At 40.3% G+C, this 144,179-nt stretch overlaps 1 protein-coding gene, 1 long non-coding RNA gene and 2 pseudogenes across 8 annotated transcripts; 3 read left to right on the forward strand and 1 right to left on the reverse strand.

Moving 5' to 3' along the window:
• The first annotated feature begins 16,720 nt into the window (after positions 1-16,720).
• On the forward strand, positions 16,721-73,019 carry TAB3 (TGF-beta activated kinase 1 (MAP3K7) binding protein 3). 7 transcript variants are annotated; one of them, XR_015769469.1, is made up of 11 exons: positions 16,721-16,810; positions 21,828-21,904; positions 22,147-22,261; positions 42,857-43,048; positions 47,547-49,002; positions 50,097-50,257; positions 55,927-56,020; positions 58,866-58,949; positions 64,799-64,900; positions 65,682-66,376; positions 68,835-68,876. XR_015769469.1 is itself a non-coding variant. In XM_088028837.1 (10 exons), the coding sequence occupies exons 4-10, from the start codon at positions 42,947-42,949 to the stop codon at positions 68,981-68,983; spliced, it is 2,148 nt and encodes a 715-aa protein (XP_087884963.1). In that variant the 5' UTR covers positions 16,721-16,810; positions 21,828-21,904; positions 22,147-22,261; positions 42,857-42,946; the 3' UTR covers positions 68,984-73,019. The 7 variants fall into 7 exon arrangements, 6 of the variants coding, with proteins under 6 accessions (XP_087884963.1, XP_087884968.1, XP_087884967.1 ...); XM_088028837.1 differs by lacking the exon at positions 65,682-66,376 and having other exon boundaries at positions 68,835-73,019; XM_088028842.1 differs by lacking the exon at positions 68,835-68,876 and having other exon boundaries at positions 65,682-68,826.
• On the forward strand, positions 18,967-19,623 carry LOC114202142 (B-cell CLL/lymphoma 7 protein family member C pseudogene; annotated as a pseudogene).
• On the reverse strand, positions 64,564-70,163 carry LOC148163125 (uncharacterized). Its single transcript, XR_015769470.1, has 3 exons — positions 69,801-70,163; positions 67,512-67,671; positions 64,564-64,810 (listed from the first exon to the last, which is right to left on the reverse strand). It is a non-coding gene; the product is annotated as an uncharacterized LOC148163125 (long non-coding RNA).
• Positions 73,020-82,325: 9,306 nt separating the features above from the next.
• Positions 82,326-98,630, forward strand: LOC114203124 (small ribosomal subunit protein eS6 pseudogene; annotated as a pseudogene).
• The last annotated feature ends 45,549 nt before the right edge of the window (positions 98,631-144,179 follow it).

Raw genomic sequence — 144,179 nt, forward strand, 5'->3', positions numbered from 1 at the left:
CTTAACTAACTGAGCCACCACCCAGTCATCCCACTAGTAATTGTTCTGTTCACTTATTCTATTCTGCCATAATTCAGTCTTGGAAGGTTGTATGTTTTCTTCCAGGTTTTTCACTTTGTTTGCATATAATTGTTTATTGTGGTTTCTTATGATCCTTTGTGTGGTATCTGTTGTATCCTCTTTGATTTCTCTTTTTATGTATTTGAGCCCTCTTTTTTTCTTGTTGAGTCTAGCTAAAGGTTTTCAATTTTGTTATTTTTTCAAAGAACTAGCTCTTAGTTTTACTGATCTTTTCTGTTGTCTTTTTAATCTTTATTTCACTTATTTCTGCTCTGTTCTTTATTTCCTTCATTCTAACTCTGGGCTCCCCCCGCCCCCGTTCTTTGAGGTGTAATGTTAAGTTGTTTGAGATCTTTCTTGTCTTTTGATATAGGTATTTGTTGCTTTGAACTTTTCTGTTAGAACTGCTTTTGCTGCATTGCATAAATCTTGGCATATTGTATTTACATTTTCATTTGACTCAAGGTATTTCTTTAAAGTTTTTATTTAAATTCCAGTTAGTTAATCTACAGTGTAATATTAGTTTCAGGTGTACAGTATAGTGATTGAGCACTTTGATACATCACTTGATGCTCATCATAAATGTACTTCTCAATCACCTTCACCTGTTTCACCCCTCCCCCCGTAACCATCAGTTTGTTCCCTATAGTTAAGAGTCTGTTTCTTGGTTTGCCTCTCTCTCTCTCTCTCTCTCTCTCTCTCTCTCTCTCTCTCTCTCTCTCTCTCTCTCTTTTTTCCTTTGCTCATTTGTTTTGTTTCTTAAATTCCACATGAGTGAAATCATTATCGTATTTGTCTTTCTCTGACTTGTTTCACTTAGCATAATATTCTCTAGCTTCATCTACGTCATTGCATATGGCAATATTTCATTCTTTTTAATGGCTGAGTAATATTTCGTTATATATTCCAGGAACCTCCATACCGTTTTCCACAGTGGCTGCACCAGTTTGCATTCCCACCAACAGTGCAAGACCATTGCCCTTTCTTTACAGCCTCACCAACACCTGTTGTTTCCTGTGTTGTTGAGCCTAGCCATTTTGACAGGTGTGAGGTGATAGCTCATTGTAGTTTTGATTTGCATTTCCCTGGTGGTAAGTGATGTTGAGCATCTTTTCATGCGTCTGTTGGCCACCTGGATGTCTTCTTTGGAGAACTTTATTCATGTCTTCTGCCCATATCTTAACAGGATTATTAATCTTTTGGGGGTTGAGTTTGATAAGTTCTTTATATATTTTGGATACTAACCCTTTATCAGAGGTCATTTGCAAGTATCTTCTCCCATTCCATAGGTCGCCTTTTTGTCTTGTTGATTGTTTCCTTTCTGTGCACAAGCTTTTTATTTTCATGTAGTCCCAGTAGTTTGTTTTTGCTTTTGTTTCCCTTTTCTCCGGCAACATACCTATAAAGAAGTTGCTATGGCCTATGTAAGAGAAGTTACTGCCTGTGTTCTCTTCTAGGATTTTTATGGTTTCAGGTCTTATATTTAGGTCTTTCATCCATTTTGAATTTATTTGTGTATGGTGTAAGAAAGTGGTCCGGTTTCCTTCTTTTGCATGTTGCTGTCCAATTTTCCCGACACCATTTGTTGAAAAGATGGTCCTTTTTCCATGGAATATTCTTTCTTGCTTTGTCAAAGTTTAATTGACCATATAATTGGGAGTTCATTTCTGGGTTTTCTTTGCTGTCCCATGGATCTATGTGTCTATTTTTGTGCCAGTACTATACTGTTTTGATTCTCTAGCTTTGTAATATAACTTGAAGTCCGGAATTACGGTGTCTTCAGCTTTGCTTTTCTTTTTGAAGATTGTTTTGGCTATTTGAGGTCCTTCATGGTTCTATACAAATTTTACGATTGTTCTAGTCTGTGTAAAAACCTGTTGGTATTTTTTTGGTAGGGATTGCATTAAATGTGTAGATTGCTGTCTCAATGTATTTTTTGATTTCTCTTTTTGATTTTTTTGTTAACCCGTTAGTTATTTAGTAGCATGTTGTTTAATCTCCATGAATTTGTGAATTTTCTATTTTTCTTGTAGTTGATTTTAGTTTCATACTATTGTAGTTAGGAAAAGATGCTAAATATGGCTTTATTTTTTCTTATAACCATTTGGTAAATTCTATATTTATAAAAATTTGTTTCATATGAAGTTTCAAGTGTATTGGCATTACAGTTTCACTTTTTTGTCATTTAATGTGTGCAGATTGCTTAGGTCCTTTTTATTCCTTTTTTAAATAGCTTTGAGTGTACAATTTAGTGGTTTTTAATACGTTCAGAGTTGTCCACCATCATCATAATCAGTTTTAGAACATTTTCATCACCCCAAAAAGAAATCCTGCTCCTATTAGCAGTCACTCCCCATTATCTCCCAACCCCTTCCCCTCTTCATCAGCCCTAAGTAATCACAAGTCTTTTTTTCCCCTTACAGATTTATTCTGAAATTTTCATGTAAATAGAGTCATATGATATTTGGTCTTTTGTGAATGGCTTCTTTCACTTAGCATAATGTTAAGGCTTACCTATATTTGAACAGTTATCAGTTTTATATTATATTTTTATTGCCAGAAAATACTACATTTTATGGATACATCACTTTATTTTTTTATTCATCAGTTGATGGACGTTTGGGGTGATTTATTCTTTCTGGCTATCATGAATAATGCTGCCATAAACATTCATATACAGGTTTTCATGCAAATGTATATTTTCATTTCTCATGGGCCTTTTTCATTCATTACTGGGTATATGTATCTTTTCCCCCCCCTCCTTTTAAAAATAATTTCCATGGCACCTGGGTGGCTCAGTCATTTAAGCATCTGCCTTCAGCTCAGGTCATGATCTCAGGGTCCTGGGATCGAGCCCCATGCTCAGTGGGGAGTCTGCATCTCCCTCTGTCTCCCCCCCCCCCCCCCCCGCCCCAGCCGCTCATGCTTGTGTGGTCTCAAATAAATAAAATCTTTAGAAAAAAAATTTCTGTGGTGGTTTAGCAATTGGAGTAATTTTTCCAAAAAACCATTTTGGGTGTTATTCTATCTTGTTAATATCTGCTTTTATGTTCATTATTTCCTTTTACTTTATTTAGAGTTTACTTTGCTTTTCTTATACAAAACATCTTAACAGGGGTAGTTAGGTATAAATTTGCAACCTTATTTCCTTCCTAACACATGGATTTAAAACTATCATTTCAAGGGAAACAAACCATGAGAGACTCTGGACTCCGGGAAACAAACTGAGGGTTACAGAAGGGAGGGGGATGGGGGGATGGGGTAACTGGGAGATGGGTATTAAGGAGGGCACGTGACACTGGGTGTTATGTGCAACTAATGAATTGTTGAACCTTACATGAAAAACTAATGATGTACTATATGCTAACTGAACATAATAAAACTTGAAAAACAAAACAAAAAATTATTTCACTTTCAAGTATTGCTTTACCTGAATCCCGGAATTTTTGGGGGGTAATATTTTCATTATTTCACATCATTTTCTAATTTCCATTGTTATGTCTTCTTTGATCTGTTGGTTATTTAAAATTGTATTTTTTAAGTTCTAGTAGTAAGAATTTTCTAAATATGCATATTTTGTAATTGGTTTCTGTCTTAATCACATTTTCCTTAGAACTTCCTTTGAGTGACTTTAAGATTTCTTCAGATTTACTTTATGGTCAACCTGTTGTCATTTTCCTGCAATGTAAGTGCTTGACAAGTATATATTCTCTAGCTCTTGGATTCAGTGTTCTTTGTGTGCCCATTGGTGAAGTTTGTTAATTGTTTTGTATTTGTATCATTACAGATTTTTTGTCTTATTAACTACTCAGATTTTTTTTTTTAAAGATCTTATTTATTTATATGACAAAGAGTGAGAGAGACCAAACAGAGGGAGAGGGATAGGGAGAAGCAGGCTTCCTGCTGAGCAGAGAGCCCGACTGGGGCTTCATCCCAGGACCCTGGGATCATGACCTGAGCTGAAGGCAGATGCTCAACCGACTGAGCCACCCAGGCGCCCCGAGAGAGATCTTTAAATCTGCCACTGTGATACTGACCTATGTCTGTTTCTCCTAGTAATTCTATCCATTTTACCTATGTATATAATTTGAGGCCATGTTACCAGTTGCATACAAATTTAGTTAATTATGTTCTGGTGAATTAGACACTTTGTTTTTGAAGTGACTTAAGTCTAGTGATGATTTCGCATGATATAATTTTCTATCCTTTTAGTCTTTTTTTTTTTAAGAGATTTTATTTATCCATTTTACAGAGAGAGAGAGTGCACACAAGCAGGGGGAGTGGGCAGAGGGAGAAGCAGCCTTCCTGCAGAGCAGGGAGCCTGACGCGGGGTTCGATCCCAGAACCCTGGGATCATGACCTGAGCTGAAGGCAGTTGCTTAACCAACTGAGCCACCCAGGTGCCCCTGTTTTTTTTTAATCCGATTTTATAATCTTTAATTTTTTTGGAGAACATTTAATTGATTCACATTTAATATGATTACTCGTATTTTGGGATTACTTCCAGCATCACGTTTCTGTTTCACCTGTTAGATATTTTCTTTGTTTCTTCCTTTATTTTGATTATTTTTTATGTCAGTTTTTCCATTATTGGTTCACATACCACATATTCACTTTAATGCTTTTTGTGATTATCCCAGCGCTTACAGCATGTATGTTTCACTTATCAAAGTCTAGTGTTAAGTGATACTTTTACTTTTCTCTTGGTTGAAGCAGGAATATTAAAACTCCTTAGTTCCATTTAACTACCTCCTGACATACATGCTGTTGTCCTGTAACTTCATATTCTGTATATTTTTTTTAAAAGATTTTACTTATTTATTTGAAAGAAAGAGAGAATGAGAGAGAGCACATGAGAGGGGAGAGGGTCAGAGGGAGAAGCAGACTCCCTGCCGAGCAGGGAGCCCAATGCTGGACTCGATCCCGGGACTCCAGGATCATGACCTGAGCCGGAGGCAGTAGCTTAACCAGCTGAGCCACCCAGGCGCCCATCTGTATATATTTTTTTATAAAAATTATACACATTTAGTATATATAACTTAATGAGTTCAGAGGTAAGTTTCTGTATGTATCTTAAAAGTCCCCAAGACATTATTTTATACAGTGTTTTGTTAGGTTTTAAACTGCTTACTTAAACTTTCATGGTTCTTCATTCTTTTCTGCATCTCTGACCTAATTTGGATCAGTTTTCTTTGGCTTTATGATCTTTTGGGTTTGCTGGAAGTTAATTCTGTTTTTATTTGTCTGAAAATATATTTCATTTCCATTCTTTTTTTTTTTTTTAAGATTTTATTTATTTGACAGAGACACAGAGAGAGAGGGAACACAAGCAGGGGGTGGGAGAGGGAGAAGCAGGCTTCCCGCTGAGTGGGGAGCCCGATGCAGGGCTCGATCCCAGGACTCTGGGATCATGACCTGAGCCGAAGGGGGCAGACGCTTAATGACTGAGCCACCCAGGTGCCCCTCATTTCCATTCTTGATGGGTATTTTCTCTGCAGTGGAATACTAGGCAGCTGTTTTTCTTTCTGCTCCCTAGAGATTGTTTTAGCTTCCATGTTTGTTGTTGCAAATTAAGCTATCTTCGTGTTGTTAATTTGAAAGTAATTGCCTCCCCCCCCATGCATTTAAGTTTTTCTTTGTTGATTGTGAGCTTGGAATTCATTGATAATTTTTTTTAAGATTTTATTTATTTGAGAGAGAGCACAGGAGTGGGTGGAGGTACAGAGGGAGAGGAAGAAACAGACTCCCTGCCTAACAGGGAGCTTGACGCCGGGCTTGATCCCAGTACCCCGGGATCATGACCTGAGTGGAAGGCAGATGCTTAACTGACTGAACCACCCAGGGGCTCCCATTGAGAATCTTAAGTTTGTGGTTTGACTTCATATATCATTTTTGGAAAATTTCAGCTACTCAAATACTGCTTCTTCCTCACTGTTTTTTTCTCCTGGTAGTCCAATTAACTGTGTTGTAGGTAGACCTTCTACTTTTTCTTCCCGATCTGTCTTCTGATTTACTGTCTCAACCATCGGTCTGATTTACTATCTCACTGGCTTTTTAAACCTGTATATTGAATTCTTAATTTTGGTTTTTATATTTTTCAGTAACAGAATTACTTTTTATTTCTTTTTTTAAAATCTGCTACATCACTTTTTATGGTATTTTAGTTCATTGCTAAGATCGAGGTGTAATTTAAAAATCTCTGTTCGGTAATTCCAGTATTTGTAGTCCCTGTGAGTCACTTTTTGTTGTTTTGTTTGCTATTTCTATGGCTTTTGATCTTGTTCTCTTGTCTCCTCAAGTGCCCAGTTCTCTTCAATTGTATGCTGGGCATTGGATTTGAAAAATTATTTTACAAATTATTTGAGACCAAGGATACCTTCCAGAAAGGATTTATTTTTGTGGCATCTGCTTTTTTTTTTTTTTTTTTAAGAGAGAGAGAGAGGAGGGGCAGAGGGAGAGAATCTTAAGCAGGCTCCACGCCCAGTGCAGAGCCCAACAGAGGGCTCGATCTCACAACCCTGAGATCATGACCTGAGCCAAAATCAAGAGTTGGATGCTTAACCGCTTGAGCCGCCCAAGTGCCCCATATTTTTGTGGCATCTGCTTGAGAGAATCCAGGATTACTTAGTCTCATCTCAACTTTCAAGATTTTTCTGGGCCAACCAGATGAATCAAGGCCAAATTGCATTCAGTGTATGGACTGATTCATTTCTGATTCACCCTTACTAATAAGGTGCTGCTCCTCAGATTCCTAACCTGAAGGTGGGAGAAGAGGATTTTCTTTCGTTCTTCTCAGCCTGTCAGATACAGTTTAACCTCCGTTTCTTCTGGATTGTTGGGCTAACTTCTCAGAATTTTCTGGTTCTCTAATCAGTCCAAAAGCACTATCCTGTTGGTTCTTCAATCCTTTACAAAAGTCATTTCTTATATTTTGTGCAGCTCTGTTTTTACATGTCTTTAGCAGAAAGGTTGGTTCAGATCACCTGATGTGCCATAAGCAAGAGAGGAGGTCCTTTTGTTGTCTCTTTATGGCAGAATATGATTTTGTCATGTTTCTCTAAGAGTTCAGACTCAGCCCCTAGTTCACTAGTTTTCTTTTATGTAATTGTACGTGTAATTGTACTCACTTTGATACTTTTGTACATTTGTATTAAAAGGTTATATTCTGTGTGTGTGTGTGTGTAAATATAAAGTTTTACCAGAATACTCAGTGTTTTAAGTCTCTTCAGTGTTGGGCAGTTTCTAGACCTTGACAATGGACACATTTGTTATATTTAAGTTTCAGCCAAAAATAGTGTCTGCAATGAGTCTCAGAACGTGGAATCCCTCTTCATTGCTGTTGAAATTGGGGATGTGCAACATCAACTAATTTTTTTTAATGTCGTGGAAAAGAATGCTTTCCTAGCTACACTTTTATCATTACATATGTCTTAGTTTATCTGTTTGTAGGTAAGATATATATCTGTCCTTTTGAAATAGAAAGATGCCGTTGTGCAGAGATTCCTTTTTGCTGTCCTATGAGAGCTCTCAAACAGCCTCATAAATTAATATAGTCCTTTACAAGTGAGAACCATTTTCCTTCTTTGTGTAGTTTCCATAATAGCCTTGTGAGGTGGTGTGATAGTTATGTGGTATTACACAAAGGATTAGGAAACAGGACCTAAGAGAAGTTAAGTGATTTGTCTGTGGCCCTACACCTGGTTAAGGACAATGACCACTAGAGCGTTTTTTCATCTCTTGTGACCTGTTAAAGCTTGCCTATAGATACTCACTGATTGCCCAGTTTTGTCATGTTATGCTTTTTTCTTTCTGTAAACTAAATGATAGAATGACTTCATGACTCGTCTTAAGGATTGAGACAGTTGGGAGATTACTCCTTCATATCCGATCCTCACTGACTTCCCCCCGCCCCGGCCATTTCTAGAACATGGTTCCACTAAGCTCTGGAATTTGCCAACTCCTTTGCCCTCTTGGAAAGCTTGCTTTGTCACTAGTCTTTTCTCTTTCCCACATGTACAGTCAGTCCCTTTCCCTCTCTTTAGACATGTTTCAGTTTTTCCAGTTCTGAGAGATACCTTTTTTTCCCCTAACACATTTGCCATCCTTGTCATTTTTATGGTTAAAATCAAACTCTCTAACTCCTTTACTGGATATCTTCTGTAAGGCTTCTTATTCTCTAATCACTCTTGATTAAGATCCTAGTGAAAATCTTGTTTGCTCTGGGGGCTCCTGAGTGGCTCAGTCATTAAGCGTCTGCCTTCGGCTCAGGTCATGATCCCGGGGTCCTGGGATCGAGCCCTGCATCGGGCTCCCCACTCGGTGGGAAGCCTGCTTCTCCCTCTCCCACTCCCCCTGCTTATATTCCCTCTCTCGCTGTGTCTCTCTCTGTCAAATAAATAAATAAAATCTTTAAAAAAAAAATCTTGTTTGCTCTGATCATGTGAATCTTAGGGAGAACAAAAAGCTTTTCTGCCTTGGACCCTTTTTGCAGTGTTAGAGTCAGTGCTTCACCTGAAGTATGGTGGTGCCTCTGCTTCTGCATGGTGCTCACATCTCATTTTCAGTGCCCTTGTTATGGTAACCTTGAACAGTTATATTAGGTCTGTGAATGTCAGATGTCCTTGTTTACTTGGAGTATACTCAGTCACATAGTGTTCGTTTACTACATATTAAAGGGTATGAGGATGTGGCCTCAAATTCAATATTACTCCATTTTTTTTCAAGAACTATTTTTTTATTATTATTTTTTAAAGATTTTATTTACTTATTTGAGAGAGAGAATGAGAGATAGAGAGCACGAGAGGGAAGAGGGTCAGAGGGAGAAGCAGACTCCCTGCTGAGAAGGGAGTCCGATGTGGGACCCGATCCCGGGACTCCAGGATCATGACCTGAGCCGAAGGCAGTCGCTTAACCAACTGAGCCACCCAGGCGCCCCTCTCTTTTTTTTTTTTTAAGATTATTTATTTATTTATTTGAGAGAGAGGGAATGAGAGCCAGAGAGCAGGAGAGGGAAGAGGGTCAGAGGGAGAAGCAGACTCCCTGCTGAGAAGGGAGTCCGATGTGGGACCCGATCCCGGGACTCCAGGATCATGACCTGAGCCGAAGGCAGTCGCTTAACCAACTGAGCCACCCAGGCGCCCCTCTCTTTTTTTTTTTTAAGATTATTTATTTATTTATTTGAGAGAGAGGGAATGAGAGCCAGAGAGCAGGAGAGGGAAGAGGGTCAGAGGGAGAAGCAGACTCCCTGCTGAGCAGGGAGCCCGATGCGGGACTCGATCCCGGGACTCCAGGATCATGACCTGAGCCGAAGGCAGTTGCTTAACCAACTGAGCCACCCAGGCGCCCAAGAACTATTTTTTTAAATCCCTGTAAGGATTCTTTTCTTGAAAGCTCATTTATTAGTTTTGCCTCCTGTCCCACTGACAAATCTGTCATGCTCTGAAATGTTGATGGAGGGGCGCCTGGGTGGCTCAGGTGGTTAGGCATCAGACTCTTGCTTTCAGCTCAGGTCATGGTCCCAGGGTCGTGAGATTTGAGCCCCGTATGGGGCTCTGCACTCTGTGGGGAGTCTCCTCTCCCTCAGCCTCTGCCCTCTGTCCCTCTTTGGGTGCTCGCTCTCTCTCTTTCTCTCAGATCTTAAAAAAAATAAAATAAAATGTTGATAGAACTGTGACTGGTGCCATTATCTTTTGAATATCCTCATCAGAACATTTGCATTTTTTCCCTTCCTTTTTTAAACTCCTGTATCTATTTTGTTGTCTGCTTTTTCTTCAGTAAACTTGATTTACCTGAACCCATCTCTCCCTTCTCTGAACTGTGTGTTACTAGGGTATGCAGTATGTTCTTTTTCACCAGCTCAAGTGGAAGCTTTAAAACAGGGCATGGGCTTCACAGTCTTCCTTTATCACTTATTGCAGAACATTGCGTATAATAACTTTTCATTAAATACGTAGATTAATATGTGTAATATAATCAGTTATAAATGATAATGTGATAATTATAATTAATAGGATTACTAATTTTAATATTAATATTAAACTGATATTTAAATTGAACAGTGTTGGCTTTTTAAGGATTTTTCTCTCTGGACTGCCTTAAGAAGCCTTGTAGTAGTTTTATATCCCCAGCTTCTTTTTCTGCAGTCTCTGTACAAAATAATGAAAATGATCAACTTTTAAATGTTAATTTGAATTCATTGATGTTTTCTCCTTAAAGGACTCCGCAGTTACTCCTAGTTGATTGCTTTTTATTTTTGCCTTTTTATTTGTGAACATTTCGAAATGTACACAAATTACGTTTAGGGAACCTCTGTGCTGAGGTCATCAACATTTCACCATACTTGTTTCCTCTTCCCCCAGCCCACTAGTTTGCTGAGAATTTATAGCATATCTTTTTTTTTTTTTTTTTAAGATTTTATTTATTTATTTGACAGCGAGAGAGGGAACACAAGCAGGGGGAGTGGGAGAGGGAGAAGCAGGCCTCCCGCGGAGCAGGGAGCCAGATGCGGCTCGATCCCAGGACCCTGGGATCATGACCTGAGGCGAAGGCAGACGCTTAACGACTGAGCCACCCAGGTGCCCCTATAGCATATCTAAGACATTGTTTTATTCCTAAGTAATATGTCTCTAAAATAGCACCTTTTCTTGCATTACTGCAATAATGCATTATCATATACAACACACCTGATAATGATTTCTTAATAGCTGATATATTTTGTCCATGTTCAAGTTTCCCTGGTTCTCTAAAAATTTTTTTTATATAGTTTGATTTGTCAGAGGGCTCAGGTGATAACATCCTGATCCCTTCATGAAGCCCCACTTTTTACCTAATTCTTTTACTAGCCATTGATTACCAATGCGTGGATTAGTTATTTAATTAAAAATTAAAAAATTGAGGGGCGCCTGGATGGCTGAGTTGGTAGAGCATGTGACTCTTGATCTTGGGGTTATGTGTTCAAGTCCCACGTAGGGCATAGGGTTTACTTATTAATAGATAAATAAATAAATAAAAGTAGTGATTGTTCTAGTTTGGTCACTTCTGCCATTATTAGCTGTAATCTTTCTCTGTAGAAGAATTTTTCCTCATTCAGTAGGGCTACTTGGTTAACCTAAAATATCTCGACAGTTCTTGAGTTGTTAATAACTCCTTTTGGGGAACTGAAGACTGCTTTCTTCTTTTTTAAATTGATGTATAAGTAGTGTACAATGTTACATTAGTTTCAGGTGTCCAATACACTGATTCAACAATTCTGTGTATTACTCAGTGCTCACCACAAGTGTAGTTACCATCTGTCACCAAACAACATCATTACAGTATTACCATATTCCCTATGTTACTTTTCATTTCAGTGACTTATTTTATAACTAGAAGTTTGCACATCTTACTCCCCTTTGTCTGTTTCACCCATTCCCCCCACCCACCTCCCCTATGGCAACCATCAGTTTGTTCTCTGCATTTGAGTGTTTTATTGTTTGTTTTGCTTTTTAGATTCTATATGTAAGTGAAATCATACGGTATTTGTCTTTCTCTGATTTATTTCACTTAGCACAATACCTTCTAGGTCCCATCCATGTTGTCTCAAATGGCAAGATACCATTTATTTTAAAATATTTTTAAAAAAAATTTATTTATTTGACAGAGAGAGACACGGGGAGGGAACACAAGCGGGGGGAGTGGGAGAGGGAGAAGCAGGCCTCCCGCGGAGCAGGGAGCCCGATGTGGGGCTCCATCCCAGGACCCTGGGATCATGACCTGAGCCAAAGGCAGATGCTTAACAACTGAGCCACCCAGGCACCCCGGCAAGATACCATTTTTTATGATTGAATAATACTCGATCATACACACACATGCACGCATACACACACACACATACATGCTATATCTTCTTCATTTGTTCATTCATCTACAGATGGACAGTTGAGTTGCTTCCATATCTTGGCTCTTGTAAATAATGCCGCAGTAAACATAAGGGTGCATGTATTTTTTCGAATTAATGTTTTCATTTTCTTTGGGTAAGTACCCAGTAGTGGAATTTCTATTTTTAATTTTTTGGGGAACCTCCATACTGTTTTCCACCGTGCCTATACCCATTTACCTTTCCACCAACAGTGAATGAAGATTCCCTTTTCTCTACATCCTTCCCAACACTTGTTATTTCTTGTCATTTTGATAATAGCTATTCTGACAGGTTTAAGGTGGTATCTCATTGTGATTTGCATTTCCCTGATCACTGAGAATCTTTTTATGTGTCGGCCATTTGTATGTCTTCTTTGGAAAAATGTCCATTCAGGTCTTCTCATTTTTTAATCAGATTATTTCAGGGTTTTTTTGGCCTTGAGTTGTTAGAAGTTCTTTTTATATTTTGGATATTAGCCCCTTATCAGTAAATATCATTTGCAAGCATCTTTTCCCATTCAGTAGGTTGCCTTTTCATTTTGTTAATGCTTTTCTTTGTTGTGTAAAAGTTTTTTATTTTGGTGTAGTTCCAATAGTTTAATTATGCTTTTGTTTCCCTTGCCTGGGGGACATATGTAGAAAAATGTTGCTAAGGCTGATGTCAAAGAAATTACTAGCTATGTTTTCTTCGAGGAGTTTTGTATTTTCAGGTCTTACATTTAGGTCTTCAATCCATTTTGAGTTTATTTTTGTGTATGGTGTAAGAAAGTGGTCCATTTTCGTTGTTTAGCATGTAGCTGTTCAGTTTTCCCAGTACCATTTATTAGAGAGACTCCTTTCCCCATTGTATACCCATGCCTCCTTTGTCATGGCTTAATTGACTAAGTGTGGGTTTATTTCTGGGCTCTCTATTCTGTTTCTTTGATCTATGTGTCTGTTTTTGTGCCAGTACCATAGTGTTATTACAGCTTTATAGTATGTCCTGATATCTGGGATTGTAATACCTCCAGCTTTGTTCTTTCTCAAGATTGCTTTGGCTATTCAGAGTCTTTTGTGGCTCCATAGAGATTTTATTATTATTTGTTCTAGTTCTTTGAAAAGCACTCCTGGTGTTTCAGTAGGGATTACACTGAATGTATAGATTTCTTAGGGTATTATGGATATTTAAAAAATATTCTAATCCATCAGTACAAAGTATCCTTCCATTTGTGTCTCTTCAGTTTCTTTCATTGGTGTTTTATAGTTTTCAGAGTATAGGTCTTTCACCTTCTTGGTTAAGTTTATTCCTAGGTGTTTTATTCTCTTTGGTGCAATTGTAAATGGAATTATTTTTATTTCTGTTTCTACTACTTCATTATTAGTGTATAGAAATGCAACAGATTTCTGTATATTAATTTTATATCCTGCAATTTACTGATTCATTTATCAATTCTAATAATTTTTTGGTGAAGCCTTTAGGGTTTTTTCTATATAGTATCATGTCATCTGCAGATAGTGAGTTTTACTTTTTCCCTACCACTTTGGTGCCTTTTTTTTTTTTTCTTTTTCTTGTCTGATTGCTCTGACTAGGACTTCCAGGTCTATGTTGAGCAAAAGTGTTGAGCGTGGACATCCTTGTCTTGTTCCTGATCTTAGAGGAAAAGCTCTCACTTTTTTGTCATTGAGTATGCTGTTAGCTGTGGGTTTTTATATATGGCTTTTATTGTACTGAGGTATGTTCTCTCATCCTACTTTGTTGGGAGTGTTTATTGTGGGTGGATGTTGTACTCTGTCAAGTGCTTTTTCTGCATCTGTTGAGATGATCATAAGGTTTTTATCCTTTCTCTTGGTTATTTGATGTATCTCATTGATTTGTGAATATTGTAGCACCTTTGCATCCCTGGAATAAATCCTACTGATCACAGTGAATGATTCTTTTAATGTAATAATGAATTTGGTTTGCTCATATTTTGTTGAGGATTTTTGCATCTGTGTTCATCAGGGATATTGCTGTCTAATTTTCTTATTGTATTATCTTTGTCTGGTTTTGGTATCAGGGTAATGCTGGTGTCATAGAATGATTATGGAAGTTTTCCTTCACTATTTTTTGGAATACTTTGTGCAGGATAGGTATTAACTCTTTAAATGTTTGGTAGAATTCACCTGTGAAGCTGTCTGGTCCTAGACTTGTTTTTTGTAAGTTTTTTGATTACTAATTCAGTTTTATTGCTACTATAGTAATCATTCTGTTCAAATATTCTATTTCTTCCTGATTCAGTTTTGGAAGATTATATGTTTCTAGGAATTTAGCCATCTCTTCTAGGTTGTCCATTTTCATGCTGCATAGTTTTGGTGGTAGTCTCTTACAGTCCTTTGTGTTTTTGTGGTGTCAGTTGTTACTACTCTTTCATTTCTGATTTTATTGATTTGAGCTCTCTTCTTTTTCTTGATGAATCTGGCTAAAGATTTATCAATTTTATCTTTTTCAAGAACCAGCTCCTGGTTTCATTGATCTTTTTTTATTGTAATTTTAGTCTCTATGTCATTTATTTTTCCTGTAACCTTTATTTACTTCTTTCTACTAGTTTTGGGCCTTGTTTTTTTCTAGCTTTCTTAGGAGTAAGGTTAGGTTGTTTATCTGACATTTTTCTCATTTCTTCAGGAAGGCTTGTATTGCTATAAACTTCCCTCTTAGAAGTGCTTTTACTGCATCCCAGAGATTTTGGACCAGCATATTTTCATCTTCATATGTCTCCATGTATTTTTTGATTTCCCATTTGATTTCTTGGTTGACCCGTTTTTTAGTAGCATGTTGTTTAGCCTAAATGTATTTGTGTTTTTCCAGACTTTTTTCTTGTAATTCATTTGTAGTTTCATACTGTTTTTGTCAGAAAAGATGGTTGATGTGTTTTCAGTTTTCTTGAAATTATTGAGACTTGTTTTGTGGCCTTACATGATATCTTCTGGAGAATGTTCCATGTGCACTTGAAAAGAATGTTATTCTGTTGTTTTTGGATGGAATGGTCTGTGTTTATCTGTTAGGTCTATCTGGTCTAATGTGCCGTTTAAAGCCATTCTTTCCTTTTCATTTTCTATCTGAATGAACTATCTGTTGATATAAGTGGGGTGTTAAAGTCTGCTACTATTATTTTGTTACTGTCCGTTTCTCCCTTTCTGTCTGTTAATAATTGTTTTATGTATTTTGGTGCACCTATGTTGGGTGCAAAGATGCGTACAATTGTTATATCCTCTTATTGCATTGTTTCCTTTGTCATTATGTAGTGCCTTTCTTTGTCTTTTGCTACAGTCTTAAAGTCTGTTTTGTCTGCTGTAGGTATTGCTAGTCTGACTTTTGTACACAGTAAGCTTTTTTTTTTTTGTTTTTAATTGGCTCTGGAGCCCAACACAGGGCCTGAACCCACAGCCCGAGCTCAAGACCTGATCTGAGATCACGAGTCAGGTGGTTAACCGACTGAGCCACCCAGGTGCCCCTGCTACCCTGGCTTTTTTTTCCCTCACTTGATTTGTATGATAAATGCTTTTCCATCCCTTCACTTTCAGTCTGCATGTGTCTTTAGTTCTAAAGTGACTCTCTTGTAGACCGTGTATAGATGGATCCTGTTTTTTTAATTCATTGAGTGACCCTGTATCTTTTTTTTTTAAATTAAGTAGGCCTCACACCCAGTATGAGGCTTGAACTCATGACCCTGAAATCAAGAGTTACATGCTGTACTGATAGCCAGCCAGGCACCCCTTAACCTTGTATCTTTTTATTGGAGCTTTAGGCCATTTACATTTAAAGTAATTATTGATAGGTATGTACTTATTTCTGCTTTCCTCTTTATATAAGGCTATTATTTCACTGAGGCTTATGATCAAGTATTTTTCTTTTTTCATGTTTTTGAGTGATAGATGAATGACTCTGTGAGTTGGGTTATGGGGAGGGCCTCCCATTCTTTAGTGAGCAGTTGTAATTCTATTGAGAAGGTATAGCAGGTGACAAAGAACCATATACCCTGTTTGCTGTTGGGCTTTGCAGTGAGGGTGTGGTGCTCATTTGGGGTGTGGAAACCTAAAAATTTCCTTTACTTTACCAGAGAATAACTTAGACTTGGTATGGAGTCATTTAAATTTTAAGACCTATGGCTCTTAAAGAGCCTGAAACCCATTAATTTTTTTTTTTTTAAGATTTTACTTATTTATTTATTTAACAGAGATAGCACAAGTAAGCAGAGCGGCAGACAGAGGGAGAGGGAGAAGCAGGCTCTCCGCTGAGCAGGGAGCCCGATGCGGGGCTCGATCCCAGGACCCCGGGATCATGACCCGAGCCGAAGGCAGCTGCTTAACCGACTGAGCCACCCAGGTGCCCCCAAACCCATTAAATTTTAATGGCTAGTATAAATGGGGAGCTGTAGGGATCCCTGATGGTTTGCCAGGAATGCAGTTAAAGTTCCTCTTGCTAGCTCTTTGTGAAGACGAAACGTCAGAAAAGCTTTGCCCTAACCCTAACTCTCTGCTGTTGCCGGCTCTCCCTTAGGTACTGGAAATGACTTAGTGGGAAGGGGAACACGGTGACTGATACAGTCAGGTGAACTTTCTTTTAGTATTGTTGGAACGTCAACTTTATTCTCTGGAATTTCAGGTAGTAAAGCAGTACGAACAGCTGCTTTCTCTTTCATGACCTTACATTTATTTGCTGTATAACTTGCTCATGCTCTTTTCTTTAAACCTTTCATAGTTGAAATCTTACCTGTTGGGTCTTTCATTTTTTTAGGATAGTGTCTGCAGCCTTCTCTCAAGTTTTTCACCGTGAATTGTTGTGTGTCAAACTGGACAAGGTATCTTAGTTGAAGCTTCATCATTTGAAACATTGGAGGTAAGGAGTGTGTATCTATATATATGTATCTTTATTTCCGTAGTTATTAGAACAACAACCTTTTTTGAAACCTGTATTGCTGTTAACGTGTTTGTTTATCTTGCCCCCTCACTCCCATCCCTTTCGTGCATTGAATAGCAAGGATGAGAAAATAGAAGATGTCCAGGTAACCTCAGACGTCCAGGCCCTAATTCAGGACCCTAAGGAGGTCTTTGTAGATTTCATTGTTTTAATTAGAAACCTCAACAGCCAACGGAAGGGTAATTTAGCAGTTGATTTTGAATTAAAGGGGCAAATCCCACCCAGGTTCCAGACACCCAGTGGTTGTGGCTGGAGCTCAGTAGAGCTTCAAAGACCTGCCCTCAGGAGTAACTGAGTGTGATGTGTGCATATGCTGATCTTCCAACTTCCTAGTTTTTATTGTAATTTTTCTTACAGGTCTGTGTTCAACAACCGAGTTGTATAGATGATAAATCTAGTATTATAAACAAATACGGGTATAATTTTTTAAAGTATTGTAGCATCATTCTTGCTTTGAGCCATTGATCTGTTTCAAGAAAGACTGTATAATAATATCACCTTTGATTTCTATCTAGATAGTTTGTTTTTCCACCTTATACAAACGTTCCCACTCTTTTAAAACATCTGTTTCCTAGTATAATAACGTGTGGGTGTGTGTTGTGAATTAAACACTGGACAAGATGTTATGAGGCCTGTTTTATAAATTTAGCTTTTTTAGCAAATTTTAAAATCCCTGTGGCCTTCAGTTACCTTCTTGTGTAAAACAAGGGGATTGTACTGAGGTTGGATTCAGGGTTTCTCAACCTTGGCACTATTGACATTTGGGGCCAGATAATTCTTTGGTTTCAGGGGCTGTCCTGTGCCTGTAGGATGTTGAGCAGTGTCCTTGGCCTCTGCCTACCAAATGCCAGTAGCATCTCTCTCCACTATGACAACTAAAATTGTCTCCAGACATTTTCAAATGTGCCTTTTTGGGCAAAATCATCCCCACCTGGGAGCCACTTGGTTACATGATGTGTAGAGTTCCTTCCAACTTTCTATTTCTATTGTTTTTATTTCAAAAAATCCTGTTCTTTGCAACCTAGCTTAAATGTCATCTCTTCAATGAAGCTTTCCTTCATGCTCTTTTTCCTTGTCTTACTTTAATTGTTTCTGTATCTGACAACTTATAGGACTTAATCCCACTCTACTCTGTCATTGTGTTTCTTTGAGGGCATGGGTCTTCTCTACCTCTAAGCTGTGTGCTCAGATTTTGTTAAATGAATGAACAGTGGATTTGGGAGGATTATCAGGTTTGTCATTGTTAAATAAATGATTATAAATGATATTTTTGTTCATCTTTCCTACCTTTCCAGTAGGAAATTCCCATAGTTTGTGATCTTGAATTTCTGGGTTTAGGAAACTGATTACTTAAAAAAAATCTTTTTAGATGGCAGGAAGCTCCCGTAGTATGTGAGGGAGCCACACAAAACACATCGAGGCTGCATTTGAGAAAGATAAAGTCACACAAAAATTCATAACATAAAGAGATGTTTTGGCTTTTATATCCGGATGTTTCTCAGCTCCATTTGGTTAGAAAGCTGCCATCTATTCAGATAAAAGTAAAATGGAAAGGTAGTAAATATTCTTTCTTACATAACCTATAATACCTTGCTATATTGTAAGTCAGTATTTCTCATAGCAACCCACAGTAAAACAAAAAAATAAAAAACAACACATTTAAATCATGATTTAATACATATCCACACCTCAAACAAGTTTTTTGAACCACTGTTGACCATTACTGCGTATAAAGCACTCTGATACTTTCTATGACATTTCTTTTTTTTCTTAAATACTTGTCATCACCCAATAAATTAATTACACAATTCACTAATAGGCCACAACTTACCATTTGAAAAACACCGTTCTAAGTAACCTCTTTAATAAAATGTGGATATGATCTGCCTCTAGCATGTGTTACCAGTCAGTTGTCCTGTCTTTCTTTTTAAATAATGCCATTTAAGAATTGACCTAATGAAGACCTTGGAGGGAGGGACGGCAGGCCAAGAGAGCGGCACCCGGGTCCAGTGCTGAGCCTGAGCCCGCCGGACGGGAGGCAGCCCAGCCGCAGCCTCGACCTTGGCCCTGCCAGCATGGCTGGCTGGACTGTGTGGACTGAGACCTAGAGCTGGGGTAAGGATGACATCAAGAAAGGGATGGCAACCATCGAGAAGGTCTGGAGATGGGAGAGGTCCTGGGTGACTTTGGGCGACACTTCCCTTCATATCTTCAAGTGGGTGCTAGTGGTGGATCCCCAGGAGGAAGAGCGACAGAGGGCAGCTGGGCAGGTGGGGGTGCAGAGAAATCCTCAGGCCTAGAGTGGCAGGGCAGGGGCACCAGTCCCCGGGCGCAGGGTGGCCCTCCTCATCCTGCTGGATGCCCCTGAGAACCATAAGCAGTTTCCATTCGGGAGGCTCCCTGCACAAGGGCACCAAGCCCAGCCCTGGGGGCATCTGCCAGCCCAGCTGCCCTTTGTCACTTGCCAGACCACCAGAAGGGGTCCCAGAGGATGCTCGGCCCCCGTGGCTGGGCTAAAGAGAGCAATCCCAGGAGCATTACTGCAGGCAGCACTGATGAACCCCAGTGCTGACCAAGGAGGATTCTGTTCCGGAATTGCTGGAGGCTTAGGCCTTTGGAGTTTACCCTGTCTTTGAGCTAGTGCCGCCTGTCCCCAGGGCAGACCACGGTGACTCAGAGGTCACCCCCTCCCCCTACTCAAGCACATCTGCCCAAATGCCCCTGACCCCTGAGAAGCCAGCCTGTCTGTCCTGTCGCCTGAGAAGCCCCTTTGGCTTTTTACAAATAAACACCCTTTTGTTTAAAAAAAGAACAAAAACAAAAAAAACCCTTGAAACACCTTGATTCCCAATTAATGTAAAATCCTGTATTTTGTCATTTATCCTAAGTATTTAGTGTACACAAGGCACTGTTGGTTTTTTGTTCTCAAGATTTACAGTGATAATACCTAGAGGAGAAGAAAAAATTAAAAAACATTATTTTAGGTGCTCATAGTGGTAATAAAGGCATGACTTTTTGGGCATTTAGGAAGGGGAGAAAGCTGTGGTGATTTAGGTCACTGGGAGAGAGTTAGCATGAATGTGGGGTAGATTTTGCATTGTCATATCAGAGATCTGAAAAAGCTATTACATGTGGTAGAAAACAGCATTCATGTAGGTGCCCAGGACTTTTGCTCATTTTTTGGGTAATGTTTAAGATAAAGTAATTGAGAAATTAAAAAATAAAAAAAAATATGGTAAAGTGCTGAAAATATACAGATAAACAGGGTATGTTAACTCTCCTGTGGTTATCAAATCCAAAGTTGACATTGGATTATTAGGTTTACTGGGATGAAGGTATGGTAGTTCCCCCCCTTTATCCATAGGGAATACGTTCGAAGATACCCAGTGGATCCCCCAAACTGCAGATAGTACCAAACCCCATAATACTATGTTTTGTTTTGTTTTTAAGATTTTATTTATTTATTTGACAGAGACAGCGAGAGAGGGAACACAATCGGGGGAGCCGGAGAGGGAGAAGCAGACTGCCCGCTGAGCAGGGAGTCCAACGCGAGGCTTGATCCCAGGACACCGGGATCATGACCTGAGCCGAAGGCACACATTTAATGCCTGAGCCACCCAGGCGTCCCTACTCTGTTTTTTTCTGTATATAACCTGTGATAAAGTTTGTAAAGTAGGGACAGGAAGAGATTAATAGTCATAAAATAGAATATTTATGACTGTATACTGTAATGAAAGTTATGTGAATGTGGCGTCTCTCTTAAAATAGCTTATTTTGGGGTGCCTGGGTGGCTCAGTTGGTTAAGCGACTGCCTTCAGCTCAAGTCGTGATCCTGGAGTCCCGGGATCGAGTCCCGCATCAGGCTTCCTGCTTAGCGGTGAGTCTGCTTCTCCCTCTGACCTCTCCCCTCTCGTGCTCTCTCTCATTTTCTCTCTCTCTCTCAAATAAATAAATAAAATCTTAAAAAGAAATAGCTTATTTTAGGGGTGCCTGTGTGGCTCAGTCAGTGAAGCGTCTGCCTTCGGCTCAGGTCATGGTCCTGGGGTCCTGGGATCGAGCCCTGCGTTGGGCTCCCTGCCCAACCAGGAGCCTGCTTCTCTTTCTTCCCCTCTCTCCTGCTCTTGCTCTCTCTCTCTCTCTGAAATAAATAAATAAAATATTTTTAAAAAGCTTATTGTACTGTACTCACCCTTCTTATGATGATGTGAGATGATAAAATGCCTATTGATCTACAGTGGGATGAGTGGCATAGGCACTGTGACATAGCGTTAGGTCACTGTTGATCTTCTGATGCTATGTTGAAAGGTGAATCCTCTGCTTCTGACTCCAGTTGACCACGGGTAACTGAAACTGCAGGAGGCGAAACCACGTGTAAGAGGGGACTATTGTAGTTTCTGAATGATGGGGAGAGAGAGTGCTCATCTGTCAAAATAAGCCAGTCAGGTTACTGTTCTTTATATAAATTGCTCTTCATGGAACAGAAATGGGTTATATTACAGTTAGCATTTTTTAAAAAAAGATACTTATTATTTTGGCCGTACAATTTAAAGTTTCCTACATGCTTGCAGGGCCTGGGCTTCATCCTTTTTTCTATAAATAGATGGGGGCTCAGGATGCTACGTCACAACCAGGTGTGCTACAAAAGCCTTAAGAAAACAAATCGTGGGTTATTTTTTTATTTTTCTGGACTGCTGCTGTCTTCTTGGGATAATGTAGAATTTTGTTACTGTAGAAAATACTTGTGATCTAAAAGAAAAGAAGATGATTTAGCTTGTGATGATACTTGGGAAGGAACCACCTGCCCTAAAAGTGTGGTATAGCATCCTGTGTGCTGTTACCTAAAAGCACCAGAAGTCTTGAGTTTTTGTCATGTTTCCATACTGAGTTAGGAAGTTAGCAAAAGGATAACTAACTCCTCATTTTGTCACCTTTCTAGACTACTGAAAAGAAGGTGCTTTTAGAGCTGGAGATGTGAATAAGACTCCTGTGCCAGAGATCATAAATCATCTTGAGGTAAATTTTTAAAAATTAAGTAGATTGTTTTATACAGTTTTATTTTTACAGAAAAACTGAGAGGATAATACAGAGAGTTCCCATATGCCCAGCACCCAGTTTCTTTTTATTATTAATAGATGACCTTGGCATGGTACGTTTGTTACAGTTAATTAACCAATATTGAAACACTGTTATTAGCTAAAGTCCATAGTTCACTCCCTTTTCCTTACTTTTTAACTAATGTATTTTTTCTGTTTTAGGATCCCGCCAGGATGACGTTTAGTTGTCATGTCTCCTTAGGCTCTTCTTCCTGTGACAATTTCTCAGACTTTCATTGGTTTGATGACCTTGTCAGTTGTGAGGAGAACTGATCAGGTATTTTGTAGAATGTCCCTCAATCGGGATTTGTCTGATGTTTTTCTCATTGTTAGACTGGTGTTCTGGGTTTTGTAGGGGAAGACCACAGAGGTAAAGTGCCATTCTTATATTCTTGTCACATCACGTCAAGAGTACGTACTGTCAACATGATTTGTCACTGTTAACATTGGCTTTGGTCACCCGGCTGAGAAGGTTTATGTCCGCTTTCTCCATTCTCCACTCTAATGTTACTTTTTTTTTTTTTTTTTTAATTCTCTTTTGTACTGTGTTGTTTGGAATGAAGGCACTGTGTAGTCGCCACTTAAGGAGTCGGAAGTTATACGGCATCTCCTTTCAGGTGTTCTACATAAATTATTGGGAATTCTTCTGAATGGGAGATTGTCTCTTCTCCCCTGTTTGCTCATTTATTTAGTCATTTCTTTGTATCATTAGAGGTTTATGGATAATTATTTTATACTTTGGGTCATATTGCATTACTACTTTATTTGTTTTGTTGCTTAAATTTTTCTAGCCTTGGCCATTGATGAGCTCTTTTGGTTGGCGCATGTGTTACCCTAACATGCCCCCATTATCATGGGGTGGGGTTCCTTTTGAGCACCTCCTTACTGTTTTAGTTCTAGAATCAGCCATTTCTCCTCAAAGCCCTGGTTTCTTTTATTAGAGAATGCTAATGTTATTAGAAATCAAGATCTGAGTACGAGGTAGGCTCATTGCTACTTTGGGGGGGATGGTGTTTCTAGGTTCTGTTAGCTGAAATCCCACGTATACACTATCTGTATGTTTATGCATGTCTATACATGTTTCTCTGTATCTGTTTTTATATATCTATATCAATATTAAGCTAAACATGAGTTTTTACTGATGTCTTCAACCTAATCCATTACCACATGGATCATTCTAGCCTTCTCTCCTTGCTTGTCTGTAACCTTTCCCAGACAGTGAGAAACCTGGCTCTCACCATTCACCATCAATGTACTTAATTGTTCACTCCTGGTACATATGTAATAATATACAGATATATATCAGTTTTGTTAACTTCTACCTCAATGGGAAACAGCTTTATTAACTAGAGTACATTGCTTATGTACATTTCCTTTTGCCTTTACTTTAGTCTTACAAATGCCACTCATTTCCAAAGTTATGTAGGTCAGCACCTTTCCCCCCCACCCTCTGGAATGACATTGTTTCATGCATTTGTAATACAGTTAGATTACATCAGATGGTGTCTATTCCTTCCTGGGATCCCCTGACCTACTAAATGATCTTAAATTTGCATGCTTTAAGGTTCACTCTTGGGGCGCCTGGGTGGCTCAGTTGGTTAGGCGTCTGACTCTTGATTTTGGCTCAGGTCATGATCTCAGGGTCATGAGACTGAGCCCTGCATCAGGCTCCGGGCTGGGCGTGGAGCCTTCTTAAGATTCTTTCTCTCCCTTTCCCTTGCTCCTTGCCTCCTCAGAAAGAAAAAGGGTTCACTCTTTGTGTTATAAAGTTCTGTGGGTTTTGACAAGTACATGATGTTATGTATCTATTATTAGAGTATTATACAAAATAATTTCACCCCCTTAAAATTGCTTATGCTTCATCTATGAACCCTCCCCACAAACCCCTGGCAACCACTGATCTTTTTACTGTCTCTATAGTTTTGCCTTTTCCAGAATGTTCTTGAGATATTTTTAAAGTCACTTTATAAAGGAAACCTTTGATTTTTCTAACCTAGATACCATTTTTTTCCTACCACCAATTCAGTATTCCTAAATGAACAAAATATTTCTAGTAAGAATCAAGGCTTTCCCATTTCTTTTTTCATATACCACTCTATAAGGGCATTTTGCTTTATTTTTTAATATCCTACTTCTTTGGGGCACGTGGGTGGTTCAGTCGATGGAAGATGCGGCTCCTGATTTCGGGGTCATGAGTTTGAACCCCATTTTGTGCATAGAGCTGACTTAAAAACTAATAATTGGGGCACCTGGGTGGCTCAGTCAGTTGGGCATCTGGCTCTTAGTTTCGGCTCGGGTTATGATCTCCTAGGTTGTGGGATCAAGCCCCGTGTCAGGCTCCCCACTGGGCTGGGAGTCTGCTTCAGGATTCTCTCCATCTGCCCCTCCCCACTGCTGGCTCGAGCTCCCTCCCTCCCCCCTCTCTCTCCAAAAAATAATTTTTTTAAAAAAATAAAGAGTAAAAAACAAATACTCATATCCTGCTTTTTTGTTTCCATACTCAGAATTGGGAGAAGATCCCAAGTACCTTTATTTTTATTTTTGTTGGGGAGGTTGTGGGGTGCGGCAGGAGTGGCACATATCATGGGTTCTGTAGAGGTGGCAGCTAGCAAGCAGATACTCACTTGGGAGGACAGGTGCTCATTTTAAATTTAAACAATATGGGGGCGCTTGGGTGGCTCAGTCAGTTAAGTGTCTGCCTTCGGCTCAGGTCATGATCCCAGGTGGGCTCCCTGCTCAGCCCGGAGCCTGCTTCTGTCTCTGCCCCTTCCCCTGCTCATGTGCTCACTCGTGCTGTCTCTCTCTCTGTCTGAAATAAATGAGTAAAATCTTTTAAAAAAAACAAAAAAAACTGAATATGCTTCTATTTGTTTCTGGGGGACTATATTTAACATGAAAATGCTTTTGATTATTTTAATATAAATACTGATCCGTAGTATATCTCCTTTGAGAATATGTAAGATAGATGCAGTGAATATGTGACTGTTTCAGAATGGTTTCCATTGTAATCAAAATCCTGTGGGTTGATTGTCTTTGAAATTATTTGGAAGGCTCATTTAGGGGAAATAACAAGTATCATATTCCTATCCCTTCCTTGTCATTTAGTTGCACCTTTACATATATGCATGAAAAATCTTGAAATTGGAACCCTTACCTCTACCAGTAAAAGATCATTAGTTACGCTCCACTACTGGCCACTTCTTGTTGCTGCTTACCTAGAAGAATTTACTATTTAATACAAAAACCCCTTCTGTTTTATAATCAGGTTTTGATTTAAACTGTCTTTAAGGGCGCCTGGGTGGCTCAGTTGGTTAAGCGACTGCCTTTGGCTCAGGTCATGATCCTGGAGTCCCAGGATCGAGTCCCACATCGGGCTCCCTGCTCAGCGGGGAGTCTGCTTCTCCCTCTGACCCTCTCCCCTCTCATGCTCTATCTCATTCTCTCTCTCAAATAAATAAATAAAATCTTTAAAAAAAAAATAAACTGTCTTTAAGAGTTTTGACATCATCAGAGTCCTACCATGTAGCCAGAAGTATAGGAGAATAATGTTCGTTTACTAGCTTTGCTGCTTTTTGACTCTGTGACTACAGGCAAATTATTTACTCTCTCTGAGCCTCACATTTCCTCATTTGTAAAATGTGGATGATATTATTTGCCTCTCCTGTGGGATAAGGGGGATTAAATGAGACAAAGCACTTAGCCTGGTGCCTGGTACATACATATGGCTCAATAAATACCATCTAAAACCAAAACTTCCAAAGCAACAAGAATATGGGTAAAAATTCCAAAGGTTTATATGAGTATACATGTTTTTGTTCACTGGTTATTGGCTGGGCCAGACTAATCAGAAAAATGAATGATTCCTTTCCTTAAAAGTTCTCTCAAGGCCAGGCTAACTTTTCCTCAAACCTCAGCAGTGTTCACCTCGCCAAACTTAAGATGCTAGCAGCGGCTGTCAGCCTGAGATACTGTTGTCTCTCTAGGGACCACCTGGGGGCGCTCCTGGCATTTTACAGGCCAGGATGCTAACCACCTTGTGACACATGGGGCAAGCTTGCATGATGAAGCATTATTGTACCCCAAATTACCATATCAGTAGCCGACTGTCGAGACACACTAGACTAGACTGATACAGTACTGGCTTTAAACCTTTTATGGAACATATTGCAGGTGGCACAGACCCTGCTGGTATGCCAGTGGGTGAGGCGACCTCAGGCCTCTGTGTCTGGGACGGCCTAGGGAGTGTGGACAGTAGGCAGGCTGGAAAGTACGTGTCCCTTCTACAGGGTGCAGCCATGCCTTAGCTGTAGCCAGTTGCCCGCTATTGCTGTAGCTTCTGATTTTTTCGGAGAAAGGTTGGGTATCCAGGTTGTTAGGTAAAATTTCTCTATTTTAAAGTGTGGCTCCGGGCACCTGGCTGGCTCAGTCAGTGGAGCACGTGACTCTTGATCTCCGGGTTGTGTGAGTTCGAACCCCACTTTGGGTGTAGAGATGACTTAAAGAAATAAAGAATCTTCAAAAAAATAAAAAAAAATGTGGCTCAGCTTTTTTCTTTAACACTACTGAGGTCGTCAAACCAAGCAGATCAGTGGGCTGGATTTGGCCTACAGACCATTGGTTTGTAACCTCTGCTATAATTATTTTAGGAAGTGAGCTAAAATGTGGCAGAAGTAAACACTCAGGCCTATAACCGCACAACCCTGCATATTTGCTGATCTCAGAAAATATTTGCTGTGGAAACAAAGCACTAGGTGTGAGGTCATTTTCTAGAGTGTGGAGAATGGCAGCATTAGAACAGAGCTTTGGGGGAGCTTTCTCTCTGTTTGGGAGGAGGAATTCTGTTGGAGAAATCCCAGTAGCTGCTTTCTGAGGATCAGAACCCACTGCACCTTGTGGTGCTGGCACTCCTGAATGGGGGTGGGGCTAGCTGCACCCCTGGAAGAAGGCTCAGAGTGATTCCACCACTGAGCCTAGCGTCTGGGCCCCCTACTCTCCATCCTGCCCTCAGAAATTGGGAGTTGCCCGCAAAGCTGACAGACCACAAAGGCTCCACCCTGTAGAACTTCTTGGTTTATGTGGCTTTAGAACCCTATGATGATCGTGGGGTTTATGCCTTTAGTATTTCTTCTTATTTTTGATCTAGGGTTACCGCCTACACAGCTCCACAAGCCACAGCTGTGGCCATCTGTGCTTTGGTGGGGGTGTTTCAAGGGTGTCCCAGGAGTTAGGTCACAGCCAGCCTAGCCAGCACAGTTCAGATACTGCTTGAGTCCTCTGGTTGGTTTCAGATCATCACTCATCACTTTAGAATTGTATAAAAAGAAGCAGCCTGTTAAAAGGTTGAGAAACAAACTCCGTATCTATTAAGCATAGTTGTTGCATACACTGATAATATCTGGACAAGAATAGATGGTGTGTTTTGATGTGCATCACATCGAAATCTATAATATAAGATACTATAGGCCAGTGTTTCATCTTAGTTGTATGCTGTGGGATTACATGCAAAAACGTAGTGTAGTACTTTATTTTAAAACTTTGTTTTTTAGGGAGACAGGCTCATCTTACTTGCTACAATACTTTCTATTTGTAAACTATCTGTTTTAACCTCTCAGCAGAAAGGAAATTGCTTTTTTTAAAGAAGAATTTTAACATTTTTTTAATCATCAGGAAATTATTCAGAGAGTTATATATTGTGAAATACTTAATGATTATCCATGTCAGTTAGTGCTTATGAGCATGACTGTTTGTATAGGGCAGAGTGCTAACCACTGTTCAGATTACGTACATAATCCTTTAAAGAGAAGACATTTTCATATTTGCTGTGAAAAGTAGGTCTGCTGTTAATCATCTTTTCAGGGGACGCCTGGGTGGCTCAGTTGGTTAAGCGTCTGCCTTTGGCTCAGGTCATAATCCCAGGGTCCTGGGACTGAGCCCCACGTCGGGCTCCCTGCTCAGCAGGGAGCCTGCTTCTCCCTCTCTCTCTGCTGCTCCCCTTGCTTGTGCTCTCTCTCTCTCTTTGTCAAATAAATAAGTAAAATTTAAATCATCTTTTCAGATGGTAGCCATCTTTGTGGGTAAGTTGTTGGCTCTGATTTTAAAGATGATTTTTAATATGTTATTTTCAAAGGCAAGTATTTGTAACTCTTAAGGGCAAATTTTGTCCTTTTAGCTCTGCCTCTTACATGTCCTGCAACAGCTTATTTATACAACGGTTCTTTGCACCCCTCTCAGCCCTTCACCTCCCACCCCTGTAACCCCCTTTTTGGATGATAAGTTGATGGGGGTTTCTTGTCTTTTTTCCCCCAAAGAAAGGCGCTCATCCTCACCCTACTGGCAGTGTCCTTGATACCTACCAGTGACATGGTGGAAAGAACACAGCCTTTGGAGAAGGCAGGCTTGGATTTGAGTCATGATTCTGCCATATGCCCATTCTGTGAGGTTGTTTCCTTATTTTTTAAAATTTTTTATTTTTTTAAAGATTTTTATTTATTTATTTGACAGAGACATAACAAGAGAGGGAATACAAGCAGGGGGAGTGGGAGAGGGAGAAGCAGGCTTCCTGCCAAGCAGGAAGCCCGATGCGGGGCTCAATCCCAGGAGCCCGGGATCATGACCTGAGCTGAAGGCAGACGCTTAACCGACTGAGCCACCCAGGCGCCCTGAGGTTGTTTTCTTATTTGTAAGCTAGAGGTAATCACAGCTACCTTGGAGGGCACAGTTGTTCAGTAAATGGTATCTGATAGCAGTAGTAGTGAAATTAATGGTAACTTTGGCGTTGGTGGCTCCTGAGGTTTTAAAGGTGGACAGAGCTGGCGGAGAGCTAGCAGCTCCCAAGAGCTCAGAACTGGACAGAACCCAAACTCTTGCTTGACGCCTGAAGCGTCTTTGTTTTTGTTTACCCTTGTCGCCTTTTCTTCTTCGTAAGAAGGCAGTTGTATTATCCTTATATTTTAAAGACTTGAAATTAGGGTTGAGAAATGAATAAAACTGTTCTTTGGAACCACTAGAGAAGCTTGAGTTAAGCTTTTGGGTGCTTCAGAAACTCTTTTTTGATGACAGTTAAATAGCTATCAAGTGTTCTGAATATGGTTAGCCCCTCAAGTATTGAAGTATCATTTCCTGGTGGGAAACGTGTCATCATTTCTGTAAATACAAGCAGATTTGATGACTTAAGGTCATTCTTACCATTAAATTCAGTGAATTTCATTTTTCTTTTCTATTTCACCTAACAAATGTTCATTGAATACCTAGTCTGTGCCAGACCCTGTGCCTAATCAGTTGTATACCCTCAAAGGAGATACTGAATTATAGAATCTAAGAGTTGTAGGTCTTAGCCTTTTAATTGAATGAAAATCCTAAAGCCTTAGAGCTGTGCTGTCCAGTAAGGTAGCCACTGCTACCTGCAGGTAACTGCTGACTACTTGAAATGTGGCCAGTCTGAATTGTGATGTGCTGTTCGTATAAAATGCACACTGGATCTCAAGGACCTCGTTGGAGAGAAATATGTAAAATAGCTCATCAGTGATTTTTATATTCATCATATATTAAAACAATACTATTTTTGATATATCAGATTAAATAAAATATATTGAAATTTCACCTTTGCTTTTTCCTTCATATGGCTACTAGAACATTTAAAGGGACTTGCATTATATTTTTATTAGTGCTGTCTTAGACCTTCAGTGACTTGGCAGGGTTATTCATCTAGGACTCCTTTGGCTAGTGCAAATTATAGATCACCTTACTGTGAAAATGGCAGATAATGGTTGTTTTGATGAAAATGGTGGGTAATTCAAACAGGTTTAAAGATTTTATTTATTTGAGAGAGCACGCAAGCTAGAGGGAGAGGGAGAGAGAATCTGAAGCAGACTACTCGCTGAGCACAGAGTCCAACGCGGGTCCCGATCTCATGACCATGAGATCATGACCTGAGTTGAAACCCAGAGTTGGCCACTTAACCGACAGAACCACTCAGGCGCCCCCGAACAGGTTTGAATTGACCCTAAGGACTAAAGTTAACCCTAAAGACTTTGAAATGATGTACATTTTAAATTAAGCCTGGATTGTTAATCTGGTAGAATATTTTAGCTTTTCAGATTTGGGATATTTTAAGAGTAGAAAACTGGAAAAACATACTCAAAGAATTAGTAGCTTAAATCTATTTTCCCTTTTTCCTAAGCATTCATAAATTATTCTACAGAGGTGATCCCTGTATCTCCCAATATTTTTTGGGGGGTGTGCATAGGAGGTACAGGACAAGGTTGGTCTATATATTTTTTATTTTATTAGGTAGATTGGTTTGGTATAGTAAAAGTGACTCTTCGTTATTTAACAGACATATGAGCAAGTATGAGCTCAGGCTCTGGAAATGCAGGGGTGAACAAAGCATAGCCCTTGACTAGAACTACAGCCTTTTTGTTTTTGTTTTGTTTTGTTTTGACTTTTTATTTGGAAATAATTCCAGAGGTACAGAGTTGCAAGAGTAAAAATTTTTACAAAGAGCACCTTATATCCTTGATGCATATTGGCCTATTAATATTTCCCCTGTTGGCTTTATTTGTGCCCTCGTTCTGTGCATGTATGTGTGTGTGTTTGTGTACAGGCACACATGTACACATACATGGTATATTTTTTTTCCTGAATCATTTTGAGAGTAAGTTGTCATACTGTTTACCCCTAAATATTTCACTGCCTAATTTCCAAAACTAAGTGTAGTCTCACATAGAACCATAGCACAGTTAGCAATTCAGTAAACTTAGTAAGTTCAATAAATTAAACATAATGGAATACTTTTCATAATCTACCATCTTTCAATTTTGTCAATTGATCCATTCTTTTTAAAAATTTTTTATTGTTAATCACCATACGTTACATCATTAGTTTTTGAATTGATCCATTCTTTTATAACATTTTCCCCACTTAGTGTAGGACCCAGTCTAGGAATTTTATTAGATTAAGTTGTCATGTACTCTGTCTCCTTTAATCTGTGGTATTTTTCTTGCCTTTTTCTTTTATGACATTGGCTTTTTTAAGATGACATTCTCACCCTGTTTCCACCCCTCTTTTTTTTTTTTTTTAAATAGAACATTTATCATTTTGGCTTGTCTTTTTCCTCATAAGTTTCAGGTTCCGCATTCCTTTTTTTTTAAGATTTTATTTATTTGAGAGAGAGAGAGTACAAGCAGGGGGAATAGAAGGCAGAGGGAGAGGGAGAAGCAGGTTCCCCCACTGAGCAGGGAGCGTGACGCAGGACTCGATCCCAGGACCCTGGGATCATGACCTGAGCCGAAGATGGAAGGCGGGTGCTTAACTGCCTGAGCCACGCAGGCACCCCTCAGGTTCTGCATTCCTGACTGGAATATTGGAAAGTAATATGTTTTCTCAGGGTATCCCATCTAGAGGTGTACGTTGTCCATCTTTCCCTCATTGATGTTAATTTTGATTACTAATCATGATACTGTTTGATTTATCTACTATGTAATCTCCCCTTCTCCCCCCACAACTAATAAGCAGTTCTTTGGGGAGATACTTGAAGACCATTCATACATACTACTCTTCATCCAAATCTACTCCTAGATTTAGCATCCATTGATGATTTTTTTCTTGAAGCAGTCTGTACTGTGATATTGGCAAAATGATGATTTTTTTTGGGCTTCAGCACTCCTTGCATGTTTACCAGTTGGATTCTACTATAAATAAAAGTCCTCCCTTCTCCATTTATGTACGTGTGTATTTAATACTGATAGCGACTCATGGGTTCCTGTTTTCTACAGGCCTGTAATTCATTACTGTCCTTAATTATTTTGGTACTCAAATTGTCACAGGTTTGGCCAGTGGGAGCCTTTTCAAACTGGCTCTCAGGTCCTTAGGACAAGCTCCCATCATTTTTGAGTACTTCCCCCACTCTGTGGTGTAACAGCATGTTCTAGATAGAGCTACAGTTTATATGAGAGACCTTTAGATACACTGGTGGCTTCAGTGTCGTGTGTTCAGTGCGCCTGTGAGGATAAGCACAACCTGCAGTGAAAGCACAGTGGAGGGTCCTCTAGCGCGCTGTGGGTAGAGGAGAGGCATGGCGGTAGGACTCGGGGAAGGGGGTTGTCAGTGGAAGCCCTCTTAGAGGAAGTGCCATCAGTACCAACGTGTACAGGATCGATGTGGCTTCAAGAAGCAGTGGGGAGGGAGGAAGAAAAGCATCTCAGGCAGATGGATGATCATGGTCTCATGCCCTAGGAGGAGGTAGCACAGGACAGCCATGCACAGAATCACACCTGGCTCTGTTCTGTTGGGATGCAGAGTGGAGGGGGCATGATCAGATCTGCATCTTAGAACACAAATACTCTGGCTGTGATGTGGGAGGAAGGCAAGACCAGAGGTGAGAGAGCAGCATGACATTGGAGCCGTAATGTTGATGACAATATTCAGAAATGCCCCGAATAATGGTAACTAGTGCTTTCTGACTTACTAATGTTTGACATTTAAGTTTTACTACAGCCCTACTATTATTTCCATTTTATAGGTGAAATTTCAAAGGTGTGAGGATTGAGTATTTTCTTAGACACTAACAGATGGCAGAACTGTGGTGGAAACCATAACCGCTCTGTTTCACCCTGTAGTTGGTTGTGCAAGAATGGGAAGTCAGGGATCACACCCTGGTTTCTCGTATTGTTACTGAGTGAATAGTGGTAACATTCGTGGAGAGAACAGAGAGCATTTGGGGAAAGGGTTGTGGTGAGGATTTCCTTTTTGAACATATTGACAATTATCTTTGGGCATATCCAGATGGTGCTCTGTAGTAGGCAAGTGGCTCTATGTGTCTGGAGTCTTGGAGAGAGCATGATGTTCAAGATACCAATTTGGGAATCCTCAGCCTTTAAATGTTACTGAATGCCTACTAGTGGATATGATCACTGGTTAAAAGGATGTAGAATGGAAAGAAGAAGCAACTTAGGGCAAAAACCAGACAGACGTTAATGGGACAAAAGAGGTGGGAAGAAACCAGGCTAGTATGTTGTCAAAGAGGCTAAAAAAAGGAGCAATCAGTATTGTCAGATGCTGCAGAGATCAAGGGGGCATAGGGACCAGAAAATATATCCTCTGGATTTAGCAGCAGAGAGATTGTGGTATTTCAGTGGAACAGTGATAAGAGCCAGGTTAAAGCAGACTAAGGTATGGATTGTAGGGAGAAGAGTACAGGGTGGACAGAAAGCCCATATATGTGCCGGTCATATTCCCCCACATTTTAATTTTTCTTCATGTTCATTGGATAGCTTTCGTGTTGTGACTGGAAGTCATTAAAACAGTCACTGATGGCTTTTTTTTTTTTTAACCTGTGGTTAGGCAGAGTCTCACAGGTATGGGCTTTGTGGCCACTTGGTAGACAAAAAGAGTGTACATAACTCCTGACAGTCTTAGCTTGGAAGGAAGAGGAGAGCAAGCCAGACACCCAGTGAAAGCTAGCAGTTTGTATGCAAAACGAAATGCCCTGCCTATAACCAATATCAGGTTTGAGATTACATGATGTTTTTTTAAGTATCTATCTAATTATAAACGAGCAAAAGTAATTCAGTATTTTCCTTAAATATCTTTATTTCTTTGTTTTTCAAAGATTTATTCAGTTTAAAAAAATTTTTTTTATTCAAGGATAGTGGACTTACAATGTCATATTAGAGACTCATTCAACAATTCTATACATTAGGAATGCTCAGTACAATAAGTGTAGCTACCATTTTTCACGATACATCTTTATTACAATATTATTGACTGTATTTCCTACTGTCTTTTTATCCCTGTGACCTATTTATTTTATAACTAGATGTTGGTACCTCTTAATCCCCTTCATGTATTTTGCCCATCCCTCCTCTCCTCTGGCAACCACCAGTTTCTTCTCTCTTTATGAGTCTGTTTCTTTTTTCTTGCTTGTTCTTTTTTTTTTTTTTTTAGATTCTGCATGTAAGTGAAATCATATAGTATAGGTCCTTCTGTGATTGGTTTATTTCACTTAGCATAATACCCTGTAGGTTAATGTTGTTGTGAGTGACAAGATGTTATTTTTTTGTGGCTGAGTAATACTCCATTGTGTATATATTCCACATGTTCCTTACCATTCAGCTATCAGTGGACACTTGGGATGTTTCTATAACTTGGCTATTATAAATAATGCTGCAGTAAAAATGGGGGTGCATGTATCCTTTCAAATTAGGGTTTTCATTTTCTTCAGGTAAATACCCAGCAGTGGAATCACTGTATTGTATGGTAGTTCTATTTTTAATTTTTTGGGAAACCTTCATACTGTTTTCCATAGTGGCTGCACCAGTTTACATTCTCATCATTAGTGCATGAGGATTTTTCTCCTCCACATCCTCGCCAACACTTACTTTTGTCTTTTTGATATTAGACATTTTGACAAGAGTGAAGTGCTAATTCATTGTGATTTTGATTTGCATTTTCCTGATGATGCGTGGTGTTGAGTGACTTCTCACGTGTCTCTTGGTCATCTGGATGTCTTTGGAAAAAATGCCTATTCAGGTTCTTCTGCCCATTTTTAATTGGAATGTTTGGTGTTTTGGTTTGGTTTGGTTTTGGTGTTGTATGCATTCTTTATATGTTTTCTCCCCTTCAATAGGAAATATCTTCTCCCCTTCAATAGGTTGTCTTCTTTGTTTGTTGATGGTTTCTTTTGCCATGTAAAAGCTTTTTAGTTTGATGTAGTCCCCATAGTTTTTCTTGTTTCCCTAAGGAGACATGAAGAAAAATGTTGCTGGGGTGCCTGGGTGGCTCAGTCATTAAGTGTCTGCCTTTCGCTCAGGTCAGGATCCCAGTGTCCTGGGATTGAGTCCCGCATCGGGCTCCTTGCTCCGCGGGAAGCCTGCTTCTCCCTCTCCCACTCCCCCTACTTGTGTTCCTGCTCTCGTTCTCTCTCTCTCTCTCTGTCAAATAAATAAAATCTTAAAAAAAAAAAATGTTGCTAAGGCTGATGTCTAAGACATGACTGACTATGTTTTCTTTTAGGATTTTTATGCTTTCAGGTCTCACATTTAGGTCTTTAATCCATTTTGAGTTTATTTTTGTGTATGGTGTAAGAAAGTGGCACAGTTTCATTCTTTGGCATTAGCTCTCCAGTTTTTTTTTTAGCACCATTTATTGAAGAGACTGTTTTTACCCCATTGTATATGCTTGCTTCCTTTATTGTAGATTAACTGACTCTGTATGCCGGGGTTTCTTTCTGGGCTCTATGTTCTGTTTCATTGATCTTATGTGTCTATTTTTGTACATTACCATACCATTTTGATTATTATACCTTTGTAGTATAGCTTGAAATCTGGGATTGTGATATCTCCAGCTTTGTTCTTCTTTCTCAAGAGTGCTTTGGCTCTTTGGGGTCTTTTGTGGTTCCATACAAATTTTGGGATTATTTGTTGTGGTTCTCTGAAAAATACTGTGGGTATTTTGATAGGGATTGCATTGAATCTGTAGATTACTTTGGATAGTATGGACATTTTAACAATAATAATTATACCACTCCATGAGCCTGATGGATCTTTCCAATTGTTTGTGTCATCTTCAGTTTCTTTCATCAGTGTCTTACAGTTTTCAGAGTACAGGTCTTTCATTTCCTTAGTTAAGTTTATTTCTACATTTTATTCTGTTTTGATGCACTTGTAAATGGAATTTTCTCATTTTGTCGTTAAGTGTATAGAAATGCAACAGACTTCTGTGTATTTTGTATCCTGTAACTTTACTGAAATCATTTATTCTAATAGTTTTTTGGTGGTATCTTTGGCGTTTTTTCTGTATAATGTCTTGTCATCTGTGAATAGTGAGTTTTATTTCTTCCTCACCACTTTGGATGCCTTTTATTTCTAGCGTCTGATTGCTGTGACTAGGACTTCCAGTACCGTCTTGAATAAAACTGGTGAGAGTGGACATCCTTGTCTTGTTCCTGACCTTAGGGGGAAAACTCTCACTTATTCTCCATTCAGCGTACTGTTTTTCATCTATGGTCTGTATTATGTTCAGTTATCTTCTTCTGAACCCACTTTGTTGAGTGTTTTTATCGTGGATGCATGTTGAATTTCGTCAAAATTTTTTTCTCCAGCTATTCAGATGATCATATACTTTTTATCCTTTTGTTAATGTGGTGTATCAGGTTCATTGATTCTTAGATATTGAACCATCCTCACATCCCTGGAATAAACCCCATTTGATTGTGGTGAATGACTTTGTCAGTGTGTAGAATTTGGTTTGCTCATATTTTGTTGATGATTTCTGCATCTTTGTTTATCAGAGATAGTACTCTGTCATTTTTTAATTAATTTTTTTTAAGAGAGTGTGTGAGCAGGGGTGGGAGGGTTAGAGGGAGAGGGAGAGAATCTTAAGCAGACTCCTCGTGGAACCGATGTGGGGCTTGATCTCATGAACCTGAGATCATGACCTGAGTTGAAATCAAGAATCGGACGCTTAACCAATTGAGCCATCCAGGCACCCCTGTAATTTCCTTTTATTGTAGTGTCTTTACCTAGTTTTGATATCAGGGTAATGCTCGTCTCATAGAATGAATGTGGAAGTTTTCCTTCTATTTTTTTGAATACTTTGAGAAGGTTAGGTGTTAGCTCTTTAAATGTTTGGTAGAATTTACTTGTGTAGCCATATGGTCCTGGACTTTTTTGGGGGGGCGGTAGTTTTTTGATTATCGATTCAGTTTTGTTACTAGAACTAATCACTCTTCAGATATTCTCTTCTTCCTGATCCAGTCTTGGAAGATTGTGTATCTCTAGGAATTACCCATCTTTTCTACAATGTCCAGTGTCTTGGCATATAATTCTTTGTGGTTTTGTGGCGTCAGTTGTTATTTCTCCTCTTTCATTTTTCTCTTTTCTTTTCCTTCCCCCTTTTTTTTTTTTTGAGAGAGCACACAAAGAGAGGGGGGTGGGGAGGGAGAGGGAGAGAGAGAATCTTAAGCAGACTCCATGCCCAGTGTGCGCTTGATCCCACAGCCCTGAGATCAAGACTTGGATGCCAACTTAACCGACTGAGCCACCCAGGCGCCCTCTCCTCTTTCATTTCTGATTTTATTTGATTCTTCTCTTTTTCTTGATGAGTTTGGCTAAAGGTCTATCAGGGTTCTTTTTTATCTTTTCAAAGAACCAGCTCTTGGTTCACTGATCTTTTCTATTGTGTTTCAGTCTCTATTTCATTTATTTCCACTCTGATTTTTACTCTTTTCTTCCTTCTGGTAACCCTGGGCTTTGTTTGTCCTTACTTTTTCTGGTCCCTTCAGGTGTAGAGATTTTTCTTGTTTTTTTTGAGATCGGCCTGTATCACTATAAACGTCCCTCTTAGAAGTGCTTCTGCTGTGTCACAAAGATTTTGAATTGTTGTGTTTTTTATTTTCATTAGTCTCCAGGTATTTTTAAATTTCCTCTTTCATGTCCTTGTTGACACATTGGTTGGTTAGTAGCATATTTGTTAGCTTCTGCATGGTAGTGTTTTTCCAGTTTTTGTTGTTGCTGTGGTTACTGATGTCTAGTTCCATATTGTCATTAGAAAACATGTTTGATATGATTTCAATCTTCTTAAATTAATTGCGACTTGATTTGTGGCCTAACATGTGATTTATCTTGGAGAATGTTCCATGTGCACTTGAAATGAGTTATGTATTCTTCTGTTTTGGGATGGAATGTTCTGTACATATTTGGTCCCTCTGGTCTAATATGTCATTCAAAGCCAGTGTATCTTGTTGGATTTTCTGTGTCAGTGATCTATATATTGATGTAAGTGGAATGTTAAAGTGTCTTGCAATTACTGTATTATTCTGTTTCTCCCCTTTCGTTTGTTAACGTTTTTTTTTGTTGCAATAATCTTTTTAAAAAATTTTTATTGTTACGTTAATCACCATACATTACATCATTAGTTTTTGATGTAGGGTTCCATGATTCATTGTGCATAACACCCTGTGCTCCATGCAGAATGTGCCCTCTTTAATACCCATCACCAGGCTAACCCATCCCCCCACCCTCCTCCCCTCTAGAACCCTCAGTTTGTTTTTCAGAGTCCATAGTCTCTCATGGTTCGTCTGTTAACATTTTTTTTTAAAGATTTTATTTATTTGACAGAGAGGGATAGTGAGAGAGGGAACACAAGCAGGGGGAGTGGGAGAGGGAGGAGCAGACTTCCCGCTGAGCAGGGAGCCCGATGTGGGGCTTGATCCCAGGACCCTGGGATCATGACCCGAGCCGAAGGCAGACTCTTAACGACTGAGCCACCCAGGTGCCCCCTGTTAACATTTGTTTTATGTATTTAGGTGCCCTAATGTTGGGTGTGTATTTACAACTGTAATATTCTCTTGTTGGATTGATCCTTTTATCATTACATAATGCCTTTCTTTGTCTTCCGTTGCAGTCTTTGTTTTATTTTATTTTTTTTTAATATTTTATTTATTTTAGAGAGAACCCAAGAGAGAGCAGAGAGCACAAGCAGGGAGGTGAGGAGAGGGGCAAAGGGAGGGGCAGAAGTGAACTCCCTGCTGAGCAGGGAGCCCGATGTGGTGCTCTATCCCAGGACCCTGGGATCATGACCTGAGCCGCTTAACTAACTCAGCCACCCAGGTGCCTCGCAGTCTTTGTTTTAAAGTTTATTTTGTCTGATAGAAGTATTGCGACCCAAGTTTTTTTTTTTTTGGCTTCCATTTACATGGAATGTGTTTCCATCTCTTCATTTTCAGTCTGTATGTGTCTTTTTGTCTGAAGTTAAGTCTCTCCTAGGCAGCATGTAGATGGGTCTTGTTTTTTTTTTTTTTTTATGCATACCCTGTGGCTTTTGATCAGAATATTTAGACCATTCACATTTAAAGTAATTATTGATAGGTATGTACTTACTGTCATTTGTTAATTTTTTTGATAGCTTTTGTAGTTGTCTGTTTCTTTATTCTCTTGCTCTTCCATTGTGATTGATGACTTTTAGTTTTATGCTTGGATTCCTTTTTATTTTTTGGTGTATTTCTTACAGGTTTTTGTGTTATAGTTACCTTGAAGTTCATACATAATATCCTAAGTATATAGCAGTTTATATTAAGTTGCTCATTGCCAAAGTTCTATCACACATTCTAAAAGAACTACATTTTTACTTTCTCATCCATCTTTTATATGTTTTACATCTTTTTGTGACTCCCTTAATTTTTTAAGTACAAATGATTTTACTCCTGTTGCCTTTTAACCTTCGTACTAGCAGCGTAAGTGATTGATGTACTGTGTGTTTGCCTTTACCCTTGAAATTTTTTCCTTTCATTGTTTTCTTACCCTCTCATCATGGCTTTTTCTTTTCCACTTAAAGAAGTCCCTTTAGCATTTCTTGTAAGGCTGGTTCAGTGGTGATGAACTCCTTTAACTTGTTTGTCTGGGAAACTCTGTTTCTTTGATTTTATGTGATAACCTTGTAGTGCAGAGGATTGTTGGTTGTCAATTTTTTTTTCCTTTTGGCACTTTGAGTACATCTTTTGGCCTGCAGTGTTTCTGCTGAAAAATCAGCTGATATCCTCATAGGTTTTTTTGTTGTGCATAACTGTTTGGTTTCCTCTTGCTGCTTGTAAGATCTTCTCATTATCTTTGATCTTTGACATTTTAATTATTACGTGTTTTGGTATGTCCCTCTTTGGGGCTCTCTGCTTCTTGAACCTGGATGTCTCTTTTGTTCTGTAGGTTAGGGAAGTTTTCAGCTGTTATTTCTTTTTCTTTTTTTTTTTAAGATTTAATTTATTCATTTGAGACACAGAGATAACAGAGAGAGAGAAAGCATGAGCAGGGAGAAGGAGAAGCAGGCTCCCCGCTGAGCCAGGAGCCCGATGTGGGGCTCGATCCAAGGACCCTGGGATCATGACCTGAGCCGAAGGCAGATGCCCAACCATCTGAGCCACCCAGGTGCCCCTGTTATTTCTTCACATAAATTTTCTGCCCCTTTCTCTCTTAGTCTCCTGAGATCCATATCATGAGAATGTTAATTTGCTTGATGTTGTCATTTTTTAAAATTCCATTTCTTTTTGGTGTTCAGCTTGAATGTTTTTTGTTCCCATTTTCTGGATTGCTCATCTGTTCTTCTGCATCTTCTGTATCATCTAATCTGTTGATTACCTCTAGTATATTTTTTATTTCAGTTACTTTAGTCTTTTTTTTTTTTTTTAAAACAGTGTCTTTCTGTGGAAGTTCTTAGTGAATTCATCCTCTCTTCTCTCAAGTCTGTTGAGCAACTTTATGATCGTTACTTTGAAATCTTTGTCAGGTAGATGGCTTATCTCATTTTGGTTTAGTTATTTCCTTGAAATTTTGTCTTACTAGCATATTCCTCTGCTCCTTTTTTAAATCTGATTTTCTGTGTTTGTTTCTATGAATGAGGTGGAAGAGCCGCCTCTCCCAGTCTTAGAGGAGTGGCCTTGTGTAGACACATCCTCCGCGCAGACTGTGTGTTCCTCGCACGTTTGGGTAGCTTGCTGCCTGGAGCTGCGATCCGTGTGGTCCTGGGGTCCTGGGGCACTCTGCAGCAGGGCTACCCTAATGGAAAACTGGAGCAGCACCTGGCGTGGATGGCAGTGTCTCAAGGGGCTTTGCACTGTGCCCCCTTGGTGAGATTACTGGAGCTGTGTTGGATATAGGCGAGGTGTGCCCTGGCGTGCGCCTCACTGGGGCTCCCCTGCTTAGATGGCTGGGCCTGGTGTGTGCTTGGGGTCCAGCACTAGCCGAAGAGACAGGCTGTCTAGAACATCCGGTCCCTGCTCCTGCGTGGACTGTCACGGTGGGAGTGGGCAGGTCACCAGTGGCACTCACCAGCACCTCCGACCCCAGGGAGACTTCCAGTCGTTACCCCACTGGGGTGGATGTTCTGGGGTCAATAAATGGTTTTTCCTTCACTTACAGTCTAGTTAACCCTTTAAACTGCAGCTTTTTTTCAGTGCGCTGGGCAGTGATACCTTCCACTATCGCAGTTTGTGGCGTCAAGGGCGGGGGGTTGCCCTTGTTACCATGCATCTCTTTCTCTTGCCGTTCTGTTTGAGGTCCCTCTAGCCTTGTACTGTGCGGAAGGTGTCCTGTCAGCCCTTTGTTCTTCGGGAGGAATTGATGTATATATAGGTGTAAATGTGGTGTGTCCATGGGAGGACGTGAGTTCAGGGTCTTCCTATGCTGCCTTCTTACACCCATCCGAACATTTTTTATTTTTGAAATATTGATTGTAGTTCTCTACATTGCCCCAAGTAATGACATGATTTAAAGTTTCAGGACTTATTTGCAAGGTAAAGAAGATTTGGTGTGGAATGACCCTTCCTTATGTGTGTGGTTTAGACCATGTAGCTTACAATCATGGTTTCCATGCCTCTTAAGATGATGCAGGTGTTTACTTCACATACTTAAAAATATTTGACCATCTAGTGAATGAACACAGCAGAAATTATGAGGTTGTATGGTATACACTACGTTTTCCCCCTTTAAAAAAATGGGAAATATGTGCAGTTGAACCCTTGAACAACATAGGTTGGAACTGTATGGGTCCACTTATATGCAGATTTTTAAAAATAAATACAGTACAGTGCTATAAACGTTTTTTTCTTATGATTTTCGTAATATTTTTTCTCTAATTTACTCTATTGTAAGAGTACAGTATATAATACATCATTTAACATACAAAATATGTATTAATCGACTGTTTATGTTATCAGTAAGGTCAACAGTATGCTGTTAGTTAAGTTTTGGGGGAGTCAGAACTTAAATACGGATTTTCGACTGCACTGGGATTGGTGCCCATAACCCCTATGTCATTCAAAGGTCAGCTGTATTAAAACACGTATCAGTTCATTGACCCTTGGTGCTGCCAGTGAATTTATGAATTCATTATTTCACTAGTTGCCTTATTTATATGTGGGTGCTCAACTTGAGTAGTGCCGGTGAGATTGGATGTTAATTTTCTACACTCAAACTGTACCCTTAAATCCTGCCATCTTAGCACCTCTGTCAGTGGCATCAGAAATAAGTGAAAGCCTAGCTATGTAGGTCTGGCTAATGATGGGTCAGCAGCATGATCTTTTTAATTAATGAATTTCTTTTTCTTCCAAGATTTTGTTTACATTCAAGTTAGTTCACATATAGTGTAGTATTGGTTTCAGGAGTAGAATCTAGTTATCCATCACTTATACAACATCTAGTGCTCATCACAAGTGCCATCCTTAATTCCCATTTCTCATTTAGTCCATCCCCCACCTCACCTCCAGCAAAGCATCGTGGTTAAAAACAAAGGATTCTAAGTTTCCATTTTTGTTCGCTAAGTTATTTCCTTTAGACTTTGGGTTTCCCTTACTCATACTTCAAATTCAAATCTTTTGGCCTCAGAGTACAAGTAGGATGTAAGACAGGACAGGTAATGCTTTGTGGTGTTATCATCAAGTCCTTCTTTTCTTATTATTTCGGACATCAAAATGATCACTGTGCTTTAGGGGAGTGATGTGATAGACCTTGGGAAAATATGAGTGATTATACATAAGTAGCATTTCTCAAGGCTAGCAAAATATTTTTGCCAAATAGTAATACTCTGTAGTTTTAATCTAGCTGCTGCTTTATTTTTTAAGCCATTAAAATGAAACAGGTTTTCAGATGTTTTTTGGCTTTTTTTTGTTTCTAAACCAGGGATTGGCTATATTATATCAGAAAAGTCTGGCTAAGTTGAATCTGTCAATTTTACAACTCTCCATTTTAACATAGTGATCATTTCTATTTGAATAAAGTGAAATATGTAAGTAAATTCAACCGTACCTTATTGAATTATTGTTGACACACAATGTTACATGAGTTTTAGGTGTACAAACATAGTGATTAACTTTGATTTCTTTTAATAGAAAATGAATGCGGTGTTGGAAGATCATTACTATTGGAAGGCCGGTTAGCATCAGTTTCCTAACAGATACTTGACCACCATTTGTTCTGGCATGGCGCAGAGCACTCCACAGCTTGATATGCAGGTTCTCCATGACCTCCGACAACGTTTCCCGGAGATTCCAGAGGGTGTTGTGTCTCAGTGCATGTTACAGGTAGATTACCCAGCAATGATAGTGCTATTAAGCTACAGTTCTCCTTAAGTTTTTTTGTCTATGTGGAGGGCAGTAGGAGATACTTAGAGCAGGATTTCACAACCATGGTGCTGTTGACATTTTGGGCTGGGTAATCTTTGTTGTGGGGCCCTGCCTTGTACATTGTAGGCTGTTTAGCAGCATTCCTGGTCTCTACCACTAGATGCCAATAGCACTCTTGCAGTTGTGACAACCAAAAATGTCTCCACACATTGCTAAATATCTTACGGGAGGCAAAACCTACCCCCTTGAGAACCACTGATTTGGGGGGGAGAAAAAGGCATGTAGCAAAATGAAAACTGATTATGTTCGTATTTCACTTTTTACATTTTTAGAGTTGTTTGATCAGTCCCCAAATCCTTAGATTTGAATTTTGAATCTCAGATTTATCAAAACTTTTTAGGCTATATACTTTTGGGCCTATTTTTTATTTTTATTTATTTTTAATATTTTTTTTATTTATTTGACAGAGAGAGCGAGAGAGGGAACATAAGCAGGGGGAATGGGAGAGGGAGAAGCAGACTTCCCGCTGAGCAGGGAGCTCGATGGTAGGGCTCGATCCCAGGACCCTGGGATCATGACCTGAGCCGAAGGCAGACGCTTAATGACTGAGCCACCCAGGCGCCCCAGGCCTATTTTTTAAAGTGTATAGAGTCCAGTCCCTTTCTTACTGTTTTTCTGGTTGATAAATGCTTACTAATAGGTAATTTTAAGTATAAGGCCACTTTCTCTAGTTTAATCATATTCCTTTGGTTTGGTTGTCTTGTAGTGAAATGTATCTTTAATATTGGGTAGAATGTGTTTTCCCATTCAAGGGACAAGAGAGAAACCGGCCTAATGCTTCCCTTGTTGAATTTTGCATCATCCTCCACAGGATCTCAGTGTGTTTTGGGTTACAGCATTTCCCTCTTTGGTTCACTTTTGGGTACAGCACCTTTGTCTTGCCCACTGGACTTCCTCACACTACAGTCAGTTCAAATTCTACCTTACTGCAGTGTGAGCGGCTCAGGTTATCACCTAAGCCTATATACAGTGGAGGTTAATTACAAATAGAACAGAACAATTGTGGTAAAAGAGGTGCTTCCTAGCCCTTCTACTAGGTCTAGACCTTCGGGCTTACAGTTTTTGTATTATAGCTTGCTTTTTGTTTTTTCAAACACACATTCCCAGTCTGAATTTCTGTTTTTTACTTCAGCTGCATTTTGGTCTCTGGTAGAGCAAAGGTGCTTCCCACTGGAGTAAAACCAAGCATGAGTGAGGCTCTTAGCTAAAACCATTTCCTAGCAGTCACCTTCCTTACCTATCCTTACCACCTATCCCCCATCTCTGACTTTGTTTTTTCCAAATTTAATTTATCCCTTTATCACCTGTATTTTTTCATGGCTTAGTCTTTATCACACTAAACTGAAGGAATGAACTTTAAATTGAGCTTAATGAATATTTGTTGCTAATTTACATTGACCCAAGTCTTTCTCTTCTTTGTTCCTTTGGGATTAATAGAATTTATTGGTATGGGGACTTACTACCACTGAGTGGCTCTGAAAAGTTTTTCTGTTTGCATTTAAAGACTCAGTAGTTTACATTTAATATACAGTCTTAAAGCCTCTCTCTCTGGACCTGTCATCTCTCAATTTAGGGTCACTTTTTAGGAGTATGATTTTTTTTTTTTTTTGCCTTGATCTTTTCAAGAGTTTATATATGGTTTTTGTTTGTTTGTTTGTTTGTTTAATTCTCACCTCTTGGGGCACCTGGCTGGCTCAGTCGGTAGAACATCCAACTCTTGATCTCAGGGTCATGAGTTCAAGTCCCACATTGGACACGGAGTCTACTTAAGAAAAAGAAAAAAGAAAGAGAAAATTTTTTTTTTAAAGATTTTATTTATTTGAGAGAGCGAGAATGAGAGAGAGAGAGAGAGAGAGAGAGAGCACATGGGAGGGGGGAGGGTCAGAGGGAGAAGCAGACTCCCCGCTGAGCAGGGAGCCCGATGCGGGACTCGATCCCGGGACTCCAGGATGATGACCTGAGCCGAAGGCAGTCGCTCAACCGACTGAGCCACCCAGGCGCCTGAAAGAGAAAAGAATTCTGACCTCTTTATCCAACTAACTGATTTTGATTTCTTTATTTATATTTACTATTTGGAAAATTTTGTATCCATTTTTTTTCTTTTGAAGGCATTCTGCAGGTTAAAGATAACATTTGAATCTATTTTGGTGGTATTCTTTTAAAAATGATTTCATAAAAATAATACTTAAAATACTTTGTATTGCTGGTTTCAATTTTTTCTTGTGAAAATTTACTTACCTTGTTACTATAGACATTCATTTGAATAGGCTGACAAACCAACTTTGTATCATTGTGAATTGGGGTCTTTGTGTGAGGATATTGTTCAGGCTCCCTAATTCACTGTAGAAAACATGAAATTTCAGCAGCGTTGATACAAATGTCAAATAGTGAAGTATCCACGACTGCTTTAGATTTCATATAAAACGGACTGATTTTTGTTCTCCTTTCAGTCCAATTGCAGAGATACTTTATTTTCACTTTTCTTACATATTCTTCTCTTTCAGATATCTGTCAGTGTCATTTTCTAGTAGGCAGTTTAAATCCTTTGGATCCAAATTTGCTTAATACCTAGCTTCTCTTCCTTGATCACAGTGATTTTTAAGTAGGACTTTTAGAAAGGCCATACTTTGAGTTTTAACAATTTTCTTCTTAAATTTCAGCAATTGCTTTTCTCTATGACTCAGAATTTTAGTATCAAAGCTTTATATAAGGCAACAGATACAGGTTATGTATGGAGTTTTGATGAAGCTAATTCTTTAAATTTCTGAGAATTCATTTTGCAAAGGTTTGCTTAACTGAATCTTTGTTTACTTCTTAAAGCTTTAGTATAGCAATTTACTTTTGGCCTGACATCCTCTCCCGTGAAATTACTGTGTTATAGTCGAAACAGCAGTGGGAGTAGGAGACGGAGAATCTAGAACTGGCTCTCCTCTGTTAACTAGTTAAGTGCTTGTTCTCAAGCCATGTAACTCTTTGGGCATCTCTTTCCTCATCTGTAAATGAGTTGAGTTGGAATAGATGAACCCTAAAAGTTCTTCCAGCTCTAAAATTACAGCATTGTATGTTCTGTTTTAGTTTTAACCTTATTTGCTTCTCAGCAGAAGTAGAAGTGTTTCCTTTCATTTTTATATAAACTGTGCTTTTTCCTAAAATCAGTATGCAATAGTAGGTATGTATGTGCTTATCTGTCTATTTATGAACTACAGAGAAAGTCACAGAAATTGAGAAATTTTATTCCAAGGGCAATGGATAATAGTGCTTTAGGCTAATAAAATAGTTCAGAATTTTGTATTTTAATGGAAAACTACCTTATAATTTTCAAATTAAAAAGAACTTCCTTCATTAGTTGATTATTGTTGGAGTATCTAAAATGTCACTCTGGTATTACCATCTTTGAGTGTAGGTGTAGTGACTCAAAAAATTCAAATCCTACAATGATTTGAAAGTTGACCAAGCTACTTTTCAGTGGGTAAAAAATGTTGAGACTGGGAGTGTGAGTGAATTTCATTAAGGCAGTCGAGACCTGGTTTTCTGTTAAATAGCCTTAACTTTGGCCAAGTTGTGGAACCATAGTTCAAAAAGTGTGCTTGTTTTTACTGATTTCTTTGTTTAGCTTAATCTCTCCTAATGATAGTTGAAATTATAATAGGGATAAATTTGGTTAAAAGGCTGCTTTAGAATTTTTATTGTTTTGACTCTAGGAATTTTATTATAATTTTTCTCCTTTTGTGGTTTCAGTGCCTTTCGAAAACTAAAGCATGGTTATTTTCATGTTTTTCAGTTTGTTTATTAATGTATTTATTTTAAATATTTTATTTATGTATTTGACAGAGAGAGAGAGAGAGCGAGAGCAGGAACACAAGTAGGGGGAGTGGGAGAGGGAGAAGCAGGCTTCCCGCCGAGCAGGGAGCCCAAGCAGGACCCTGGGATCGTGACCTGAGCCGAAGGCAGCCGCTTAACCGACTGAGCCACCCAGGCGCCCCCATGTTTTTCAGATTAAATATTAATGATGAATATTGCTTTAACTTATATGTTAGAGCATCGTGGTGAATCCAAGATTGGCCCAACATGTTAATTTGTTGAGATGCATCAGACCTAAAATGAGTCCTGGATTTGCACTCAGAAGACTTGGAGTTGAGTCACACTGTTCATTAGTGGGTGCTTTCCATTTGTGTAGCAGTAGCAGGAGTACCAGTCATAGGAACTAAATGTCTGTGAAACAGTATGAATTGTTTGGGATCTCCTTGTCAGGGTAGGTGACTATGAAGCTGTTCGTGCTTAAGATGCTGTTCTCTACTTATTTTATGACAGTCGTCTTTGCATAACCTGCAAAGCTTGACTTCAATTAAGATTTGTTCATTTTGTCAGTATTAATTTTACCATTTTTCTCCCCTAGAACAACAACAATCTTGAAGCCTGTTGCCGAGCCCTTTCCCAGGAGAGTAGCAAATACTTATATATGGAATACCATAGTCCAGATGACAACAGGATGAATAGAAATCGCCTTTTGCATATTAATCTGGGTATCCATTCTCCTAGTAGCTACCACCCAGGAGATGGGGCACAACTTAACGGGGGTCGAACACTGGTACATAGCTCAAGTGATGGACATATTGATCCACAGCATGCAGCAAGTAAACAGCTGATATGTTTAGTTCAGGAACCACACTCTGCTCCAGCTGTTGTGGCTGCTACTCCAAACTACAATCCATTTTTTATGAATGAACAGAACAGAAGTGCAGCCACTCCTCCTTCGCAGCCACCTCAGCAACCATCTTCCATGCCAACAGGAATGAATCCGTCTGCTATGCAAGGGCCTTCGCCGCCGCCACCTCCTTCATACATGCACATACCTCGGTATAGCACAAATCCGATTACTGTTACAGTATCCCAGAACCTCCCTTCTGGACAGACTGTACCAAGAGCTTTACAAATTCTTCCACAAATTCCAAGCAATCTCTATGGGTCTCCTGGTTCTATTTATATTAGACAGACATCTCAGAGTTCATCGGGAAGACAAACTCCTCAGACTACACCATGGCAGTCCTCACCACAGGGCCCAGTGGCTCACTATAGCCAACGGCCTTTACCTGTTTATCCACATCAACAGAACTATCAGCCTTCTCAGTATTCTCCCAAACAGCAGCAGATTCCTCAACCTGCTTACCATTCACCACCTCCTTCTCAATGTCCTTCACCCTTCAGCTCTCCACAGCATCAAGTGCAACCTTCCCAGCTGGGCCACCCAAGTTCCCACGTCTTTATGCCTCCTAGTCCTTCAACTACTCCACCCCATCCATATCAACAAGGACCTCCTAGCTATCAGAAACAGGGAAGCCATTCAGTATCTTATCTCCCATACACAACATCTAGCTTACCCAAAGGATCCATGAAGAAGATAGAAATTACAGTTGAACCCTCTCAAAGACCTGGGACAGCAATGAACAGGAGCCCTTCACCTATCAGTAATCAGCCGTCTCCACGGAATCAGCACTCACTGTACACAGCCACCACACCACCTTCAAGTTCTCCTTCGAGAGGGATATCCAGTCAACCAAAACCTCCATTTAGTGTTAATCCTGTGTACATTACATATACACAGCCAACCGGACCTTCATGTGCTCCATCACCATCTCCTCGAGTGATACCAAACCCAACAACAGTTTTTAAAATTACTGTAGGTCGAGCAATGACTGAAAATCTTTTAAATTTAGTGGACCAAGAAGAACGTTCTGCTGCGCCAGAACCTATTCAGCCCATTTCAGTGGTACCAGGCTCTGGGGGAGAAAAGGGAAGCCATAAATACCAGAGGAGTTCTAGTTCTGGATCAGATGACTATGCCTATACGCAAGGTAATTTTTGCCCTTTTATGAAATTTAATCTTTGTGCTGAGGTGGCTTTTTCAAAATAAATTTATATTAGCTGTTTAGTTTTAATTAAATGGTTAGTATTTATTAAATATTGGGCAATAGCATCGCTACCAAGAATAGGGTTAGAAAAAAAATAGGGTCAGTGCTTCAGAGTTCTCTACAGACTTTGTTTTAAAATATGAAAATATAAGCATGATAATAGTGACCTAAGAAGGCTGTTTTTAGGAATAACACTCATTGGGACAAAAGCATAGACAGGTGAAATTGATACTGTCAAAAAGCAGACCACAGAGTGGGGAAGGAGATTCATAGCGGGTGGGCTAAAGTTTATCACGGTTAAGGAATTTGAATCCTATTTCTAATGAGATTGGCCTGGAGGGTGTAATGTTTGTAAGTGACATATATTTTTAAGTGATGTATATTTATAAGTGGGATTGGTGATGAAGACTAATGGTGGATTAGTTAATAGTGGACCTAACTAAAAGGACAAAAATTTTTTTTAAGATTTTATTTATTTGAGAGAGAGAGAATGAGAGAGAGAGAGCACATGAGATGGGGGAGGGTCAGGGAGAAGCAGACTCCCTACTCAGCAGGGAGCCCGATGTGGGACTTGATCCAGGGACTCCAGGATCATGACCTGAGCCGAAGGCAGTCGCTTAACCAACTGAGCCACCCAGGTGCCCAAAAGGACAGAATTTTTTTAAAAGTCTATTCAGATTTCAAGGTATCTGAGAATTTCATATTCTTTCATTATATAAGAGTAGTAATTATGACTGTAGTTCGACATGCCTGGTATTAAACCGGTTTAAAACCTACACAGGTGCAGTTAAAAAGACAATCTTAGGGAAACAGAGGCCAACAGAGCAAGAGGGACGTACAGGTGACGTCATTTTGGCAGCAGTTACAAGAGCCAAATTAAAGCAAAATAGCATTAGCAAGATACAAGAGTAAATGCCAACTCAAAATGGAGGACAGGGTTTCTTTTGAGTATTTTATGCATTAGCAGTGCATATAGAAGTTTCCCAGTCACTTGTTCAATGTTACCCTCTGCAATGACTCTCTCTGTAACACTATAGCTTTGCTGTTACATCAGCGAGCAAGGATGGAGAGGTTAGCCAAGCAGTTGAAACTTGAGAAAGAGGAGCTAGAGCGGTTGAAGGCTGAAGTTAACAGTATGGAGCATGACCTGATGCAGAGACGGCTCAGAAGGGTCAGCTGCACCACTGCGGTCCCCACGGTAAGTCCTCTGTTGGCCTGCGTGGACAGGAAACTGGGGAGGATGGCTGTCCAGGGCATGTGTTTTTCTTTTAGGTTCTGTTCCTGGCAGGGTCTTTTCGTTTTTTCCACAATGGATGAGAGACTTTCACCTTCGGTTGTTCTCATCACCATAATTCGATGCTTTTATGTCTTCTCACATGTGTGAATTCCATAGGTTCATCAGTATTGTCAAATAACTGACAGTTATAACGAAGGTATGGCATCTCATTTACTGTGAATTGCTTTCTGTCAAAATAGAAAAGTGCACCCTGCCCGAGCATTTTATATTTTTTTCCTCATATGTTCATTTTTTCTTTTAAGCATATAATGTACTTATAAATTCCAAAGATTTAAAAGTTATTTTCTTAAGTACATTGATTCAGAGGAGTTAGAATGATATCGGTATGAATCTGGGCAAGTGTGCCCTGTAGAGCATTTTAAGGCAGAGCAATTTTGTTAAGTATAAATAATTGTAGGAACGAAGGTAACAGTATTGACAGTGGTCCTAATCGAAACTGCCCTAACGAAAAGATTTGGATAATATATTCTTAACATACTAAGTACTATTTATGAGTTCTAAAAAATGTTAAACTCTTCAGAACGTTTTGAAACCAGTCTCCTAAAATCGCGTGACAATACAAGCTTTCTGTGATCCGACCTATCACTTCACCTTTTGACATTTATTGGTGCAGCAGTCCTTGTTGAGTTTATGAATGTGGTCCTGCGCTGGGTGCTTAGTGCATACCTGCTAGTGAGAGAAATAGACCCATGGACAGATAATTAGAATTCAGTGTGGTAAGTGCTGGTAATGCTCACGGGTAATGAGAGAACTCGTACATCAACTAGTCCGTCTATGTACTCAGTGCATTTCTTCTGCTGGAATGCCCTCCTGAAGCTCTTCATGGGTAAGTCGTGTGTATTCTTCAGGGCTTCACCTCACCCTTTACTTTGTCTTTGGAGCCATTCCTTATTTTCCTGACCTCTCTCAACGGAGGGTAATTTCTCAGCATTTACAGGTTTGGAGAAGTGAGCATGTATGTCATGCCTCTTGCAGACAGCATGTCTGCAGCTCCGCCTTCGTAGATAAGTTTTTAATGGAGGCTCATGGCTTCAAAGGCAATCTGTGAACTTCTGAAATTATGTGCAGTATGGATGCATGTCTACAGTTTTCATCTGACTTTCGTAAGGTTAATAGAGTGAAGGGGAAAAGGGTGAGGACCCGCTGCTCTAAACAGCATAGTGTTGCTGTATAGGCATAGGAGAAAGGGGAGGGCATTTTAGAAGGGAAAAGAAGGGAGAAAAGGAGGGAAAAGAACATGGAGATAATGAAGGTGTGAAGTTAAGACAGAGACAGACTTTCAGGAGGCAGCAAATATAGGTCTTACACTTAAGCTGAGATTTCTGATGTCTTAACAGGTTAGTGTGCATCTGCCGATTGGGGTTTAGACCTTGAGGGTGAGGTGTTTGAACGTCATTCTGCTGGTAATGGGGAACCAGTGGAGTTTTTCAGAAGGAAATTATTGATAAACAGACATATTTAGTAACCTGATGAAATTTTTTCTAATATTGATGAAATTCCTAAATATAGTCAGTATTAGAAGTAAGAATGGAGGGAGGGTTTTACTTAAAACACTTAGAAAATCACAAAGCTATCTTTAACTGAAAGGTGGTAATAAGTTTCTCATTGTTTTCTCCACTTGAAATCTTAATTGAATTCTCTGATTGGGGGAGATATTGAAGAACATAACCCACATAGGAATCTACCCTGGTGGTTGGGCGCTTTAGAATCTTTTAGGTACTTATGGAGCATAAACAGATTTTCTTAGCATAAAAGTCATTTACCCTAACTTAACCAAATAAGTTTGGTTTAGTAACCTCTTGCTGTGTGGTAATTTCTGCTAAAATGAGCCCTGTTGATTTTTTTTGTTGTGTTGGAAAGTAGAGAACTGTCAAAGGTAACAGGTTAGTGCTTCAAAAAAAATCCAGATTTTAGATGAGCACTTTTATTGATGCGTTACTTAAAAAAAGAAAGAAGAGTGGAGTGAACCCCCTGTGTAGCCATCACCCAGCTTCAGAAATTGATAGCCCATATGGGTGACAATATTTGAGAGATAAGAAATTTGTTTGATTCCCTTGTGTTTCTGCTGCCAGGCCTAGAGTAAAATGAAGGACTATTAGCAATGCATGGCTGAGGGACGGACAGTTCTACGTGGAGGTTCAGACAGGGCCTCTATTCAGATGTGAATTTGAATCCTCCTGCTACTTACCTGTTACTCATATATCCTTGGAGAAGTAACTTTCTTTGCTTGTTTTCTTACCTATAGTATCTGTGAGTACCTATCTCATGGGATTAAATAAGATAATATCCATAATTTGTGCGGTCCCCAATAAATAGTATTCTTACTAATGTTGGTTGGACAACACTGGAAAAACCTGCTTGAGATACACACACACGCACACACCCGCACACCCACGAACTGTTTTTGCAAAATTTAGATTTAGTCTTAGGTGTATGCATAACATATAAAGTATATTATGTAGGAAATTAATCCAGAAGTAAAGCATTTTGTCAGAATTCTCTTTTGTTGATAGAGGCTCATTCGAGGTGCCATGACATAGTTGTAAAGAATGCTCACATAAGGGGCGCCTGGGTGGCTCAGTTAAGCAGTCGACTCTTCATTTTTGCTCATGTCATGATCTCAGGGTGATAGGATCGAGCCCCACATCGGACTCCATGCTCAGCGAGGAGTCTGCTGGAGATTCTCGCTCTTCCTCTCCCTCTGTCCCTCTCCCCCAAGCTCTCCCACTTGCTGCCTCTAAAATAAATAAATCTTAAAAAAAAAAAGTGCCCACATAGGCTCTGGAGGCAGAATAGTTCTGGCAGTCACTGGCTGTATCTAACTTATCTGCATTTGATTTTCCCTATCTATAAATGGGAATTCTAAGAAGTATATTTTAATATTGTTGTCAAGATGAAAACAATATATGTAAAGTGCCTGGCATGGAGTTAGGTGCTCAGTAAAATGGCTGTCTTTATCTTTGTCCCACTCGCATGTAGGATTACATGATAGAGAATGGACTGTTTTTTGCTATTAAGCATATATTTCTACCTTCAAGTTTTCACATTTCTTATCAAGCCGTGTATTAAAAAAAAAGTGTGTGCCTCATGAGATTGAAATGCACATTAGTTACCAGCTGTAGAAGCTTAGAGCACCAGTGAAATAATCTAAGGAGGGCAGAAGTGCAAGATGGCCGTAATCTGCTGTTCCCAAAGCCCTGTGTTAAGTGCTGTCGAAGAGGTCGTCACATAAAGAGATCTGTATGTGAAAGGATAGATGTGTGTCTGTGAACCTGTATGTATTTGTGAGAGAGAGAGAGAGAGAGAGAGAGAGAGAGAGAAGTTCATGTAAATTGACATTAAATCAGAAGTGTTGGCCAGTTAAATGGTAAGGATGTTAAGTACTTTCAGAGTTTTGAGATAGAAATGTTAGCTTTTTTGCCGATAGGGTTCAAAGATGAGACAGTTTCATGGCAGAGGGGGACATTTAAGTTAAACCTTGAAAGATAAATAAGATTGGATTAAGCTGAGAGATGCCCATTACCCCCTCAGTCAAGTTTTTCCTGTCATTTGTCTTGTTCTAAGTGGGTTTTTGGAATAACCCACGTTAGTCTCAGAATGCATAATTAGGGCCAAGCCACTAAACAACAACAGTGGTCTTCGACTGGGTCTCTGTGATACAACTTCTTAAAGTGCTCAGTTGACTTAAGGTAGTTTTGCCACCTTTTGAAAAAAGCTTAGAATTTTTCACTTTGAAATGTCAGATCTTTTACAAACAGCTCTAAATTACACACAGCCGATCTTGAAACCCCTCTTCCCTGAAAAGGCAGTGTACTTTTTGGCACATGGTACTGACTTTTCCGAATTTTTTTTTTTACCTTGGTTTAGTCAGAAACTATGAAAAAGGACATAAGAAGCTTACAGATAAACTATTCTTTTAGTAAATTCCAGTGGTTCTCCTGTCTTTGGAAATGATCTTGTTGACTAGATCTCTTGTTATAAGCAAATGTGCTGTAGTCTCTAGACTATAAAGTGTATTACAGTCCTTCCATACTTAGTTCTAGAGCTTCACTATTTAGGACCACTGTGACTAAAACACCCCCCGCCCCAATACATAGGAAGAATCAGCTCCTTTAGGTAATTTTCCCATTATGATTCTACGGAGAATGGGTTCTTTTACATATTCCTAGGAAGACAGTATCTTTGAAACCCCTGGACAAGTGCTTTATTTTTAGTATAAATGCTGAGGTATATTTTAAGCCCTTTTAATATTGCCTGGTAAACAAGGTGTAAGCATTTTACATGGTAATGTCCCATAATTTTTCAGATAGGAAAAAAGGAAAGCAATCCCTAATAAATATTTCTGAATGACTTTTGTGTTCCTGTAGCATTCTAAGGGACTGTAGTTCTTACTGTATTCTATCACTTATTTTATGTTATGGTAATCACCATACATTACATCATCACTTATTTTAAATGTTTCATGCTTGCTAATATAAGGGGCAGTCCCAGTTATTCTGATAACGTGTCCTAAAAGCATAAGAGCTTGCATTATTGTGAATTAAGAACCTTTTTGCTTTTTCTTTGCTCTTGTATTAACATAGTTTGTAGAAAAATACAGGTTTTTAACAGAAGAGGATTTTATTCTGTCATAGCACATATTTATCTTTTACTTCGTATAGTTGAAAGCATATCAGTAACTGAGTTAATATCTGGGCTGTGCTGAAAGCTTCAGTATCCATGCCTCTGGAATTCAAACTCTTAATTTTGTTACTCTGTGTGTGTGTGTGTGTGTGTGTATATTATAAATATATAAATAGTAAAGAAATCTAGACGGTCAGGGGATGTAAAGCCTTCCAAAAAACTTTGAAGAATAGGGCATTCTGTACATTTCAGTGTCTCATGTATGCCTCTAAAACGCCTAAGGATAGGTAGACTGGGCTTGAAATCAAGGAACAAGGAAACAAAGTTGGAGGAAGAATGGGATCCATTTGTGAAATTTTCATGTAATAGAGTGCTTCCTTTGATCTAAATCCTGGTTCTACCAATCACTGTGTTTTATAATCTTGGGAAGATTACATGCACTCCGGGTGAATCAGCTTCCTCATGTATAAATTAGCGACATTACTACTACTTGCCTTGAAAGATGTTTTGAGGAAAGAATGAGACCTCTGGTAAACACAGTGCCTGACACTTAGTATTATTTTTTCAAGCCTGGACAACACTAAAATCACGGACATTGCTTATTTTACAGATTGATTCTCATAGATTCCCTTACCATGAAAACATGGAAGTAAAATATTTTTAGTGCTCTGTGATTAAAATGGTATTTTGTATGATAAGACATAGTCTAGTACTGTAGCTTGCCACGTTTTATGCAGATTTTGTGTTTATGTGGCCATACTGATGTCCCCATTTTACCTGACTGTTCCTTTAAAACGTTTAGGACTTCTTTATACATGCCCTCTTATAGACTAAGGCCATATTGTTGGTAATAACCAATCAGAACTATTAACATGAATAGCAGTTCTTAAATGTTGGGCTTGATAATGACTTTCCCACAATTGCTATTTTGGGTCCTTTCTTACTAGCCTGAGGAAATGACAAGATTGAGAAGCATGAACAGACAACTCCAGATAAATGTTGACTGTACACTGAAAGAAGTTGACCTCCTTCAATCTAGAGGTATAGACTTGATTATTTGGTAAACCATAAGTAATAGTGTGGTGTTTTAAGCTGCTTAAATAGCAATCATTTTTGGTTTTACAGATTTAAGAGAGAGTTTTTATCCATTATGATCCTATTCAAGAGATCCCTCCACCCCATGGTCATAGATTTGGGGGATCAAAAATAGTTTTACTTTGGCAATTCCATCATTAATTTTTTGTCATTTAGACTGCTCTATGTTGTTACTCTGCATTTACCTTGTTCTGGTCATTTACTGTGAAGATTTTGTATTGATGGGTCTTAATTATAAAACTTACTAGATTGATGTGATAATCATCAAAAGTAGCTGTAAAAATAGGGAATCACGTATCAATATCAGATTTATCACTTTTAAAATAAATTCTGTATGCCATTTTTATATAGCATGAAAACATCCACGTATATCTCAGACTTTTTGGAGAATGGGTTTTTTTGTTTGGCTTTTTTTGGTTTTGTTTTGTTTTTAACGTTCTTATAGAATTGTACTACAGTAGAAGCTCTCTTAACTTTCATTTACCCAGCTCACCAGGTTAGAGCTCTTCTTCATTTCCCCTGTAAAATACTCTGACCCTGTCCACAGCTGCTGCACACTGCTGACTAGGGGGGCCACATACTGGCATGTTCAAGTACTATTGCTCCTAGCAACTGAATTGTCCCCTCAGTGAGAGTTAGTTGTACCTGTTCCCTAACCTGTATATGCCAGTTACTCTACTTCTGTAATGTTTATTAGGCTGACAAGAATGCAGGAGGAGCTGTTCTTCCCATAAAAAAACCAAAAAAACAAAAAGGTGCGGTTGGGGGGGATGGTCTGTGAATTAGATACGGGTGAAAACTGGAAAGGGTTAAGGGGATAAATCACAAAAATCTAAGAGGATTCTGTTCTTTTATTCAAAATAAAATTGTAGAACTTAGGGTTCAGTGAACTAGCCTGCTGGCTCTTTTTGTAGTTTTAGTCGAATATAGTCATGCCCATTTGTTCACATATTGTCTGGGTCTGCTTTTTTGCTTCACCAGCACTGTTGAGGGCTTGCAACAGACTATTACAGGTCCACAAAGCGTAAAATTGTTGATTTTCTGGACCTATACATAAGAAAAAGTTTGCCCACTGCCCCTGTAGTCCATCACAGGTGTAGTTTATGTAAGAAAGACAGTATAGAACTTCATTGGACACATGTTTAAAAAAAAAAAAAAAGTCTTGGTCCAACACTGAAGTTGACAAGTAATTTTTCTCAAAAGGTCTGTTTCATTCAGCCTCTCCCATTACCACCACTTACTGTTTTCAATTATGGCAGCTAAGAGAGCTTCTACTCTATTTTGAGAGTATATAATAAATCTTGACTAAAAATGGCAATGAGCTAACTTTAACAGAAGCAGGGGAACCTAAAAGATGCCCACCAATCTAAATGGAAGCGAATTTGAATGTGAAAGTTGAGCAGTCCAGCCAGTTCAGAAGGTGGTCCCTGTAGAGACTCGTAGCTTGAAGCAGTGGAGCTCTGCATCATGGAGGGGTGATATAGATTATTATTAGTGTATTGGAAGACTGTATCAGTTTTTGCTTGGGTGTTTTTTAAAGCAAAACACACAAACATTTGGTTAGGGTATTTATAGTAAGCCTTATGAGATCTAGAAATTAAAACATCAGCTGTAACTTAAGTAATTGAAGAAATACATATGCAACCTCTTACAGCACTGTGGCTTTCATTATCTTCCAAATGGATAAAAGCATTTGTAATAGGACCTGCAAGGGAAACCACTATTAAAGTTTTATATGCAAAGAGCTGTGTTTTTGGTCTCCATTGGGCAACAAAGAGCTTTTTTTGGTGCCTAAGTATTTCTAAATCTCCTTTCATAAGGGGTCCATATATGTCCATTTTATACCGAATTCTACTCTTCCACACTCTGGAAAAATTTTATACTGAATTCCAGTGTAAACTTTGAAGTGAGAGAATGGATCTAGATGCAGATCATTATTTGGTTTGCTGAAAAGCAGGTTTATTGTTGGTTTCAGTGAGGAAAACTTTGTGGGGGGAGAGATAATGTCTAGAAATCAAGACATCTAATATATTTGAACTAGTAGTACCTGATAGCATACGTAGTTACAATGCTTAATTGGAATTGTGCAGAACAAGCCGATTACAGTGATAGGTTCACAGAAGTGAAGGTAGGACCTAAGGTTGCCACTGTCTCAGAACCCACCTTAGAGGAGTCACGGCAGGAATTGGGACTGAAATCGACATGAGGCCAAGGAGTGAACTGTTTAAGAGAGTTGAAAATTTTGTGGCAAGACAAAATTCTCAGGGATCATTTTATTTATCATTCTGAAATTGGCACCTTACCATCTTTGTTAAATCTGTAGACAACATTCAGTATTCTCCAGTTCTTGAAGATAGGAATCTGTGAGCTGCTGCTCTTATAACTAACTGGATTCATCTTTGTATGTTTGACTTCTTCCACTGTTGAATTTATAATGGATAACTTTTTAAGGTAAATTATGAATGACATGAAATAGTTCAGCCATCCTTTAATTTCTCTTCCTCATTTACCTCCCTAAGTGTGCCACGTACATAATCCTGCTGAAAGAGACTAGCTTTGCAGTTAGAAAAATATTCCTTCAAGTGATAGTTTATAGGCCAACACTGATGTGGTAGTTTGCTTGCGTCTTTTCTCACAGTGATCAAGAAAAACATTTTCAGTGGGAAGGTGATAGGAGTTTTGAAACCCTAGAAAGCAGTTTCCCTTTTTAGATTTTTTTGTATATTCTTTAACAAAAAAGTCAAATAGGAGAAAGAGCCTTAAATGCATGGTGATTTTATTTTCTTTATAGGAAACTTTGATCCAAAAGCCATGAATAATTTTTATGACAACATAGAACCTGGCCCAGTTGTACCACCAAAGCCATCTAAAAAAGGTGAGTAGGGAAATGCCATAAACATCATAGAAATAAATATCAGAATTCTTTGAGAGTTCACCTCTGTAACTGAAGAAATTTCCATTAGAGATACTAACTTGTTCAGCATAAAAAAAGTTAACCATACTTTGAAAAGCACTAAAATTAGTAACTCATGGAATTATTGTCAAAGGTAATTAAATGGGATATACAATTTAATTTTTTAAAAAGAACTTTATAGCTAACATTATAAATTTACTTACCTCTGTAATAACTGTAATCCTAAAAGATAATTCTTATAAAATAATGAGAACTTTAAAGGTCTTAAGTTAGAATGTTAAATTGGCAGGTCACAGAAGAATCCTTGTGTGCCCAACAGGTGAACATAATAATAATTAGATAGGGACTAGGTGTGTTTTCATGAAAGACAAAATAAATCCTCTGTAACCAAGATTTGGAGGCATCACTTTTGGCTCTATTAAATAATGTTACCACTGTTTAATTGGCATTTCAGTGTCTTAAAAAACTAATTTGAATTAAATTTACATCTTCATTGAATTTAGATAAATTTTTTCTGTCCCATTCTTACTCAAGGCTCATGTTCTTTTATATAGCTCTCAAGACTGAGCTGAAGTATGCATTTCCTATCTTAATCCATTTTGCTTTAAGCAACTTAAGGGTGAAACATGTTAAAATCTTGTCAGAGTTACTACTCCTTAGGTAATATATAAAGTCTGTCACCTAAATTTTAGTTGAACAGTTTTCTAGGTATTTTAAGTATTTGCTTTAGAGGTTGCAGTGCAATACTACTACTACCATAGGTGTTTCATCTGATCCGCGTTTAAAATAGTATGATTCCTAAGAATAAGACACATAAGAATCTTAGCGGATGACTTCCAAGTATTAGATTTGGCCGCTTCAAGCTGAAAGTGATAGAGTTATGTATCACTGATCACTTTAACCATTTGGATTAATAATACAGGAGTCTTTAAACTTGATGTTGCCTGAGTGTCTACTAAAGAAGCACTACCTATTACTAATCCAAGAGATAATTGATTAAGGGCTGTTATAAAAGAATCACCCTATTTAAGGGAGTATGTTGAGAAGTTGTTAACCTGAACCTAGAGGAGCCAGTTGATGAGCAGACAGTGTGTCTACCATGAGCCATCTCATTAGCATAAACTCTCAGGTATGGTCCAAAGGGCCCACTGTAAATAAGAAAGACCCTCCGATCACTTGGGAAATGTCAAGATTTTTGTGGTTATCTCCCAGGAGCTAGGGATTAAAGCTAGACCCATTTTTAGGCAAGGTCAGATTCTTTACTTACACAGAATTTATGCAGTGCTTACAAAGAAATTTGTAAATACACAAGACCTGAAGTTTAATAATCAGTGACCTAAAATTCCACCTTAAGCTAGGAAAGAAGAACAAAGTCAAGGAGATGTAAAGATAAGTAAAACTTAACACAAATTATCAAAAACCCATTAAAATAAGAAAACATGATGAACATCTTTATGCCAGTAAACTCGGCACTTGATGTGAAATGGACGCATCTACTCAAACTGAAAACGAGATGATATAGACCTAATAATAGCTGTATATCTATTAAAGAAATTGAATCCATTATCTTAAAAATTTTCCCAGAAAGAAAACTCCAAATCCAGATGATTGCACTGGTTGGTGAATACTGTGACACATTTAAGAGATCCTACCACTCTTACACAAAATCTTTGAGAAAACAGGAGAAGAAGGAAAGCTCCCCCCCCCAACCTTTTTTTTTTTTTTTTTTGGTCTTATGGAGTCAGCAGAGCCCTGATTTCAAAATTGATAAAAGGATTACCTACTCACCACCCCCCCAAAAAGAAAACAGAATTACAGATCACTAACTCTCCTGCACTTAAAGCAAAAAAATCCTTAATATTCACAATAAATAGAATAATATATCATGACCAAGTTTGTTTTAGCTTAGGAATGTACTATCAATCAAAGGAGAAAAAGCTCATTATCATTTTACTAGATGCAGGGAAAGCATCTGACTTAAGTCAGCAGCCATTCCAACTAACATGGTTATTTGCAAAGACAACCTAAGGTAAAGAAACAACTATTAGAACTAATCAGTGACTTTAACAAGGTCTTGGGATGGAAGGTCAGTATACAAGAACCATATTTCTATATACTAAGCAAACAACTTAACGAAATTAAAAAGAGAATTACAAAACCATCAAAAAACACATTACACTTATGAATAAATCTAACCAGCAGTATAGGCTGAAAACTACAAAACGTTGCCAAAAGGAATGAGAGTAATACACCATGTTTGCAATTAAATAAAAATTGGGAAACTTATTTTTCCCCTTGTTTGTACAAAGAATATCCAAAATCATCTGTAAAAAGAAGGAAGTTGGAAGTTTTGCCCTAACTAACCTTAGGACTTACTCTAAAGCTACAGTCATCATGGTGTGTTATTGACATAGGGATAAAAAGTAGATAGAGAAATGACTGTAGCTTTATAAATAGCCCAGATATAGACCCTCACTTAACACTGCCAAATTCTTGACCAAAGCAACCAATGGAGAAGGGAAAGTCGCTGGAGCAATCAGTGCTGGAAGAACTAGGTAACCATATGGAAAAATTACCAGTTTTGATTCTTACCTCCTACTATACACAAAAATCTGAGATAGGTCATACACATTTACGTGTTGAGCTAAATTCTAGAGCTTCCAGAGCAAAACATAAAATATCCTTGCAACTTGGGTTTAGCTTAGAATTTTTAGGACCCAGAACGGTTGGTACATGAGCCTTCATTAAAATTCAACACTTCTACTCATCAAGAGACACTATTAAGAAAGTGAAAAGGCAAGCCAGGGGGCTGGGAGAAAATATTTGAAAACATATCTGGTAAAAAACAAACAAACAAACAAAAAAACCTAACCTGGTACCTAGAATATATAAAGAACTTCTATAACACAGTAATAAAAGGACAATCCAATTTTAAAAAGGTCAAAACATTTGAGTTGACACTTGACAAAAAAATATATATAAATGGCCAGTAAGTACATGAAAGTGCTCAACTTGAATAGACCTTAAGAAAAGGCAAATTAAAATCCTGAGATTCCTGAATAATGATGGTATGAAACATTAATGAGGATGTAGAACAAACAGAATTCTTAACACATTTCTGATAAAAGTTTAAGATGGGGTGACCATTTCTTATGAAACCAAACATTCATTCACCTGCCCGGTAGCTTATCAGTTCGCCTTCTATAGACTTAATCAAAAGAATTTAAAGCCTATGTCCACAAAATGATTTGTATTAGAAGATTCATAGCATTTTTATTCAAAATAACCAAAAACTTGGGAACATACCAAGAGGCCATCAACAGATGAATGGATAAACAAATTGATATGTTCAAATCATGGAATACTACTGAGCAGTACAAATCAACTACTGTTAAACACAACATTGACCAACCTCAAGGACATGATGCTGCAAGAATTAAAACACAAAACAATGAATACTGTATGATTGTTTATATGCATCTCATAAGCTATATATTTATGTCAAAAAAAAAAACCCAGAACAGCTGTTATCTCTGGGATAACAGCTCTAGAGGTTGGGGATTAACTGGGAAAAGGCATGGGAGGATTTTATGGGCTAATGAGAATGTCTTGATCGGGATTTGGGTTATTCAGGTGTATATGCATTTGCCAAAACTCCTCAAATGGCAACACATGTGGTTTGTGTATTTCATTGTGTAAGTTTTACCTTGAAAACTCAGAAATAAAAGGACAATTTCTTGAGGTAATGGGATAGATCAGCTGCCAGGAGCCCATATACTCCGTGTTCTAGCAGTGGTGACATTGGGGTGGCAGACGGTCACTCTGCCTGCTGTCTTTGAGACCAACACCATGTATTTGAGGTGGGGAGCTGGCGTTTGGCTCAGCTAGGAACGGTGCAGAGCTTGCATTATTAGGACGCTGTAATATCAAGCTTCAGCGGGCTCTCTACAAGTACTTCTATACAAAAAAAGCTCTATTCTATGGCACTTTGAATTCAAACAAATTTTGCTAAAGCTGATAATTGGATAGTCCCTCAGAGTTAGCTGTAATTAAATTCCAATTACAACCAACTTTTAAATTATGTAGCAAATGCTCAGTATGTAGATGGATTATGTAGATAGACGCTTGATGCTACAAAGTTAAGACAGGACTCCTCCCCCAGGCAGCATATCGTCTACCTATACAGTTTTGAGTAGACTAGAGAACTAACATCTTCACTATAAATGAATCTCTACTATAGAAATCCAGTTGAGCTTTCATTATATATACTGTTGGTGAGAGTATAAAATAGTATTATGTAACCCTTATAATTTTTAAACCTTTCACCTCTATTAAAATTTATCAGTAGAACTTAATGCTACAATTCCTTAAGAAGGCTTTTCATTACATTCCTAAAAGCTATTTGATTTTCTCTATGAAGTCAAATTTGTTTTCTTCTAAGCATTTGCAGATTTTTTAACTAAATTGGCCTCTTCTAAAAAAATGTAGCTTAATGTAGATTTTCTTGCAGTATTACTTAAGATAAAGTATAAATAACTGGTAGAATTGGTTTATTGGTTAGAATAAATGCCTTGGAGTTATTACAGACATATATGGTAAATCCAAGTGGAATAAGGATGTTTGTCTGAAGTATGGTGATAAAAAGGAAAGAGTAAGAAAAAGAAACAGAAGGAAAAAGAGGGAGACCCAGAAACCTTTTTGGACTGACCTTTGTATTGAAGCAGTGCAGTGTGCATGTCAGCTCCTCGGGGGACTCAGCCAAGTCCTCCCCAAGCTGTCATTGGTAACACAGTAGTGAGAGCATTGGCCTTGGTGTCCCACTACTGGAGCGTGTGTCTGGGTAGTTTTGGCCACCTGACCTTGTTCGGATCTAGTCTGTGCACCAGAAAGGCGATCAGTCCAAATACTTAATAGTTTGTGTATTTTACAGGGCTGTTGTTAAGAGTCTGTGAGAGTAAGTATGTGACACTATAAAAGTGCTTTACAAATTTAAGAAATAGAACTTACTCTTTGGAGCCTAAGGAGACCATTTACTCTGCTTTTGTTTACTCTGATAACAGAGTGTTTAAGTACCGAGGCACCATGCTTAGAATTCTGGAGCAGTGATTTCCAAAGGTGGATTGTCCTAGGGGATTACTTCTGTGGGCTCAGAACGGATCAGAAAATACAAGATCTTTCTTTGTTCTTAAGGGCAAATTATACCAAGTCTTAATAGAAAGAAAGGACTACTTACTAATAATGTATAAATTAATAGAAACAAAATTCTAGCAAAAAATCGGGATACCTGCAGCCCATATTGAGTTCTGATTTTTTCAGTTACTGCTACTCCTACTCTTTAATTATGATGTACTATAGTTTTATTTAATTATGGTGTATTATAGTTTTATATTATTTTAATGGATTCTTTGGCTAGCCTTACACATCATGTACTTTCAACCTCTGGTTTTCTAATAACTGTTGCTTACTAAGGCAGTTGCTAAAGTATCATCTTCCACAGTTTGCCCTTACATTGACATTTAATTACCATCACTGAGTTTGCACTGGGAAGTGGGGCAACTGGTGAAATTAGGCATTGATTCCAAGTAATTGTAGAGGATGGAAAAAGTTCTAAGAACACTGTTCTGTATAGGTTGTAAAAGCAGTATTAAAAATGGCACTTACCCTCACAGGAGAACTAAAGGGAACATGAAGCAATAGAAAGGGTAAACAGGCAACCGTCCATGTCCCATGGGAGATCCTGGGGAGCCTGTCCACTCTTCTCATGGATGGCTTTAATCCCTTTTCTCCTGGCTTTGCTTCTTTTCATGCAGATTCGTCAGACCCTTGCACAATTGAGAGGAAAGCCCGAAGAATTAGCGTGACCTCCAAAGTACAGGCAGACGTCCATGACACCCAGGCAGCAGCTGCTGAGGGTTTGTACTTGTGTGTCCGGATTTTGTGCACAAAGTCCAAAGACACATGTTAGCCCATGTAGAGTTACCACAAGTAAAGGCTGCCTTCCCCCCCCGCCCTTTAAAAAAATTACTCTCTCCAAGTGACTGGCTGGCTCAATTGGTGGAGTGTGCGACTCTTGATCTTGGGATTTTTGAGTTTGAGCCCCTTGTTGGGTGTAGAGATTACTTAAAAAAAAAATTATTCTCTTAACTGAGTTTCTAAGGCTGTGCTGTCCAATAGAAATATAATACAAGGCAGATACATAAAATATTTCACCTAGCATATTGCAAAGTATTATTGTTTCAATATGAAGTCAATATAAACTAGCCAGATATTTTACATTCTTTATTTCATACAACATCCTTGAAATCTGATGTACATTTTACACTTAGAGCACATCTCAGTTCACACTGGTCACATTTCAAGTGGCCAGTAGTCACCATATTGGACAGATTGCTCTAATAATAGCTTCTAGAAAGCAAGGCCAAGTAATTAAAGAAATAACTTGAAATTCGGGATTTTACAACTTCTCACTGCAATTTTCTAATGCTTCTTGAGTTTTACCCTGGGATTCAGTTGAAATAAGGGTTCTAAAAATACTGTTTATATTTGAGTTTATGTAAGTATGACTGTGTAATATAAACAATATTGGTGAAACTGTTGATTTGTGATGTTTTTGATGATTATTTTTATGGAAATCTGGCCTATTAACCCATTTAAAAATAGTCTTTTAAGTCTTTTTTTTTTTTTTTTTTTTAGGAATCTCTACACCCAACGTGGGGCTTTAACTCATGACCCCAAGATCAAGAGTGGCATGCTCTTCTGACTGAGTCAGCCAGGCGCCCCTAAAAATAGTCTTAAAGGAAAAACATATTGACTTCACTTTTCCTTTGTGTATAAATATGCATATTTTAAGGTTTTTTTTCCTATGAGGCTTGAAATATTTTGTTATTTAAACAGTCCATAAAAAGACAAGATTTTACAACTGTCAATCAAATGAAAAGGGACATCTAAAATGTCTTTTGGGTTTTAGAGGCTTCTATTTATTTGAGAGCAGGAACACAAGCAGGGGGAGTGGGAGAGGGAGAAGCAGGCTTCCCGCTGAGTAGGGAGCCCGATGCGGGGCTCGATCCCAAGACCCCGGGATCATGACCTGAGCCGAAGGCAGACGCCCAACGACTGAGCCACCCAGGCGCCCTTAGAGGCTTCTATTTAAACAGTACTTCCCTGTGATGAAATGAGCAGTGTCTTACCAACAATAATTGTAAATTAGGTGCCTTGAAAACTTTTTTGATAAGTTACTTCAGAGTGACTTGATTCCAAGTTAAATCATCCCGGCCCTGAAGGAGAAAACGTGCCCCCACCACACACGCCTCTTTGGCACAAGGAAGGGTTACTCTGAGGGACTGCGAAGGCTGGAGCGGCCCTGACAACGGAGTACAAGTTACCCTTGAGTAAGGAACATCTACATTGATAAAAGTAGTCTCCACCTAGAAGTGTTTCCCTGCCCCTCCCAGAGAGCCTTGTGACTAAATCAAAAGAGAATTGGATCAGTGGAGAAGGGAACTGACTTAAATCTAGGTAGATCTTCCATAACTGGCTTCCCCTGCCCTGCCCCCAGCATCTTTCTTTTGTCTTTAGCTGTAGATGGTATGTTAAGTGGCAGCTTGGCCCCCTTTGGGGAGTTAGTTTTCCTAGGTCTCTGCCCTGTGTGTGTGAGGTACACATGTTAATGAACTTGGTTTCTTCTCTTGTTAGTCTGTCTTTTATTATAGGGCAGGTCTCAGGCAAGAACTCCGAAGGATATAGGGGAAATTGTTTTTACTTTGTGTACAGTATTAGACAATGAAGAGGAGCCCCAAGTATCCTGTATTAGTTACGTTAAAATAGGTTGTGCAGGTATTTATGGAGTTTAGAAAATAAAATTTAAGGCTAGGTTTGGAGTTACACTTCATGAAGTAAAAAGTTGCCTGCTCTAGAAAAGTATAAAAGTGAGTTTTCAGAGCCTGTTTATTAAAAACCAACAACAATATGGTTTAAGTGTTTACCTTTTAGGAGAACAAAATGCCCTGAAAACCAAAGAGTATTGTATGAGAGAGGACCTTTTCTGGAAGTGGCGTGGAGAACATTTTTCCTCTAACAGAAGGCTGTAACAGTTAAATGTGCTTTTTATTCTTCCATATTGTACAAAAAAGAAAACTATCAAGTCTCTGTGTTTTGGAGTCATGAGCCAAAAGATACAAGGTGGGTGATAATGGCCACTCAAATCATCAGTTGAGGCCAGAGAAACAAACCCATTCTTCTTTTTATAGTTCTACGAATAGGTTGATGAACCCAGTGGTTGTCTATTCTGTGGTAAAGCTAACATCTCCCTCCTGTTTCAGCCTGAGCCTTATTATTGCCTGTTGTAAGGTTCGAGGTCTAAAACTTAGTTCTCTTTTCACACCAGCCATTTGTCATGAAATACGAATTGCTAACCGCAAGTGAGCTCATTAATTTCCATTGGAAGATAGACTTAACCCCAAATGGTAACTGATTAAAGCCTTCCATCTTAGTTTCTTCTGTGACCGGTTTAGGTAGGCTGCCTACCTTAGATCTTAATCTCATTTGCAGTCCACAGTGATGATTTCCAGTGTTTTACAGGTAGATTTTTCCCAGCCTCCTGGCCATGCTCCAGATTCCAGGGGGAATTCCACCCAGATATCTTTAGCCTCCTACTCACTGCTGCCACTTTCAGTAGGGACTGTTCCTAAAAAGCAGGATTTACAAATTAACTCCCGAAGCAAAGAGCCTTGTTTTGAGCTCAAGGCCAGAAAGATGAGGATCTAGGAGGAATCTAAGTTTCAAGTATTTTTTTTTTTTAAGATTTTATTTATTTATTTGACAGAGTACATGAGCAGGGACAGAGGGAGAGGCAGAGGGAGAAGCAGACCTCCCTGCTGAGCAGGGAGCCCGACGTGGGGCTCGATCCCAGGACCCTGGGTTCATGACCTGACCCGAAGGCAGACACTTAACTGACTGAGCCACCTAGGCACCCTAAGTTTCAAGTATTTTTTTTTTTTTTTAGTTTCAAGTATTTTTAAAGAAAATCCTGAGGCCTGGGGCCACTGGGTGGCTCAGCCAGTTAACCTTTCGTTCAGGTCATGATCCCACGGTCCTGGGATCTTGTGGGGCTCAGGCTCCCTGCTCATCCGTCTCCCTCTGTGCCTCCTCCCCCACCCACCCCTTCCCGGCTCGTGCTCTCTTTCTCTAATAAATAAAATCTTTAAAAAGAAAAAATCCTGAGGACCCACCTAAGGTTGCGAGCATTTTACATTGCCAGATATAGACATTTTTAAAAACTATCTGAAGGACCTTATGATGTCAAAAAGGAAAAAATAGAAAAAACAATCTTTCACATTGAATGAATTTAGCTTTTATGAAAAACTATAGTCTCTCTCTTTTAACTATTCTGGGAGCAACTTGGTTAGGAACCATCGCAGTCATTGTCAACCATTATAATTAACACATACACACTGTGAAGCTGCAGGTCTCCCAGAAAGAGACAGACATCCCAGCGGATATTGAATACAGTACAGCCACTACTACGAGGGGCGTGTCCTGGGGGGCTGAAGTTGGGGGGAGAATTTCGCATGCTGCCTGATATTTCTCCTTCTGTTCATTCGGCTAGAATACAGTATAACCACTATCTATGGATAATGAATGAGGAAGGTAGTCTATCCTGGACTTCAATTTATCTTTTCAAACCAAGTACAATTTGTATCATAAACTTCCTGTTCTAGTAGTATGGACATTCACTGGCTTTCACCTTAGGTCAAGTAGGAAACTTTTTTTTTTTTGTAATTTTTTTCAGTTTGGATTATATTTGGAAAAATTCAATCTCTTTTCTCTCTTGATCCTAACTTCCCTCAGAGCATCTAACTGGCTCCAAACAGAGTCCCCGGACACAACCCCGCGATGAAGACTATGAGGGGGCCCCATGGAATTGTGATAGCTGCACCTTCCTGAACCACCCCGCACTGAACCGCTGTGAGCAGTGCGAGATGCCACGGTACACTTGAACTCCCAAGAGTCCACGTCGACTTGAGAGAGAAACTGGGAGCACCCACTAGAAGAAAAGGAACCTTGGGAGTCTGTGCATCTGCCCGGCCTTTTCATTTCTGATTCCACCGGGGGAGGAGCAGTGCCCCTCTAGGGCTTGTGCTCACTCAAGAAAAATGGGGTGTTCTCTTTATTTTGTGTTTTTGTTTTTTTCCTTTCTTGACTCATTGCAGAGTGAGATAGAAAGGGATACTTGAAACTGGGAAAGGATTCACTCCTGAAAGAATGTCCACAGAGAAGTCAAGAACCCTTCTGTGGACTCCCAGTTGTTAAAGTTACTGCTGAGCGGCCCTCACTTTATAAACTAGAACTTTCAATCATGCTGTGACATGTTACCTACAGTTCATGCAGACTGACTGTGACTTCCCGGGGCAGACTGCCCTGGTCACAGCTCTCTAGAAAACCAAGGTTCCCCAGGCTTCTTCCCATTGTTGCCTACTGAGAAGGACAGGAAAAAGCACCCAGAACATGACTTTTTTTGTGGGGGAGGGGGAAGCAAAATAATAAGGGTATTTGTAATTGCTGTTTTCAGAGGTAATTTCAAACACAAACACAGTGGCTTAAAATGTGCTTTGTAGCAGTCAGGAATGAGGCATATCTTGCCCTTCCTTCAAAAGTACAATCAGAGGTGATAAGATCTCTTTTACTTGTACAATAATTCATCGAGCTAAATCAACACTGGTAACTAAGACCTAATGATGCCACATAGTAGATATAATTTTTAAGTTACTGCATGCTTTTATTAGGCCATTGGCTTTAAAAGTAACAAGTCCTTACCAAGTACGATTTTATGAATGACCTTCTCATAAAACTTTGCTTTGCCAATAGCACAGTGAATGTACGCCAAATGTAAATCCATTCCAAAATGCATTTGGTAATCTTGAGCTCAGCTGTGGTTCTGTAAGAAATGTTTGCAGTCCATAGGGCCTTTTTTTTTTCCTCCTTCCAGTTTTGTAACAAATTCACGATGTTTACAGCACAGTGTTTTGTGCCAGAATCCTTACTTAGCTGAAAAAAAAAATTAGCTGTTCAATACAGATTGATTTGCACATGTTAATAAACCAGTGTGAGGGAAATCACAGTTGGTCAAGATCATAAAGTTGTACACTGCATTACTTGGGAGGAAGAGAAGGCTAGTCAAGAAACAGGATTAAGAGAAAGGTGAATACCAAGGACTTTAAAACTAAGAACTGTTTCAATTTAACATATGGTATTCAGAGGTAATACTGAGTTTGTTCAACTAGTTCAGGTGATACTAAAGCACTCCTTGTTTATGAAACCCCAACTTTAGGGCATGAATAACTGAAGAGATATAAAATCATGTGACTCACTAGGGTGTACCACTGGAAAATTATGAATAGGACATTTAATGAAGGTCTCTATCACTGTTGAATTTCCTTCCTAGCTCAGAATTGGATTTTGGAATCTTCCTGTTATTTGGGTGAATATAAATAGCAATAAAGTCAGTAGGGCTTCTGATCCTAAAGGATTTTACCAGAGGTTTTAATTTGAGGACTCTCTACTCTCCCATACCGTGTGCCCCACTACACACACACACACACACACACACACACACACTCACACACTCTCTCTCTCTCTCTCTCTCTCTCTCCCTCTCTCCCTCCTCTCCCATACCGTGTGCCCCACTACACACACACACACACACACACACACACACACACACACACACACACACACACACACGCTCTTCAAGCTCTCATTGTATTCTACTTTAGAAGTGATATCTGGCAGACCTGGAAAAACAAGCTGCACTTAATAGTATAATGAAACCAAAGGCTTAATAACCCATCATCATTTTCCATCAAAATCATCTAATTTCACACTCGGCGTACAGCTTTGAAGACGTTTTTTTCCTATGTGGAAAATGCCCCCCCCCTAATTATCCACTCGTCTCACAAAAGTATGCGTGGCTATGTGATGACACTGATAAAACATCTCTCATAAAACTGTGGCCAAACTGTGAAAATAATGGTGAGAAAACAGATGGGCTTAAAAGCATTGACCTGAAAACGGCATTCTTTTAAGGTTTCTGTGACACTGGGATCTGTCCGTCTCCAGTAGCCGTCTCTCAGTCCTACTATTCTATAATATGCCAAGGCCTTCGCCTTTGTATGGTTTCGTATCTCTTTAGGGATGATCAACCCCACTTGGTATTAAGTAACAAATTAGGGGAAAAACATATATCCTGCTTGGTGTTCTAGCTAAAGGTTTACCAGTATTCTTAGATCTGCTGAAGGGGCAGCAGTTAACTTGGCACTTGTCGGTTGAGAATGAAAGTAGCATGTATGCAAACAGTCGGATGCTATATTAAAACCCTGTAGATGACTACAACTATTGCATGAACACACATCCAGGTTAGTAAGCTGTTCTCATACCCTAGATGCATGGTTCCAGTCCTTTGGTGATCTATCTAGTAAATCATCGTTTTCACCTGCCAGGCAAAAGAAGCAACCAGTCTCTCTGATAGGTTAGAGGGTGGGGTAGGAGACATCAGAGCTGGATTTTAAAGATGTTTCATCTGTGTTCAGTTCTGGTTGTGCCCAAGTTTCATAGGCCAGCATAGGCTGTATTCAGTTTTTCAAGTAAGCAAAACTGTCTGACACTGACACATTTGGGAGGTTTACCTGTGTCCCCTGTATATACTTGCCCGTGACCGCTTTAAGCAAGAATTCAGTCCACTTTCAAGGTGCCTTTGCAAAAGGTCTCCTGGTCAGATGGATGTGCAGGCACAGTCGGCATCGGAGTGGGAGGAGAGAAGGCGCGCAGTGCCCATCTGCCGCCCTACTTCGGCTCTCTGGTTCCGTGGGTGCACTTTGTGTTTCTAGTAAAAAGTATTGTTTCTGAAAACATGACTAGTTTGATGTACCTGGTAACACATAGGCCTGACGATACATGTTACACTATTTCATGGCTTTGTAAACTGGGTTTTTAGAAAGCACATTTGCTGTTTTGTTAAAAGTACATTGCCCCTTAACTTTTGGAGTAGGTCTGCAGAATTTAAAGTGGGAATAGAGGAGCCAGAAACTTGCTACGCATTGTCAAATGTTTGGAATTGATAATGACCTTGTATGCGAGAGCAAAGAGGCAGGAGGTTTTAAAGAAATAAAAGAACTGCATTGTAGAAAAGGTAGTTTTAGAGAAGATAAAGGATTGTGGGGAAAGTGTTGCTAATTTGTTTATTTCCCTGAACGAAATGGGAAGTGTGATGAGCAGTTTAATTTTTAAGGAGCTGGTCTCGATTTTAGTACTTTTTAATTATTAAAAAAAAATACCGTTTCCGTAAATTTTGTCATTGTTTTGTCCCGGTTATTGAGGGTTCATATCCAGCTTTCTGTGGCAACTCCGTTTTATATAGTATTTTAAAAGGTGACTGTAATAATGTCTTTGACAGTATAAACAAAAAACAAGGATATAAGGCATAGAAAATTTGTCCTTTGAAAATATCGGTGATGTATCCTGGAATGTGAAGATGTCCCTTCATAGTTAAATTTGATCTATTTTACTGTTGTAACCACTGTTCAGACTTTGAATGAATCCATGTTACAGTGTGTGTCTGTATATTGGTCGAGCAAGAAAAATGACCACTGAAATATTAACTATAAAAAATCAGAATAAATTGGGCACTGTCTGTTGCACCACTACTGTATCTCTTTGAAAGAATTAACAGTATTTTCTTATTGTAAAAGTTAATTCTGATGACGTTTTCACATTCACTAGACCTGCATTTTTTTTATTATTTGCATCCCCAAATATTTAATACAAGTAGATTTTGCATGGCTTGGGCATTCAGAGATTAATAGGATGATGACAGTCTTAGTTTCTAAAGCCATGAAAAGTTGCTTTGAGACTGAACAATTCTGAATTCTTATTTATAATGACACCCAATGTCCATGTTTCCCTACTGTAAAAGAATTGATGTTTCTTCATTAAAACAGCAAGAACTTATTAAATCTTGTAAATACCATGTTTCTTTTAGATTTCTGTGTATGCTGTGAATCATTTTGAGGTGAAATTGTACAAAAGCATCTTAAAAGGCTATGCATGCATCGTACTTCCAAACAGTACATATTCGGAAATTCAAAGATTCCTGCAAAATAAATTAATAAACTAAAAGCAAACACTACATTCTGCATCTTTTCTGTGTAGTTAGAAATGATTTATAGTATCAAACTAGTCCAACACATAATTTTCTAGACTGAAATACGCGGTCTCAAAAACATAATCCTCCATATTTCTGTTCCTCTATCAGAACACGTCGTGAATGTTAGATTTGGGCATTAAGTGTACACTAACTTTAAAAATTGGGTAGAAGGATATATAAGCAAATTTTATGAAAACGGTGGAATATGTTAGGAACTTAAATAATGAGTAATTTTCTCAATTTTTTTGTCATTTGTAGCTAGCTCCAAGTTGACCCTTGAACAATACGGGTTTGAACTGCATAGGTCCACTTACGTGTGGACTGTGATAAATACAGTACAGGACTACAAATGTGTTTCGTCTTCCTTGTGATTTTCTCCATACTTCCTTTCCTCAGTGTGCTTTATTGTAGCAATATAGTCTATTGATACATAGAACATACAACATATGCGGTGAAGGACTATGGTATCTATAAGGTTTCCAGTCCACATTAGACTATTTATTACGTTTTGGGGGGCCCAGAAGTTACATGCGGATTTACCACGGTGCAGGGGGCCAGTGCCCCCGAACCCCCATGTTGTTCAGGGGTCACCTGTCGTTTGTCCAAGGCAAATTGTCAGAGGCCTTGACCCACTTGCTAGAGGCTATAGTCCATGTTCCAACATTTGCATAGGGATCAGCACAGATGAATTCTAGGAGGTAGCCTTTTCAGCGAGTAAGCATATTTGAAGTCAAAACATTGGGGAGGGTATGTGCTACGGTGAGCGCTGTGAATTGTGCAAGACTGTTGAATCACAGATCTGTACCTCTGAAACAAATAATGCAACACATTTTAAGAAAAAAGAAAAAGAAGAAGATAACAGGAGAGGAAGAAAAGGGGAGTATGTCAGAGTGGGAGACGAACCAGGAGAGATGATGGACTCTGAAAAACAAACTGAGGGTTCTAGAGGGGAGGGGGGTAGGGGGATGGGTTAGCCTGGTGATGGGTATTGAGGAGGGCACGTTCTGCATGGAGCACTGGGTGTTATGAACAAACAATGAATCATGGAACACTGCATCAAAAACTAATGATGTAATATATGGTGATTAACATAACAAAAAAATTTTAAAAAAAAGGAGACAAAACATTTTTATTACTTTTTAAAAATTATTAAAATTCATATACACACCCAAATACAGAATTGTAGAATGATCCTTCCTTTGCTCATTACCCAGCTTCCAAAAGGACCCTTATGTAAGCAGATGCATTTCATCTGTATTCTCATTTCCCCCACCCCCGTGATTATTTTGAAAAGAACAAATCCTAGACATCGTAGCAATTCCATCTATCAATCAACTTTTTTTTAATTTTTTTTTTTGTTAATGGCATTTATTTGCTAAACATTAGAGCAGCTCAGTGAAGACATGTATCATTGACCTTGGCCCTGTGTCTAAATTCCAGTAGGTTGGAAGTTATCAACTTTTTTTTTTTTAAACATAAGTACCATATACTCCTATTGCACCTTGCCAAATATCAAATATCCTGTGTTAAATTTTCCAAGTTTTTTTTTTTTTTAACAAGCAGTTCTCAATTAGGGTCTGAGTAGAATACTTGAAATTGTTGTCCCTTACGTCCTGAAACTACACAAGTGTTTTCTCTCCATATCTGAAATCATAAACTTTCCCTCATTACTATTTGGTTGCCTCCCCACCGCATCTTAAAGTAAGTAAAGTAATGCATGGACAAAAAAATGCAAGACAATTTTAACAATGGTTGGTAGACTATTTTTCTTATTCTCCTACTCCCTTATTTTCCACATCCTAGGTTGTCCCTTTTTTTTTTTTCCTAAGATTTTATTTATTTGACAGAGACACAGCGAGAGAGGGAACACAAGCAGGGGGAGTGGGAGAGGGAGAAGCAGGCTTCCCGCTGAGCAGGGAGCCCGATGCGGGGCTCGATCCCAGCACTCTGGGATCATGACCTGAGCTGAAGGCAGACGCTTAACGACTGAGTCACCCAGGCGCCCCTAGGTTGTCCCTTTTCAATAATGGATTTTGAAATAGAAAATGACTTCAAATCTGTTAACACAATACTGAGTCATTATGGTACTCATTTTTTTGTAATTAAGAGAGGCATCTGTGAGAACTATATGATCTCCCTATAATCCCACAATCTTTATCATAATTTCTCTCTAGGTATTGAGTAGCTCAGTTTTCCACACAGAAGTCTGGGGCACTGTTGGGTGCAGGGTGTTTGTCTCCCACCCGCATTCCTCCAAAGACTTCCTGCTTAACTTTGGTCTGTTGGCCTTTTGCTATGATGGAGCTCTGGCCATGTTTTGTGATAGGAGTTTCAAAGGTTTTAATGGGATACAGATTATGTGGGTGATATTATGGTTCACCACTTCCAGGTTCTCGTATCAGGCAAACCACCTCACTTTTCCTGGCTCTTGGAATTTGATGGGTATGCTTCTGACCGCCCTTTCTTGACATTCTGGTGGTTAAGAAATACGGAGTGCAGGGCACCTGGGTGGATCAGTCGTTAGGCGTCTGCCTTTGGCTCAGGTCATAATCCCAGGGTCCTGGGATCGAGTCCCGCATCAGGCTTCCTGCTTGGCGGGAAGCCGGCTTCTCCTCCCACTCCCCCTACTTGTGTTCCTGCTCTCGCTCTCTCTCTGTCAAATAAATAAAAAATCTTAAAAAAAATACAAAGTGCAGGGAAAATCAGGTGCTTTTCACACAGCCTGGCTTCCTCAAGTTTTGCATTGTGGTTTGGGAACACAGTGCTCGATATATTACTTTCCTTGGTTTTGACTTATTTGTGCCTTTATTCTCTTGGGGACCCAGGCGGTTTTCAGGGAGTACTGTTGCAGTGGTCAAGAACCACTAACATTTATAGCCTTTTAAAAATCCCATCCAATTTTGATTTAAATCACTAAGAATAGTCTGCCATGGGTAGGTTAGGTTTAATTCATAAAAATATCTTTGGGTTAAGCATAATTGAAGTTGCTTGCATTCCCTATACAATTTGGCAAGGAATCAAACGGTCACATGTGGCAAGGGAACTCCTATTTTAAGCTTTGGATTTGAGTTTCTCTTCCCAAATTCTAAAATAACTAATGAAAACATCTTTAATGGTTGGAGAACAGGAAATGATGTTCTGGGGGTCAGAAATGACAAGGTACAGATGGGGACGTACTGAAGGCAGTAGCAACCAGGATCAGCCAGTCCACAGTTCCAGTCACCAATGAAGGTCATCAAGGAAAACCTGCAGAGCACGTCTATGGGACTCCCCAAGAGAGCCCGTGATGACCCCCAAGCTCTATGCAAGGATAAGTGTGCTGGACAGGAAGCACTGAGACTGTGGCTTTTGTCTTTGTCTTACTTGCACCATGGGTTTCATTAAATAAGCAAGGGCTTTAAGGGAGTAGTTTGGCCACTGAGATAAGAGGCGTGATGCACCAAGTAACTTCCAGCTACCACAATGAACACGGAGGAAAAATTTGCTTGGCCTAGCTGAGGATTCCAAGGAACAATTTTCAACTCCCCAGGAAATACCTAAAGCAGTACCCACAGGTGCTTGGCTAAAAACAAAGGCTTAGCAGAACATGCACTTCCCTGTCTTTCCTATGCTCTGTCAGCAAGCATTTTCTCATCGAGGAAAATCCATAGAAAAAAGTACAAAGCTTGAGCTTTCTTTTTCATTAAGGATTAAAAGATCTGAGCATTGGGATCCACATAATCTTTTTAAAGATTCCTTAAAAATCAGGAAATGCAAGGAAAGATTTAGCATTCTAAAAGAAGGACCTCATCCTACAGAATCAGAGCAGAAAACTTTAATTTCTAATTTTAATTCCAAACAAAATGTACAGTGATATCTCTCAGAAAGGATCAATCAGATCAAAATGGTTTCCGTCAAATGAAAACTGGTTTTTCCAAAATCCTAAACTGCAAATACAGGTAGTGAAACTTAAGAAACCTGAGTCAATAAAAAATTATTCTAGAATTCAGAAGAAAGATGAAGAGCTGACACAACAAATGTGAAATCTAGATCTAGGAGAAGCAATAATTAAAAATACAAGAAGAAATGACACATGAAAGAATTAACAAGATTGATAAACCCCTGGCCAGACATCAAAAAGAAAAGAGAAATGACCCAAATCAACAAAATCATGAATGAAAGAGGAGAGATCACAACCAACACCAAAGAAATACAAACAATTATAAGAACATATTATGAGCAAGTTAGATAACCTGGAAGAAATGGGTGCATTCCTAGAGATGTATCAACTACCAAAATTGAACCAGGAAGAAATAGAAAACCTGAACAGACCTATAACCACTAAGGAAATTGAAGCAGTCATCAAAAATCTCCCAACAAACCAAAGCCCAGGGCCAGATGGCTTCCCAGGGGAATTCTACCAAACATTTCAAGAAGAATTAATACCTATTCTCCTGAAACTGTTCCAAAAAATAGAAATGGAAGGAAAACTTCCAAACTCATTTTATGAGGCCACCATTACCTTGATCCCAAAACCAAAGACCCCATCAAAAAGGAGAATTACAGACCAATATCCTTGATGAACATGGATGCAAAAATTCTCACCAAAATACTAGCCAATAGGATCCAACAGTACATTAAAAGGATTATTCACCACGACCAAGTGGGATTTATCCCTGGGCCGTAAGGTTGGTTCAACATCCGCAAATCAATCAACGTGATACAATACTTTAACAAAAGAAAGAACAAGAATCATATGATCCTCTCAATAGATGCAGAAAAAGCATTTGACAAAGTACAGCATCCTTTCTTGATCAAAACTCTTCAGAGTGTAGGGATAGAGGGTACAGACCTCAATATCATAAAAGCCATCTATGAAAAACCTACAGCGAATATCATTCTCAATGGGGAGAAGCTGAGAGCTTTTCCCCTAAGGTCAGGAACACGGCAGGGATGTCCACTGTCACCACTGCTATTCAACATAGTATTAGAAGTCCTAGCCACAGCAATCAGACAACAAAAAGAAATCAAAGGCATCCAAATCAGCAAAGAGGAAGTCAAACTCTCACTCTTTGCAGATGATATGATACTGTATGTGGAAAACCCAAAAGACTCCACCCCAAAACTGCTAGAACTCATACAGGAATTCAGTAAAGTGGCAGGATATAAAATCAATACACAGAAATCAGTGGCATTCCTATACACCAACAACAAGACAGAAGAGAGACAAATCAAGGAGTCGATCCCATTTACAATTGCGCCCCAAACCATAAGATACCTAGGAATAAATTTAACCAAAGAGGCAAAGGATCTGTACTCAGAAAACTATAAAATACTCATGAAAGAAATTGAAGAAGACACAGAGAAATGGAAAAACGTTCCATGCTCATGGATTGGAGACGTCAATGCTACCTAGAGCAATCTACACATTCAATGCAATCCCCATCAAAATACCATCCACTTTTTTCAAAGAAATGGAACAAATCATCCTAAAATTTGTATGGAACCAGAAGAGACCCCGAATAGCCAGAGGAATATTGAAATATTGAAAAAGAAAAGCAAAGCTGGCGGCATCACAATTCCGGACTTCCAGCTCTATTACAAAGCTGTCATCATCAAGACAGTATGGTACTGGCACAAAAACAGACACATCGATCAATGGAACAGAATAGAGAGCCCAGAAATGGACCCTCAACTCTATGGTCAACTCATCTTTGACAAAGCAGGAAAGAATGTCCAATGGAAAAAAGACAGTCTCTTCAACAAATGGTGTTGGGAAAATTGGACAGCCACATGCAGAAGAATGAAACTAGACCATTTCCTTATACCACACACAAAAATAGACTCCAAATGGTTGAAAGACCTAAATGTGAGACAGGAGTCCATCAAAATCCTAAAGGAGAACACAGGCAGCAACTTCTTCCTAGAAACATCGCCAAAGGCAAGGGAAGCAAGGGCAAAAATGAACTCTTGGGATTTCATCAAGATAAAAAGCTTTTGCACAGCAAAAGAAACAGTCCACAAAACCAAAAGACAACCGACAGAATGGGAGAAAATATTTGCAAATGACATATCAGATAAAGGGCTAGTATCCAAAATCTATAAAGAACTTATCAAACTCAACACCCAAAGAACAAATAATCCAATCAAGAAATGGGTAGAAGACATGAACAGACATTTTTCCAAGGAAGACATCCAAATGGCCAACAGACACATGAAAAAGTGCTCAACATCGCTCGGCATCAGGGAAATCCAAATCAAAACCTCCATGAGATACCACCTCACACCAGTCAGAATGGCTAGAATGAACAAGTCAGGAAACGACAGATGTTGGCGGGGATGTGGAGAAAGGGGAACTCTCCTACACTGTGGGTGGGAATGCAAGCTGGTGCAGCCACTCTGGAAAACAGTACAGAGGTTCCTCAAACCGTTGAAAATAGAGCTACCATACGATCCAGCAATTGCACTACTGGGTATTTACCACAAAGATACAAATGTAGGGATCTGAAGGGGTATGTGCACCCCGATGTTTATAGCAGCAATGTCCACAATAGCCAAACTGTGGAAATCATGAAGATGTCCATCGACAGATGAATGGATAAAGAAGAGGTGGTATATACACAATGAAATATTATGCAGTCATCAAAAGGAATGAGATCTTGCCATTTGCAACGACGTGGATAGAACTGGGGGGTGTTATGCTGAGTGAAATAAGTCAATCAGAGAAAGACATGTATCACATGACCTCACTGATATGAGGAATTCTTAATCTCAGGAAACAAACTGAGGGTTGCTGGAGTGGTGGGGGGTGGGAGAGAGGGGGTGGCTGGGTGATAGACATTGGGGAGGGTATGTGCTACGGTGAGCGCTGTGAATTGTGCAAGACTGTTGAATCACAGATCTGTACCTCTGAAACAATGCAATATATGTTAAGAAAGAAAAAAGAAGAAGATAGCAGGAGGGGAAGAATGAAGGGGAGTAAGTCGGAGGGGGAGACGAACCATTAGAGACAATGGCTCTGAAAAACAAACTGAGGGTTCTAGAGGGGAGGGGGCTGGGGGGATGGGTTAGCCTGGTGATGGGTATTAAAGAGGGCACATTCTGCATGGAGCACTGGGTGTTATGCACAAACAATGAATCATGGAACACTACATCAAAAACTAATGATGTAATGTATGGTGATTAACATAACAATAAAATTTAAAAAAAGAAGAAATGACACAGCAAATAGAGAAGCAACAAATAAAATAGACTCATGGTGGGAGGGTTAAAAACAAAATAGTACCTACAAAGATAAAAGTGACATCAGAATTCTCCTGCATTTCTGGTAAACTTGAACAGAACTCTGAGTGTGAAATGCAAAACAGACATAGTATTAGAATCAGCTTAGTGAAACCTCCATGTAATAAAATTATATATCTCACATGGACTAAATGTTCTTTCAAATATTTACCAAACATTTACAAAAAAAAAAAAAGAATCCAGGAAACTGCAATGTTTAAAGCAATTATATAGGCCACATTTTTCTGACTGTGAGACATTAAATCCAAAAACAAATCAAGCCACCAGAAAGAAAACTAAAAAACTCTTCTAAAAAACTTGATTAAAAACGAATTAAGAATAAAATCAGATTTAGTTCAGGCAAATCCTTAACAAGGGGCATTAGCAAAGATGTTATCTGACACTAAAAAGAAGGCTTTCAACTCCCAGAAAACGGGGCAGAATAAAACAGTACAGTATCTCTGTGTTTTAGAGAATGAATCTGTTGAAAAATTTCTACATGCAAATACATTGTCTACACCTGTGAGAGAACAAGTTGCACAAAGAAATGATAATTCAGAACTCTATGAAATAATTTCCAGCACAAGAAGTCTTTGTGCCAACTCAAACAGTGAAAGAGAAATGTGGAAAATCACAGCTCAACTATACTCTGAAAGAACACGCTGTATCTAATACAGCCAGTGTCAAGAATCCTGATGAGGTGGAGAGCTCCAGGGAAAAAATGGATCAGAGATCGAGGTTTCCCAGCTAACCAGAAGCAGAACATTCCAATAAAAGCTTCTGTAAGCTGAAATGGCATAAAGGAAAGAAGCAGTCACCATTAATTTGAGACATTTTTTGAGCACTCCCAGACCCCAAAAATAACCTCTTTAAATTTAAGGTTCTTCTGATACCTTAGGACACATCTTGCTAATACACACACACACACACACACACACACACACACACACACACACACACACACAAATCAGGATCAAGCACAGATGCTCACAGAGTTTAAAGTGATGGCAGCTTGATGCTGAGATGCTCAGTGCAGTTCTCAGCGAGGGTGCTTGGTGGGGCCGCTCTCACCGCTCGGGTCACATGCTGCTGAAGACCTTTCATTTTCTGCCTTTTTTGGTAAAAATTAGTCCTCTTCCAATTTCTTTTGGTTAGCAAAAACATGTATGAATATAGGTCTTTTGTAAAAGCGAAGTGGTGTATCACAAATTTTTGAAAAGCCAGAGATACCCATATTCCAAGGCCAGGCTGATGAGTAACATATATGGCAAAGTGTTTATACAAGCCAAGAGCTTGAGAAGGTATGTGAGAATATATAAAGGAGTCAAACTCTATGGCTGCCATATGTGTGGAAAGATAGCCATGTAACCAGCTGAAAACTCATGTAATGAGTCATACAGGTGAGAAGCCATACCAAAGTGAATTATGTGATAAAGTCTGCACAAAAATGCTGGTTATTCATCCATAATCACAAGCATTCTGGTGAGAAAACCAGTATCAATATGATGTGTGTGATTTATAATTTACAACTTCTTGTAATCTCAAAATTCATGCAGGGACACATAGCAGAAAGAAGCCAGCATAATGATCAATCCAGGTCATAGGAATACTGGAGGAAAGTCCTACATATGTCATATCCATGAACAGGCATTTGCTGTCTCTTGTTTTCCTGTCACACACACACGTAAGGAAACATACAGGAGAAAACCATAAATAGGTGGTTATCCGTAGAAGAACTTCAGCTCAACAGAAACTGCCGATCTCTTCAATAAGAAAGGCTAGACTGAGGGGGATGATGGCAGAGTAGGAGGATCCTAAGCTCATCTCATCCCACGGACACCGTGAGGCAAACAGATACATCTATGCCACTAACTCTGAAAATGACCCGAAGACTGGCAGAACAGATCTTCCAGTTTAACTGCAGAGAAGAGGCCACATCAGCAAAACAGGAAGGCAGAGATGCAGCTGGGAACCAAATCCCAGGTAAGACTAACCACAGACAGGAGAAACACTGCAATCCCACAGAAACAGGACGATGAGACCTCACACCAGGCACCCCTGGCACTGGGGACCCACATGGGGAAGATGAATCCCTCGCTTTGAAAACCTGTTGGGTTTAATTTTGGGAGCTTTGAACACCAGTGGGCTCACCTCTAGGAGAGCAGAAAGGCAAAAAGAAATGGAGTCCCTGCCCTTCAAGAGTCAGAATAAATAACTCCATCCAAGACACAGCACATACAGCGGTTTGAAACTGCCTGGGGTACTTGTGAAGATTTTTTTTTTTTTTTAGATTTTATTTGACAGAGAGAGACACAGCGAAAGAGGGAACACAAGCAGGGGGAGTGGGAGAGGGAGAAGCAGGCTTCCCGCTGAGCAGGGAGCCCGATGCGGGGCTCGATCCCAGGACCCTGGGATTATGACCTGAGCCAAAGGCAGACGCGTAATGACTGAGCCACCCAGGCACCCCAGTACTTGTGAAGATTTATTGACTAATCTTAGAACATGTGCTAGAGGGGCAGGGATCTTCAGATGTCTTCGGGAAGAAAAAAGCTGGTGGGCACAATTTCTCCTCCACTCCCCCAGCCTAGATAGCTCTCCCATCTATCTTGCTAGCAGCACATGCCCTGCCCCAGGATTCCCCTGCAGACCCACCCATCCAACCCACCTGCCAGAGCAAATGTCCCCCCAAAGCAGCTCCTGCCCTGCCACACCCCACAGGCAGCCCCAGCAGGGACCAGTGCCACTCCGAAGTGACTCCTGCTCTGGGGAGAGGTGGGGATAACCCCACACACAAGTTTCAGCAATGTTGCCTCTTAGCTGGCTGCACAGGAAGCAAACCCTGACCTTGGGTGCACCTGCAGCAATGGTCCAGAGGCTAATTACAGACATCTCGGCTGACTGTCAGCCCTGCCCACCAAAGAGCTCACAGTGGCCCCAAACCTCTCAATGCAGAGACCAAACCCTGCCCCGTGGACCCAAAGCAGGCAAAGGAGCTCATTGTAGCTGGCTCAGCTAAAGATAACCCATGGCTCAGCTCCAATGGTAGTGTTTATGTAGCCCACAGAGTGAATACCTCTTGGAGCACCTAATTCTGGTGACCAGGAGGTGGGGTGGGTGGGTGGGGACTGTGCTAGAGGGTGCCACAGGACCTCCACTACATGAGGCCACTACTTTTAAGAAACCAACACTGAAACTAAAACAAAATAGAGAGAGGAATCTCTGCAAAATTAAAGAACAAGACAAAATCAGGAGAAGAGCTAAATGAAATGGAGATAAACCATATGCTCGATAAAATTCAGAGTAATGGTCATCAAGATACTCAGTGGACTTGAGAAAAGGGTGGGAGCCATCAGTGAGAACTTCAACCAGGAGAAAAAGTGTAAAAAAGAATCAGAGATGAAAAATTCAATAAATGAAATAAAAAAATACATTGAAAGCAATTAATAGTGAAATAGAGGATGCAGAAAAACAGATCAGCAATCTAGAAGACAGTCATGGAAATCAACCAAGCTAAAGAGTAAATGGGAAAAGAGGAATAAAAAATGGCAATAGGTTGAGTGAACTTGGCAACATCATCAAGTGTATTACATTTGCATTATAAAGGTCCCAGAAAGAGGAGAGTGAAGAGGGCAGAAAAGTTATTTGAAGAAAAAATAGCTGAAAACTTTACTGATCACTGGGGAAGGAAAAGCACAACCAGATCAAAGAAGCAGGGAGAGCCCTCAACAACATCAGTCCAAGGAGGACCACACCAAGACACATAATAATTAAAATGGCAAAAAGTAATGATAAAAAGAGAACTTTACAAGTAGTAAAAGGAAAACTCAGTTACATACAAAGGAAATCCCATAAGGCTATAAGCTTTTTCAGCAAAAACTTTGCAGGCCAGAAGAGAGTCACAGGATGTATTCAAAGTGCTGGAACAACTAAGAATACTTTTCCCAACAAGGTTATCATCCCCAATTGAAGGAGAGATAAGAAGTTTCCCAGACAAACAAAAGTCGAAGGAATTTATCTCCACTAATCCAGCCTTACAAGAAATATTAAAGGAAATTCTTTAAGTGGAAAGAAAAGTCAGTAACAAGAAGAAAATTGTGAAAGGGAAGAATTTCACAGCTAAAAGCAAAGATGCAGTAAAAGTAGTAGATTAATCACTTATAAAGCTAATGTGGAGGATAAAACACCAAAATAGCAAAATCAATGATATCTACAAAATATAGTCAAGGAATACACAAAAGAAAAAGATATAAAATATGACATCATCTATATAAAATGAGGAGGGAGGAATAAAAATGTAGTGTTTATAGAACATGTTCAAACTTAAGCGACCACCAACTTAGTATAGGGTGCTATGCATATAAGATATATGTGAACAATCAAAAACCTGTAATACATACAAAAAAAGAGAAAGGAATCCAAACATAACAATAAAGAAAGCTATCAAACTACAAGGGAAGAGAGCAAGAGAAGAAAAAAACTAAAAGAAGAACTACAAAAACAACCAGAAAGGGGCACCTGGCTGGCTCAGTCAGTAGAGCATATGACTCTGGATCTTGGGGTCCTGAGTTCAAGCCCCACATTGGGTGTGGAGCTTGCTCTCTCTCTCTCTCTCTCACACACACACACACACACACCAGAAAAAATTAACAAAATGGCAATCAGTAAAACCTATCAATAATTATTTAAGTGTACATTTTATTATTTATTTTTTTGAGACACAAAGAGAGCAAGTGAATGGGGGGGGGGAAGAGGGAGAGAAAGAATCTTAGGCAGGCACCACTCCTGACACAGGGCTCCACCTCATGACCCTGAGATCATGACCTGAGCTGAAATCAAGAGCTGGGTGCTTAACTGACTGAGCCACCCACGCACCCCAATAATTTCTTTAAATGTAAAGGGACTAAATGCTCCAATAAAAAAACTGAATAGATAAAAAAACAAAACCCATGTACATGCTGTCTACAAGAGACTCACTACATACCTAAAGACACATAGACTGCAAATGCCAAGTTGGAAAACCATGTACCATACAAATGGAAGTGAAAAAAAAGTAGGGGTAACAATACTTACTTCAGATTAAAAAAAGGCTTTAAAACAAAGACTAGGGGTGGCTGGGTGGCTCAGTTGGATGAGCAGTGGACTCTTGCTTTCAGCTCAGGCCATGATCTCAGGGTTGTGAGATCGAGCCCCACACTGGGCTCCACGCTTAGTGGGGAGTCAGCTTCAGGATTCTCTCTCTCCATCTACCCCTCCCCCCGCTTGCCCTCTAATACTTTTTTTTTTTTTAAGAAAAGATTTTATTTATTTATTTGACAGAGAAAGAGAGAGAGAGAGTACAAGCAGGGGGAGCAGCAGAGGGAGAGGGAGAAGCAGACTCCCTGCTGAGCAGGGAGCCCGATGCAGGGCTCAATCCCAGGACCCCAGGATCATGACTTGAGCTGAAGGCAGATGCTTAACCAACAGAGCCACCCAGGCACCCCTAAAATAAATAATCTTTTAAAAAAATAAAACAAAGACTAATAACAGAAAAAAGAAGGGCATTATGTAATGACAGAAATATTAATCCATATACCCAACACAGGAGCACTTATAAACATAAAGCAACTTTTAACAGACATAAAAGGACAAAGTGAAATTAATAGAGTAACAGTAGGGTTCTTTAGTACCCCACTTACATCAGTGGATAGATCATCCCAACAGAACATCAAGGAAACAGTGGCTTTGAATGACACATTAGACCAGATGGGTCTAACAGAAATATACAGATATTCCATCCTAAAATAACAGAATACACATTTTTTTTTCAAGGGCACATAGAACATTCTCCAGGGTGGATGTTAGGACACAAAACAAGACTCAATAAATTTAATAAGCCTGCAATTATATCAAGCATCTTTTGCAACCACAACAGTCTTAAACTAGAAATCAATTACAGTGACAATCAATTTCTACAGTATGAAACTGGAAATCAACTCTGGAGAAAAACACAAATCATGCAAGCTGAACAACATGCTGCTCAACAACAAATGGGCCAAACATGAAATCAAAAAGGAAATTTAAAAAATACACGAAGACAAATGATAATGAAAACACAACGGTCCAAAATCTGTGGGATTCAGCAAAAGCTGTTCTAAGAGGAAGTTTTATAGCAATACAGGTCTACCTTAAGGAACAAGAAGAATCTCAAACAACCTAACCTTACACCTAAAGGACCTGGAAAAAGAAGAACTAATAAAACCCAGAGCTAGTATAAGGAAGGTAATAATAAAAATTGAGTGGAAGTAAATGGAGTACAGACTCAAAAACAAAAGAAAAGATCAATGAAGCCAAGAGCTGTGTCTTTGAATGGATCAACAACGGATAAACCTTTAGCTAGGCTCATCAAGGAAAAAAGAGGACTGAAATCAGAAGTAAAGGTGAAGAAATAATGGACACCAAGAAATACAAAGGACTGTAAGAGAATGTTATGAAAAATTTTATGCCATCAAATGGGACAACCTAGAAGAAATGGATAAATTCCTAGATACACACTATCTTTCAAAAGTGAATCGGGGAGAAATAGACAATTTGAACAGACCAATTACTAGTAATGAAATTCAATCAGCAATCCAAACACTCCCAACAAATGAAAGCTCAGGACCAGATGGCCTCACAGGTGAATTCTAGCAAACACGTAAAAAAGAATACCTGTTCTTTTCAAACTATTCCAAAAAATAAAAGAGGAAGGAAAACTTCCATATTCACTCTACAAGGCCATCATTACTCTGATACTGAAACCAGAGACATTACAAAAACGAAAACTACAGACCAGTATCTCAGGTAAATGCAGATGCAAAAATCCTCAATGAGGTATTAGCAAACTTGATTCAACAATACATTAAAAAATCATTCACCAAGATTGGGTAGGATTGATTCCAGGGATACGAAGGTGGTTCAAAATCTATACATCAATGAATGTGATACATCACATTAACAAGAGGAAAGATAAATGGCATATAACCAATCTCAACAGATGCAGAAAAAGCGTTTGACAAAATACAACATGTTTTCATGACAAAAACTCTCAAGAAAATGGGTTTAGAGAGAACATGCCTTAATATGATAAAGTCCATATTGGAATTGTTGTTTATAATGGGCATGTAATAATTTCATAATCACAACGTCAAGAAGTCTAAGGAAGAATAAAGAAGTGATGCAAGATGGGAATATCTTGATATAAAATCTGTGAGACACAATTACATGCTCTACACAGAGAATCAAGAAAATTGTACTTTTCCTAACCTGCCAAGTCTTGTCGATTTTATTTATTTTTTAAAACATGATGAAGAAGTTATTTGGAGACCAAAAACTTAGAATCTCTGATGTTGTATCTAAAACATTTTAATTTTAGAAGGAGAATTTGCACCAAGGAGTAAAAAAATTCTTTAAGGACTAAAAATTTAATAAATAAATCTGTCTTCCTATCCCATCAATATGCTAGTTTCCAAGAGCAAATATGAATTAGTCTTAGGATCAATGTTTTGGTACAAAGAACACCAGTTTAACTTCCAAGAGCCACAATGGATGAAGCACTATATTCAGTCCTCCATTTGTATTCATTCTCTAAAATAACCATATTCCTCTAATTATAAGCACACACGCTGTGTGTGTGTGTGTGTGTGTGTGTGTGTGTGTGTGTGTGTGTGTGTGTGTGTGTGTGTGTAGTGCCACACAAATTCTTATGACAGTGTTTTGTATTTGTTTTAGCAGAGAGAAGTGCCTGGAGCATTAATGGTTAAGGATTCTGTTTGTGGAGGTAAACTACCTACTTGCTGTGTGATCTTCTACAAATTGCTTTATTTCATTCAAACTCAATCACCTCCTCTATGAAATGTGGATGTTAACAGCACTCGACCTTGTGGGGTTGTTGTGAAGATTAAATGAATTACTCTATTTGAGGCACATAGAAGAGTTCCTAGTATAATCTAAATGCTCAAAAGCTGTTAGCTATTATTAATATTATGTTATTTTTACTTTTAAAAATTATTAACACTGGGGTGCCTGGATGGCTCAGTCATTAAGCGTCTGCCTTCGGCTCAGGTCATGATCCCACAGTCCTGGGATCGAGCCCCGCATTGGGCTCTCTGCTCAGCGGAGAGTCTGCTTCTCCCTCTCCCACTCCCCCTGCTTGTGTTCCCTCTCTCGCTGTGTCTCTGTCAAATAAATAAATAAAATCTTTAAAAAAATAAAAATTACTAACATTGCAAAACATAGGAAGCAAACTTTCGTAACTGAAGGGAGAAATAGTTCTGCAAACGGTTGAAGACTTCAATATAACACTTTAAGTTATGGATAAAACATCTGGACAGAAAATCAATAAAGAAACAGAGAACTGGAACAACACTATAAATCATCTATACTTAACAGACACAAAGAACACTCCATCCAACCACGCTGGAAAACACAGTCTTCACAAGTGCACACAGAACCTTCTCCCGGAGAGATGTTAGGCCAAACAGGTCTCAATAAATTTTAAAAGATTGAAATCCTACAAAACATCTTCTCCAACCATTAGGGAATAAAATTAGAAATCACCTTAAAAAATGGAAAACTGGGAAATTCATAGGTATGTGGAATTGAAACAACACACTCTTAAACAACCAGTGCATCAAAGAAGAAATTGCGAAGGAAAATAGAAAATACTTAGAGTTAAAAAAAAAATACAACTACCAAAGCTTTTGGGATGTAGTGAGGGCAGTACTTAGAGGCAAAGTTCTAAGTATAAATGCCTGTGTTAAAAATAAAAAAACCCACAAAGATCTCAAATCAGTAACCTAAATTTATACTTTGAGGAACTAGAAAAAGAAGAGCAGACTAAACTAAGAGCTAGAAGAGGGAAGGAAATAGTAAAGACTAGAGCAGGGAGAAATAAAATAGAGAGAAAATAAGAGAACCCATGAAACCAAAATTTGGCTCTTTGGAAAGAAAAGAACCTTTAGGTATAATGACAAAGGGAAAAGAAAGAGATAAAAGTACCTAAAAGAAGAACTCAAAGATGACACAAACAAATGAAAAGATACTCAACACTCATGGGCTGCAAGCATCAGTATCATTAAAATGTTCGGATATTCTTGGGAAAACGCTACCCAAAGAATTGAAAAGAGACTCAAACAGTTACCTGCACACCAATGTTCACTGCAGCATTATTCACAGAGGCCAAAAGATGGCAACAACCCAAGTGTTCAGTGGCAGAGGAAGAGATAAATAAAATGTGGTCTATACATACAATGGACACTTCTGCCATTAAAAAAAAAAAAGGAATCAAGTTCTGATACCTGCTGCAACACTGATGAATCTTGAAAACATTATGCTAATTGAAAGAAGCCCAACAAAAGGACAAATATTGTATGGTCCCACTTACATAAAATATCTAGAATAGGCCAATTAATAGAGACAGAAGGTAGATTACAGGTTACAGGGGCCTAGGAGAAAGGGGGAAATGGGAACTATTGCTTAATAATTGCAGAGTCTCTGTTGTTTATTATTATTATTACTATTATTATTATTATTATTTTAAGTAGGCTCCATGCCCAACATGGGGCTTGAATTCACGACCCTGAGATCAAGAGTCACATGCTCTACTGACTGAGCCAGGCAGGCGCCCCCCAGAGTCTTTGTTTCAAGTGATGAAAAGTTTTGGAAACAGTGGTGACTGGTGCACAGCACTGTCAACGTGATTAATGCCACTTAATTGTACACTTAAAAATGGTTAAGGCACATTTTGTTATATCTATTTTATCACGCTAAGAAAGTGAAAAAAATTAAACTTATGGGACATCTGTTTAAAAAATGCAAATAATCACGTCCCAACCTCAGGAATTCTGACAGAGTAGATCTCAAGAGGGGCCCAGAATATTCATTTTAGTAAGTAAGTCACTCTTCGTCCCAAGTGATTCTGATACAGGGAGCCCTAAGATCTCACACTGAAAACCACTAGTATTGTTCCTCGGTTGTAAATAACACGTGGGCCTCTTCCTCCAGGGGATTCATGCCTTCAGCTCCTACATCTCAACTTCTTATTTGAATCTTAGAAGGAAAACAAACTTTTTTATTTTTATAAAAGATAATAATTTCTTAACACTCTATCAAGTTCCGTTTGTTCAAAACAGTAGAGAGTGGCAAGGAACGGTCTTTTGAGGCCCTTTTCCACTTCCCAGAGATCACCACTGTGACCCTATGATGTGCACTCTCCAGAAGAGAAAAGGCGGCTTCTCTGAGTCTTTAATGTGCTAATTTGCACCAGGACTTTGCAAAAGGTGGGGATGCAGGGATCTCTAAACACTTGGGAGCATGAGTCCTATTTCTCCCTGATAAGTATCTGCAGAATCAATGTTCCATGAATTACTCTCCGGGCCACGCTGAACCACGTAACATACACACATATGGAATTTCCAACTACATAGAGATTACTTCTGTCCCAGATCTTGTCAAATAGCACTTGGCATCTTTTCAATCCCTTCTCTGTTCCTTCTATTACAATAACTTGAAAATTTTATTTCACAGATAGCTTTCCATTAAGGCACTGGATGCAATTCAACTTTAGTCAATTCATGTAAGATTTGGATGGCTGAGAAGAGAAAAATCTTGCAGGGTGGTGGCTGATAGTTTCTAACATTTGCGAATTCTTGCAGTGGCCATGTTCTACCCATCACCATTTATATACCAGCTGTATGGGGAGAAGGTATGAAATCCAGATGCTTATTTCAAAGTGTGCTGGCCTTTCCTAATTTCTGGATCTCAGTTAATCTGGAAGATTATGGCAGACACCCCAGACTTCTACTCCTCCGGCCCTTCCAATGATGGTGTGAGCATCTCATTCCCTATACAAAATAACTTTGTTGGCCTAACTCCAGTGGTTGCCATTTCCAGCAGCACTGGTACAATTTGTCAAATACCCATTTCAGATGATTTCAACTTTTATTATCTAGTATTTCTTTCTTTCCTGGCAAATTCAAGTTATTATGTCTAGCAATAAATATTTCAGGTGACACTTTTCAAATTGCTAAGAAAAGCAAAATATATCTATAATCAAGCTTTGGTATAGTCCAAAATCAGTTGATATCGTGATTTCTTTACATCATGAAAATATTTCCTCTGTCCTTTAAAACTATTTTTGTCCTGATCCAGATGATGTCCCAAGTCCCAGCCAGATAAGTTGGCATACCACCACCCATAAAATGCTGAAATCAGCTCAGTGAAAATCCCCACTGTAAAGCATAGTTCTTTAAAATATGGTTGGGGGGCACCTGGCTGGCTCAGCGGGTAGGACGTGTGACTCTCAAGCTCAGGGTCCAGAGTTCAAGCCCTATGTTGGGCATGGAGCCTACTTAAAAAAATAAGAAAATATGGTTGGAATTACATCTAACCTTGTCTGTTACATCAAAAGGTAAAGCAAATGATGGGTTCTAAATTGGCAAGCTTTTTTCTGCGAATTATTAGGTTTTTCTTCCTCCCCTTGAAAAATAAACGCACAGATAATACCAACATGTTTAAAGCTTCTGTCATAGGGGTGCTGGGGTGGTTCAGACCTTCGGCTCAGGTCATGATCCCAGGATCCTGGGATCGAGTCCACGTGCATCTAAAGTAGACCATGTTTCTGATTCAGGGCGAACTGTTAGCCTCATGGAAATAAGTAAGTAGAAAAACCACTAATTAAAAAATTGACCTGACATTTGCCTGGGCTTTCTTAGAGATAGAAAGAATCCCCTAGGATTAACAGTGATCCAATCAATTTGGAGTATGTTGAAGTTCCCACATCCTTCTGAAGAAGATATAGTAACACATGCTAATACTAAAGAGATTGACGATTGTCCTCCTAAAGTATCTATCGTTCAATAAATATGTCCCACATCAGGCTCCCTGCTCAGCGGGGAGCCTGCGTCTCCCTCCCCCTCCGCTGCTCCCCCTGCTTATGCACTCTCTCTCTCTCACTCTCTCTCAAATAAAGAAGTGAAATCTTGGGGAAAAAAAAAAGCTTCCATCATAGAAAACATTCTATTTAAAAATGAAAATATGCTTCCCTAGGATCAGGTGTACAATCAAATTAGTGATGTCAGTCTTGGCCTTGATGGTTCTCAACTTCTCTTTGACTTTGCTGGTCTCTATCACTAAGGTCTCAGCATGCCTACAAGGCAAATTTAAGATGTCTCCAGGATAAATTATGAACTTAAAGTAAGACACTGGAAACCTTAGCTCTTTTCATCCATCCATGTGGATGGGCTGCTTTGCCAAAATATTTATATATACTTCAATTAAGCAGATATCAAGTAGTGAATATAATGATTATTTATATCAAAATACTAATCTGTAGGAGTATCATTAGGTTTTCAACTGCCACATCATTTCTTAGAATAGCACAATTTATTCTACAGAATTGAATGTCTTATGATGTGACTTAAGGATTGTCACATTAATTATAGGCAACTGAATATAGAAGACATTCAACTAAAATTTTGAGGATATATGAACTTAGAAAGAATCAAAGGTTGCTCGACTAATAATTATACACTTTGTTAAATTTAAAACAGATGAAGCTTTAGCAAAACATGTTCTAACTACAGAAGGATTCCCCTGCACAAAAGAATTACCACCTTGTATATGATTAAAGGTTATCTGTCTTAAAAGAGCAGGCCAGGACTCTTGTTCTACACAATCTTCTTCAGTAGAATCAGAAGTCATTATCCCAAAGACACAATTATTTGAACAGCTGGTTTGCTTTACTACAAATCGTGACTGAACTTAATACCATTATCAATATAAAATGTTACTGTGGCATTAAACTACAGTTACATAGGACAGGCCCATTGTGGGGAGAAGTTGGGTGAGGGGACCCTACAGGATTTCACGGGACTCTATGTACTATTTTGCTACTTCCTGTGACTCTACAGTTATCCAAAATAAGAGCATTTAAAAAATGGTCCCAGGGGCGCCTGGGTGGCTTAGTCGTTAAGCGTTTGCCTTTGGCTCAGGTCGCGATCCCGGGGTCCTGGGATCGAACCCCGCATCGGGCTCCCTGCTTGGGGGGAAGCCTGCTTCCCCCTCTCCCACTCCCCCTGCTTGTGTTCCCTCTCTTGCTGTGTCTCTCTGTCAAATAAAGAAATAAAATCTTTAAAAAATAAAAAAATAAAAAAATAAAAAATGGTCCCAATGGTTTGCAAAGTACATCAGTTTATCTTAGGTACCCAGACCGTAACCCTGCTCTCCAAAGTGATTCACTGAATGCTACAGACTGGATCTTCAAGTTTTCACAATGTGGCTACAAACCCTCATTTTGAAAAGAATGCTCTGTAATGCTGACTTTCGAAAATCTGAATTAGACCCAAGTGAACTTCATGTTTTTGTTTTTGTTTTTAAAGATTTTATTTATTTATTTGACAGAGAGAGAGAGAGACAGCGAGAGAGGGAACACAAGCAGGGGGAGTGGGAGAGGGAGAAGCCGGCTTCCCACAGAACAGGGAGCCTGATGCGGGGCTCCATCCCAGGACCCTGAGATCAAGACCTGAGCTGAAGGCAGATGCTTAACCGACTGAGCCACTCAGGTGCCCCAAAAACAGTTTACTTCTTTAAAAAATTATGGCATTAAAATCTGCATGTATTTGTGCTGGTGGGGATGTGAATCTCTGTCACAGCCTCATTTCAAACTAAAGCCTGTAGTAATCACAACAGGATGGTACTGGCATAAATACAGACACACAGATCAACGTAACTGAACAGAGCACCCAGAAATTAACCCATGCAGATGTGGTCAATTAACACATGACAAGTGAGCCAATAATCAACAATGGGAAAAGGACAATCTCTTTAATAAATGGTATTGGGAAAACTGGACAGCTACATGCAAAAGAATGAAACTGGACCACCATCTTACACCATACACAAAAATTAACTGACAATGAATCAAAGACATGAATGTAAGATCTTTAACCATAAAACTACTAGATGAAAATAGGGGTAAACTCCTTAACATTTGTCTTGGTGAGGATTTTTTGGATCTGACACCAAAAGCAGAGGTAACAACAACAAAAAATAAAACACGTGGGATTACATTAGAAAAGGGAACCATTGAGTCACCTGGGTGGCTCAGTCAGCTAAGCATCTGACTCTTGATTTTGGCTCAGGTCATAATCTCAGGGTCCTGAGATCAAGCCCCATGTTGGGGCCCCACAGTGGGTGTGGAGCCTGCTTAAAATTCTCTCCCTCTCCCTTCCACGCCCCTCCCCCATCTCAAAAAAAGGGGGGAACCATCAACAAAATGAAAAGGCAACTTACTGAATGGAAGAAGACATTTGTAAATCATATATTTGATAAGTGGTTAATAACCAAAATATATAAAGAATTCCTACAACTCAACAGCAAATAAACAATCCAACTTAAAAATGGGCAGAAGATCTGAAGAGGTGTTTTACCAAAAAGTACATACAAATGACCTCAGTACATGAAAAGATGCTCACCATCACTTATTATCAGGCAAATGCAAATCAAAACGACAAGGAGACATCACCTTACACGTGTCGGAATGGCTAGACTCAAAAAGACAAGAAATAGCAAGTGTTGGCAAGGATGTGGAGAAAAGGGAGCCCTTGTGTGCTGTTGGTGGGAATGTAAATGGGTATAAGCACTGTGGACAACAGTATGGAGCTTGCTCAAAAGTTACTAAGATAGAACTACCATATATGTTTCAGCAACTCCTCTTCTGGGCACTTATACCCAGAAAATGAAAACACTAATTCTAAGAGCTATCTACATCTGCATGTTCATTGCAGCATTATTTACAAGAGCCAAGACATGGAAATAATCTTAGCATCCATCAACAGATGGATAAGGAAAATGTGATGTATATGTACAATGAAATATTATTCAGCCATAAAAAAGGAGGAAATCTTCCCATTTGTAACAGCATATATGAACCTTGAACGCGTCAGAGAAAGACAAATACTATATGATCTCATTTGTATGTGGAATCATAAAAAAAAAAAAAAGCTCACATACAGAGATCCTATTGGTGGTTGTCCCAGGGGAGGGGAGCAAATGGGTGAGGGCAGGGAAACGGTACAAATTCCCACTTATAAAGTAAGTCACGAGGATGTCATGTACAGAATGGTGAGTACAGTTAACACTGTGTTGCATGTTTGAATGTTGCTAAAAGTAGATCTTAGTAACAGTCCTCACAAGAAAAAAACAACTCTGTAATTACATATGCTGACGAATGTTCACTAGGCTTACTATAGTGATTATTTCACAAGGTATACAAATATCGAATCATTATGTTATATACCTGAAATATAATGTATGTCAGTTACACCTCAAGAAAAACATCACATGTATTTGTGCTGTTGGAGACACAAATATTTGTTTGTTCGTAGAGAAATATAGGCTTGATCTCTGTCTGCTTAGATATCTGCCTTTTTCCCAGAATCATTGTGTGTGCCCTGATAAAAATTCTTATAGACCATGCCTTACTTCCCCAATCAGAAAGTATTTCTTCCATATGGTTGCATACACTCCCTCTCAGGGCAGTGAAATCAAATGAACAAAGCAATGTGTATGGCAGGTGCCAAGCATGTGCTTGTGTGGATCTCAAATGCTAGCCTCATTGAAAACGTGTCTAATTCTTAGGGTCTTTTGAACTGTTTCACCCCCCAAAAAGTTTAGAATTCTAAACCATGGCTGAAGTCTATGGTTTTCAAAAACAGTCTAAAAATGATTCTAATTGTTTACAGAAGGAGGATTGGGGAAGCTCTGGCAGCAGATGACTTCACAATTGTGTGAAGTTAAGACTATCCAATGGACTGCTTTTTCATGTTCCTAAGTTCAAGCTAACTCTCACATATGGGTATTTTGACAAAAGCATCTGATGATTTCATTTCTGATCTCTAAATCTCCTCTGAGGGAGCCCCATATCTCACCCCCAGCAATGGGATGGGACTGGCTCGTCTGTGCTCTAGAAACTTGATGAGAGTCAGTTTTTGCCCCATCTGCTTTGAGCAGATGACCTTTGTCCTTGGTGTGGTCTGTAAGGATGTTGGCCTGGAGCATGATACCTAATGACTGGGTCTCCTAAGATTGCTGCGCTTACGGAATTTCAGTTGTTGGATGGATTGTTTTATTCTTTTTATTGGCTTTTGAGACCAATGTGGACAACAGAGATTTATTCCCCAGTCTTCGAAGGCACAGTGCTGTTCTACAGGATCGCCCCAGGCTGCATGAGTCAGAATTTATGGCTGGGGGAACCCAGCAGTCAGCATTTTAACAAAGCCCCATAGGTAGTTCTGATTTCCAGCCAACGGTTAGAACCACTAGACTAGGCTAGCCCGTTCACTTTAAAATGTCCTAGCACGAGGATTTGGTCCTCCTGACACATCACCTCTTTCAGTTAAAGACCTGCCATCTAGTGAAGTGCCGGCGATCCTGTGTGCATAAAGCAACTGCCTCAATAATGTGGCTGTGCCAACTGTGTGGGAGTGGGGCTTATTCCTCGTGAGACTTTTAAGTGTATCTTCATTGGAACTGAGTCATAGATGTGGTTGAATCCCATGCTCATCAAAATGTATTTGGTCTGAAGTACCCTTACATTATTAACTCTTTTCCAACTCAGACAAATTTTGTGTTTTTGGCACAAGAAAAATTCCAATGAAGAGTATTCCCTCTTTCTCCCCTTCGCCTTATGTATACACGCACACACACACACGCATGTTTTTTAATTTTAGCCTCAGAATTCTGACTGACTTTTTGCTTACCAGTTATTGGGGCTGCTATACACACACTATCTTTGGGCAATGAACAAGCTTTCCATGTGGAAGAGTTTAGGTTTTCCCTCTCTTATAAGAAAACATAACTGAGTGTTTTGGCTAACTTGGGGCTGGGACTTCAGTCTTCTGGTAGGTAGATTTAAGCAACTTTTTTTTTTTGAAGATTTATTTACTTGAGAGGGAGCACACGTGAGAGCAGGGGAGAGGGGCAGAGAGAGTCTTAAGCACACTCCATGCTGAGCATGGAGCCCAGTGTGGGGCTTGATGTCATGACCCTGAGATCAGGGCCTGAGCCAGAACCAAGAGTCGGACGCCTCATGGACTGTGCCACCCAGGCGCCCCTATGCAACATCTCTTTACTCCCTAATTTCATCCCCTGAAGTATATACCACAGAGGGAGCAACTTCGGACTAAAGAAAAACTCAACTCGTGTCCCCAGAGGTGTTTTATATACACATATACACGGTGCACATTGCCTGGCAAATGAGAGATGTTTAATGAAGACCTGGTTGAATCAATGTCTACTATACTTGAGTTAACGAGTGTAGTGGGTTAACAAGTGTTAATGGGAGTGGCGGCAGGGTGCTGACAAAAATATTTTGTGAATGCACATTAAGACCACTGAGAGAGGTTTTGTCCTAAGGGAAACAGAAGCTTGGTATACCAAGCCAGCTGCAGGTGGCTACTGGCTGCCAGAAACTCACTGAAGTGGACCATGAACACAAACTTCGTACCTTTTATGAGAAGCGTATGGCTACGGAAGTTGCTGCTGATGCTCTGGGTGAAGAAGGAAAGGGTTATGTGGTCCGAATCAGTGGTGGCAATGACAAAGAAGCCTTCCCCATGAAGCAGGGTGTCTTGACCCATGGCCGTGTCCACCTGCTGCTGATTAAGGGACATTCCTGCTATAGACCAAGGAGGACGGGAGAGAGAAAGTGCAAATCTCTTCGGGGTTGCACTGTGGATGCCAATCTCAGTGTTCTCAACTTTGTCATTGCAAAAAAAAAGGGAGAGGGATATTCCTGGACTCACTGTGCTTCGTCACCTGGGGCCCAAAAGAGCCAGCAGAATCCGCAAACTTTTCATCTCTCTAAAGAAGATCATGTCCGCCAGTATGTTGTGAGAAAGCCCCTAAACAAAGAAGGTAAGAAACCTAGAACCAAAGCACCTACAATTCAGCGTCTTGTCACTCTACGTGTCCTCCAGCACGAATGTCGGCGTATTGCTTTGAAGAAGCAGCGCACTCAGAAAAATAAGGAAGACGCTGCAGAATATACTAAACTTTTGGCGAAGAGAATGAAGGAGGCCAAAGAGAAACGCCAGGAACAGACTGCCAAGAGACAGAGGCTGTCCTCTCTGAGAGCTTCTACCTCCAAGTCTGAGTCCAGTCAAAAATGAGATTTTCTAAGAGTGACAAATAATATCAGACATCAAAAAAAAAAAAAAAAAAAAAAAAGACCACGGAGAGAGATTTTGTCCTAAGGGAAACAGAAGCTTGGTATACCAAGCCAGCTCCAAGTGAGGGTTGAAAGGAAGTGATGGTTTTGACCCCCGATGGGAGTTCCATGGCTGTGATGACACAGCTGGACAGCACGCCTGGCCTAAGCCACCAAGGAGGTGGGCGGCGCCCTTGGAACCCAGGCCGTCTGCATGAACGGAACCACCCGCAGTGTTTATCAGCTGCCAGCACCCTTGTAGAGGATCACTCCTTCACTGAGAAAAACACCGAGGGAAAGAGTGTCCTGTGCCTCTTTGTTTTCTTTCTGGAGCATAAATGGCGGGAGAAATTTTTAAGTTATCAGAAATGGACATGAAGACACAGCTGAGAACTTGAGCTCCAGTGGGCGTTCAGCAGTGGGCTCTCTGCTTCCCTCGCCCTGACAGCCTCCTCTGTCACAAGTGGACACTTGTGAAGGGTAGGGAGGGTTCCCAAAAACATGTGGTCTGGTAGAGCCTGCTAAGCATCCCACAGGACTCATTTTCTACCTCTTCGGTAGTTCTACAACCCCTTGAGTTCAAGTTTATGGCAAAAAGGTCTATGGCTGGTGTGCCTGGGTGGCTCAGTCGTTAAGCGTTTGCCTTCGGCTCAGGTCATGACCCCAGAGTCCTGGGATCGAGCCCCGCATCGTGCTCCCTGCTCTGCGGGAAACCTGCTTCTCTCTCTCCCACTCCCCCTGCTTGTGTTCCTGCTCTGTCTGTCAAATAAATAAAATCTTAAAAAAAAAAGTCTATGGCTTCTGTTTGTGGTATATTTGAGGGTTTCTGTGATTTAACAGAGAATTTCTATTCTCCACACAATTCCAACCTACTCCAGAATCCCTACCATTGTACCATACCAGGGATTTTACTAATATTCTAGAATGCAAAGCTAAAGGAAGAGGGTTTTTTAAAATTAATTTATTTGAAAGAGAGAGAGAGAGAGAGATTGCACAAGCAATGTGAGGGGGCAAGGGAGAGGGAGAGTCTCCAGCAGATTCAGCACCAAGCACAGAGCCCTATGTGGGGCTTGATCCCAGGACCCTGAGATCATGACCTGAGCTGAAACTAAGAGTTGGAGGCTTGACAAACTGAGCCACCCAGGTGCCCCTAAACAGTTTTTTTTTAAGATTTTATTTATTTATTATATAGAGAGAGAATGAGAGATAGAGAGCACGAGAGGGAAGAGGGTTAGAGGGAGAAGCAGACTCCCTGCTGAGCAGGGAGCCCGACGCGGGACTCGATCCCGGGACTCCAGGACTACTCTATAGAGATAGACCTGTGTGTGTGTGTGTGTGTGTGTGTGTGTGTGTGTGTGTGTGTGTGAGATCCAATCCTCAGCAGACAGTAACCAGGTGTCTTACAATTCAACTCAATTCTGACACTATCCACCCAAAGATAGTATCAGATCCCAGAGGTTAAGAACTCAGTCCTAAAAGAATGCCTGTCCCTTCAGGCACCAATCACAAGTCCAATTGGTCACCTATGCTTCTGTCTGACTGGCTATACATCAGAGGTTCCCACTACCCGCTTCTTAGGTTCAATTAATTTGCTAGAACAGCTCACAGAACTCAGAGAAACATTTGCCTTCCTAGATTCCTGGTGTATTATATCAGGATAGAAGTCAGGAATAGCCAGATGGAAGAGATGCACAGAGCAAGGGAAGAGGAAAGGAGCAGAGCTGCTGGGCTCTCTCCAGCACATGACTTTCCCTGAATCTCCAGGCAGTCACCAATTCAGAATCTCTTTGAACCCCACCCCATTTTGGGTCTTTATGGAAGCTTCATTACATAGGCATGAATGATTCATTCATTGGCCCCTAGGCATTGAACTTCACCTCCAGCCCTTCTCCTCTCCCCAGAGGTCAGGCAGCAGGAGGCAACAGTTCAACTGTCTTAAGCATGTGGTCGGTGCCCCTGGCAATCAGCCCCCATCCTTAGGTGCTTTCCCAAAATCACTTATTAATGTAACAAAGACACCTTTACCACTCTCATCACAGGAAATGCTAACGCTTTAGGAGCTCCGTACCAGGAAAGGGACAAAGAACAAATATGTATTTCTCATTATAAATCATAGTAACACAAATAGTAAGACAAGATTTTAATGAGAGAGGATAACAAGCGTCCGTTTGCTGATTTATGTAAATGAGGATATATAAAAGTACATAAATCTTAAATGTACAAGCTGAAAAATTCTACATATATAGACATACATATAAATTACCAACCACATCAAGATATGGAATATTTCCAGCACCTCAAAGGCTCCTTTGCGGCTTCTTTATGTTGGTTTTCCCAAAAGGATAACCATTATTTTAATTTATTATCATAGATCAGTTTTGCCTGTTTTGAACTTTATATAAAGAAATGATACAGACTGTGTGTTTTGTTATGTGTTTTGTCATAGTCTTAGTTTTTAACTAAGAATGCTGTAGCCCAGAGGACATGTGATGGTGGGATTCAGTCAACAAACCAATGTAGAATATCAGGAATATCTCTTTTCCAGTCGTATGTACTCTGGAGGTATTCTCATCCTAACAAAAAAGCCTGGGTGAAATAGAAAACCCTTCTCAGAGCAGGAAAGAAAACACTCTGCCTATTTGAAAAGAGGGATTTAGTGATGACTACAGTCTCAGTGGCAGAAAGTGAATGCTTAGTATTTCAGTGTGATGTGGATATATCTGCAGAAACAAATACGACTGCTAAAAGCTAGAATAATTACAACAGTTGCTATGATTTGTGAGTAGAGACCGGGACCTTTTATGAGCAGGATGTCCAGTGTGCACTGCTGAGTCCCAAGGGCTTAAAACACTTCTTGATCAAAGGGAGGAAAATGGCAGAAAAGAAGGATCCTGAGCTCAGCTTGTCCCACAGACACAAGGTAAGAGTTACATCTGTGTAACTACCTCTAAAAATGACCTGAGGACTAGCAAAACACACCTTCCACACTTAATCATAGAAAGGAGGCCACATCAAAAAAGACAGCAGAAGCAGAGATAATGATGGGAACCAAAACCCCAAGGAGACTCACCACCAATGGGAGGGACGCCACAAGCACCAAGAAGTAAGAGGGTCAACTTCCACACCAGACAACCCAGAGATGGGGGACATGCATTGGGAACACAAGTCCCCATAGCATTTGACTTTGAAAACCAGTGGGGCTTAACTTGGAGACCTTTTAAAATCAGAGGGGCTTAACTCCAGGGACTTGAAAAATCAGGAGGCTTAACTCCAGGAGAGCCAGAGGGCAACAGGAAATGCCCCCCCTCCCTCCACCCAAGAGCCCGGATAATAAATAAGCCGGCAGAGACACAGCGTAGAAGCAGCAGTTTAAAAAGCACCCGGGGTACACGTAGAGGACAGGTATTTACTTAGAACATGCACTGGAGGGGCAGGGATTTTTCAGAAGACATCTCTGGGAACGAAGTGCTGGCAGATGCCGTTTTTCTTCCCCTCTCCCAGCCCGAATAGCTGGGTACTGGCAGGAGCCAGCGCTAACACTTCCCACCTATCTTGCTAGCACCATGTGACCACCCCCACGTTCCCCTGTGGAGATCCCCCATCCCAACCACCCACATGGGCAGGTGTCCCTCCAAAGTAGCTCCTGCCCAGCCACACCCTGCAGGTGGCACGGGCAGGGACCAGTGTCACTCTGAAGTGACTCCTGTCCTGGGGCGAGGTAGGAATAACCACACACACTGCTGCACTCAGTTCCAGCAGCTTCGCCTCCCAGCAGGCTGCACAGGGAGCAGGCCCTGCCCTTTGGTGCACCTGCTGCTGTGGCAGGAAGGCTCATTACAGACAGCTAGCACACTGCCAGCCCCGGCCCACCAATGACAGCCTCGAAGGAGGTCAAGCAGGGATAGTGCCCTGCCATTCAGGGTACAGGTCAAGTGGGTCATTGTGGCTGCCTGGACTGAAGAGAAACGTGGCTCAGCCACAGCAGGGTGCACGCAGCCCACAGAGGAGACACTTGGAGAGCGCCTGCTTCTGGTGACCAGGGGGCACTGCGCTACAGAGCAGCATTGGACCTCCTCTTCATAAAGCCACTACTTTCAAGACCAGAAGACACATTTGACCTTCTGAACACATTGAAACAAACACACTGAGTTAGACAAAATGAGGAGTCAGAGGAGTATTCTTCCAATAAAAGAACAGGACAAAATCACAACAAAAAAAACTAAATGAAATCGAGATAAACAATATGCCTGATCAAGAATTCAAAGCAATGGTCATGAAGATACTAGACTGGAGAAACAAGTGGAGGATCTCGGTGAGACCTTCAACAAAGAGCAGGAAAATATAAAAAAACAATCAGAGATGGAGAACTCAGGGGCTGAAGTAAAAAAAAAAACACTAGAGGGAATCACCAGATTAGAGGATGTGGAAGAAAGGATGAGGGATCTGGAAGACAAAGTAATGGAAAGCAACTAAGCAAAACAGCAAGAGGAAGAAAACTTTTAAAACGCAAACAGGTTAAGGCAACTCAGCAACATCATCAAGCATAGTAACAGCTGCATTATGGGGATCCCAGGGGAGAAAGGGGGAGGGATGGCAAACCTATGTGAAGAAACAATAGTTGAAAATTTCCCTAATCAGGGGAAGAAAACAGACATCGACATCCAGGAAGTGTAGAGAACCCCTAACAACATGAAAACCAAGGAGGTCCACACCAAAACATGCAATAATTAAAATGGCAAAAAGGAGTGATAGAGAATTTTAAAAGCAGCAAGAGGGAACCAAACACATACAAGGCAATATATATATGATGTCATATATATATGACGTCATGTACATAAAATGCAGGGGGAAGTAAAAATTTATAACTTTTAGAATGGGTTCAAACTTAAGCAAACATTAGTTTAATATAAACTGCTATATACAACGCATAGATCATATATATGAACCTAATGGCAACTACAAATCAAAATCCTATATAGATACATACAGAAAACCAGAAAGGAATCCATCCATAACACTTAAAAAAAAAAAAAGTCATCAAACCACAGGGAAGAGAGCCAAAGAAAGGAACAGAGAACTACCCCCCGCCAAAAAAACCCTGAGAAGTAATAAAAAAGGCAATAAGTAATCAATAAGTATTTTTTTTAAAAGATTTTATTTATTTGAAAGAGAGAGACACAGCGAGAGCAGGAATACAAGCAGAGTGAGTGGGAGAGGGAGAAGCAGGTCCCCCATGGAGCAGGGAGCCCGATGTGGGGCTCGATCCCAGGACCCTGGGATCATGACCTGAGCCGAAGGCAGACGCTTATAACGACTGAGCCACCCAGGTGCCCCTCAATAAGTACTTTAAATGTAAATGGACTAAATGCTTAAATTGAAAGACATAGGGTGATTGAATGGATAAAAAGCCAGACCCATCTATATGCTGCCTTTAAGAGACTCACTTCAAACCTAAAGACACGTGCAGACTGAAAGAGAAAAGATAGGAAAACATCTACCATGTAAATGGAAGCAAAAAGTCCCCCAAAAAACAAAAACAAAAACAAAAGAACTGGGGAAGCAATGCTTCTATCAGACAAAAGAGACTTTGAAACAAGGTCTATAGCAACAAAGAAAGGCATTACATAATGATAAAGGGAAAATCCAACAAGAAGATGTACCAATTGTCAATATTTAATGCACCAGGGATGGGAGTACCTAAATACATAAAGCAACTATTAACAGACATAAAGGGAGACATTGATAGTAATACAGAAAGGATATGGGGCGCCTGGGTGGCTCAGTCAGTTAAGTGCCTGCCTTTGGCTCAGGTCATCATCTTAGGGTTCTGGGATCGAGCCCCAAGTCAGGCTCTCTGCTTAGCAGCAAGTCTGCTTCTCCCTCTCCCCCAGCCTCCGTGATAGCTCTACCTCTCCCTAAAAAAAAAAAAAAAAAATCTTTAAAAAAATGAGAAAGGATAAAAGCCTATGATCGTCTCAAAAGGAACAGAAAAATCATTTGACAGTACACATCTATTCATGATAAAAACTCTTAAGTAAGCAGGTCTGAGGGAATATACCTCAACAAAGTAAAGGCCATATATGTCAAACCCATAGCTGACATCATCTCAGTGGTGAAAAACTGAGAATTTTCTGCCTAAAATCAGAAACAAATAATAACATCCTTATGTCCGCTCTCACCCCTACTCTTCAACATGGTACTGGAAGTCCTAGTCGTAACAATCAGATGAGAAAAAGAAATAAAAGGCATCCAAATTGGAAAGACAGAAGTAAAACTGTCACTGTGTACAGATGACGTGATACAGAGAAAACCCTAATGACTCCATCAAAAAACTACTAGTACTGATACATGACTTTAGTCAAGTCACAAGATACAAAATATACAGAAATCTGTTGCATTTCTATACACAAATAAAGTATCAGAAAGAGAAAATAAGAAAAAAAATCCCATTTACAGGTGCATTAAAAAGAGTGTAATACCTAGGAATAAACTTAACCAAGGAGGTGAAAGACCCTTACTCTGAAAACTATAAAAAAAATTGATGAAAGAAATTAAAGATGATGCAAACAAATGTAAAGATATCCCCTGCTCATATACTGGTAGAATTAGTATCATTGAACTGTCCATACTACTTAGAGCAATTTACACATTCAATGCAATGCCTATCAAAATACCAACAGCATTTTTCACAGAACCAGAACAAATAATCCCCAAATTTGTATGGAATCACAAAAGACCCCGAATAGCCAAAGCAACCTTGAAAAAGAGGAGCAAAGGTGGAGGCATCACAATTCCTGATTTCATGATATACTACAAAGCTAAAATAATCAAAAGAATATAGGACTGGCACTAAAATGGACATGGGTCTGTGCAACAGCACAGAGCCCAGAAATAAACCCACACTTATCTTCTCTATTAATCTATGACAGGGGAGGCAAGAATATACAATGGGGAAAAGATGGTCTCTTCAATGACTGCTTAAAAAAAAATACACACAAAAGCTACATGCAGAAGAAGGAAACTGGACTCCTTTCTTGCACTGTACATAAAAATCAACTCAAAATCGATTAAAGACCTAAATATGAGACCTGAAACTATAAAACTCTTAGAAGAAACATAGGCGGTAATTTCTTTGACATCGGTCGTAGAAACATTTTTCTAGATAGGTCTCCTCAGGAAAGGTGAACAAAAGCAAAAATAAAGTATTGGGACTACATCAAAAAGAAAAGCTTTTGCACAGTACAGGAAACCATCAATAAAACAAAAAAGACAACCTACTGAATGGGAGCAGATATTTGCAACTGATAGGTCTGATAAGGGATTAAAGTCTAAAATATATAGAGAGGAGTGCCTGGGTGGCTCAGTCGTTAAGCGTCTGCCTTCAGCTCAGGTCATGATCCCAGGATCCTGGGATCGAGCCCCGCATCGGGCTCCCTGCTCTGTGGGAAGCCTGCTTCTCCCTCTCCTGCTCCCCCTGCTTATGTTCTCTCTCTAGTTTTGTCTCTCTGTGTCAAATAAATAAAATCTTTAAAATAAAATAAAATAAAATATATAGAGAACTTATACAATCTAACACCAAAAAAACCAATAATCTGCTTAAAAAGAAGCAGAGGACCTCAAGAGATGTTTTTCCAAAGACAACACACAGATGGCCAATGGGCAGATGAAAGAATGCTCAACATAACTAATCATCAGGGAAATGCAAATCAAAACCACACTGAGATAGCACCTTATACCTGTCAGAATGGCTAAAATCAAAAAGACAAGAAAGACAAACATTGGCAATGATGTGGAGAAAAAGGAACCCTCATGCACTGTTGGTGGGATTATAAATTGGTACAGCCACCGTGGACAAGACTATGCATGATCCTCAAAACAATTAAAAACTGAACTCCCATATGATGCCGTAATTCCACCACCAGGGATTTCTCCAAAGAAAATGAAAACACTAATTTGAAAAGACATACAAACTCCTATGTTTATTATAGCATTATTTACAATAGCCAAGATTTGGAAGCAACCCGTGTGTCCATCCACAGATGAATGAAGAAGTGGTATATACATAACAGTGGACTACTACTCAGCCATAAAAATGAATGAGATCTTGCCATTTGTGACAACATGAATGCACTTAGAGGGTACTATGTTAAGTGAAATGAGTTCTACAGAGAAAGACAAATTCTGCATGATTTCACTCATATGTGGAATCTAAGAAACAAAACGGACAAAGAGGGGTGCCTGGGTAGCTCAGTTGGTTAGGCAACCAACTCTTGGTTTCAGCTCAGGTCATGATCTCAGGGTCTTGAGAATGAGCCCTGCATTGGGCTCTGTGCTCAGTGTGGAGTCTGCTTGAGATTCTCTCTCTCACTCTTCCCCTCCCCTTGCTTGCACACACTCTACTCTCTAAAATAAATACATCTTTCTTTAAAAAAGAAAAAAAAAAAAGAAACTAAGAAACAAACCAAAAAACCAGACTCTTAACTACAGAGAACTGGTGGTTGCCAGAGGGGAGGTGGACATGAGTTGGGGAAAACGGGTGAAGGGGATTAAGAGGTACAAACTTCTAGTTGTAAAAGAAATAAATCATGGAGATGAAAAGTACAGTATATGGAATATAGTCAGTAAGATTGTAATAATGTTGTTTGGTGAGAGATGGAATCTACACTTACCGTGGTGAGCACTGAGTAATGTAAAGAATTGTTGAATCATTATGTTGTACACCTAAACTAATACAATACTGCCTATTAATTTTACTTCAATGATATATACGTATATGTAATAAAAAAATGAAGACAAGAACAAGAAAAATTTTTTTAAAAACGAGGGCACCTGGCTGGCTCAGTTGGTAGTGCATGTGACCCTTGATCTCAAGGTTGTGAGTTCAAGCCCCATGTTGGGTGTAAAGATTACTTAAAAATGAAAAAAATTTTTAAAGATTTTATTTATTTATTTGACAGAGAAAGACACAGAGAGAGATGGAACACAAGCAGGGGGAGTGGGAGAGGGAGAAGCCGGCTTCCCACTGAGCAGGGAGCCCAATGCGGGGCTCGATCCCAGGACCCTGGGATTATGACCCAAGCCCAAGCAGACGCCTAACAAGTGAGCCACCCAGGCACCCTGAAAATGAAATCTTTTTAAAAAGAAGTTTAATTACAAATACCTAAAGACAAAAAAATGGTAAAGAAAGGGAAAAATAGTTGTGCTCAAAGAATATATTAATAATGCTACAGATATACGATTTGATAATTATGAGCCACATTAATATTGATTTCCTTGGCCAAGTTAAACTTGTAAAGAGAAATTGTCAACTACTTTTCACAATGGTCAGAAATTTTCTATTTATTTTTTTAAAGATTTTATTTATTTGAGAGAGAGAGAGAACATGAGCAAGGGGAGGGGCAGAAGGAGAGGGAGAAGCAGACTCCCCACTGAGCAGGGAGCCTGATGCAGGAGTCGATCCCAGCATCCTGGGATCATGACCTGAGCCGAAGGCAGACACTTAACAGACTGAGCCAGCCAGGTACCCAGAAAATTTCTATTTAATTTATAGTTTACGATAGGTAATTAACCAAAAAGCTCATCATCCAAATATTACACAAAAGCATAGAATAGAAAATTGTCTTCTCCACCCCTGTTCCTCACCGGTGTAGTTCTCACCAGTGACAACCTGATACCAGTTTTGGGAGGAGCTTTAGATGTTAGAAGCACTGAAATAAAATAACATGAATCTTCTATTAATCAGGTCTATAGTTTTAGATGAATGAATTAATGACATGCCTATTCTTGGACTCCTACTGCCTCATATGGTACTTTAGGTAGGAGTTTTCATTTACACAATGGCATCACTTCTTCCCTATCTCCAGGCTCCCATGCTTTCAGTAGTCTTCCCTAACTCTGCTTCTCCAAGGGCTCCTTCCTTCTCAAATATGCTCAGGGCTTCTCACCCTTAAATACCCTCATCTCCTTACAAATAGCTTATAACTGCAGGGGTGGGGGGCACCTGGCTGGCTCAGTTGGTGGAGCATGTGACTCTTGATGTCAGGGCTTGAGTTTGAGCCCAGTGATGGGTGTGGAAATTACTTAAAAATAAAATCTTTAAAAACAAACAGCTTATAACTTAAAGAGGAAAAAAATACCTTGATAGTGGAGAAACCCATCAGACACTAACTTAAACAAGTGATCAGAATTACCATTACCAGTAATATGTCCAATGGACAGCATGTGGCTCCTGATAAGAAAACATCCTCCACATAGTATTCCTGCCCCAACAGCACAACTCTATCTAATCCTTAGTATCACAGCAACCCAATATTACATGACATTCTACAAAATAATGGTCAGAAAACATCGATATTATGAAAGACAAAGAAGGCAGAACTGTTCTATATTAATGAGACACAGTGACTCACTGTAATGTAATGTGTAAGATCTTGAATTTGCTCCTAGACCAGGAAAACTTGCTATAAAAACATGATGATGAAAATTGACAATACTTGACTAAGGGCCATGGGTTAGGTAATAGTACATCAAATAATTTCCCCGATTTTGAAATTACATTGTCTTTTGTAAGAAAATGTCCAATTCTTTTTTTTTTAAGATTTTTATTTATTTGAGAGAGAATGAGAGGCAGAGAGATCACAGAGGGAGAGGGAGAAGCAGACCTGCTGCTGAGCAGGGAGCCCAACATGGGGCTCTATTCCAGGACCCCGGAATCATGACCTGAGCCGAAGGCAGACGCTTAACGACTGAGCCACCCAGGCGCCCCGAAAGGGTCCAATTCTTAGGAAGTACATATGTTAAGTATTTAGGGGTAAAAAGGATGGTATCATTAACAGACTTTCCAATTTTTCACAACAAACTGATGGACGTGTGTGTATAGCTATGTGATCTATATGTATACATATACACACAGAGGGGAAGGATATGCAAATGAAGCAAAATAATTTTGGAAGTTTGAAATTACACCTATATAAGAAGTGATCCTCGGGACACCTGGGTGGCTCAGTCGGTTAAGCATCTGCCTTTGGCTCAGGTCATGATCCCAGGGTCCTGGGATCGAGTCCCGCATCGGGCTCCTTGCTCAGCAAGGAGCCCGCTTCTCCCTCTGCCTGCCTCTGTCTCTCTCTCTCTCTGATAAATAAATAAAATATTTTTTTTTTAAGATTTTATTTATTTATTTGAGAGAGAGAATGAGAGATAGAGAGCACGAGAGGGAAGAGGGTCAGAGGGAGAAGCAGACTCCCCGCTGAGCAGGGAGCCCGATGCGGGACTCGATCCCGGGACTCCAGGATCATGACCTGAGCCGAAGGCAGTCGCTTAACCGACTGAGCCACCCAGGCGCCCCATAAATAAAATATTTAATAAAAAAAATAAGAAGTGATCCTCCCCAAATCTTCCAGAATTGGAGTTCTGAGTTGTGGAATGAGTACACTTCTTTACCTTCTCCCCATCAAGACTCCATTAAAATGATAATAAAGGAATTAAAAAGGTACAAAAGCACAACACTGAATAAACAGAATGGGGGTTATTGAGGGACAAGAGAGGACAACAAATATCTGGTGGGCAGTTAAGAGTGGACTGATGACGGCAGATGGGAATAACCTGCAGCCAAGGGTATGTGAGAAGCAGCTGACATGACTGCCAAGTGCACAGAATGTCTTGGGTTCAGAGTCTATAGGTTCTGGAGAGGACAGGAGGGAGAAGCCGAATGGATAACCATCAAATACCTACCATCTACTCCCAAACTCCAACTCAGAACACTGCTTGTGACCACGTGGTTAATTGTCCAGCAAGGAACAGCAACAAAACTGGAGGATTTTTCTCTAAGGAGAACAATTCGGAGCTAATGGCAGCTTCCTGCCCATTCACATTGCCAGATAGTAAACAAGCCCTGTGCCCAGTGAGCCCTCTACCGTCACCAACAATCAAGATCACCAGACAGCTGAGTAAGCCTGCAACTTACAAGAAATAGAAATAGGGCGCCTGGGTGGCTCAGTTGGTTAAGCGACTGCCTTCGGCTCAGGTCATGATCCTGGAGTCCCTGGATCGAGTCCCGCATCGGGCTTCCCTGCTCAGCAGGGAGTCTGCTTCTAACCTCTGACCCTCTTCCCTCTCATGCTCTCTCTCATTCTCTCTCTCTCTCTCTCTCAAATAAATAAATAAAATCTTTAAAAAAAAAAAAAACCAAGAAATAGAAATAACTCCAGCAAAACGACAACAAAAACCACACACACACAAACCCAAAACAAAACAAAAATAACACAACAACCAACCACAAAGAAAATTCAGGGATAAGAAGCAAGCTTACAAAAACAAATCACATTTAAGAGAAATGGAAAAGAAATTGTATTCTTTAAGCTAGAACATGATGCTGTAACATCATGGAATAACTGGAATACCAAATAAACTTTTGAAATTAAAAAATACAATTACTAACATGGTAACCATCTAATGAAAAGTTGAAGTTGAAGAAATTTCCCAAATGTGCCGCTCAACACAAGGACAGGGAAAATAGGAGAAAAATGAAGACCTATAGAGACCCAATTCAGGACGTTCAATCTCCAAATACTGAGTTCCAGAGAGAAAACAGAGATACAGAGGGAGAAACTTGCCACAGAAGAAACAAGAGAACATTCCTAGGATTTCAGGAAAATACAAGGTTTACTCAGTGATATGGAAGATCAGTAGCGAAAGACTTGCACTGTCACCGTGAACTTCCTGAATAATGGCAAGACACAATGGTGCCTGGCTGCCTCAGTAAGAGGTACGTGCAACTCTTGATCTCGGCATTTTGAGTTCAAACCCCATGCTGGGGGTAGAGCTTACCTAAAAATAATAATGGGAGGACCCAAAAAGCTTCCAGGAAGAATAAACACATCACTCAAAGAGAAATAATGATCAGCCTGGTTTGAGAATTCTCAGTATTAATACCACATGTGTTTTCATCCTCAATTTTGAGTCAAGGTGATTTTCAGACTAAAATTATATAGTCTCAAAACAGAATAAAGACATTTTTAGTCAAAGCCAGGACTCAGCAGTTTACCTTTTCCATATGCTTTCAGAGAAATTTCTGGAGAATATGTTCTGGCAAAATGAGGGGGTAAGCGAGGGGAGGAACATTAAGTAGGAAACCGATGGTGCGTCTTAGCAAAGCCATGAAAGAAACCCCTGGAAAACAGCTGTGCAGGGGTCATCAGCTCAGACCGCCATAGGTGAACAGAAAGCTCCAGAGGGTAAGTGTTCTAATTTCTTAGAAACCCCAGGAGGTAACACATCAATATCCACTTTGGTTCTACAGTTAACAAAGTCCGAGCAATATGAACGCTACTGGTTGTTAGCTTTTAGAATCAACCTGGAGACCAAATCAGGGGTGCACTGTGGTTAGGGAAAAGAGTATAAATGCTATCAATGTGGTCAGTGTGAAAGGACGCAGGACGTCAGCCTGGAGGCTGGAGTAGTGACAAAAAGAGGGCATTAGCCTTGATGTCCCAGTCTTATCAAGCGCAGAGACAAAGGACACTGGCCATAGTTGATGAGCTAAGAAGCAGAGCTCTAAGCCTATTTCTATAAGTCTCAAAGGCAACTAGGAAGGTAACTACAGTCGTAATAGGACTGTATCAGGAGGAAAGGGGAGAAGGGGTGTGGGTGTGAATGAGTTAAATCCTCATCTGTGGAAGCAGAAAGTCACTAGTTATTATTGAAAGTTGGTAAGTTAAGAATTTATATAAACATATGATTTACCAACATGACACTGGGCAGAGAGTGTTAGCTCAGGGTAGAAGATGGTTGCTTTTCAGTACTAGTCCTTCTATATCATCTGAACTATGTGCATCCGTGACTTTAATTTTTTAACTGTACTTTTTTGATTTCCCAAAAACTAATTCCTCCTCTCTCTCCCCTGTTCCTTTTACAGGGACACTTATAACTTTATACTAGCTTTCTACTCTTTCTCAACTACGCATTCCTCTGCCATAGACCTGACTCGGTGCCAAACTGCCTGCTGAAAATGTTTTTTTGTTTTTTGGGGGTTTTTTTTGGAAGAGAGAGTACATGTGAGCAGGGGCGAGGCAGAGGGAGAGGGAGAGAGAGAACCCTAAGCAGGCTCCATGCCCAGCACTGAGCCCAACTTGGGGCTTGATCCCAGGACCTCAGCCAAAATCAAGAGCTGGGCGCTTAACGAACTCAGCCACCCAGGCGCCCCTGAAATTGATTTTTTTTAAGATTTTATTTATTTATTTGACAGAGAGAGAGACACAGCGAGAGAGGGAACACAAGCAGAGGGAGTGGGAGAGGGAGAAGCAGGCTTCCCGCCGAGCAGGGAGCCCGATCCTGGGCTCGATCCCAGGACCCTGAGATCATGACCTGAGCCGAAGGCAGACACTTAATGACTAAGCCACCCAGGCGCCCCTGAAATTGACTTTTAAATTAAGAATGATGTGGTCTCAGGCCTTATATCTCACTTGACCTTGTGGTGTTAACTACTTCTTGTCCTCTCTTGTGCTGGCCTCTAATATCTCAGGACCTTCCTGGTTTCTTTCTACTATTGAGAACTTTGTAAGTCTCCTTCTTAGATGCCTCCTCCCCTGCCCACCCTATTCATGCTGTTGACACAGTGTTTCACCATCGGCCCTGTTTTCTTTTTTGCTCCATATCCTCCCCTTGGAGAAAACCACTCACTCCTCTCAATCATCATTTGGACACTGATGACTCTTTTCTCCCTTTACCTCTATTCTTGAACTTTCTCTTAAATGCCAGGATGGTTCTCAATGTCCTATTAAAACTGCTTCATCTAAACATTCCATTAACATATCACACTCAACACGTTCAAAGACAAAAGATACCAAAACTTATGGGCCTAGAGGGAAATTTTTTTTTAAGATTATATTTATTTCTTTGAGGGGAGCCTGGGTGGCTCTGTCGGGTAAGTGGTCACTCTTGATCGCAGGGTCATGAGAATGAGCCCTGCATTGGGCTCCCTGCTCAGCACAGTGTCTGCTGGTCCCTCTCTCTCTGTTCCTCCCCCTGCGCGTGCACGCGTTCTCACTCTTGCTTGCACAAATGACTAAAAAATATTTTATTTGAGAGAGAGAGAGAGAGCACAAGATGGGAAGAGGCAGAGGGAGAAGGACAAGCAGACTCCTGGCTAGGTATGGAGCCTGATGCAGGGCTCAATCCCAGGACCCTGAGATCATGACCTGAGCTGAAGTCTGACACTTACTTAACTGAGCCACCCAGGGGCCCCAAGAGGGAAATTTATAGCTGTAAACACCTATATTAAAAAAAAAAGGTGTCAATAACCTAATCTTCCACCTAAAGACAATGAAAAAAGAAAAGCAAACTCAACCTAAAGCAAACAGAGGGAAGGAAATAATTAAGATTGGAATAGAATTAAATGAAAGAGAATAGAACAAATAAAGAAAAACCACTGAAATGTTGATTATTTGAAAAGATCAGCAAAATTGATAAACCTTTACTACACTGACCAAAATAAAAAGAGAGAAAGAGAGGCACGCATGGGTGGTTCCCTCAGTTAAGCATCCACTCTCATTTCAGCTCAGGTCGTGATCTAAGGGTCCCAGGATTCAGCCGTCGCTGAGCTCATGCTCAGCAGGGAGTCTGCTTGAGATTCTCTCTCTCCACACCCTCTGCTCCTCCCACCTCCCACTCTTTCTCTTTCAAATAAATAAATATTTTTTCAAAAGAGAGGGGAAGAGGGGCTCCTGGGTGGCTCAGTCATTGAGCGTCTGCCTTTGGCTCGGGTCATGATCCCAGGATCCTGGGATCAAGGCCTGCATTGGGCTCCCTGCTCAGTGCGGAGTCTGCTTCTCCCTCTCCCACTCCTCCTGCTTGTGTTCCCTCTCTCACCATGTCTCTGTCAAATAAATAAATAAAATCTTTAAAAAAAATGAAAAATAAAAAGAGAAGGAAAGAGAATTCAAATTAGTCAGGAATGAAAGAGGGGCCATCACTACTGAAATTACAGAAATAAAAATGGTTATAAAGGATTATTATCAGGGTGCCTGGGTGGCTCTGTCAGTTAAGCGTCTGCCTTCTGCTCAGGTCATGATCCCAGGGTCCCGGGATCGAGCCCCGTGTCAGACTCCCTGCTCAGTCTGCTTCTTCTTCTCCCTCTGCCCCTCCCCCCCATTTGTGAGTGCACACATGCACACTCTCTCTCAATATATAAATAAAAGCTTTCAAAAAATAAAGGAATATTATTCAACAACTGTAAGCCAACAAATTAGATAACTTAGATGAAACAAATTCCCAGAGAAACACAAACTACTGAAACTGACTCAAAAAGAAATAGAAAAGCTTAATAGAGGTGTAAGGAAGAAATTAGATTAATTAAAAACATCCTACAAAGAAAATCCCAGGCCCAGATGGCTTCACCGGAGAATTCTACTCAATATATAAAGAAATATTACCAATCCTTTGCAACCTTTTCTAAAAACAGAATAGAAAAGAACACTTTCAACTCATTCCATGAAACCAGTATTACCTAGATATCAAAGCTAGACAAAAACATCTCAAGAAAACTACAGATCAATATCTTTTACGAATATTGATGCCAAAACCCTCAACAAAACACTAGCAAATTGAATCTAGCAATATATAAAAATGATTATACACTACAACCAAGTGGGATTTATCCCAGGAATGTAAGATTGATTTAACATCTGAAAATCAGTCTAATACACCACATTAATAGAACCAATGACAAAAACCAAGTGATCGTGTCTATTGATGCAGAAAAAGCAGCTCACAAAAATCCAACACACCTTTGTGGTTAAAACATTCAACAAAATAGGAATATAAGGGGACTTCCTCAACCTGATAAAGGACATTTGTGAAAAACCCACAGCTAACATACTCAGTAGTGAAAGGCTGGATGCTTTCCACCTAAGACCAGGAACAAGACAAGGATTCTCACTCACCACTTCTACTCAACATTGTACTTGAGGTTCTACACATGGTACTAAGGAAAGGAAAAGAAATAAAAGACATCCCTATCACAAAGGAAAAAATAAAACTATCTGTATTTGTAGATGACATGATCTTGTATACAGAAAATCCTAAGGAATCCAAGAAAAAAGCTATTCCAAGTAGTAAGTTCAGCAAGGCTGCAAGGTGTAAGATCAATATGGAAAATCAATTACATTCTATATACTAGCAATGTACCACATGAAAAATCAAAATAAAAAAAAAACAATCTATAACAGCATCAAAAATAAGAAAACTCTTAGGTCTAAAAGAGAAATGAAAGACTTGTACATTGAAAACTAAAAGGCATGGTTGAAAGAAATCATAAATCTAAGTAAGTGCAAAGACATCCCATTGTGTATGGATTGGAAGACTTAATATTGTTAAAACAATACTCCCCCAAATGACCTACAGATTCCATGCAATGCCTATCAGAATCACAGCTGATTTCTTTGTAGAAAATGACAAGCTGATCCTAAAATTCTTATGGAAAGGCAAGTTACCAGAAGCCAACACAACCTTGAAAAGAAAACAACGTTGGAGGACAACAGTTCCCAATTTTGAAACTTACTATGAAGCTATAGCATGGTACTGCCATAAAGATAGACATGTAGATCCATGGAATACAAGTGAGAGTCAAGAAATAAACTCTTACATTTATGGCCAACTGATTTTCAACAATGGTGCCAAGACGTCTGAATGGCGGAGAAATGGTCTTTTCATTAAGTGGTTTTAGGACAATTGGATATTTATCTGACAAGGAATAAACTTCAACCCCCTCCTTATGACATATACAAAAACTAACTCAAAATGGATCTAAGACCTAAATGTAAGAACTGCAACTTTCTTCTTAGAAGAAAACATAGGAGTAAACCTTCCACCTTTGGAGTAGACCACTGTTTCCAGATAGGACACCAAAACATGCTATTTGGTCTACATCAAAGGAAAAATTGATCAACTGGATACCTCAAAATCATGAACTTGATGGTATTGCTTAGAGCACAAAGGAGACTCTAGAGAAAGACAGCAATGAAAGAGGTTCTTGTATTTCTCTCCTCCCACAGATGCACTGAGTACACAGCTCACACAGACCAATTCCCTCCAAAATTCAGAAACTAGTTGAGTGATTCCTACATAGTTGGCAACTGAGGAAATGCCGACATGGAAATAAGTAATCGGGAAAGGCTGAGACATGCTCTCAGCATAAATCCTACCCCAGCACAACGTCATGCTATTGGGAGGGAATCCCCAACTTGCAGCTTCTCCCTGAGGAGGGAGAGGTTTGGACCACACATCCAATGCTCCAACTTTTAAAGCTGCTGCTTGAAGGATGGACCCCCAATGGGGGGTTGATATCCACAATATACAAGGAACTCCCACAACTCAATAGCAAAAAAAAAAAAAAAAAAAAAGAATAACCCAATTAAAAAATGGGCCAAGGACCTGGACATTTTCCCAAAGAGCTAAAAATGGCCAACAAGTCTAGGAAAAGGTGCTCAACATCACTCATCACCAGGGAAACGCAAATCAAAACCACACAGACAATTCCTGGCATCAGGGATGCCCTGGAAGCTGCATTTTCACAAACTCCCAGAGTGTGTTCTGTGCAGATGCGTCTGGAAACCGCTGAGTTAAAGCTGGTGGAGCGACGTAGACTGGAACCCAGGGTAAGTACTGAGTAGTCTACACCGACGACCGGTGCGTGGAGCTGGAAAAGGAGCGGCCCCTAGAGCCTCAGCGTCACCATCTGGCAGAAGTCAGGGCTGGCTGCTCATCTGGGGCTCACCGAAGTGCATCCGAAGGTCAGGCTCCAAAACCCCGGGGCAAAGGAGCGCGACGTGAACAAGCAGCAGGACCAACAGCAGCAGTAACCCCCCACAGCCACTACCGCCAGCCCACGGAGTCACCCCCAGTGCTCTGCCAGCCTCCCGGGAGCCACCTCCCTGAGGCCCCTAAGCACTTCTCTGCCGCAGTGCCCCACCCTCCCTTATGGGCTGGGGGCCTGGGGACTCAGAAGCTGGGAATAGGGCTCCTGTGAGGCCAAGGAGGCCTGAGTCCTAGCCCTGCCAATGACCTTCTGGGTAACCTTGGACAAGTCGCCCACCCAGTCCTCGCCTCCCTGTAGCCCATCCATGCAGTGAGCCAGTTGGATAAGGATCTTCTCAGCTCCTGTGTTCTAGGCCTCAGCGAGGTAAGGAAGCCCAGTGTGGGAGGTTTCAATCCGCAGAGGGCTAGGTGAGGGGCCGTGATAGGCCCGCAGGCCCCACTTCCTCCTCCAAAGGTTCAGGGGTGGGAGGCCACGGTAGGGACTGGACTGACCATGAAGAAAGGAGACAGAGCTGAGAGAAGATGGAATGCTTGCAGCCCCTGACCTGAGAGGGAGCAACATGGTCCATTCCCACCTGCTTCTTCGTGCAGCCTCACCTCGCCCTGCCCTCATTGCAAATTGCCCTAGCACCCTCTCCAAGCTGGACAGAAAGCACAAAGCCAGAGTGGGCCAGAGCAATAGGTTCTGAGGACTGCCCCCTCTGGGTTGCAGAGTTATATCCCCCCACTAGCATACTCAGTGGGGCCTCCCCATGGGGGGAGCCTGGAGAGAGCTAGAAGGGCAAAGTCCCCCTGCCCAGGCCCAGGGAGTATAAACCCAGAGGACTTTCTCTGGACCCAGCAGAGCTCACAGCTACCCAGGGTTTTACATAGGGTGGAAGCTCTCCACAGCTTCAAGAATAAGTTGTTTTTCTTCTCTTAAAAAAAAAAAAACAAAAACACAGTCAATTATCACCTTTCAGCTGTTAGGATGTCTACTAGCAAAGAGAAGAGAGGAGTGTTGGTGAGGATGTGAAGAAAACTGGGTGGAAACGTACACTGGAACAGCCATTGTGAAAAGCAGCATGGAGGATCCTCAAAAGCTTACAAGGTGAACGGCCCCGTGATCCAGCACCCCCACGTACAGCTGTCGATGAAGAAGAAATGAAATCACAACATTTGTATTCTCATCAGACCCCTATGAGGCAGGGCGCCCGGCTGGCTCAGTCAGTGGAGCGCACAACTCTTCATCTTGGGGTTGTCAGCTCAAGCCCCACGCTGGTGTAGAGGTTACTTAAAATCTTTTTAAAAATGCACGAAGCTTCCAATTTCTCCACATACCCACCAACATTTATTATCTGACCTTCAAAATACACTTGTTACTCGTGGGTGGAAACAATCCAGAAAAGATCCCTAGTCCATTCCATGTTGTCTCCTTTGGGGCTGGTATCAGGCTGTCTGTATCTCATTAACTGCATTATCTATAAAAAGGGATAACAAAGGTACCTGTATCACAGGCTTCTATGATGACATACTTTCCTTAGGGCACTGCCCGGCCATAATAAATGCTCAAAAACCATGAGCTATTATCACTACTCTTATCTATGAAAAAGTGTGTTGCCTTTTCACTGCATTTCTTACCGTAAATCTACTAACTTTTGAGTCATGTACAGGTTGCCCATAGCATTTCCAGTTTGTGACGGTGGTAAGCAGGAATACTTGTCCGCTTTTTTTTTTTTTTAAGATTTTATTTATTTGAGAGAGAGAGAATGAGAGATAGGAGCACGAGAGGGAAGAGAGTCAGAGGGAGAAGCAGACTCCCCGCTGAGCAGGGAGCCCGATGCGGGACTTGATCCCGGGACTCCAGGATCATGACCTGAGCCGAAGGCAGTCGCTTAACCAACTGAGCCACCCAGGCGCCCTTGTCCGCTGCTCCTGGTGTAGCTTTACATTTGGAGAAACGGTCCATTAAAACAGGACGCCTGGCCTCTCTCTGCTCCTCTGCTAAGGGCAGTGACTGATCTGTTGGTAAAGTGGGAGAAGGGACTGTCCCTCTTGACCCAATGTTTCCTCTCAGTCTTCAGGCACTTCCTGCCTACAGAGGGCATACAGTCCGCTTGGCTTCTCCCTGCCCCCACCGCAACTCCCAGAGGGGCCTGAAGTCATTCAGTTCAGCCAGGGCCTCGGAGTGGGGGTATACTTCTCATTCCGTCCACTCAGTAACATAAAGCTCATAATCTAAGCCATTTCCTCCAAGCCAGGCCTAACCAGTCATTACAATGATACTTCATTCTCCTCTGCCTTACTCCTGGGTCTGTCACTTAATCAGTTTTAAACTTGAGTGGGAGATGGAAGAGAAGGAGGTTATGATCAATCCCTCTCAAACTAACACACCTCTTTTTGTCATACTCAAGACTATAAAGTTTTAAATTCTATCACCTACATCATCTTTAAGGCTTACCAACTTATAAAAGAATAAACATGTGAGAAACACACATAAAAGAGGAAAAATGCACTAACATGTTAGAGGCAGATTGTATCTGTTAACTATTGCTTGTGTAACTAACTAGTCCCAAACTGATTGTCTTAAAAGAACAATCTACAGGATCACCTGGCTGGCTTAGTCGGTAGAACATGCAACTCTTGATCTCAGGGTCATGAATTCGAGCCCTACATTGGATGTAGAGACGACTTAATCTTTTTTTAAAAAGAAAAAGAACAATCTACATTTAGCTCAGTATTCTATGGGTCAGCAGTTTGGGCTGGGCTCAAGAGGGAAATTTTTTTTTTCTTTAAAGATTTTATTTATTTATTTGACAGAGAGAGACACAGCAAGAGAGGGAACACAAGCAGGGGGAGTGGGAGAGGGAGAAGCAGGCTTCCCGCTGAGCAGAGAGCCCGATGCGGGGCTAGATCCCAGGACTCTGGGATCATGACCTGAGCCGAAGGCAGATGCTTAACGACTGAGCCACCCAGGCGCCCCAAGAGGGAACTTCTGAGGCAGTCTTGGCTGGGTTCATTCATGGTGGCCACCGGGTTGGCTGGGGGTTCCTTGGTCTTGGGAGCCTCCGCTAGGACAACTTGTCTCTACTCTTTTGTCTCCTCCAGCAGACTAGTCCTGGCTAGATCACATGGTGGTGAAAGGGTTCCAAGAGCCAGAAAAAAACAAAGCTGTAAGACCTCGTTCATTCTATGCCCAGAATTTTGTGTATCCTTACACTACATTCTATTTCTCCATGCAGGTCATTTGGCCAGTCCAGACGCAAGGGGGAAGTAGACTTCACTGCTGGGTGGGCAGAGTTACAGAGTATTGTGGACATTTTTGCAATCTACCACAGCTGTACAGCAGAATAAAAACAAATCTGTAGCAATATGGAGCTTTACTTGTGTAACAGCATCATCTGAATTTAGCTAGACAAAACAGGTCTTCATTTAGTATTGTTCTAGTAAATAAGCCACAGGGCACCTGGTTGGCTCCATCGTTAGTGTATGTGACTCTTGATCTCGCGGTTGTGAGTTCAAGCCTCATGTTGGGGGTAGACATTACTTAAACAATAAAATCTTTATGAAAAATTAAAGTATATACGCCAGTAACAAAAAGTTACCATTACATTGTGAGAACTATGTGGAGGTAGTCAAAGTTTAAATTACAAGAAAAAAGTCATATGCTAAATTTTGAAGTAGAAACCTCCTATGAAAATCCAGAGACCAATAGGTGTAAAACTCAATACCCAAGGTCAACAAAATTTTTAGTCCATCATGCAACCTTGGGTTAGTGAGACATTCTATTTTTTTTTTTTAAGACTTTATTTATTTGTCAGAGAGAGAGAGAGAGAATGAGTGGTGGGGGGAGGAGCAGAGGGAGAAGCAGGCTCCCCGCTGAGCAAGGAGCCTGATGTGGGGCTCGATCCCAGGACCCTGAGATCATGACCTGAGCTGAAGGCAGACGCTTAACTGACTGAGCCACCCAGGCATCCCAAAAGTGAGACATTCTACAATACAAATGATGTGGGAGATGAAGGCCCAAAATCATACCTTGGCAGACCGTAAATTTAAAATTAGAATATTAAAAATATTTAACAATTTTTTATAATTATAAAAATGACTCATTTCTGAAAGACTGGCTAGGATATTTTTGTCACCAAAAAGTCATTCTCTACTAAAAAAATTTTTTGCCTAAAAGTTCTGTTCTTTAGAAAGAACAAGTATTATTTAACTTGTTATTCCTACATATGTCATGAACTTATCTTCCTTTTTCCTCACTTTTAGTCTCTATTTCATAAACTTATAATTGTGTATTCTGTGATACCATTTTGTCATTAGCTCAATTGTTATCAGTATCTTTTTTTTTTAAGATTTTATTTGAGAGAGACAGAGAGCATGAGAGAGAGAGCACAAGGAAGGGGGAAGGACAGATGGAGAGGGAGAAGCAGGTTCCCTCCTTGAGCAACGTGCCTGACTCGGGCCTTGATCCCAGGACCCTGAGATCATGACCTGAGCCAAAGGCAGATGCTTAACTGACTGAGACACCCAGGCACCCCTGTTATCAGTATCTTAATAGTATTTTTATATTCTGGTTTCCTGATATTCCCATCTGTGCCATTAATGGCCTAGATTATCAGATTTTTATTAATTTCCCTCCAACTCTCAGATTTATGCCTAGTTTTCTAAAATCCTCTCTAGTACATTAGATGCAGAAAAATCCATCTTCCCCAAATATTTGTTCTCAAATGTTTCACTGTTACACAAAGGTAGTTATCTCATTATGAAAAAAAAATAAAGAAAATACCTAAAGGGGGCACCTGTGTGGTTCAGTTGGTTGGGCATCCAACTCTTGGTTTCAGCTCGGGTCATCATCTCAGGGTCATGAGGTCGAGCCCCACGTAGGACTCCATACTTAGTGGGGAGTGTGCTTGGGGTTCTCGCTCTCCCTCTGCCCCTCTCCCCACTCGTGCACTCCTTCTCTCTCAAATCTTTTTTTTTAAACATCTAATGAAAAACAGTTATTCTGAATTGAAGGCAACTCTATAAATTTTGATTAGCATATAGCTTCTAAGTGCCTCTGGTACAATCTAAGACTATGTATTTCCTTTTGACATCACAGCAACTTTGTTTCAGCTCAACTACAAGTATTCTGTTTGGCTTAATTAGAACTTTGATGAACGATTTGGTTTTGATCAAGCATCAAATGATACTGTTCAACATTTTCCAACTTCTTAAAAATAATTTTTTATTTTTTATTTGATCACTTACCTGGAAAAAAAAAACACCCAGCCCTCAACCTCTGTTGAAGCATATCTCAGTTGAGTGCATGTCCTTTTTGAGATCATCCATGTAAATGTGGGTATCAATGTCTCCTTAGGAGAATGACTACCTTGTACACTAGTTTCAGTAAAAGCCAATTAAGATCAGTAAGTTCAAGTCTGAGATCTTTGATTAGCTGCACATGTACTTTAGTCACAGATTTTTAAAAATTTATTTGAGAGAGAGAGAGAACACAAGCAGTGGGGACAGGCAGAGGGAGAGGGAGAAGCAGGCTCCCCATTGAGCAGGGAGCCCGACACGGGGCTCGATCCCAAGACTCTGGGATCATGACCTGAGCCGAAGGCAGACATTTAACCATCTGAGCCATCCAGGTGCCCTTTAGTCACAGACCTAGAAGGTACCCTAGGGGCGCCTGGGTGGCTCAGTCAGTTAAGCATCTGCCTTCAGCCCAGGTCATCATCCCAGGCTCCTGGGATTGAGCCCTGTGCTGGGCTCCCTGTTCAGCCGGGAGCCTGCTTCTCCCTCTCCCTTTGCTGCTCCCCCTGCTTGTTCACGCGCGCACTGTCAAATAAATAAAATCTTAAAAAAAAAAAAAGATAAAAGGTACCCTAAAGTTCATCGTATTGGTTAAAATGCATTTGGCTGCAAAATAATTGTACCAAAGCTTCCTAAAGGCCTATGGCCTTATGATAGGCTATGTCTGCCACAGCTCTGGCATTAAGTCCTCACATGACAGGGTGTCCACAGTGAACAAGGAAAAGGAGCTCTGCTTACATGGCCTGCTTCTTTCATGGGTTGCTGGGGTGGGGGAAGCCAATCTTTCCTAGAGGGCTCCTATCATTTCCCTTCTACCCAATTGGCCAGAATGGGTCATATGGTCAATTCTGGTCAATTCTGACTGCAAAGGAAGCTGGATTAAGTGAGGATTTGGCATTTTCAGCCTCTATAAGGAGATAGGCAAGGAAGGGGGAGGTTGGGAATGGCAGTCAGCTAGGCAGCCAGAAGTCTGCCAAAATCCAACTCCCTGGTTCTACAGATGATGAAAATGGGTCTAGAGAAGGGATGTTGACTTGTACCACTTCAGTGTTATGGCCAGAATCTGGAAACTTTACCTTCTTATTGTGCAGTTCTGAGCATCCCCCACTAGCCACACTGCTTCTTCAAAGGTACCATATCCTTGCCTTAGACAAGGCAGTTAATAACATGCAATTAATTCAGCAACGTATCAATGGCCAGGAACTGCAATATATATATTGCATGCACTGAGCACTGTGCAGGATATACAAAGATAAACAAGAAATGGTTACTCCCTTCAAAATCTGAATGATCTCCAATATTCCAGATTCTCAGATAACATAATCACAAAATAATTTTCTAAACAAAAGGACTACAGTACCCCATTCCAAGCTAAAGTTTGCAAAATACATGTATATCAGAAAAAGCACTACTGGCTTATATAATTATCTAAGGCAAAGAGCAGCCTGTGGGCCAAACCCAGCCCCCTGTTTGGAGACAAATGAAGTTTTATTGGAACACACCCATACCCTTTTGTTTACATATCTTCTATGACTGCTTTCCCATTACAGTGACAGAGTAGTTGTAACAGAATTAAATAGTTGCGATGGAAACTGTCTAAGCCTACGAAGTCTAGCATATTCACTACTGGACCGTTTCCCAACCCGTTATCCAAGGAGAATGAATACTGTGTTCTCTTCGGTGGCACATATACTAGGGAGAAAAAATACGGACATAAAATATTAAATACCAGGTATTTATATCAAGTTCTCCAAATATTTTACCTGCATTTGACTCTCTGGTTCTTGGCTTCCTACAAATTCAGTGGACAGTAAATCAACATCAGTAATTCAAGACCTTGATCCCTTGTGTTACTGTTGCCTTGAAAACATTAAAAGAATACTTCAACTAACAGATGTTTATTTTTGGTTCAGAGATAACTAACTCATTCTGTTCAAGGTGATCAAGGTTGGACTTGCTTGGCTTAGATGAAATTCATGGGATGATCTTCCATACATAGATGAGAATCCAAACTGACACACAAGGTTTTATTTAGAATTAAACTTTAATTTGTTTCAATAGAATTTACTCACATATGGGCTACTTGGGTGGCTCAGTCGGTTGGGCATCTGACTCTTCATTTCACCTGGGGTTGTGATCTCGGGGGTCTGAGATGAAGCTCAGCTCGGAGTCAGCTTGGGGTTCTTTCTGCATCTCCCTCTGCCCCTCCTGCTCATGCTCGCTTCCTACCTCTCTCTCCCTCTAAAATAAATAAACTTTTAAAATTAAAAAAAAAGGATTTGGGGCACCTGGGTGGCTCAGTCGGTTGGGCATTTGCCTTTCGCTCAGATCATGATCTCAGGGTCCTGGGATCAAGCCCCACGTGGAGCTCCCTGCTTGGTGGGGCGTCGGCCTCTCCCCCAGCCCATCCCCCTACTCGTGTGCTCCCTTGCTCTAATAAAATCTTCAAAAGAATAAAAGCAAAAGCCAAGCCTATTAAAAAAAGGATTTACTCGCTCTAGCTGCCATCTTGCATCCCCGAGTGTGTGCACCTAATCTCAGCTGGTCCGCCCGAGACCCCCTGGGCGCCAACCCTATTTCCCCGTGCAGTCCCATTTCCGCTCCAACAAGATGAAAGAAACTATCACAAACCAGGAGAAACTCGCCAAAGTGCAAGCACAAGTGCGCATTGGTGGGAAAGGAACTGCTCGCCAAAAGAAGGTGGTGGTTCAGAGAATGGCTACAGCAGATGATAAAAAAACTTCAGTTCTCCTGAAAGAAGTTAGGGGTAAACAATATCTCTGGTATTGAAGAAGTGAATATGTTCACAAACCAAGGACCAGTGATCCACTTTAACAACCCAAAGTTCAGGCATCGCTGGCAGCGAACACTTTCACCATTCCAGGCCATGCTGAGACAAAGCAGCTGACAGAAATGCCACCCAGTAAAACCAACTTGGTGCAGACAGTCTGACTAGTTTAAGAAGACTGGCTGAAGCTCTGCCCAATCTGTGGCTGGAAAAGCACCACTTGCCACCGGAGAGGAGGAGGATGATGAAGTTCCAGATCTTGTGGAGAATTTTGATGAAGCTTCCAAGAATGAAGCAAACTGAATTGAATCAACTTCTGAAGAAGATAAAACTTGAAGAAGTTACTGGGAGCTGCTATTTTATATTATGACTGCTTTTTAAAATTTTGTTCATGGATCTGATAAAATCTAGATCTCTAATACTTTTAAGCCCAAGCCCTTTGGACACTGCAGCTCTTTTCAGTTTTTGCTTATACACAATTCATTCGTTGCAGCTAATTAAGCTGAAGAAGCCTGGGAATAAAGTTTGAAACAAGGTTAATAAAGTCCTTTGCCGAGGGGGAAAAAAAAAGATTTACTCATGTATGATTGTGTGAAGCAAGTAAACTGAGGGAAGTCAAATGCAGCTGATCCCAATTTGCTTCCTGATCTCTTCCAAGACCCTTGCAAGTCCCCATTCCTCCTGATGCTTGAATATCCATCCACAAATGCTTGCCAGTGCCCGAGATGCAGGTTTCAGCCGCCACTCCATCCATCCCTCCCTCCACTCTGCCCCGTGTTTATGACATCATTATCCCCCCAGCCAACCAGAGGTTACACAAGCTTCAGCTCACATTCTGACTTTACCACCCCTTGAAACTGGGCACATTTTTGAACTATCTGTAGCTTCAGTTTCCTCTTCTATACCATGGGAAGGATATATTTATGCCATTTAGGATTAGTAAAAAATTAAAGGAGACATGGAGTATAAAGTGCTTGGCATACAGCTGGTATCAAAGATTACTTCTCCTGGGCGCCTGGCTGGCTCAGTCAGTAGAGCAGGCAACTCTTGATCTCAGGGTCGTGAGTTTGAGCCCCACGTTGGGCATAGAGATTACTTTAAAAAATTACTTCTTCCATACACTTTCAAAGCATTAGTCATCTATGTTTCTTCCCTGGATTTCACCCTCCTCATCTACCCGGTCATTAAGTCCTGACAATTCAGATTCTGCAGCAGGCTTTGAATCGGATGCATCTTTTCCATCAGTGTGGCCACTGCCTTGCTTCTTCTCTAAATGGCTACAATTACCCCTTATTTTTTCTTCCTTCCTCTGATTGCTTCTTGAGCCGTCTTACTGTACTTTTGCTTAGAATTTTTTTTTTTTTACATAAAATCTCATTCTTATTTTGTTACGTTTGTTGATCAAAGCTATTCAGTCATGATCGGCAAGGCCGTGGCTACCTCTCCAAGCCCATCCTCTGCTGCCCATAGGGCCTTCGCACTTCCGGTTCCCACTACCTGGATCTACGGTGTTGTCAAGTGTAATGCAGGTAATACAGGATTTAGCCCCAGGTGGACTGACTTAAACTCAACCATCGTCTACCACCTTCCCTGTGAACACACCTCATGATCTGATCTCTTTACTCCACCTTCCTCTGTCAACATTCTACTCATACCTAAAGGCTAGCTCCAAAGCAACCTGCTCCCCCTTTCTCTTCTGACCCCCAACCCATGGTCAAGCTTCCTGTGGACTCTGACCAAAAAGCAGTCTTTCTTTTCAGAGGGAACATGTTGAGCTGTATACAGCAATCGTCCACACCAGGGATTTTCCCACTTTTTTGCCACGTGGATTTAGTTGAATATTAATTACCTATGGCCCCATTGCACATAATATATATTCCTTTCATCTGTGTGAAAACTGGCAGGAATATTGATAGGCAGTCATATATAATAGGAAAGATCACCATTTCATAGGGAGAAGTATCAAATCCATGTTTGGTCACTGTATCTTTTTTTTTTTTTTTTTTAAGTATAGATCCACACCGGTGTGGGGCTTGAACTCACAACCCTGAGATCAAGAGTCGCATGCTCTACCGATTGAGCCTGGCACCCCAAGTCATTCTATCAGCTTTTGTTGTGTAACCAACAATCCTCAAATCTTCATCGTTTTTAAAAAGATGAGCTTCTATTTTTTCTCACAATTCTGTGGAGCTGCTGGATAGCTGTGGTGGGGCTGGCTCAACTGGATGTCTGCAATCAGCCAGAAGTTCTGTTCAACGGGAGGGCCTAGGATGGCTGTACGTGTCTGGCTGTTGTCAGAGTAGCTTGGGTAACAGGCATCAGCGGGGCAATCCCAGCCCTGCTCTCCATGTTGGCTTCTCTACCACTAGGCTAGCCCAAGCTTCTTCCCACGGTAGACTCATGGTTCCAAAGAGCAGCAGAGGATAAGCCTTTCGAGCCTCTGATTGTTTCTCTGCTTATGTCCCATAGGGCCCAGCAACTCACAAGGCCTAGAGTCAATGTGGATCAAAGGAGATAATGTTCTTTTGGTGCCAATACTCCAACAATCTAGCCCAGCCACTTAACTGGTTATGTGACATTAGTCAAGTCATTTACCCCACTGAACCTGAGTTTCTTTAATCACTAAAATACATGTACTATTTCTATCAGGGGACGCCTGGCTGGCGCAGTCGGTGGAGCATGTGACTCTTGAACTTGGGGTGGTAAAGGTCCAGCCCCATGCTGGGTGTAGAGCTTACTTTTAAAAAAGTTAAAAAATAAATAAACTTAAAAAAATTTTTTTAAGTAATCTCTACACCCAATGTGGGTCTTGAACTCACAACCCCGAGATCAAGAGTTGCATGCCCTTTCAACTGAGTGAGCCAGGTGCCCCAATAAAATTTAAAAATTAACTATATCCAAGTCCTTGTAAATATGAATAGTTCAATTCTTTACCAGGATTTACATGTTAATTCTTTCTCTAGAAGTGCTTTATTCCTGTGCCTTACACTTAAACACTTTCTTAGGCTACTTTATTAGGACCTATGGTGGATATAAACAAAGGGTGTCAATAAATATGTTTTTTCTTTAAAGATTTTATTTATTTGTCAGAAAGAGACAGAGAGCAGAAGTGGGGGAGCGGGAGAGGGAGAAGCAGGCTTCCCACTAAACAGGAGCCCGATGCAGGGCTCGATCCCAGGACCCCAGGATCATGACCTGAGCCGAAGGCAGACACTTAACTGACTGAGCACACTCAGGCGCCCCTAAGTATCTATTTTTATAAATGAAATGATTGCTCTGAGATATGGACTGGTTTAAATATGGCCTTTATCAAAGATATTTTCCATTTTACCATCTTTTTCTTCTAATTTTGAAATTTACCTTCATGGTAGAAAAATGTAAGTATAAAGAGCAAAGTAAAATTAGCTGAAATCCCATTTGTGAAAGAAGCACTCAACATCTCAGACTCCAGTTCAACCTTGTTTTCTGTGAATATTTTCCTATAGATTTCAATCTTGTTAACAGCTTTTAAGTTAAAATGTCTTCTAACAAGAGCAAATGGATTTAACTATTCCCCACTTTAAAAACTTATTAAAAACATTTGTGTGTTGAAATAAAAACAAACTTACTGACATACCATTTAATTTTTGTTAATAGGGCTCCAGGAATGGTGACAGAGATCACCAGGAGACAGAAAAAACATACTTGGTTGGCAGCTAACAAGAAGTCATAGCCATAAAACTCATAGTTACTGACAAGTTATAAATAAGTATGCCCTATTTTCTTTCTTTAAAAAAAATTCCTCATATAATCAAAAACATTTCCTTTACTTGACTCATTACAAGGGCCTTTAGCCAAGAGTACCTCTTGCATTCAAGAGAGAAAAGCAGCTTCACTTTTCATAAGAGATTAAAAAGAAAACAACAGGCTATATTCTATTCTTTCAGCAATTTTAGTTTTTTCAAGTGCACCTATTTCAGCTCTTGGTTGTCCTGATCACTTTCCAATGCACTTTCTTAGTGAACTGTTACCAAGTGCATCGGTCTGTCCTTGGGGTCTTTTGCATTTAAAATTGCTACAAATACACATGAGCCACACAAATCCAATTCAAATGGTCTCAATTTACCAGATTTCTACTTCATTACAGAAACTTTCCACATGGTTAAAAAAAAGTGTTATGGGCAAAAAGAACTTTAATTACAAATCCATCATTGAGGTAGTGACCCACTACTTATCTAACAAGACAATAGCAGAGGCATTACATTTGTTACTTACGGGAAGGGAAGATTTAATGAAAGAAGAGGAGGAAGGACTAGTAAGTGAATTCTAACCTTTGTATTGTGAGATTCCAGGTCATCTCTCTATATCGTCTATGTCAATAAGCATCTTTTTGCTATCAATTCTCAAAAGTAAGCCAGTGAGTGAAGACTACTCAATTTCAGTGTAATAATCATCACAGAATGAGTCCAAGGAGTTCAGACAGGCTAACGTGTAGGATCATAAGTCAGATTGATTTTAGAAAGCATGGAGAAAAAATTGGGGTGGGGGGTGGCCACCATATGTATTATTTGGATGGGGCAAAGTTAGGCATAAACTTCCATAACACAAAGACATTTGCCAAATACTCACCAAATCTTGACTTTAAGTTAATCAATTTCCCCCATCAAGGGATCTGTGAAGAAGCGAGGAACATTCCCCAAAGCTTTTGTGCATTGTTGTTTTTAAAAACCAGTTTGAAGTGAAAACCCATATGCTATTTCCTTCCTCCAAGTTTTAATTCCATCCAAAATATACCTGATTTGTTTCATTCTCTGGAGCTTTTTGGTAGGTTTTCCCCCTCCTATTTTGTCATGCGTTTTTGGTTCTCTTTTGAAGGATCACTTTATGATGAGCCTACTTAGCAACAGGGTATGTGAACTCCTGCTCAACTATACTTGCTCAAAAACCAGGACCTCCATGATTCCGATTTTTGGGTTATGTTGGTATTTGTTTTATGGACCAGTTTTTTGGACCCATTTTTACAAATTTTGTATTTGAAAAGAATATGTACTTTACCCCTACTGAGTGTACTATTTCTATTAGATCAAATGTGATTGCATGGTTCAAATTGTCTGTATCCTTTTTTTTTTTTAAAGATTTTATTTATTTATTTGACAGAGAGACAGCTAGAGAGGGAACACAAGCAGGGGGAGTGGGAGAGGGAGAAGCAGGCTTCCCGAGGAGCAGGGAGCCCGATGTGGGGCTCAATCTCAGGATCCTGGGATCATGACCTGAGCCGAAGGCAGACGCTTAACGACTGAGCCACCCAGGCGCCCCCAAATTGTCTGTATCCTTAATGATTTTTATCTTGATATATTAAACTAGAATAATATCTCCCACTATGCATTTGGATTTGGCTATGAGCCTCTTATTTCTGTCAATTTTTGGTTTATGTATTTGGATTCTATTAATAAATGCATATAAATTATAGTGATGACTCCTTAGCATACCAAAACTTATAAAGATCATTTTAAAAAAAACCTTTGGGGGACAGCTGGCTGGCTCCGTTGGTAGAGCATGTGACTCTTAATTTCAAGGTCAGGAGTTCAAGCTCCACACAGGGCATGGAGCCCACTTAAATCTTTGGAAAGGTGTTTTTGTTTTGTTTTTTGGGTTTTTTTGCATTGTACTCTGTTCTGTGAGTTTAGATCTCTTGGCTCACAACTACACCATAGATAATAAATGTATTCCAGATCAAATCTATATTGCTAGAACAAGGATCATTTTGGGGAGGTGCTCCTCCCTCAGTAAATCCAGGTGTTTCTAAACCTGCTAACTGTAGTCTCTCCTTCCCCTTGTCCACACCTGGGAGTCTGACGGAGAGGCAAATGGCCCCAGCTGGGGTAAAGTTCCTCTCCATACTTTTTGGATGGCAATTGAAGAGGAAGTTTCCCTCCCTGCTAGTCAAAACACTGTACAGATGGGTCGCTAGGACTTCTCTGTCCAGTAGTTCCTTTTGTGAAGAACTCATTCTCATAGCAGGAAGAGAGCAGCAACATAAGGGTGCACGTGCACATGCGTGTGTGCGGGTGGGAAGGCCCACCTCACTCAGGTCTATGTGTCCGTGAATCTAGTTCCACTGTTGCTTGGTTACAGGAGATGAATTTCTGCTCCACCTCTCCCCCGCCCCCCCACAGTAAGGTAGTTTGTCGGGCTCCACACTCAGTGCAGAGTCAGCTTGGGATTCTCTCTCTCCCTCTCCCTCTGCCTCACGCCCGCCCTCCCCGCCACTCAAGCACACCATCTCTCTAAATCAAGAAATAACATCTTAAAAAATTTTTTTTTCTTTTTAACACACAATAGCAAAATCAAGAATAAGTTACTAAAGGAAATAAAGAAGACTCCTTGATAAATGTGTGGTAAAAAGATATTTTCTTATTCTTATCTATGGTCATGGTATATGACCACAGATTTATGAGCTTGGTTTTCATATTCTAATGATTCTTGCTTATAATCCCATTCTCCCTGCCATTTTTTGAGAAGCCTTCTATTTTATCTCAATTCAAGAGAAAGGAGATCCAGAGAAGCAAGTTGCTAAACTAGAGCTAGAGTGGAGTATTGCTTTGAGTTTAGTCAAATACATGACCTGGAGTGGCTTCTAAACCTGGTCATTTCCATCCATTTAGTCCTTTTAAGTAAACTGAAACCACTGAAATACAGGTAATTTGTTATTTATAGTCCATTTAAAGCAACACCTGAATTAAGTTATTCAAATCTTAAATGTATGAAATCAAACTTTTTTCTTTTTGTGTGAACTTTCAGATACAGGCACACTTTTTTTTTTTTTTTTTTAAGTAACCTCTACGCCCAGCATAGGGCTCAAACTCCCAACTCCAAGATTAAGAGTCTCATGCTCCACCTACTGAGCCACCCAGGCACCCCAGGTACACCTTGTTTTATTGTGCTTCACTTTATTTTGTTTAGCAGAAATTGCATTTTGTTTTTGTTTCTTTTACAACTTGCACTTTTTTGGCAACCCTCCATCAATCAAGCTTATCAGTGCGATTTTTCCAATAGCATTTTTCTCTTTGTGTCTATTACGTTTGGTATTTGTAGCAATATTTTTAACTTCCACTATCACATTTTCAATGGTAGTCTATGTTGAATGATTACAAAGTTCAGATGATGTTCAGCAATGTTTAGCAATAATTAAGTATGCACATGGTTTTTTTTAGACCTAATGCCATTACACACTTAACAGATGACCATATAGTATAAATTTAACTTTCATATGCACTGAGAAGCCAAAAAAAACAAACTAGCATTTTTCCATTATTTGCTTTATTGCAGAGGTCTTGGAAACAAACCCACAGTATCTGAAGTTTGCCTTTACTGTTTTTTTTTAAAAAATATTTTATTTATTTATTTGACAGAGAGACACAGCGAGAGAGGGAACACAAGCAGGGGGAGTGGGAGAGGGAGAAGCAGGCTTCCCGCCGAGCAGGGAGCCCGATGTGGGGCTCGATCCCAGGACCCTGGGGTCATGACCCGAGCCGAAGGCGGACGCCTAACGACTGAGCTGCCCAGGCGCCCCTTCTTTGTACTTTTACATGTATTAACTAGAACACAGTATCAACTTATTTTTAAATTAGAATAACTTTTTTTTTAAGATTTTATTTATTTATTTGACAGAGAGACACAGCGAGAGAGGGAACACGAGCAGGGGTAGTGGGAGAGGGAGAGGAAGGCTTCCCGCTGAGCAGGGAGCCCAATGTGGGGTTTGATTCCAGGACCCCAGGACCATGACCTGAGCCGAAGGCAGACGCCTAACAACTGAGCCACCTAGGCGCCCCTGCCTGCACTGTTTTTTAAATAGGCAAGAAAATGCTCTAGAAATAATGTTCTATAACCAACAAGAAAACTCATTTTCGAAAAGAGATCGTTTTTCCTTTTACCACTTTTCAGCTAATTCTACTTCTGAGTTAGCTATTCACAGGATCAAGATCATAAGAAAGTAAGCTTTGATATAAAGGACATTAATTTTTTTTTTGACCTAAGTTCTCTTTTCCAAACTTGCTCATGCGCTTCTATCATCAAAGGCTAAGGAGAGGATCTACAAAGGCTGTGACTTGCAAAGGTATTATTAGCCAGGATGGCTTAGGTTATGATGTGCTGACAAGCCCCACATGGTAGCGGCTAAACATAACACAAGTTTACTTCCAGCCTCTACTGAGGCTGAGCGATGCTTCCTCAGGACGCTTAGTTCTACAGACACTACAGCAGGGGCAAAAGAGGGATTCATTTAATGGCTGGTGGTAGACACTGTAACATAAAACCTGGGCATTGCTGGTAGTCCTCATTTATAACCCCTGAATTCGAAGCCATGATACCAAGTGTTCTTTGACTACAGAGGTATGAAAGAGCCACCAGCTGCTGAGGGTGATCCAGTTTTGGCAACAACATAACCCTAAGGCTGAAATACCTTCCAGTCCTTGGGGTCCAAGATAGAACTTAAGGTTCACTCAATAAATACATTTTTTTCCTTTGGGCCATAGCCAGTTTCTGTTGCTTACAACAGAAAGCTTTCACACTGAGTCCAAGTGTCACCTTACCGGCTATCCTAGGTTCAGGCGGGTCCGTTACTGAGGTATACACGGTCATTTCACTCCAAAGGATATAAATCACAGAGAAATGCAGCTACCTTTTTCTCTGAAATACCTTAACCTATATTCTTGTAGACTAGGAGGTTTCTTTGTTACTTAATTTCAAAGACCAAAACTTCCTTTATGAATGCCCTAATTACAACAGTAGCTCAATGTATTGAGTCTCTACTGTTTTGGGCCTTCTGTTAACTAGCTATAGGCTAACTGTAAGGTACTTAAGTACAAGGCCCAGTGTTGCAGAATTTGATAGTAGCATAGGTCACCTTCAGCCTTATCTGACTTTACAGCCTATACTTGAATTATCGTCTTCTAAATAGCAACCTAACCTAGACGTGTCTATCTCCAAACTGAAGACAAATGCCTTTTTTTTCCCTTCAGATTTTATTTTTAAGCAATCTCTACACCCAGAGTGGGGCTCGAACTCACAACCTCTGGATCAAGAGTCGCATGCTCTACCGACTGAGGCAGCCAGGTGACTGACAAATGCATTTCTAGATTTTATTTATTTTTTAAAGATTTTATTTATTTATTAGACAGAGTGAGACACAGCGAGAGAGGGAACACAAGCAGGGGGAGTGGGAGAGGGAGAAGCAGGCTTCCCGCGGAGCAGGGAGCCCAATGCGGGGCTCGATCCCAGGACCCTGGGATCACGACCTGAACCGAAGGCAGATGCTTAACGACTGAGCCACCTGGACGCCCCGACAAATGCATTTCTATGTTCTCCCCAGTAAGGCTAATTTTTATAAGAGATTTCAAAGCCTGACGACTAGCTAAGATGTTGCCCTTTTCCAAGAAGTCGACGTGCATCCATGAACACACTGTGCCGTTGTGCGAGTTGCGCGATCCAGCACCACACCCCAAGGAGCCGAGGACAGCTCTCCCCCACCTGCACATCCGGGACTAGGAAGACACACCTTAGTACTGGCTGTCGAACACGGGGAACAGCCAAGTTGCCACAATTCCTCTCATTGCAGTTCCAGAAAACTGTTGAGAATGCTGACCCAGGCAGATTCCTACAGACAAGAGAGAACTTGTGGAGATTCCAGCATGCCACTGGAGAGGAAAAAAACCAAACAAGACCAGTTTGGATCAGGGGAACCAGTAAGAGCTTCACCAGTGCCCTCCCTCCCCCTAGCCCTCCCACTGCTCCCAGGCAACACTCCACAAGGCTTAACTATCAGGCAAACCTTCCTCTCCCCACCTCTCATGGGGGAGGAGAGCGGTGATGCAGGGCCCAGGTGTTCCAGTGGCACGGGAGGCAGATGGAAAATCGGGGGCTCTCCAGCAGTACTGAGGGTCCGCAAGCAGAAGCTCCCCGACTGAGAGCAAGGTAAATATAGCAAAGAAGCAAGTAAGAGGGGCGCCTGGGTGGCTCAGCCGGTTAAGCGTCTGCCTTTGGTTCAGGTCATGGTCCCAGGGTCCTGGGATTGAGCCCCATGTGGGGTTCCCTGCTCTGCGGGGAGTCTGCTTCTCCCTCTGCCTGCTGCGCCCCCTCCCGCTCTCCCCCCCATCTGTCAAATAAAATCTTAAAAAAAAAAAGGCAGGTAAGAATATCTGAAAGCATGAAAGAGACAGTTTCTATGGACTACATTCATCAGAAGTCCACACCTGACCCTGTGTGATTATCACACCTGGGGGTTTCCCTACCAGGTCAGGATACCCCCAATGTCCTGAGAGCCAAACACACACCTTCCCCCACTCTGCAACTGGCTTTGTGTGCAGTCTTGAGTGCAGTAGTGGTAGTGTGCTCCGAGAACAGGTCCAGGTCAATGTGTAAGGGAGAAACCACAAACCTGAACTACAGTGCCACCTTCTGGGAAACCAGGGAGATTACCAACAGCCAGCCTAGTGAGTTCTAAGAACACAAGACAGGAAAACTTAACAATTCTGCTATAAGGAGGAGCAAGAATAGATCAGGCATATTCATATAAAAGCAGAAAAATGCCAGGTAACAGGACCATCCAACAGAATAACTCACCCAAAGGCAACTAGCAAGGATGTAAGGTGTTTGCTACTGCAAATGTGAAAGCAGGGATATAAAACTACAAGGAACATGAACAAAGTAAGGAAATAAGTCATCTCCACAAGGTAATTCAATAGCCAAGGCAAGGGATTTTAATGATCTAGATGATCAGGAACGCACTGGCTGTTTTTGAAGAAACTCATGCTACAAAACTCAGAAAGACAATGAAATCACAAAGATAAACATGTTCACAATGAAGTATTTACCAGAGAGAAATCATAAGGGAAAACCAAACAAAAATTCTGGAGCTGAAAAACTCAATGAAATGAGATACAACGTAAAGCATCTGCAGTAGAGTATAGCAAAATCAAGCCAGAGTAATTGAGAAAATAGGAATTTTGAAATGAAACAATTTTTTTATTCTTTTAAAGATTATTTGAGCTAGAGAGAGAGAGAGAGAGAGAGAGAGAGAGGGAACACAAGCAGGGGGAGCGGCAGGCAGAGGGAGAAGCAGACTCCCCGCTGAGCAGGGAGCCCGATGCGGGGCTCGATCCCAGGACCCCGGGATCATAACCTGAGCCTAAGGCAGACGCTTAACGGACTGAGCCACACACGCGCCCTGAGAAAACAATTTAAAAAGGGGGGGGGGAAAGCCTATGTAATCTGCAGGATTGCACCAAAAGAATATGTGAGACTAGTCAGAGTTCTAGGAGTAGAGAGGGAGAAAAGAGGGTAGAAAGCTTAAAGAAATAGTAGCTGAGAACTTTCCAGACCTAGGGCGAGAACTGGACATCCAAGTTCATGAAGCTAGTAGATTACCCCATTATCACAATGCAAAAGACTTCTCCCAATGGGGCGCCTGGGTGGCTCAGTCGATTAAGCATCTTGCCTTTAGCTCAGGTCATGATCCCCGGGTCCTGGGATCGAGCCCCATGTCGGGCTCCCTGCTCAGTGCGGAGACTGCTTCTCCCTCTCCTCCCTGCTCCCACTCTGTCTCTCTCTCTCTCCCAAATAAAAATTTTTTTTAAAAAGACTTCTCCCAATATATGGTTATAAAACTGTTAAAAAATCAAAGATAGGGAATCCTAAAAGCAGCCAGGGAAAAGCAGATTGTCATCTCCAGAGGAACTCTCATTAGGCTATCATTGGATTTCTCTGCAGAAACCCTCCAGACCAGAAGATAGTATAATGATATACTAAAAGCATTCAAAGAAAAAATAATCAGCCGAGAATACTCTACCTTGCAAAGTTATTCTTTAGGTATAAAAGAGAAATAACCAGAAATACTGAAAGGAGTTCAAGCTGAAACAAAGATACTCATCAGTGACATTAAAACATATGAAAGTATCTAACACACTGGTAAAGATACACAGTGAGATTTAGAAAACTCTATGTAAAAGGATGGTGTACTTAACCACTTAACTGTACTAAAAAGGTCTAAATACTAAAAATTATAGCTACTAAAATTTGTTAATGGGGGAGTCTGGGTGGCTCAGTCGTTAAGCATCTGCCATTGGCTCGGGTCATGATCCCAGGGTCCTGGGATGGAGCCCCACATCGGGCTCCCCGCTCAGTGGGGAGTCTGCTTCTCTCTCCCTCTGCCCTTCCCCACCACTCATGCATGCTCTCTCTCTGTCAAATAAATGTATGAAATCTTTAAAGAAATTTTTGTTAATGAATAAATATAGAAGAGTTGAATAAGGACTTCAAAAATATAAAGGGGAGTGAAAGAGTGAAGCTTTTGTAGATAAAGTTAAGTTGCTGTCAGCTTAAGATGAACTGTTTTATTTATGTGTTCTGTACGCCTCAAGGTAACCACAAAGCAAGACTTAAAGTAGATGCATACAAGATAAAGGGCAAACAGACCTTACCACCAAGGGGGAAAAACATCACTTATTTACAAACGTAGACAGAGCAGGGAAGTCTGGGTGGCTCAGTCAGTTAAGTGTCTGCTTCAGCCCAGGTCATGATCCCAGGGTCCTGGGATCGAGTCCCGCATCGGGCTCCCTGCTCACTGGGGAGTCTGCTTCTCCCTCTCCCTCTGCCTGCAGTTACTCCCTGCTTGTGCTCTCTCGCGCTCTCTCTCTGATGAATAAATAAAAGCTTTAAAACAAAAAAGAAAACAAACGTAGACAGAACAACAACAAAAAACAATGGAAATACAAACCAACCAGAAAACATTGAGAGCATTATTAAAGTTTTTGCAGCTCACTAATGATGGAATTCACCAATCAAAAGACAGAGTGGCTAGATATGTTATAAAAAAACAAAGACCCAACTATATGCTGCCTACTAGAAACTCACTTCAGCTTTAAGGACACAAAAAGGCCCAAAGTGAAGGCACAGAAAAGGATAGTCCATTCAAGTAGAGACTAAAAAATCAGAGCAGAACTGACTATAAAATGCTAATGAGAGACAAAGAGAGGGTCAATCATCCCCCCCCCAAAAAAAAGAGAGATAAGTATATAGACATCCAACATCATAACACAGAAACCTATCATGCAAATACTACCAGATCTGAAGGGAGAAATAAATGTACAGTAATAGTAGGGGACTTCAATAGCCTATTTTCAACAATGGATAGATCATCTAGACAGAAAACAAAGTAAATACTGGACCTGAATGATCCATTAGACCAAATTAATGTGACATTTATAGAACATTATATCCAACAGAACACATTCTTCCCAAGTACATACATAACCTTCTCCATGATAAACCATACGAAGACAAAAACAAGTGTACCAAATTTCAGTAGAGTGAAGTCATACAGGCTATCTTTTCCAACCACAATGGTATGAAACTAGAAATCACGAAAGGAAAGCTAGAAAAAAAAATCTACCAGTATGTGCAATTTAACCACACTCCCCAGCAAGTTGTGGGGCAAAGAGTACTTTTTAAAACTTTTTATACATTTAAACAAAACAAATCCAAACAGAAAATACAAGGAAGCTTATGGGATGCTGCAAAAAGAGTTTTCAGAGGGAAGTTTATAGTGTAAATGCACATATTAAGAAAATAGGAGGATCTTGAACAACCTACCTTTATACCTCAAAGAACTAGATAAAGAACGAAGACCAAAGTTAGCAGAAGGAAGGAAATAACAAAGATCAGAGTGGAAATAGAAGAGATTAAAAAAAAGAAGAAGAAAAAGAAGAGATCAGAAAGATAGAAAAACAACCCTGGTTTTTCAAAAAGAAAACTGACAAACCTTTAGCTAGACTAAAAAAATATTCAAATAAAAATAAGAGACATTACACCTGATACCGCAGAAATATAAAGGATCCTAATATTATGAAAAATTACCCGCTTACAAAGAGGACAAACTAGAAGAAATGGATAAATTCATAGTAACATACTATCTACAAAGACTAAATCAGCAAGAAACAAAGTTTGAACAGACCAATTACTAGGAAGAAGGTTCAATCAGTAGTGAGAGATCTCCCAGCACAGAAAACTTCAGGACCAGATGGCTTCACTGGTAAATTCTACCTGATATTTAAAGAACTCATGCTAAACCTCAAACTCTACCAAAAAATTCAAGCGGGAAAACTTCCTAATTCATTTTACCAGGCCAGCATTACTCTGATATCAAAGCCAGGTAAGGATGCTGCCAATATAGACCAACATCCCTGGTCAACACAGATGCAGAAAGTCAACAAGATATCCACAAACACACACATAAAAAGGAGTATACAGGGGCGCCTGGGTGGCTCAGTCGTTAAACGTCTGCCTTCGGCTCGGATCATGATCCCAGGGTCCTGGGATTGAGCCCCGCATCGGGCTCCCTGCTTGGAGGGAAGCCTGCTTCTCCCTCTCCCACTCCCCCTGCTTGTGTTCCCTCTCTCGCTGTGTCTGTCAAATAAACAAATAAAATCTTAAAAAAAAAAAAAAAAAGGAGTATACAGCACAACCAAGGGGGATTTATTGCAGGGATGCAACGCTAGTTCAACATACACAAATAAATTAATGTGATTCAGCACAATAGAATGAAAGGTAAAAATCCAATCATTTTAATACCAACATAAAAACCATTTCACAAAATACACTCTCCTTTCATGATAAAAACCCTCCATGGACTGATTATAGGAGGAACATCAAGGACATGAAAGACAAAACCCATAGTTCCTCATATTGCAAGGGTAAGGGACTAAAAGCTTGTCCTCTAAGATCAGGAGAACACGGATGCCCCCCCTCACCAGTCCTACTGCATACGGTACTGGGAGTTTCACCTTGAGTAACTAGTGAAGACGGAAATAAAAGGGCAGAGGATCCTGAGCTCACCTCCTCCCAGAGAGGCAACAACTCCATGTAATTCAGCTCACTCTGCAGATGACTGAAGACTGACGCAACAGCTCTCCTACAGCTAAGGACATCAAGAGAAGGCCCCAGTGGTAAGGGCAGAGAGGACACCTTTTTTTTCCTTTTATTTATTCGATAGAGACACAGCGAGAGAGGGAACACAAGCAGGGAGTGGGAGAGGGAGAAGCAGGCTTCCTACTGAGCAGGGAGCCCGATGCGGGACTCGATCCCAGGACCCTGGGATCATGACCTGAGCCGAAGGCAGACGCTTAACAACTGAGCCACCCAAGTGCCCCAAGCCTAACTTGTAAAATCAGAGTAGAACAGTGTTTATCAGGGGTGGGGGTGGGGGAGTGGAATTTGGGGAGATGGTGTTTAAGGGTACAAGGCAACTAGTAGCGATTACATTCATCCATGTCATGTTATAACTCTTAAGTTACTAGACTAGCTCTTCATTGGTCCCACCACCAAAGAGTTACGTGACATAATCAAAAGGTTAGCTAATACTATCGTGTTATTCATATTGCAATATATAAATGTATGAAATCAATACGTTGTATATCTTAAACATACACCGTTTTATCAATTCTATCTCAATAAAAATATACTTTAAAAATACAGGAGCCCTCACTCTTCAAAACATTCACATTTATTCATTACTAATATAAGTTTTATTTTACCATTCTGAGACAGTGCCTGAAAGGGTAATTTTTTTTTTAAGCCTACATGGCACATGTAGTGATGGATACTTAGTAATGAAGATCCAGAGGAAACCTTCTGATGGGCCAACAGCTTCTGCAGCTACCATGTATTTGCCTTTGATGAAAACCCAGGCCAGCATCAAGACCCCAGAGTAGTTAAAGTTGCAAATGCTTGCTTTTCTCAGGCAGTCCCTGCATTAAAGCAAAGTGTTTCTTTTGCTGTAGTCAAGCAGGGAATGTTTTTGAAAATTTTATTTATTTGAGAAAGAGAAAGCATGAGTGAGGTGGGGAGAGGGAGGAGGAGAAGCAGACTCCCTGCTGAGCAGGGAGCCTGACGAGGGGCTCCACTCGGTACTGGATCCCAGGATGCAGAGATCTTGACTGGAGCCCCTGAGCTGAAGGCAGATGCTTAATGGACTGGGCCACCCAAGCGCCCCAGGCAGAGAATGTTTTTAAAGGTGGATCTGGAGTTCTATTTGGGTAAACACTGGACAGTTTTAAAAATTAATATTGCTTACCAGCTACATGTACCTTTAAAAGTTCTCTTCACCCCAGATGGCGGTCAGTTTTATTTTGTGCTGATGTTCAAGTCCTTGGTACGGGTTGGGTTGTTCCTGAGGCTCAAGTTTATCTTGTCCTTTCCTCCACTTCCTTCAGCCTCAAAACACACAAGGGTCTCCAATGAATCTTTTTTGGCTGAAGCTATGTAGCAGTTAGCTTTTACTGCTTAACTGCTGCCAGAGTCAGCAGCTTAAAACCAGCATTTATTAGCTCACGGGCCCGTGGGTGAGGCGGCAGACTCTGGGTGAGGCTTCTTGTGTTGACATCGCTTGCTTTCACGCATGCCCCACTCCTGCGGTCAGCTGGATGATGTAGACGATGAGCCCCTTATGTCTGGCAGGTTGGTGGCTGTTAGTGACAGGGCCACATGGCTCCTTGTCCTCTGCAGGACAGCCTGGAGTGCTTCACATGGCATTCACCGTGAGGTGCACAAGAGGGCAAACCCAAACTGTACAAGCACTTGTCAAACGTGTGGTTGCATCGCATTTTTAGTGTCCCATTGGCCAAAGCAAGTCACATAGCCAACCCACATTCAAGGGGCGGATTAATCAACTACAGGCTGGGAATGAAGGCTAAGATTTTGGCCATGTTTGCCATCTCCCGCAGTCACTTCACATTGTTTCCAGCATCTAAATTGGGTTCCTAGCTATCACTGGTGTGATAGAGTGCCAATAGCAGCTCGTTTTTATTAAGTGGTAATGTGGAATAACGCTTACAATCTTATCTCCTTGACGCAACCATCACATAACTAATCCGATGACATCCTTTGGAGGAAGTGTGTTTCAAGTCGAAGAACCAACAGTGACTTCCAAGCAATCGCCTACTAGCATTTTATCAGCGTAACCCCGTCTCCAAAATCTTTAGTGAAGGTATTTAATCATCTTAGAGACCTAAAGATACATAGTCCTGAAACTATTTCTTTTGTAAAGTTAGTCAATAATACTCCCAAGGGCGATTCTTCTAGGAAGCAAAGAGCGACAGTTCAAGCCAATTGTTGTCTGACACTCACAACTCACTCATCCTGTTGCAAGAGAAAGTTTTGATTACTTGGTTACACTTGGTGTGTTTCACCAGAAATGCCTGTGGCTTCAATTTAAAACCCCTCCCAAAGCGGTAGAAGTGGCTCAGCTCGTATTATTTAATCTTCCAGCTCAACAAAACATTCCTATTTCCTCAAGCACTGATGAGGCCATCTGGAGCCCAGAATGACCAAACAAATGGCAACACTGGTTACTATTGCTTCTCCTCAAGGAATATTAACTAAAATGTCCTTTTAAAGTAAAGCATCTGGACCTATTTATCACTGTTTAACAATGTGAAGAGCCTTGCATCCTAGTCGGAGTACCGCATTAAGATGCTGAGTATGCATTGGAAAGAAATTCAGCAAGAAAGGACTGCTGACATTTCTCCTTCCCTAAGACTTAAAGCTCTCAGGCAGTGTCATGTGTGGCCAAAGATCCCCTATCCAGGATTCCTAATTTTAGAGTCTGTGAAATTTCAAAATACACTGAAAAGTGGCTCCTAGATCAGACTCTACAGAAGCATATGTAATTCCATGGACACTGGGCCTTTTTCTGACCCACTGAAAGACAAAAACAGACAGACAGACACACACACACACACACACACACACACACACACACTCCTGAATCAATTTTTTTTAAGATCTTATTTATTTGAGAGAGAGAGAAGAGAGGGGGACATGGGGGGGGAGGGGCAGAGGGAGAGGGAGAAGCAGACTCCCCGCTGAGCAGGGAGCCTGATGCAGGTCTTGATCCCAAGACACTGGGATCATGACCTGAGCAAAAAAAAAAAAAAAAAAATCAAGAGACACTTAACCAACTGAGCCACCCAGGTGCACCTCCTCAGTGAATCTTGACTTTTCTTCTGAGAAGCCTTCTCATCTAGCACTTGACTCCTCAGAGTTGAGGACTCCTTCCTCAAGGCCATTACTGAATTTTTTTTTAAGTTTAAGTTATCTCTACACCCAACAGGGGGCTCGAACTCATGACCCTGAGATCAAGAGCTGCCTGCTCTTCCAACTGAGCCAGCCAGGTGCCCCAAGGCCACTTCTGAATCCTGAAGGCCTGGAAGTAGTGGACTGACAGATCAGGCTCATGTTTAGAAAACTGTTAGAGTAGCAAGACTGGGGCCACTAGCTTTAGCTGTGTAAAAAACAAAACAAAACCCCTAACACAGGCTTAAATAAGCCATCATTTTATGCTCATTCTGGAGGCAAGGCAAGTCACATGGCCAAGCACTCAGTCTGTGCACACGGGGCCCACAGGCGTGGGTACAGAAAGGCGTGAGTAACTCGGGGACCATTCCTGCAGCTATGTACTGCGGGAGGTCTGTTTCATCTGTGAGGCACTTCAGAACCTGTGGATTTTCTAGGACACCACTGACTTTTTTTTTTTTTTACACTTGTATACATTTGAGAGGTGAAGAGGCTTTCAAGAAGGTTAATGAGGATAATCAGAGGACA

The sequence above is a fragment of the Eumetopias jubatus genome, unplaced genomic scaffold (genome assembly GCF_037043125.1).
Source record: "Eumetopias jubatus isolate StellerSeaLion01/CBP00866 unplaced genomic scaffold, mEumJub1_p1.0 scaffold_11, whole genome shotgun sequence".
Taxonomy (NCBI): domain Eukaryota; kingdom Metazoa; phylum Chordata; class Mammalia; order Carnivora; family Otariidae; genus Eumetopias; species Eumetopias jubatus.

What these genes read in the sequence shown, in the direction of transcription:
- TAB3 (XM_088028837.1), top strand. Translation starts at nt 42,947, where the DNA reads ATGGCGCAGAGCACTCCACAGCTTGATATGCAGGTTCTCCATGACCTC. An exon ending in TGTCTCAGTGCATGTTACAG is followed by an intron (nt 43,049 to 47,546) that starts GTAGATTACCCA and finishes TTTCTCCCCTAG; the next exon opens with AACAACAACAATCTTGAAGC. An exon ending in ACCAAAGCCATCTAAAAAAG is followed by an intron (nt 58,950 to 64,798) that starts GTGAGTAGGGAA and finishes CTTTTCATGCAG; the next exon opens with ATTCGTCAGACCCTTGCACA.